General features: G+C 40.0%; 3 protein-coding genes across 3 annotated transcripts; all 3 read right to left on the bottom strand.

Moving 5' to 3' along the window:
- Positions 1 to 37,630: 37,630 nt before the first annotated feature.
- RMDN2 (regulator of microtubule dynamics 2) lies at positions 37,631 to 97,683 on the bottom strand. The gene is made up of 10 exons (XM_043468353.1): positions 97,220 to 97,683; positions 79,621 to 79,795; positions 77,799 to 77,901; positions 75,658 to 75,718; positions 67,600 to 67,675; positions 64,596 to 64,673; positions 56,898 to 56,996; positions 50,581 to 50,634; positions 50,413 to 50,493; positions 37,631 to 37,988 (listed from the first exon to the last, which is right to left on the bottom strand). Exons 1-10 carry the CDS (start codon positions 97,669 to 97,671, stop codon positions 37,935 to 37,937), a joined length of 1,233 nt encoding a protein of 410 aa, XP_043324288.1. The 5' UTR covers positions 97,672 to 97,683; the 3' UTR covers positions 37,631 to 37,934.
- LOC122441296 lies at positions 90,676 to 94,310 on the bottom strand. Its single transcript, XM_043467685.1, has 2 exons — positions 94,237 to 94,310; positions 90,676 to 92,188 (listed from the first exon to the last, which is right to left on the bottom strand). Exons 1-2 carry the CDS (start codon positions 94,308 to 94,310, stop codon positions 91,225 to 91,227), a joined length of 1,038 nt encoding a protein of 345 aa, XP_043323620.1. The 3' UTR covers positions 90,676 to 91,224.
- Positions 92,186 to 95,895, bottom strand: LOC122441576 (60S ribosomal protein L27-like). Its single transcript, XM_043468354.1, has one exon. It carries the CDS (start codon positions 95,493 to 95,495, stop codon positions 95,163 to 95,165), a length of 333 nt encoding a protein of 110 aa, XP_043324289.1. The 5' UTR covers positions 95,496 to 95,895; the 3' UTR covers positions 92,186 to 95,162.
- Positions 97,684 to 144,179: the final 46,496 nt, after the last annotated feature.

The raw sequence follows: 144,179 nt of genomic DNA, 5'->3' as shown, positions 1-144,179 counted from the left end.
GTCTTGATCTAAAGAGCTATATTAAGAGGTGATGAATGGTTGATGCGATTTTCACATACCTGAGATTCTCCACTTGGGCTCATGTATCGCTCTCTCTGAACCCATAGGAGCTGACTTGTATTAACCTGACCTTCACCCATAGTTGGGGAACCCAATACTCCCAGTGGAAAATAAGCTCAGGTCAAGGAAACAAGGCATGTGAGAAGCACAATTATTTCTGTAGAAAGTCACTGCGTTGCTGAGATCTGTGAGGCTCTCCAGTGCCATTAATAAAAGTTCAGTAACTCTTGAGTGTTTGTTCTGACTGCTCAGATAGCCCCAGGAGGCTCCACTGGCCACTGGTCATCCTGGTAATGACTCTTCCATGGTTCACAGCAGAGGCTGCAAACTATGGCCCATAAGCCAAATCTGGCCCCTTGCCTGTTTTTGTGCAGCTATGTGAGCTATGAATGGTTTCTACATTTTTTAAATTGCTGGCAAAAATCAGAAGACTGATATTTTGTGATATATGAACATTTTATGGTATTCAAGGTTCAGGATCCAGAAATAAAGTTGTGTAGGAGCTCAACCGTGTTTATTTACTGATTGTCTAAGGGGTTTCCTGCTGCAATGGCAAAGCTGAGCAGTTGTGACAGAGACTACAGGGCTTGCAAAGTGAAAAATATTTACACTCTGGCCTTTTACAAGAAGTTTGCCAACTTTGGTCTATACCCTCAGCTTCTCAAGGCATCAACTAATAGTGATAATAAACTCCTGGCAGGCTGATCCTGCCTCACAGAGAGACATGAACTCACAAAACTGAAACCCCAAGTGAAGTCATTAGGAGGCAGAAACAGGTCAGAGGCATCTTTCACGAAGGCAATATTCCAGATTGTTTGGAAATGGAGGCATTTTCTCATAGACTAGAGACACTAAAACAAAATTGAAAAACAGGCTGTGGCTTCAAGCGTTGAAGTCTTGACTCAGTGATTTTCTTCTTCCTGAACTATTGGGTCTCTGTAATTTTATATGGTTTGAGAGTGTGCCATAGGGTCACAATTCTTCCGCACAGCCTAAGATAATGCAACAATCAAATAAACAAATTCATCCTCTCAGATAGTCACAGGGAACACTCTGAAATATGTTTTTGAAGAGTTCCTATATGTTGTTAAATGCAGGACACTGTAAATCAAGTATAATTTTATATCATTCAGATCAGCCAGATCATCATTTATTCAGCATCTGATTTATGTTTCTTAAACACTGTTAAGTACTGTTAGGTTGTTATAAAATAAAACTGTTATAAAAACACACACATTTCCTGATTCAGAGGTGTTCATTTTCTGTTTGAGGAAACACACTTAACTCTCCTGACACAGTGTGACAGGCGTTGTAACAGAGATACCTGTCAAGTGCTATGGGAATAAAGATTAGGAAACCCCTGATTCTTATAGGGAATGAGAGGAGATGAGGATCAGGAAAGGCTCTGCAGAGAAGATGCCACGTGAGCTGGGCCTAGGCAGGTGATTAGGAGTTGACCAGAGAGACACAGACCTGCGAGAGGGGATGAGAAGATCCCAGACAAGGCTCTGAGGTACAGAAAGGTGTGGCCATCTGCTTTGGTCCTGCTGGAAACCCATGCATGGTCCAGCGCTGCCATCTTATGCCTGTTCCATAGATTTCAGCTGAATGAATGACTGTGATGTGTTTGGTGATAATTGAGGTAGAGTGGGGGAGTATGTGTATCTGTATACTCACTAACATGCTATTGGGGAACCATTTCAGGGACCAGACAAGACTGACTTTTAATATTTCATGTATCTCTGGGTATATAAATGGCATTTCTTGGAGTCCTTGGAAATAGCTTGTAGTCTTTCTTAGCAGCATTTCTGAAGCTCTCTCCTGCTCTGGTAGACAATGTGCACATGTTTGACATTCCCGTGAAACCTCTGAAAACTTACCAGAACGTTTAAACTCACAGTACTGAAGTGCCCAACTGTTAATGATGTGTCATGGTAGCCATTTGCTGTTGAATGTTTGGTCTTAGGTAAGACAGGCTGTGGGCCTTTGGCAATTGGAAGGCATGACTTTCTCACACTCAAAAAAAGTATATATCAATTCATGGGATTACCTTAAATCAGTTGCTCTCATTTATTTTTAAGGTACATTATTTGTACTTGTTGGCTCTTTATTTTTGGCAGCAAATGACTTTCAGTCTTACAATGAATTAAAATATAAGAACTGGGGTTTAAAAGCACTGCTTTGATTCTGTTTTATAGATAAGTTCATTTGTATCATTTTTTTAAAAAAGATTCCACATATAAGTGATATTATACAATATTTCCCTTTCTCTGTCAGATTGACCTTACTCAGTATGGCAATTTCTAGGTCCATCCATGTTGCTGCAAGTGGCATTATTTAATTCATTTTAATGGCTGAGTAGTATTCCATTATACTATCTACCACATCTTCTTTATCCATTTCTCTGTCGATGGATGGATAACTAACAAGTACCTATTGTATAGCACAGGGAAGTCTGCTCAATATTATGTAACAACCTAAAAGGGAAAAGAATTTGAAAAAGAATAGATACACATATGTGTATCACTGAATTACTATGCTGTATACTTGAAACTAATGTCATATTGTTAATCAACTATATTCCAATATAAAATAAAAAAGTTCAAAATAAAATAAAAAGTTCAATAAAAGAAGCACTGCTTTGAACTACAACACCTTGACATTTGCAGATTTGGCAACCATGGGGTTAGTGACTTGGGATCCACCCACACAGTAGATCACTGAGCCACAAATTTGAATCGTGTGGATAACAAAGCCCAGAGCATGGGAAGACATCCAAAGTAGAGTTAAAGTTTTCTACTTGACTTCAGAGACCTGGTAATTCTTAAGCACTAGTTTTTAAAAAGTTTGTAGAAAATGGTCACAGAAAAAAAAAAAAAAAGCAACTGCTGGCCATGACAGTAAAAAGAAAGAAGTCGTTTGAGAAAGAAGATCCTTAGGCAGGTTTGGAAATGCCTATGGAGGATCTTAGGAATATGAAGATCATGGAAATCTTTCATTTCCACTTGACTGCCTTGAAAAGGGAGAATTCAGAGTCTCATCAGCATTCAGAAGCCCCCGCGGACATATCCCTGTTGTCAATGAAGGGTTGACTGTATCTTAAGCACTCTCCTACAATTTGGATTTCTCCTGTGAATTTGCATGACCCAGAAAAAAGGACTGGCAAATCCAAGATAAACATCAAACCAGACTCAGTCTCATGGCATAAATTCCAGGTTAATGAAGCCTGAGCTAATGAGGTTTCATGGCCTAAAGTAACTCTTAATCCTTGTCACTGGTGTTGGTGATGTCTTCCCTGAGGAGACTTGTTCCTGGGGCCAAGCCAGCCACACGTTATAATAGCTTTTCCCCTCTCCACAACTCTGATCCTGGCACTTAGAAATCATGTGCCCTTTATGATACTTTCCAGGTAATTTTTTCAGGTGAAAGGTTCTTGAAAGCAAAGAATTACTCATGAGCCTTCTCTGTATGCCACTTCACTTTCTCATTTCCTTCTGGTTCTCAGGCATCAACCACATGGGAGGAGGAGATGGAGAGGGAGCCCAACTTGAGTTCCCAGATTCAGTGAATCTCTCTTGTAGCCAGGAAACTAGATGCATATTAAGAATTACTAATCAATTTCATTGAGTCCGTTGTAGTGAGGTGGATGAACCTAGAGTCTGTCATCATACAGACTGAAGTAAGTCAGAAAGAGAAAAACAGCTACTGGAAGAATAAGACTGAAATCCAGAGGCAGGAGGCTTAAGCCCAGAACCTGAGAACACCAGAGAACTCCTGACTACAGGGAACACTAATTAATAAGAGATCATCCAAAAGCCTCCATACCGACACTGAAACCAACCACCACCAAAGAGCCAATAAGTTACAGAGCAAGATATACCATGCAAATTCTCCAGCAACGCAGGAACATAGCCCTGAGTGTCAATATACAGGCTGCCCAAACCCACACCAAACCCATAGACCCATCTCAAAACTCACTACTGGATACTCCATTGCACTCCAGACAGAAGAAATCCAGCTCCACCTACCAGGACACCGACACAAGCTTCCCTAACCAGGAAACTTTGACAAGCCAATCATACAACCCCACCCACTGGGAGAAACCTCCACAATAAAAAGGAACCACAGACTGCCAGAATACAGAAAGGCCACCCCAAACACAGCAATCTAAATAACATGAAAAGGCAGAGAAATACCCAGCAGGCAAAGGAACATGAAAAATGCCCACCAAACCAAACAAAAGAGGAGATAGGGATCTACCTGAAAAAGAATTTAGAATAATGATAATAAAAATGATCCAAAATCTTGAAAACAAAATAGAGTTACAGATAAATAGCCTGGAGACCAAGATTGAGAAGATGCAAGAAATGTTTAACAAGGACCTAGAAGAAATAAAAAAGAGTCAATTAAAAATGAATAATGCAATAAATGAGATCAAAAACACTCTGGAGGGAACCAACAGTACAATAACAGAGGCAGAAGATTGGATAAGTGTGGTAGAAGATAAAATGGTGGAAATAAATGAAGCAGAGAGGGAAAAAGAAAAAAGAATCAAAAGAAATGAGGACAACCTCAGGGACCTCTGGGACAATGTGAAATGCCCCAACATTCAAATCATAGGAGTCCCAGAAGAAGAAAATAAAAAGAAAGGCCATGAGAAAATACTCAAGGAGATAATAGCTGAAAACTTCCTCCAAATGGGGAAGGAAGTAGTCACACATGTCCAAGAAACCCAGAGAGTCCCAAGCAGGATAAACCCAAGGCAAAACACCCCAAGACACATATTAATCAGATTAACAAAGATCAAACACAAAGAACAAATGTTAAAAGCAGCAAGGGAGAAACAACAAATAACACACAAGGGGATTCCCATAAGGATAACAGCTGATCTTTCAATAGAAACTCTTCAGGCCAGAAGGGAATGGCAGGACATACTTAAAGTAATGAAAGAGAATAACCTACAACCTAGATTACTGTACCCAGCAAGGATCTCATTCAGATATGAAGGAAAATTCAAAAGCTTTACAGACAAGCAAAAGCTGAGAGAATTCAGCACCACCAAACCAGCTCTTCAACAAATGCTAAAGGATCTTCTCTGGACAGGAAACACAGAAAGGTTGTATAAACTTGAACCCAAAACAACAAAGTAAATGACAACGGGATCATACTGATCAATAATTACCTTAAATGTAAATGGGTTGAATGCCCCAACCAAAAGACAAAGACTGGCTGAATGGATACAAAAGCAAGACCCCTATGTATGTTGTCTACAAGAGACCCACCTCAAACCTAGGGACACATACAGACTGAAAGTGAAGGGCTGGAAAAAAATATTTCATGCAAACGGAGACCAAAAGAAAGCAGGAGTCGCAATACTCATATCAGATAAAATAGACTTTAAAATAAAGGCTGTGAAAATAGGCAAAGAAGGACATTACATAATGATCAAAGGATCAATCCAAGAAGAAGATATAACAATTATAAATATATATGCACCCAACACAGGAGCACCGCAATATGTAAGGCAAATGCTAAAGAGTATGAAAGGGGAAATTAACAATAACACAGTAATAGTGGAAGGCTTTAATACCCCACTCACACCCATGGATAGATCAACTAAACAGAAAATTAACAAGGAAACACAAACTTTATTTTTTATTTTTTTAAATTTTTTTATTGGTTGGAGGCTAATTACTTCACAACATTTCAGTGGGTTTTGTCATACATTGATATGAATCAGCCATAGATTTACACTTATTCCCCATCCCGATCCCCCCTCCCATCTCCCTCTCCACCCGATTCCTCTGGGTCTTCCCAGTGCACCAGGCCGGAGCACTTGTCTCATGCATCCCACCTGGGCTGGTGATCTGTTTCACCATAGATAGTATACATGCTGTTCTTTTGAAACATCCCGGAAACACAAACTTTAAATGACACAATGGACCAGCTAGACCTAAATGATATCTATAGGACATTTCACCCCAAAACAATCAATTTCACCTTTTTCTCAAGTGCACATGGAACCTTCTCCAGAATAGATCACATCCTGGGCCATAAATCTAGCCTTGGTAAATTAAAGTTGAAATCATTCCAGTCATCTTTTCTGACCACAATGCAGTAAGATTAGATCTCAATTACGGGAAAAAAACTATTAGAAATTCAAACATATGGAGGCTAGATAGCACACTTCTGAATAACCAACAAATCATAGAAGAAATCACAAAAGAAATCAAAATATGCATAGAAATGAATGAAAATGAAAACACAACAACCCCAAACCTATGGGACACTGTAAAAGCAGTGCTAAGGGGAAGGATCATAGCAATACAGGCTTACCGCAAGAAACAAAAAAGTCAAATAAATAACCTAACTCTACACCTAAAGCAACTAGAGAAGGAAGAAATGAAGAACCCCAGGGTTAGTAGAAGGAAAGAAATCTTAAAAATTAGGGCAGAAATAAATGCAAAAGAAACAAAAGAGACCATAGCAAAAATCAACAAAGCTAAAAGCTGGTTTTTTGAAAAGATAAATAAAATTGACAAACCGTTAGCCACACTCATCAAGAAACAAAAGAAGAACAAAATCAACAAAATTAGAAATGAAAATGGAGAGATCACAATAGACAACACTGAAATACAAAGGATCGTAAGAGACTACTACCAGCAGCTATATGCCAATAAAATAGACAACTTTGAAGAAATGGACAAATTCTTAGAAAAATATAACTTTCCAAAACTGAACCAGGAAGAGATAGAAGATCTTAACAGACCCATCACAAGCACAGAAATCGAAACTGTAATCAGAAATCTTCCAGCAAACAAAAGCCCAGGAACAGATGGCTTCACAGCTGAATTCTACCAAAAATTGAGAGGCGAGCTAACACCTATCTCACTCAAACTCTTCCAGAAAATTGCAGAAGAAATTAAACTTCCAAACTCATTCTATGAGGCCACCATCATCCTAATACCAAAACCAGACAAAGATGTCACAAAACAAGAAAACTACAGGCCAATCTCACTGATGAGCATAGATGCAAAAATCCTCAACAAAATTCTAGCAAACAGAATCCAACAACATATTAAAAAGATCATACATCATGACCAAGTGGGCTTTATCCCGGGAAAGCAAGGATTCTTTAATATCTGCAAATCAATCAATGTAATGCACCACATTAACAAACTGAAAGATAAAAACTATATGATTATCTCAATAGATGCAGAAAGCGCCTTTGACAAAATACAACATCCATTTATGATAAAAACTCTCCAGAAAGCAGGCATAAAAGGAACATACCTCAACACAATAAAAGCTATATATGACAAACCCACAGCAAACATTATCCTCAATGGTGAAAAACTGAAAGCATTTCCCCTAAAGTCAGGAACAAGACAAGGGTGCCCACTCTCACCACTACTACTCAACATAGTTTTGGAAGTCTTGGCCACAGCAATCAGAGCAGAAAAAGAAGTAAAAGGAATCCAGATAGGAAAAGAAGAAGTAAAACTCTCACTGTTTGCAGATGACATGATCCTCTACATAGAAAACCCTAAAGATTCCACCAGAAAGTTACTAGAGCTAATCAACGAATATAGTAAAGTTGCAGGATATAAAATTAACACACAGAAATCCCTTGCATTCCTATATACTAACAATGAGAAAACAGAAAGAGAAATTAAGGAAACAATACCATTCACCATTGCAACAAAAAGAATTAAATACCTAGGAGTATATCTACCTAAAGAAATAAAAGACCTATACATAGAAAACTATAAAACACTAATGAAAGAAATCAAAGAGGACACAAATAGATGGAGAAATATATCATGTTCATGGATTGGAAGAATCAATATTGTGAAAATGAGTATACTACCCAAAGCAATCAATAGATTCAATGCAATCCCTATCAAGCCACCAACGGTATTCTTCACAGAACTAGAACAAATTACTTCACAATTTGTATGGAAATACAAAAAACCTCGAATAGCCAAAGCAATCTTGAGAAAGAAGAATGGAACAGGAGGAATAAACCTGCCTGACTTCAGTCTCTACTACAAAGCCACAGTCATCAAGACAGTATGGTACTGGCACAAAGACAGAAATATAGATCAATGGAACAAAATAGAAAGCCCAGAGATAAATCCACATACCTATGGACACCTTATCTTCGACAAAGGAGGCAAGGATATACAATGGAAAAAAGACAACCTCTTTAACAAGTGGTGCTGGGGAAACTGGTCAACCACTTGTAAAAGAATGAAACTAGAACACTTTCTAACACCATACACAAAAATAAACTCAAAATGGATTAAAGATCTAAATGTACGACCAGAAACTATAAAACTCCTAGAGGAGAACATAGGCAAAACACTCTCTGACATAAATCACAGCAGGATCCTCTATGACCCACCTCCCAGAATATTGGAAATAAAAGCAAAAATAAACAAATGGGACCTAATGAAACTTAAAAGCTTCTGCACAACAAAGGAAACTATAAGCAAGGTGAAAAGACAGCCTTCAGAATGGAAGAAAATAATAGCAAATGAAGAAACAGACAAAGGATTAATCTCAAAAATATACAAGCAACTCCTGCAGCTCAATTCCAGAAAAATAAATGACCCAATCAAAAAATGGGCCAAAGATCTAAACAGACATTTCTCCAAAGAAGACATACAGATGGCTAACAAACACATGAAAAGATGCTCAACATCACTCAGTATCAGAGAAATGCAAATCAAAACCACAATGATGTGCCATTACACGCCAGTCAGAATGGCTGCTATCCAAAAGTCTACAAGCAATAAATGCTGGAGAGGGTGTGGAGAAAAGGGAACCCTCCTACACTGTTGGTGGGAATGCAAACTAGTACAGCCACTATGGAGAACAGTGTGGAGATTCCTTAAAAAACTGGGAATAGAACTGCCATATGACCCAGCAAACCCACTCCTGGGCATACACACTGAGGAAACCAGAACTGAAAGAGACACATGTACCCCAGTGTTCATTGCAGCACTGTTTATAATAACCAGGACAAGGAAGCAACCTAGATGCCCATCAGCAGACGAATGGATAAGAAAGCCATGGTACATATACACAATGGAATATTACTCAGCCATTAAAAAGAATACATTTGAATCAGTACTAATGAGATGGATGAAACTGGAGCAAAGTGTGAAGTAAGCCAGAGTGATAAACACCAATACAGTATATTAACACATATATATGGAATTTAGAAAGATGGTAATGATAACCCTATATGCAAGACAGAAAAAGAGACCAGATGTATAGAACAGACTTTTGGACTGTATGGGAGAAGGCGAGGGTGGGATGATCTGAGAGAATAGCATTGAAACATGTATATTATCAAGTATGAAACAGATCGCCAGCCCAGGTTGGATGCATGAGACAAGTGCTCAGGGCTGGTGCACTGGGATGACCCAGAGGGATGGGATGGGGAGGGAAGTGGGAGGGGGGTTCAGGATGGGGAACACATGTAAATCCATGGCTGATTCATGTCAGTGTATGGCAAAAACCACTACAATATTGTAAAGTAAATAACCTCCAACTAATAAAAATAAAGGAAAAAAAAATTAAAAAAGAAAGAACGAGAAAAACAAATACCATACTTTAACACATATATATGGAATCTAGAAAAATAGTACTGATGAAGCTTTTGCAGGGAAGAAATCTCTATTCCCACAGATGTAGAGAATGGACTTGTGGACACAACGGGGGAAGGAGAGGGTGGGACAATTGAGAGAATAATATTGATATATATACACTACCATGTGTAAAACAGATAGTTAATGGGAAGCTGCTGTATAACACAAGAAGCTCAGCTCAGTGCTCTGTGATGACCTAGAGGGGTAAGTTGGGTTGCCTTTATCTTGAGCACTTCCCTACAATTTGGATTTCTCCAAATTGGGGTGGGGGTGTGGGAGACTCAAGATGGAGGGGATATGTGTATACATATGGCTAATTCACGTTGCTGTACAGCAGAAGCCAATATATCATTGTAAAGCAGTTATCCTCCAATTTAAAAAATGGGGAAAAAAAAGAATTACTAATCAATTTCAAATTGCAATGCTTCTCTTAAAGCACATGAGGAGCAAGTCATAAATAAAAATCATAGGAATAATCATCCCACATGAAATAAGAACTTATTTCAGTTTCTTAAGCTCATGTCTTTTAAGCAGTATCTTGCCTTCAGAGAGTGCACCCAGCTTTTTAAGGTCTTTTTACTTTTATTACCTGGTTTTCTATTTATGTAGATCCTACAGATAATAACATGTATGCCTGCATGCTAAGCTGCTTCAGTCGTGTCTGACTCTTTGCGACCCTATGGACTATAGCCCACCATGCTCTTCTGTCCATTGGAGTCTCTAGGCAAGAGTATTGGAGTGGATTCCCATGCCCTCCTCCAGACAGATAATAACATAAATCATCATAATCCAACAAAATAACACGTTATTACAGCAATTCGATAGATGTGGAGGTTGAAGCAATCATTCAGAGCTGTACAGCGAAATGATTCTTTGTTCTAACATTAAGAAATAAATGTGGATTTCATACAGAATCATGTTTTCTTTTGATCCCAAGTTCTTAATGAGAAGATCAGGAGGTTTGTTAGAAATTGATCCATAGTAGGATATCCTGGCCAACTTTTTGCCGAACTAAAAACTAGCTTGCATTCCAGGCAGGCAGGGCATAAGCACTCTGGACTTTTTAAGATTCCACAAAAACATCTGAGATCTGAAAATAATGTGCTGGGTGGGTTACATTGCTGGCTTTTTCAGGAACATTCGAGGGGAATCACAGAGATTTGGGCTATGTGAGTGGATACAAGTTAGGAGGTGTACAGTCGAGGGAGACATTTTTTCAAAGCAGGTGATTCTTAGGGATGTGTGTTTGCAGGACACAAGGGTCCAAAAGGGAGTGAGGAGAGGGTGAAGCAGGACAGAAAGGAGCTGGTTGTAGGAGTCACTCCCTGAGAAGGCATGGGGGGTTAGGGTGCACGGGACCAGGGATGCTGTGCTAAGTACACAAAGTGTATGTGATGTGAGGTGAAGAGGTTTCTTCAAATCTTTTATCTATCAGTTTGTAGAAATGTGTGGAATCAATGCAAGTTAACCTTTGTCAGTGGCTGTTCCCACATGTGTAAGATGGAGGGAATAAGCTTTCAAATTCAATGATTATGAATATTCAAGTAAATAATGCATGCAACCAGTTTAGCACAGCTTTTGGAATAAAGTACCAGGTGTAGATATTAGCTCCAATAGGAAGAGTAGCTATTATTATTGCTAATATGAGGCTGGGGAAGCAAGATGACAAGATGTATAAATCATGGTGTCTGCCGACAAGGAATTAAAAAGTTGTGAGAATTATGAGAAAAATATATAAACCATGGTAATACAGAGCAGAATTAAGTCATTGTTGCCACAGCCTTCACATTTTGCTCTCATCAGGGATGTAGAGGCCAGTGAGGACTGGCCGGGGTAGGGGGGCGGTCATTCCTGAGGACCCAGGACCGAGTCCTTAGGTGCCCACTTGCTATTCCTCTTTTTTCCTTTGCAGCAGGAGGGATTGGTCTACTGTTATGGCTTCATGACTCTCACCAGCCTCTAGCCTATGATCCTACCTTGCCCTCCCCCAACCCCTCTTTCCACTACTCTCCTCTTCCTTCCCCACAGAGGGAGAGGGCAGCTGCTCCTAAGAGGCTGACTTTCCAGGTCTGATTTTCCCAGGGCACCAAGTCACAAGCAACAACCCCTCCTGCTGTGAAGGAACTGGCTCCGTTTGATAAGCAGGTTTCTGGGTAAGAAGATGAGTCCGTGTTCTCTATATTCCACAGTCTAGGGGAAAAATACAAAACACCTGCATGGTACTTAAAGTCAACGAGCAAGCTACTCAAGATTATCAGCTAAATTTTATTTATTTTATATCCTTCTCACCTAACATCAGACTTTCCTGATAGCTCAGTTGGTAAAGAATCTGCCTGTAATGTGGGAGACCCCTGTTCGATTCCTGGGTCAGGAAGATCCGCTGGAGAAGGGGTAGGCTACTCACCTTGTGGCTCATCTGGTAAAGAATCTGCTTGCAATGGAGGAGGCCTGGATTTGCTCCCTGGGTTAGGAAGATCCCCTGGAGAAGGGAATGGCTACCCACTCCGGTATTCTGGCCTGGAGAATTCCATGGACTACATAGTCCATGGGGTTGCATAGAGTTGGACATAACTGAGCAACTTTCACTTTAACATCATGCCTGAGAGGAAGCAGGTCCTCACTACCTGTTTGTTTAATCAGAATGAGTTAATTAATCTTTGTGTTCGGTCGCTCAGTCATGTCCGACTCTTCGCGACTCCACGGACTGCAGCACGCCAAATTTCCCTGTCCTTCACTATCTCTCGGAGCTTGCTCAAACTCATGTCCACTGAGTCAGTGATGCCATTCAGTCATCTCATCTTCTGTCATCCCCTTCTCCTCCTGCCCTCAATCTTTCCCAGCATCAGGGCCTTTTCTAATGAGCCAGCTCTTTGCATCAAGTGGCCAAAGTATTGGAGCTTCAGCTTCAGCATCAGTCCTTCCAATGAATATTCAGGACTGATTTCCTTTAGGATTGACTGGTTGGATCTCCTTGCTGTCCAAGGGACTCTCAAGAGTCTTCTCCACAGTTCAAAAAGCATCAATTCTTTGGCATTCAGCCTTCTTTATGGTCCAACTCTCACATCCATACATGACTCTGGAAAAACCATAGCTTTGACTAGATGCACCTTTGTTGGCAAAGTAATGTCTCTGCTTTTTAATACAATGTCCAGGTTTAAGGCCATATATTAAAATCTACCATTGCACTGCAAATTGATCTCAGGCTCCCAACTCATAGCTTTGTACTTGCCCTTGAATCTTAAGTTGCAATGGATTTGGTGCTAATAAGTTAATACATAACACTTTCTTACATTTTTGTGAAAATTAAGTAGTGTAGTACATAAAACATGCTCATTATGAAGCTTTTGACGTAGTATGCAATCATAGTGGTTATACCAACTGTGTGACTTCAGCCAATCTGTTCATTAACAAAATGAGAATAATAATACCTCTCTCACAACTGTAAAGCATAAGATCATACAGGCCTAGTGAGTTTAAATGAATGGTTCAAGTTTACACAGATGGTTATTAACAGGCCAGAACTCAAGCCCAGACTTAGATTATAAGTGTTCAAAACATGATGACTATTAATTATAGCTATTATTTCTCTCTCTGTCTCTTCCCACTCACCCACCTGAATCACAGACACACACACACACACACACACACACACACACACACACACACAGAGTTATTCACAGCAGTGGAAAAATTAGATCCTCACTCTTCCTACCAGCTTGCCTTCCCATCCCTGGGCTTTAGGGCTGGCATTCTTTGTCTTCCCAGCCCATATTGCCTTTCCCCCAACTTGAAACGGCTTCTTGCTGTTTGTCCACTGGGTGCCAGAACATAATTCTTCAGTGAAGAGAAGGGAGCCTGTGGGGAGAATGGCAGGAAGGTCCAGCAGAGAGAGACAGAGATAGTAAGAAGCTGAAAGAGGGGACCCATAGGGATTGCAATCTGTGTGATCAGGCACTGTGCTGGGCACCCTGCTGTTCCATTTAATCCTCATAACAAGGCCTGACCTTTGACATCCTGGGGCACACGGTGACACTGGAGATGTTAGGGCCATGGGAGAACAGGACCAGTCCAGCATCCTTTCTTGCTGTCCTTCCTAACCCCTCAGGTAACCCACATGTCTGCCTCAGACACAGGATGAATTTCTGGCGGTGGAGGAAGAGGAAGTCTTCCCTAATCTGCCCTCAAACTTCATTCCTCTGTGAGTGGAGGCCAGGCCTTCTAGTTAACAAGAGTGAAAGGGAAGGTGGATGCTTCCATCAAAACAGAAATAGTAATAATATATCAGAGGAGCAGAGCAAGTAGATAGGAGGGACAGTGTCTCTTAGTAAAGGAAGATGTCAGGGCTTCCAGTGAAGAAGTGAGAACATGCAGTGCCCCCAGGGGTGCTCAAGAACAACTTAAAAGACCTCATGCCAGCCTCCATATATGGCCAGTCAATGGACTTTGGAACCAGACAGGTCTGAATAAGAATCACATTTCTGTGATTCTCTTGCTGTGTGACATTAGGTCAGTTAACTATCCACTCTGGGCAATAGTTTTCTCATTTGTATGATGAGGACAATCTCAAATGACTAAAATTCTAAAAGGCAGCTCTAAAATGAACACTGTCCTTTGCAGGATTAAAGTGATATATATAAAACATTGAATAGTACCTGGCTTTTAACCATTGCTGGGACAATATAATTATTTCGTCATCACTTACAAAGGAAAGTTACACGGCTCAAAATAGCCTGAAGTTAAAACTCCCCTCCAGGCCCTCCCCACCATTTTATGCAAAACAAAGAACTCTCTCACCCGAAGGAAAAAAATGGACCTTAAGGTTGATTATGCTCCCAGCCAGTCCCAACCTCTGGCTGATCTCCAGAATTCCTTACCCCAGCCATTTAAGAGATAACTACTCCAAACAACCCTGGAGAAGAACAGGCCCCCTTAAGATTGCCACAATAATGCCTGTATATACTTACTCTTCTCCTGGGTTAACGCAGCAGTGCACTAATCCGACTGCTGCCCCTTCTCACCTCATTAAAGGTGATCTGTTCATGTAAAGTGCCGGTCTCGTTCTTTTTCCAAACCTCGCCTTCTCTAACTCCCTTACCCTACAACTTATGAAATTAAAGTCAAGCTGAGCTCAGAGGAACTCCATGCTCTGTTTGGCATCCAGGGGGCTTACCTCAATGGGACCCACGGGCCTGGCCCTCCTAGTGCTGGGAAGGGCAGGGCGGGTACGCAAGATGCCAAGGCATGTCCGCAGATATGGACTCCAGAGTAGGATCAGGTGAGACCAAGGTGTGTCTGCTCCTACCTGTTGATAGTATACCTATTGGTCCCAACCCTGTGGGCTTATGAGAATTCCAAGTGTAACGAACTGCCCCTCCATACCGATTCCAGAGGACTTGAGGCACCTGCTATATGGCCGGTTTTATTCTAGAGGCTGTGGGTACAAAGATGTGCGGCTTCTGCTTGGCGGCACCACAGCTCAGGAAGATGAAAGGTGGACACAGACCCTGCACCCAAACGCTGAGGCTCTGACACTAACGGCGCAGGCGGCCCTGCAGCACAGACAGTGGTGAGCAGCCCTGAACCACGCAGGAGACAGTCCCGAATTTTCCAGAAAACAGTGTACACAATGCGGGCATCAGTTTTCTTCTTGGCTCTTTACCCTAGGTACCGAGACCACTGAACCAGTAACACGGAACTGGGCTTACTTGATTGTTTGGAGAAACCAAAAACACCCTGAAGGGGAGAGGGGCAGAGAGCCTTGTGCAAAGAAAGATTGAAATTGGCAGCCGCCCTGCCTTGCCTGATGCTCCTGTGGCTGCTGAAGGGCGCCCACCACTAAGGCAGACCCAGCTGAGGCAAGTCCTAAGGTCCTCCTCTGGGCTTGGGGGAAGGGGTCGAGGGAGAGCAGAGATGGGAAGAGGGCAAGGAGGCAAAAAGAGTCCTGGGCTATACGTTACTTGAACACGCAAGTAAAGGCAACAATTGCTGGTTTTCAGAGGCTTCTGAAGCTTACAAACGCCTGAAGGTATTATATTTTTAACTTTTCTTAAAATTCTCCTTCTCTCATCATTGCCTGAAAGTGCCGGATGTGACTCTCAGTTTGGGCAGTCCCTATAGCCCTGTCAGACTGCATGGGTTATTCACCCTTGGGGCACTTGTGTCTCATCACCTATAAAATGGGCATAGGGACCCTGTGAGAGGAGGATACAAGCCAAGGGCTATAAAGCATTTCACACAGCATCTTCTACCAGCAGTTTGTAGGACCAGCAGTTTGTAGGATTCCTTCCTTGGGTTTCTGCCAAGCTCTCCAGACCCAACAGGAAATGGAAAACACCATCAGATAAAATAATGTGAATTCAGGAACATCTCACTTGGGTTTGGAACTATCTTTTAAGATCCAGTGAAACCAAGAAAACTGGCATTCACTCTCTGGTGTGTGTGCAGCGCAGTGCTGGGGCAATAGAACATGTGAAGGATTGGAAAAACAGCTCCTCTCCCAGGACTCACAAAAAGTCCTCTGCGTGCTGCCATGCACTTCTTTGGGGGATTCTGGGCAGTGAGCTCAGGGCTGGGCCTGTTTCTAGAGACAGTCATTAGACAACCAGGATCGTCAGCCAGCACTTAACCAAATTCTTATCTGTGAGCAGTATCAGTGGTGCCACAGGGATGCAGGGATAAAAAGCAATGTGGAAACATCTAGTGAAAATACAGAGAGCTGGAAGATTCTCTGTCCCTCCAGGAGGGAAGCTGAGAAATATTCTCCATTTCTACACGTTTGTTATTTTATGCACGTTTATTTAATCTTCCTAACAAAATCCTGCAGAGTAGGAATTTTTATCACCATTTTACAACAAAGAAACTAAGGCTCAAAGAGCTTAAGTCACTTGCCAAAGTCTGGACTTGAATCTGAGTCTGAACACAGAACTTTTTTCTCTCTCCTGCTACCTTTCCCAAGAAGCCTGTATTTCTGGGAAATAAATGAACTCCAGGGATAAGGCAGCACTTTCCCCATGTTTTGTTTTGTTTTGTTTTTTGTGCATGACCTCTTCCTACTTTTTCTCTAGAAATAGATAACAAGGCCACAAGAATCCTAGAGGCAGCCCTGGTCATCCTTGCACTTGGGTCAGTACGGTGGATTTTTGGCTGAGTTGCTTTCCCATCAGGCTTTTCCAGAAAGAGTCCTGCATCTAACAGCTCAGTACAACACATCTCTCAGGCTCTGATTTCTCCCCACAGGAACCTGAGATTCTATCTCTCTGTGTGTTATCAGACCGCTAAAGAGTTACATGTGTCAGCAGAGAAGAAGAGCGTTTGATGTGAGCTCTGCTTCCAGGAAAGCCCTCGCTGCTGCCCTGTTCTGGCTTGAGCCTTGTGTCTTTCATCAAGTTCCACAGGATACCTCGCTGCCTGCCAAGATCAAGGCAAATGAAGCAGAAGGCTCTCTGGGTAAATGCTCCTTTCCAGGACCTGAATTTGGACAGCAGCAAAAGATGCTGATTATTCCATGGCTCTTACCTTTCATTTCCTTTGGGAGAGGGTATCTGAATTCTTGCTGGGTCTGATAGTCTGTGGCTCCATTGGAAATAAAAGGTGATAACAGCAAATTGAGTGCACGTCACAAGTACCAAAGTGAATGATTACCTCCTATCAAAGTTTGCAAACTGTACCACACTTGTCATTTTACCTCCTTCTTATGTGAACTCTATGAACTGGGGACAGCAGGCAGAAGTGTCCCCAGCAACAGATACTTGGCTTAATCAAAATTAGGTGGGAGTCACACTGGGCTCCTGGCATGGATGTCCTAAAGGAGATGAACGTCGCCGGACGACATAGCAGATCTCTCCGTGATGAGATCTCCATGGTTCTCTAGCATAGGCAGCTCTTTATCTTCAAGTTGGGTGTCCATCAACAAGGGTCCCCTGGGTGTGTGCCCTGCTAGGCTATTCTTTCCCTCCCTTTTCCTCTCTTTTTCTACCTGTCCTTTTCAATTCAGAGCCTCGGTTTCCTTCCTGGTTGGTATCTTTCCCAGCTGTGGTATTCAGAGCTAAAGAGCGTGTGGACTTTTCAGGAAGAGTTACAGTGTGTAGCTGCAGACGCATCCGTGCACACTCGGAAGGTACGCCTCTGTGTAACGCGGCTGGGACCCTGAAGAGGCTCTGAGCATCACGCCGCTGTGCGAGGGCAGATCTCGAGATGCTGCTGCCTCCTGCTGCTTAAACTAGATCTAAACCAGCCGCTTAATTTTACAGTCTATCTTCACATCCTCCTTTTTCTTCCAGGGACTCTTTTTTTTTTTTTAAATTGAGGTAACATTGATTAATAACATAATATTTCTACTTCTGTATACCCTACCACGTGCTTACCACCCAATGTTTATTTTCCATCCATCACCATGCAGTTGACCCTTTTTACTCGATTTGCTCTCCTTTCCCCTGTCCCTTCCCCTCTGGTCACCATTGCTCTGTTCTCTGTGTCTACATGTTTTTGTTCAGCTTGTTCATTTATTTTGTTTTTATTTGTTTATTAGTTTTTAAATATTCAACGTATTAGTGAGATCATGTGGTATTTGTCTTTCTCCATCTGACTGGTTTCACTTAGCATAATAACTTTAAGGTCCATCTGTGCTGTCACGAATGCAAGACTGCATCGTTTTTATGGCTGAGTAGTATTCCAGTTTCTTAATCCATTCATCTGTTGATGGCCCGGCGGTCATTTTTGAATGATCCATTTTACACACCACTTTTATCACATATTAAATTTGAATGTGTATTTGGATGTATTTATGACCTTTCACTTCTGTTTCACTGATCTGTTTACCTACTCATTCACAATACTGCATTAATTATCATAGATTTATAGTACATTTTTCACATCTGCATGGTATGATTGCCTTTCCTTGACTGTTTCAGAATTTGCACAAAAATGCTTGCTGTTTGTTTTTCCATTTGAATTTTAGAACACAAAAAGAGTCTTGTTAGTGCTTTAATTGGAATTACACTAAATTTGTAGATTTACTGAGGAACCTTTGTTGACTCTTAGGATGCTACCTCCTTAATCAAAATACACTATATCTTTCTATTTATTCAAACCTTTGGAATGCTTAGACTTTTGCTTATGTGAAAGTGAAAGTCACTCAGTCATGTACGACTCTTTGTGACCCCATGAACTACACAGTCCATAGAATTCTCCAGGACATTATACTGCAGTGGGGGGATAGCTAGCCCCTTCTCCAGGAGATCTTCCCAACCCAGGGATTGAATCCAGGTCTCCCACACTGCAGGCGGACTCTTTGCTTATGTATCAGGTATGAAACTTATTTATTCCTAGATATTTGATTTACTGTGGTACTGGTAAATGAGATATTACCTTTTATTACATCTTCTATCTGCTTGTTATTTGTATTGGTAATGGCTATTGCTTCCTACACATTAATGTTTTACCGCACTAGCTCAGTAAATTCTCTTATTACTGAAAATAGTTTTGAACTTAATTTTCTCACATTTCTCATGCACAGAAGTTTATTCACCTACATAAAGGATGATATTTATTATTCTTGTTAATATATTAATTTCAAGTGTTGTATTGTAATTAAAGTATCTTTTCTAATTAGAGATAGTACTTCCAAAAGAATATTAAATAATAGTAGTGATAATGTCATCCTTATTTTGGTTGTACAATTTGTACAGAAGCATTCTGTACAAATGCTTCTAAATTCTGTGTTCAAAAGCACGATGTGCTGAGATAAATATCTTTCATCCTGTTAAGAAAGTATCCCTTTATTTATGCTTTGCTAAGAATTTCTCTTTTAATCAAGAAAGGTGGTACTCTTACCCTTTAAAATGTCCTGTATGCTCTGTGCTTTAACATTTCAGTAGAGTATATATTACATAATTAATTAATTACATAATTCAGTTCAGTTCAGTTCAGTTCAGTCTCTTAGTCATGTCCGACCCTGTGACTCCATGGACTGCAGCACGCTAAGCTTCCCTATCCATCACCAACTCCCGGAGCTTGCTCAAACTCATGTCCATTGAGTCAGTGATGTCATTCAGCCATCTCATCCTCTGTCGTCCCCCTCTCCTCCCACCTTCTATCTTTCCCAGCATCAGGGTCTTTTCCAAGGAGTCAGTTTTTCACATCAGATGGCGAAAGTATTGACGTTTCAGCTTCAGCATTAGTCCTTCCAGTGCATATTTAGGACTGATTTCCTTTAGGATGGACTGGTTGGATCTCCTTGCAGTCCAAGAGATGCTCAAGAGTCTTCTCCAGTACCACGGTTCAAAAGCATCAATTCTTTGGCACTCAGCTTTCTTTATAGTCCAACTCTCACATCAATACATGACTACTGGAAAAACTATAGCTTTGATTAGATGGGTCTTTGTTCAAAGTAATGTCTCTGCTTTTTAGTATGCTGGCTAGGTTGGTCATAGTTTTTCTTCCAAGGAGCAAGTGTCTTTTAATTTCATGGCTGCAGTCACCATTTGCAGTGATTTTGGAGCCCCAAAACCTGTCACTGTTTCCAACACTGTCACTATTTCCATTGTTTCCCCATCTATTTGCCATGAAGTGATGGGACCAGATGCCATGATCTTAGTTTTCTGAATGTCAAGTTTTAAGTCAATTTTTTCACTCTCCTCTTTTATTTTCATCAAGAGGCTCTTTAGTTCTTCTTCAATTTCTGCCATAAGGGTAGTGTCATCTACATATCTGAGGTTATTGATATTTCTCCCAGCAATCTTGATTCCAGCTTGTGCTTCATCCAGCCTGGTATTTTGCATGATGTACTCTGCATATAAGTTAAATAACCAGGGTGACACTATACAGCCTTAACATACTCCTTTCCCAATTTGGAACCAGTCTGTTGTTCCATGTCCAGTTCTAACTATTGCTTCTTGACCTGCATACCGATTTCTGAGGAGGCAGGTCAGGTGGTCTGGTATTCCCATCTCTTGAAGAATTTTCCACAGTTTGTTGTGATCCACACAGTCAAAGGCTTTGGTAGTCAATAAAGCAGAAGCAGATGTTTTTCTGGAACTCCCTTGCTTTTTCGATGATCCAGTGATGTAGGCAATTTGATCTCTGGTCTCTTTGCCTTTTCTAAATCCAGCTTGAACATCTGGAAGTTCACAGTTCATGTACTGTTGAAGCCTGGCTTGGAGAATTAATGTAATTCTTGGAGAATTAATGTAATTTTAAATTAAATTTATATTATATAAGTATACATTAGAAATTATATTTATGTATTTTATATATGTTAAAAATAAATGTAAGTATATTGGGAGATGTCAATTTTTAAAAATGTTTCAAACGTGGTTTTCATTATTCAAGCATTTATATTAAAATATTAACATTTAACTGTTATGATTTATTCTTTTATTTACTCTTTCCCTTTTTTTTTGGTCTCAGCACACAATTTGTGGGATCTTAGTTCCCTGACCAGGGATTGAACTTGGACCCTCAGCAGTGAAAGCTCAGAGTCCTAATCACTGGACTGCCAGGGAATTCCCTACTTTTTCCTTTTTAATGCAGAAGGCACTTCAAGATCTTGAAGGCTTTATAGATCATTATGGATATTGATTGTTTTATTGGTTGATGGAAGATCAGTTAACTGAGGCTTAGTCTTTGAAAAGCCTTAGTTCTCCTGTGAAAAAGTCTAATTTTTGTGGCCCTCTCAATGTCATCCTCTATGTCAGACAGTAACACTATGCTCAAAATCCTTCAAGCTAGGCTTCAGTGGTATGTGAACCAAGAACTTCCAGATGTACAAGCTGGGTTTAGAAAAGGCAGAGGAACCAGAGATCAAATTGCCAGCATTTATTGGATCATAGAGAAAGCAAAGGAATTCCAGAAAAATATCTACTTCTGCTTCATTGACTATGCTAAAGCTTTTGACTGTGTGGATCACAACAAACTGGAAAATTCTTAAAGAGATGGGAATACCAGACCACCTTACCTGTCTCCTGAGAAACCTATATCCAGGTCAAGAAGTAACAGTTAGAACCGGACATATAACAACAGACTTGTTCAAAATTGGGAAAGGAGTACAAAAAAGCTGTATATTTTCACTCTGCTCATTTAACTTCTATGCAGAGTACATCATGAGAAACGCTGAGCTAGATGAATCATGAGCTGGAATCGATATTGCCAGGGGAAATAGCAACAATCTTCGATATGTAGATGATATCAATCTAATGGTAGAAAGTGAAGAGGAACTAAAGAGCCTCTTGATGAAGGTGAAAGAGGAGAGTGAAAAAGCTGGCTTAAAATTCAACATTCAAAAAACGAAGATTATGGCATCCAGTCCCATCACTTCATGGCAAATAGAAGGGGAAAAAGTGGAAACAGTGACAGATTTGATTTTTCTTGGGCTTTGAAATCACTGCGGACCATAACTGCAGCCATGAAATTGAAAAACACTTGCTCCTTGGAAGGAAAGCTGACAAACCTAGACAGTGTATTAAAAAGCAGAGACATCACTCTGCTGGCAAAAGGTCCATATAGTCAAAGCTATGGTTTTTCCAGTAGTCACATATGGTTGTTGAAAGTTGGACCATAAAGCAGGCTGAGGGCCAAAGAATTGATGTTTTTGAACTGTAGTGCTGGAGAAGACTCTTGAGAGTCCCTGTACAGCAAGGAGATCAACCCAGTCAATCCTAAAAGAAATCAGTCCTGAATATTCACTGGAAGGACTGATGCTGAAGCTGAAACTCCAATACTTTGGCTACCTGATGCACAGAGCCAGCTCATTGGAAAAGACCCTGATGTTGGGAAAGATTGAGGGCAAGAGGAGAAGGGGGCGACAGAGGACAAGATGGTTAAACTGCCTTACCAACTCAAGGGACATGAATGTGAGCAAACTCTAGGAGATAGTGGAGGACAGAGGAGCCTGGGGTGCTGCAGTCCATAGGGTCATAAAGAGTCAGACATGACTTAGTGACTAAACAAAGACAACAAAATGTCAGATGATGGTAGTGAAGCAGCAGGACACTGGGCCCCCCGGGACCCACAGCTCCCCATCATGTAGGCACCACAGAACGACAGAGGCCAGTTTAGAGGGCGAGCTGTGTGTCTAGGCCCAGCCCCTCTGGCTCACGTGAGACACAAGTAGTGTTCCAACTGAAAGATGCTCTTCCCGGCAGTGTCTGGGTGGGAGCTGATACACCTATGTGCAGACTGAAGAGTGGGAAGCAACCAGGTCTCATAACGACCCACAGCTTTAGCACAGCGGGACTTCCTGTTGGAGCCACTGCCAAAACTCTTCCTGAGCAGATGATTCTGAAAAATAAAGAAACACTAATATTCTCTGTGGTCATAAAAAGGAAAAAGATAGCTGGAGGGATAAACATCTCAACCAACAAATTCTTTTTTATGGGATGTCTGGCTTTCTGCAAATTGTTACTGAACCAAGACATATGTTCTTTTTGAATTAATACATGTGGGGCAAAAACTCAAAACAATATGCTGATTTATTTCATTAAGATAATTTCCAGGCTAACTGGTTTGTTTTACACTGTCAACAAGAGAAGGGAGTGGGTGGGGAGGAATCTCGTAAAGTGCTGGGGATAAAAAGTTTGGGTTCACATGAAATCTAGAGTAAGTTCAATCTCTGTCTCTCTGTCTCACTCTCTCTAATGAAAATCTCCAGGGGATCTTCCTGACCCAGGGATTGAACCTGAGTCTCTCGCACTGTAGGTAGATTCTTTACCATCTAAGCCACCAGGGAGCCCCATGAAAATCTAGTTTATTTTTGAAAGTATTTATTGAACACCATGGAAACACAAGAGCTTCCCTTGTAACTCAGTCGGTAAAGAATCTGCCAGCAATGCAAGAGACCTGGGATTGATTCCTAGGTTGGGAAGAGTCCTAGGAGAAGGAAATGGCAACCCATTCCAGTATTCTTACCTGGAGAATCCCATGGACAGAGGACCCTGGCAGGCTACAGTCCATGGGGTTGCAAGAGTCTGACATGCCTTAGCGACTAAACCACTACCATGGAAACACAGAAGCAAGATAAGATGTTCAATTCAGTTCAGTCCTTCAGTTGTGTCTGAATCTTTGCGACCCCATGGACTGCAGCACGCTAAGCCTCCTTGTCCATCACCAACTCCCGGAGTTTGCTCAAACTCACGTCCATTCAGTCAGTGATGCCATCCAACCATCTCATCCTCTGTTGTCCCATTCTCCTTCCGCTTTCAATCTTGCCCAGCGTCAGGGACTTTTCCAAGCAGTCAGTTCTTTGTATTAGGTGGCCAAAGTATTGGAGTTTCAGCTTCAACATTAGTCCTTCCAATGAATATTCAGGACTGATTTTCTTTAGGATTGAATGGTTGGATCTCCTTGCAGTTCAAGAGACTCTCAAGAGTCTTCTCCAACACCACAGTTCAAAACCATCAATTCTTCGGTGCTCAGCTTTCTTTACAGTCCAACTCTCACATCCATACATGACTACTGGAAAAACCATAATTTTGGCTATACAGACCTTTGTTGGCAAAGTAATGTCTCTGCTTTTTAGTATGCTGTCTAGGTTGATCATAGCTTTTCTTCCAAGGAGCAAGCATCTTTAAATTTCATGGCTGCAGTCACCATCTGCAGTGATTTTGGATCCCAAGAAAATAAAGTTTCTCACTGTTTCCATTGTTTCCCCATTTATTTGCCGTTAAGTGATGGGACCAGATGCCCTGATCTTAGTTTTTTAAATGTTGAGTTTTAAGCCAACTTTTTCACTTTCATCAAGAGGCTCTTTAGTTCTTCACTTTCTGCCATAAGGGTGGTGTCATCTGCATGTCTGAGGTTATTGATATTTCTCCCAGCAATCTTGATTCCAGCTTGCGCTTCATCCAGCCTGGCATTTTGCATGATGTACTCTGCATATAAATTAAATAAGCAGGGTGACACTATACAGCCTTAACATACTCCTTTCCCAATTTGGAACCAGTCTGTTGTTCCATGTCTGGTTCTAACTGTTGGTTCTTGACCTGCATACAGATTTTGGAGAAGGCAGGTCAGGTGGTTTGGTATTCCCATCTCTTTCAGAATTTTCCACAGTTTGTTGTGATCCACACAGTCAAAGGCTTTGGCATAGTTAATAAACAGAAGTAGATGTTTTTCTGGAACTCTCTTGCTTTTTTAATGACCCAACAGATGTTGACAATTTGATCTCTGGTTCCTCTGCCTTTTCTAAATCCGATCCAGCTTGAACATCTGGAAGTTCATGGTTCATGTACTGTTGAAGCCTGGCTTAGGGAATTTTGAGCATTACTTTGCTAGTGTGTGAGATGAGTGCAACTGTGCGGGAGTTTGAACATTCTTTGGCATTGACTTTCTTTGTTATTGGAATGAAAACTGACCTTTTCCAGTCCTGTGGCCACTGCTGGGTTTTCCAAATTTGCTGGCATATTGAGTGCAGCACTTTCACAGCATCATCTTTTAGGATTTGAAATAGCTCAACAGGAATTCCATTACCTCCACTAGCTTTGTTTGTAGTGATACTCCCTAAGGCCCACTTGACTTCACATTCTAGGATGTCTGGCCAAACTCCTTATTGTCAAATTCAGACTTAAATTTAAGAAAGTAGGGAAAACTACTAGACCATTCAGGTATGACCTAAATCAAATCCCTTATGATTATACAAAGTGGAAGTGACAAATAGATTCAATGGATTAGATCTGGTAGAGAGAGTGTCCGAAGAACTATGGATGGAGGTTCGTGACATTGTACAAGAGGCAGTGATCAAGACCATCACCAAGAAAAAGAAATGCAAAAAGGCAAAATGGTTGTCTGAGGAGGCCTTACAAATAGCTGAGAAAAGAAGAGAAGCTAAAGGCAGAGGAGAAAAGGAAAGATATACCCATTTGAGTGCAGAGTTCCAAAGAATAGCAAGGAGAGATAAGAAAGCCTTTCTCAGTGATCAGTGCAAAGAAATAGAGAAAATGATAGAATGGGAAAGACTAGCGATCTCTTCAAGAAAATTAAGAGATACCAAGGGAACATTTCATGCAGAGATGGGCACAATAATGGACAGAAATGGTATGGACCTAATAGAAGCAGAAGATATTAAGTGGTTGCAAGAACGCATAAAAGATAAGATGAGGCATATTTTAATTTATTTAGGGAATGAATACATGTGCATATGGAGTAGGTAACAATTCAAAAAAATTTAAAATTGAATAACATTATAAGTGGCATTGGGCTTCCCTGGTGGCTCAGAGGTTAAAGCATCTGCCTGCAGTGCAGGAGACCCGGGTTGAATCTCTGAGTCGGGAAGATCCCCTGTAGAAGGAAATGGCAACCCACTCCAGTATTCTTGCCTGGAGAATCCCATGGAGGGAGGAGTCTGGTAGGCTACAGTTCATGGGGTCGCAAAGAGTCGGACACGACTGAGCGACTTCACTATAAGTGGCATAGACTGTATTGTGAGAGGTCACAGAAATCAGGAGTAGTCATGAGCTTGTATCAACAGTGGTTCTTATAAGCAGAGAATAGCAATGGAGGAAGAGGGATGGGCACATGGTTTATATTTCCCTTTTCCCAGCAATGTGTCAATGCCATAGGCTCAATCTACCTGCTCAATGTTCAATGCAGGGGATTTCTGAAAGTCTGCTTGGATGGTCTCACCCTGGGACAAGAGGGAAATCACAGCTTCTGTCAGATTTATTATGTATTGCCAGCATTAAGGCAAGAAAGAAAAAGTAACAACCTGCTAGCAACTTACAAGGATACTTTTGGCTATGGTATTATTGAATTTAGTATCATGGAGCTAGTCAGAGTGATTGAGTCACAGAAGGAGATACCCAATGAGCACAGAATTGCTGCTCAAATCACTAGTCATAACTAAAACCACAATGAGATGCTGCCACACATCCATTAGAACAGCTAAAATGCCAAGTATTGGTGAGGATGTAGATAACTGGAACTTTCAGACATTTCAGTGGGAATGCAAAATGGTGCAAGTGTCTGAAAAACAGCACGGCAGTTTCCTTTAAAGCTAACAGACACTTACCAAGTGACACAATAATTCCTATTCTAGGTTTTTACCCCCACCCTCCAATAAAACTTCTCTGGTGGCTCAGACAGTAAACCGTCTGCCTACAACTCGGGAGGCCCAGGTTCCATCCCTGGGTCAGGAAGATTCCCTGGGGAAGGAAATGGCAACTCACTCCAGTACTCTTGCCTGGAAAATCCCATGGACAGAGGAGCCTGGCAGTCCATGGGGTCACAAAGAGTCAGACACGACTGAGCGACTTCACTTTCCAAATAAAAACACATCCTTAGAAGGACTTCTACATGAATATTCAGATCAGGTTCATTCATAATAACCCCAAATTACAAACAACGCCAGACAGGCTACCCACTCCAGTACTCTTGGGCTTCCCTTGTGGCTCAGCTGGTAAAGAATCTGCTTGCAATGCAGGAGACCTGGGTTCCATCCCTGGGTTGGGAAGATCCCCTGGAGAAGGGAAAGGCAACCCATTCTAGTATTCAGGCCTAGAGAATTCCATGGAGCGACTTTCACTTTCAGACAGGTGAATTGATAAACAATTTGCTGCATATTCAAGCTATGCAATATTACAGCAACAAAATGGAATGAACTATTGATATACCCATCCCCCCAAAATATTATAGATGAATCTGAAAAATGTCCTCGATGAAAGAATGAGTTCATTTATTCATTCATTGTTAAGAATAAGTAACCTATAGTGACAGGAAGCAGATTTGAGGTTCCCTAGCCCTGGGCCAGGTGAGATTGAGTGGGATGGGACACAAGGGAAGTTTCCGGAGCGATGCACATATTTTATACCTTGCTTGTGGTAGGAATGACACTGGCATAAACATTTGTCTAAACTCAGCAAACTGCACTTGAAATGATTGCATCTGGTTGTATGTAACTTATACCTCAATAAAGGACCGAGGCTGAGTCAGAGGCTGGCAGCAGTACGTCACTGTGTGCTTTGTTAGATGATTCTTTTGAGACCTGACTCAATCCACTGGCTCTTCCCTTGATCTAGAAACTTCAGCTGGGGTCTAGCTAATTAAGTTCAGAAGAGCATTCTCTCCCAGGGCCTGTATGTCCCCAAGAGGGTCCCTGCTCTGAGAGTACACCCAGCCTGAGAAGGAGGAAGAAGGTCAGAAGGGGATGTGCCGCTGTCTCTTCCACATCCCAGCGAGCTGGTCTCTTTATAAAGGAACCCAGTGTTAATGGTATCTAGCTGAGTTTGGGAAAAATTCAAATAAACTTACCCCTCACACTGAGATTACTTGGCCAACTCAGTGAGCCAAATAAAGCAGTCCATGTTTGGGGGGGGGGGGTTTGCAACTGTGAGATAGGTCATAATCTCCATTAAGTAAGCTATGAAATGTAAATTATAGTTATGGAACAGTGAAAATTCACATAGTTGCATCAAAATTAAAAGGGAAACAAACTATGACTATGAGCATCATCTTTTGGAGAAATGACCACAACCAGATGTAAGTAAATTATACCCTAAGGAGAAGAAGGCATCTTTCCAGGCCACTGCCATGAATTTATCTTAGACAGACCCTAAACTCCCTATCCAAAGCCCATCTTAAATAACTGTTTTCCCATCCAATGAACCATCTCCTTCTCTGTGGGAAATTCGTGTACATTTTTGGCAAGTTAGCAATTATACAAATTTTAAGAAGTCTATCTTTGTAGACATCTATCTTTTTAGCTGCTTTAATCACTTGGTTGGTAAATGAAAACAAAAGGAAATAGAGTTAGTTCCTAAAGGATGTTAAATCTTACGTGGTTTAAGATGGATTGTATGGCTCCAATTATGATGTCTTTCATCACTGCACAGGCCCAGGCTGAGTGTCAGGACACAGGGGTCTGGTCACTGCTCACTCTTGAACTCAGTGACCTCCAGCAAATCTAACCTTTGTTCCAGTTTCTTCCATGGTCAGAGGAGGATGGCAGCATTTTCTCAATCTATCTCAGCAAGTATAAAGCTTTCATTGAAATATTAGGCATGAGAACACTTTGAAAAATTAGAAGTTTAATATGACTATAAAGCATGGCTTGTTTTGCATTTAAAAGAAAACTTTTAAAATGTTATAAACATGATACGTGTGCTATCACTATACATATATGTTGTAAGACCACGTCTCTCAAGCAATAAAAATAATAGGTCATCTTTTTATTTTTCCAATCCATTAGCAATGAGCCCAGGGGCCAAATATTCTCCAAAACAATAGGTACTTCTGCCATGCTGTCAGGGATGGTACTTTAAATCATTTTAAGCTCCAGTTCCTAGTCCCATCACCCACCCCAGCCATGAGGAGGTCCCAGGAAGCCTTGAAACCCAGATCATGGTGGGCCCTAAGCAAGAGACCAAGCAGCTGAGGAGTTACTTTATTGCTAAAACAACAGACCAGAAACTAAAGTCTAGAAATAAGATTAAAATTAAAAAAATAATAATAATTGGGTCATAGAAATGCCACAATGCCTAATCCTAGTATGTGGTCTGTATTTCATTGAATGAAGGTTATGGCAACCAAAAAAAAAAAAAAGAAACTAAAATTTAAAAAAATTCTGTATTGTCTTTAGGGAAGTAAGAGAGCACCTTAAATTTGCAGTAGAAAGGTTGGTCTTGGCATTGCCTGAGGCTTGCTGCCTCTTGTCTGGTCCTTGACCTGCCTCCTCTCTTTGCTGGTTTCTCCTCTTTCTCTGCTCTCTCCCTGTCACTTCATATCTGAAGGCAGAAATTTTTTCCCTTTTGGGAGCACTTTGTCAACCCATCTCAGCAAGTAAAAAGCTTTCATCGAAATGTTAGGCATGAGAACACTGTGATGGATGTGGTGGGTGGGAGGGTCAATGGGCGACTTCCAGCCTGCACATCAGTGGCCCCAGTGACAGCTCGCTCCTGGGACCTGCACTGAGGTTTAGACCCTGACTTGGACTCCAAGGAGAGGATATGAACAAGGTGCTGCTTGGTCTCCTGCTTAGGGCCTACCGTGATCTGGGTTTCAAGGCTTCCTGGGACCTCCTCACGGCTGGGGGGTGATGGGACTGGGAGCTGGAGGCATCGAGGCTGGGCAGAGATGGACCATCCACTGCCACAGGGCCCCCCAGGCCAGCTCACAGTGCTCCAGGGGTGGGAGTCCTCCCAAGGCTCACTCACCCTGGGGAAGCTGTGCCGCCAAGGAAGCCATCGCAGGCCATTTGTAACAAGAAAGGAGGCTGAGAGGGGCATTTCTAAACCATCCAAAAGGAAAAATATTAATACATGTCAATCACTCATGCTAGGCGAGAGACCAGTGTAACTATCCTATATCCTTTCTATAGACAATGACATTAAAAATTAACATCTTATGACAAAAAGAACAGAGTATGTGACAAAATACAGGAAACAATATCCCAGAGACGTGCCTCAGAGTTCATAAATAATAATGACATGTTATTTTTCTCAAATTTTTTTATATTTGTGGCATTTGTCAGCTTTTAAAACTTCATAATTTGTTGTGATGTCTCTTTCATTCTAAATAAAGTTACTTTCATACCTAATTTTGTATTTTTCTATCCTTTTTCTTGGGCTTTCCAGGTAGCGCTAGAGGTCGACTCCACATTGTGTAAACTTGAGGCACACAAACTTGGATCAGCCCTTGGATAATTCCATGTTAGCTCAATGTACATTCGATTAATTATGATTATTGGGTACCTTGAGCTCCTAGGGCTGAAAAACATTAAGGAAATAAATGCATTTCAAAGAGACAAAGTAAACAACTAAATGGTAGGTTGGCTGGAAAATCACTATCTTCATGACTGGTACCTTTTAAAAATGAGAACAGACTGTGTTAGGCAACAGATGATTTCCACACTACACCATAGCCTGCCAGATTGGAAGGGGCTGGCTGTCCAATGAGGGCTCTGCCAGAGGCAGAGTTATGTGGCATTAATAATTTCTAATGCCGTTTCTACCTGCCATTTCAACAGACTATTTTTCCAATCAGGTTTCCCAATTTAAATTAGGAAATGTAAATATAAAGTATTTAAGAAGGAGGAAAGATACAATTTAATTATTCATATGCAAACTTTATGACCAAAATTTAAGAATGTTATATAAAAACAAAAAAATTATCTCAGCGTTCTAACCAAAGTCCAATTAATTAATTTCATAGTGCAATTGCTCAATTTGCTTTATTTTATGGAATAGACATATTTGAATGTTATAGAAACTTCTTTAAAAAAATAAAGTCAATATATTAGAGTGCCACAGTTACAACTTGCCAAATTAACAATTTTTGTCTTTCAAAATCCAAAACATGGACAATGGATATGAATGAATCAGTTGTTTTCAAGATATTAGTCAGCTGGAAAAAAAGGACAGTGGTTCCCGAGACACAGGTAATAAAGTTAAGCCCTACAGTTGCCCCAGGTCACTATCTGGGGAGAGTTTCCAGGCAATGGTGCATAGTAGGTGCATCTCCTTGAGTTGAGGAGACAAATTAATCAACACAATGCCAATCAAAATACTGGGTAGATTTTTTGTAGAAACTAAAAAAAAAAAAAATCTAAAATTCATATGCAAATGTAAAGAACTTAGTCAAAAAGAGGTAGCAAAGGAACAAGCTTGGAGGAATATCTGATTTCAAGACAATAGAAAACTAAAGTAACTAACCGAGGGTGGTATTGGCATTTATTACTGATAACAGATCAGTGGAACAAAATGGAAAGTACATAAATAGACCCACATATATATGAAAGACTGATTTTTGACAAAGGAGCAAAAGCAATTCAGTGGAGAAACAATAATCTTCTTAGCAGATGGTGATGGATCAATTGCAAATCCATTCACACAACAAATGAACTTCAATCCATAACTCAGATCAGATACAAAAATTAACCTAGAATAGGCCACAGATTTAAATGTAAAACCAAATATTAAAAAACTTTCAGAAGAAAATGTAGGAGAAAATCTTTATGACCTTGGATTAGGCAAAATATTTAGATACAGCACCAAGAACAAGATATATGAACATATAAATTGTCTTATCAAAATAAAAAACATTTGTCTTGTGAAAGACACTATTAGGGAAGACAAGCTACAGGGAGAGAAAACATTGGCAAAATCTGTATCTAATAAAAGACCTCTATTCAGAATACCTAAGAACTCTCAAAATTCAACAAAAAAGAACATCAGCAACTCAGTTAAAATAATGGGCAAAAAAAATTGAATGACACTTCACCAAAGAAGATATACGAATGGCAAATAAGCACATGAAAAAAAGCTCACTATAATTTGTCATTAGGGAAATGCAAATTAAAATCCCAAGTAGATGTTACTATGTACCCAGAGTAGCAGCTAAAATGCAAAAGACTGACTCTATTGTACAACACAGGGAACTGTATTCAATATCCTATAATAATCTATAATGGAAAATATGTAACTGAATCACTGTTGAATACCTTAAACTAATATAATATTGTAAATCAACTATACTTTAGTAAAAAAAAAAAAAGACTGACCATACCAAGTGTTATCAAGAAGCTAGAAAAAGTGGAACTCTCATACACTGCTGATGAGACTATAAAATGATACTTTGGAAAACAGTTTGACAGTTTTTAAAAATGCTAGATATAAATCTACCATATAATTCAGCCACTCTCTGCCTAAATATTTATCCAAGAGAAACAAAAGCATATGTCCATTTTAATAATTTATATGAAGATTCATAGATGTATTTCTAATAATCAAATACTGGCAACTGCCCAAATGTTCATTAATAGGTGAATGGAGAAAAACAACAACAACAAAACTGTGGCATATGTAACAAAATACCAGTCAGGAACAAAAAGGAATAAACTATTGTTACACACACCTAGACAGCATATTGAAAAGAAGAGACATTACTTTGCCAACAAAGGTCTGTCTAGTCAAGGCTATGGTTTTTCCAGTGGTCATGTATGGATGTGAGAGTTGGACTGTAAAGAAAGCTGAGCACGGAAGAATCGATGCTTTTGAACTGTGGTGTTGGAGAAGACTTTTGAGAGTCCCTTGACCTGTAAGGAGATCCAACCAGTCCGTCCTAAAGGAGATCAGTCCTGGGTGATCATTGGAAGGACTGATGTTGAAGCTGACACTCCAATACTTTGGCCACATGATGCGTAGTGCTGACTCATTTGAAAAGACCCTGGTGCTGGGAAAGATTGAAGGCAGGAGGAGAAGGGGACGAAAGAGGATGAGATGGTTGGATGGCATCACTGACTCAATGGACATGAATTTAGGTAAACTCCAGGAGTTGGTGATGGATAGGGAGGCCTGGTGTGCTGTGGTCCATGAGGTCGCAAGGAGTCAGACATGAGTGAGCGACTGAACTGAACTGAATGACATCAGTGAATCTCAAAGTAATTATGTTGAGTAAAAGAAATCAGACAAAAATGAGAGTACATAATATACAGTCCAGTTATATAAAAGCCTAGAAAATGCAATTACTAGTGACAGAAAACAGATACGTGGTTGGGGATGGGGGGGGCGGTGTAGGGAGAGTCAGGAGAGAGGGGTTGCATTATCTTGCAGTGATGATTTCATAGTGGTATATGCATAGATCTCAAAACATATCAAATTACACACTTTGTGCATTTTTTTGTATCTCAATTATACTTCAACAAAGCTATGTTTAAAACATGATTTGACTTTAGGCGTGTAGAGCAAAATATAGGTTTGGGAACTGTAAAAAAATCATAGAATATCAAGATATTAACCATATTTGGTTCTACAATGTGACCTTATCTTTAACTGTGAAGTGAAATATTCTTGTTAACTGCCCAATCAGAAGTTCGTGCAGTCCATAAGGAGGCTCTCCCCCTACACACAGAGCAAGTGGAATGAGTCATTTAAAATGTTTCACCATTCCCCCCTGTTTCTCTTTCCTTATCTTGTGGGGAGAAGGTGGAAATATAAAAAACAGATTTAACATAAGTCAGGATGCACAATGGGCTTCCCAGGTGGCTCAGTAGTAAGGAATCCACCTGTCCATGCAGGAGATGTGGGTTTAATACTTTGGTCGGGAAGATCCCCTGGAGAAGGAAATGGCAACCCACTCCAGTATTCTTGCCTGGGAAATCCCATGGACAGAGGAGCCTGGCAGACTACAGTCCATGGGGTTGCAAAAGAGTCAGACATAACTAAGCAATTAAACAACATGCATAATAGGTTGTTGGGTACTTAACGATGATACCAGAAAATGGGTATCAATACCCAAAAAGTAAGTGCAAGGAAAGATTTTTCCTTGCTCTCTTCTTTTCCTTCTTTTTTTAAAGTTTTACCGTCCCTCTCTACCATCCTTTTTTAAATACCCGCTTTTTCCTTTCCCTTTCTTTTTGTTTTCTTCTGTTCTCCTTCCACCTTCTTTTATTCCCACATGCGCACGTTTGTTGGCAGGATTGTACAGTGGTTCAGACCACTGCTCGGACCCTGGAGCTGGCTGCCCAGTTCATATCTAGTACTGTGTCAGGCATGGTATCTAGAAAAATGGCACTGATGAACCTATCTGTAGGGCAGGAATAGAGACACAGACTTGTGGACACAGTGGGGGAAGGAGAGGCTGGGACGAACTGACAGAGTAGCATTAACATATATACAGTACCACGTGTAAAACGGATCGCTAACAGGAAGCTGTATAGTGCAGGGAGCTCGGCTCAGGGCTCTGTGATGACCTAGAGAGTGGGAGAGAGGCCCAAGAGGGAGGCGATATATGTAAACTTACAGCTGATTCATGTTGTTGTATAGCAGAAACAAACACGACACTGTAAGGCTATTATCCTCCAATAAAAATAAAAATAATATCCCATGCTTCAGAACCCCCATCTGTAAATGGGCTGTTTTTAAAACTAACTGTTTTCAGTAGGGCTGCTGTGAGGATGAAATGAACTAACACAGGGAAAACACTCAGAACCGGTAAAACCAGGCAAGTGTTACCATTTTCAGAACTCTTTCCCTCCCTCCCACTTCCCTCTTCCCCGCCATCAACACCAGACACATTGGACTCCACTCAGTTCAATGGAAAAGGCCCTGAGCTCAAAGAAGTGTGCAGAAGGCATGAGATTCCGAGACCTGGAACCTGGTCCCGACTCAGCCACTCACCAATTTTCTGGCCCTGTCTGTGTTGCTTATGCATCAGAGCTAAAACTGTTTCCTGGTAAAATGAAAAGGCAGGCCTAGAAGATCTATGGTCCCATCCACCTAACACATCTTTCTATAATTTAAAAGTATGCAAAGATTAAGTGAAAACATTTTTGACAACTTTCAGGCACAACAGAGATTTTCATTTACAATGAAGGATATCCAGTACTTAGTAAGAAAGATAACATGGCAGATTACCCAGACATGACAATTGTTAAAATTTTAGCAGAACACTGAGTTACATTAATGTTTTACAAGAAATTACAACATGCCCCTTAATATCTGCAGAAATTGAAAACATTCAAATGTTCTGGATTGGAACTCCCCCTTTCCAAAGCTGTGCATGAAGTCTCTTGAAAGTATAGGAGTTCGTGCACTTCGTGGTGGAGGGTACACCATGGCCTTGGCCTTAGTGACCTACCAGGAGAAATCATTTCAGAAACTCTCTACAGCTATTCTGTCTACTCCAAGGTCAGTGGAATGAGTGGTGAGTGAGCAACTACAGAAAGGAGAGTTCATAATGGTTCACTTTGTGTGAAATTCATTGGAGTTTAAGTGTAATAATCTACATATAATGCCGCCATCCAAAAATACCACTCAGCTTTTAAAAGTGGGGGGAGGGTGGATTTAATGTGGAAATTGTCCTTAGCTGGCTTCACACATACATGCTTTGATTATAAACCTGATGAAGACTAGCTATGATCAGGCAGCAGGGCTCTGATATTAATTGGAAGAGGATATGGTATTACCACGATGAGGAGAGAAATGTCCTCCATTAACATCTTACTGAGAAATCTGTCAAATGTGGTAGAAATTCATAATATTTTTAAGATTCAAATAACTTTCAGAAAAGTTACACTCCTGTTGGGTCAAGTCCTGATTCAGAAACTTATCACTCAATTGAGAGACATCAATTTGTCCAATGAAGGCATTATGGACTACAGGGACCAAGTAGGACTTTTGTTAAAACAAGTGAGATTGATTAGGCCTTATGTTTCAATTATGATCCCAAGTCCAACGATTACCAAAGAGTGTTCTTGTAGTTTCTCGTAATTCTTAGCCGAAGTGTCTGTACCACTTTCTGCTGGCTTCCCAGGTGGCGCTAGGGGTAAAGATCCTGCCTGCCAATGCAGGAGACATGAGACACGGGTTTGATCCTTGGTCAGGAAGAGCCCCTGGAGGAGGGCATGGCAACCCACTCCAGTATCCTTGCCTGGGAAATCCCATGGACAGAGGAGCCTGGCAGGCTACAGTCCGTACAGTCGCAGAGTCGGACACAACTAAAGTAACTTAGCACGCACACACTGCTTGAATGAGCTGCTCCAGCAAAGCTTACAATGTGACTAATTCTACATTATGTTCTGCTGCTAGAATCACCTGTCTCAACTTGCACATTCTCTCTAGCTGTTTAGAGATAGCCAGAGGTAGATTTTGTGGACATAAGTGTACCTGCAAAACTCTTTTGTCTCTTCAGCTAGTAGTTTCAGTGTTAAACTAGTTGTTGGAGTTTGGGCACGAATCAGTTGGGCTGATTTAGGTATCTTGATGGGCTGTTATAGATGATGAAAGGGAGAAACTAGCTCAGTTTAATGAACTGGTATTACTAGAACAAGGCTTGAAATTTAGTGTACAAGTGTGTCCATGCATTTGGGATAGCAACGGGATAGCAAACAAGCAATTTTTTACCTGATTTCCAGGATAAGGCTGGTTAAAGGGTTGTGGGGAATCTATAGATCACTGCTAGTTAAGTTCAATTGAAAAATCCTTTTAACTATTAAAAATTGGGGAATATTAGAAATAAAACACAACTCCACAGAAATATGAACATTTTCAATAGATGAATTTCTATGCACATTTTCATAGAGTTGAGATCATGTGCATATATTATTTTGTCTTGAACTTAAGATGCTCTGCGCATTTCCCTGTCATTTTTGAAATTATTGTTAATGTCAAAAATATTCTATTGTAGTTATATTCTAATATGGTTAATTGCTTTATTACTGTTCTGTTCAGTTCGGTTGCTCAGTTGTGTCTGACTCTTTGTGACTCCATGGACTGTAGCATACCAGGCTTCCTTGTCCATCACTAGCCCCAGGAGCTTGCTCAAACTCATGTTCATCGAGTCGGTGATGCCATCCAACCATCTCATTCTCTGTCATCCCCTTCTCCTCCTGCCTTCAATCCTTCCCAGCATCAGAATCTTTTCCAATGAGTCAGTTCTTTGCATCAGGTGGCCAAAGTATTGGAGTTTCAACTTCAGCATCAGTCCTTCAGTGAATATTCAGGACTGATTTCCTTTAGGATTGACTGGATTATTACCATTATACATAGGGTTTTGCTGTAAAAAATAATGCTGTTATGAACATTTTTGCATAAGTTTACTTTTTCACTTTAAGATTTTTTCTGTAAAATAAAATTATGAGATAAAGAGTTTATATATTTTTAAGGCTTTGGTTAAATTTTACCAAATGTTTGGTCAAAATGCTCTCCCAGCAGCAGCGTGTGAGACCGGTCCAACTTGTGGCATCATTGTCAGTACTGAATGTTTCTTTAAAGGAAAAAAAGTCCTTGCTATTTTGATGGTAAAACAGTATCCTATTATAATTTTCTTCACATTTTAAAAATTACTAGTTATAGTTCCCCTTTTGTTTTCTCTTATCAACAACTTGTTTATGTCCTTTGCCTTTCCCCCCTTTTTCTACCACATTAATAAAATTGTTTTGTAAAGTCTCCATTGAAGCAGCAATAAAACACTCACTAGAGTTCATTTTATTGAATTGATTTAAATATTTTATTTAAGGAAATATTCTGAAGACTATAGTTCATTATTTATAGGAAAACTATAAAGCATACATGTTTAAGTAGTGACATTATAGGAAACAGATTTCTCCAAATAACATAATTAGTTTTATAGTGCTACCAGTGGAATGCACCCTGCAGAAACATGGTTTTACCTTCAGATCTGAGCACACTGCCCTTACATCAAAAAAGAAAAAAGGATAATAAAAAAAACACACAACTTTGATTAAATTTTTAGTAGACCACATCTGATTTGTTGAAGAGCAAGTTCTTTTATTTACCTCTTCAAGGAAGTGCTTATTTTTTTCACCTCTTTCTGAGCATCTTTATCCTATAAAGAAAATACAAATACACAATAAAATTTCATACTTCACCCTGATACTCTAGGTACTTTGAAACAGACTTGTTGAACAAGGGGGTATTTTTTGAAAGACCACCACAAAGAAACTGTGCATGTCTTAGGACCAGGTATGATTTGCATCTCTGAGAATGTGAGTGATACAGAGAGCTATTTCCAGGCTCTTTCTCCAGCTGGTCTGGGGTGGTGGATACAGGAAGCAGAGCCCCTTCTGCGTAAGCTGTCACACTGCATCCATCACCATGTTAATGATAACACTGTTTTCTTCTTCAACTATAACGTGTGGAAAAGGTCTGAGTCTTAGCAGCAGAATTTGAACAACTCTGAGATTCCTCTGTAAGATCCAGACAAGATTCCATGGTAAGATCCAAACTACCTATTTTTTATCAGGTAATTTAAGATTTAAAATCATGTAATGTGTTTTATAGGACTCTATGTGTGTTATTATTTCCTTAAAACAAGTGTGGAAGTTATGAAGAGTGGAAATAAATTCAGATGGTAGGGTGCTCCCATGCATTTTTTGTGTCTAACAGACACCAACCACCTATCAGAAAGGGTTTAAGGAGTGTAACATATTTAAAGAAAATAGAGGAGGAAAAACTGGACAAAGTAGATTTTGGAAGCAGTTGTTGGCTATATTTTTTTTAAAAAAAACTGGAAGTTCTTCAATAGTTTTAATCATAAGCTTTAATACAGTGATTCTATTGCAGTGACTGATAAACTAGAAGTCTACCTTCTATCAAATCAGTATTTTTGAAGACTGTGAGAAAATATGCCTAATGAATCTAGGTGAGTGACGCATTATTAAAAAGAACTTACAGAAAAGCCATAATTCAAGGTTAACTTTGTAATCCTAGGGCTAGCTCAGTGCCTGGCACCAAGAAAATTCTAGTGAAGTGAAGTCGCGTCTGACTCTTCGCAAACCCATGGACTGCAGCCTCCCAGGCTCCTCCGTCCATGGGATTTTCCAGGCAAGAATACTGGAGTGGGTTGCCATTTCCTTCTCCAGGGGATCTTCCCGACTCAGGGATTGAACCCAGGTCTCCCACATTGCAGGCGGGTACTTTACCCTCTAAGCCACCAGGGAAGCTCATTTAGAAGATTCTAAGTAAGTGCCTATTAAATAGGCAGTTGACTACCAGAGCTCAGTAACAATTTCTCAAATCTAGGAACCAATTTCTTACAGACAAATGATGTAGATGAAAGAACTGTTTCAATTAAATGCCTTAAGAAATAAATATACTCAAACTACAATAAAAGGTTTAAAATTAAGACCATGGCTTAGCAATATCTGACCTCTGGAGGCATCACAAAGAATTCCTCTAATTCCTACCCAATCCAACTGCTAACACACTCACACACACCCCTTCCTTTTTTTTACCTCTTCCCAGGGCTTCCACCCCAGTCTTTAATTAATTTACTTTTTTTGTGTGTGGATAGAGGACACTGGCAGGGCCTTTCAGCTAAAACAAACAAGAAAACAAAACAAAACCCCAACTAAAACCACTACCTCCAGTCATGCTTTCTTGTCACTGCCTAAAATGCACCCGGTTCAGACCATTAATCCTCTTTGGTACTCACCCCAATACTGCTCTTCTATGCGCTCTCTTTCCTGACTCAACCTTTCACTTCTCCCCCTTTTCCCAGACAGAGCTCCCTGGAACTCCTGTTAGAAAACTTGCTTTGAGGTCATATTTGCATAACCAGCAATGTATTTGCTAAGAGAATATTTTTGAGGGGAGCTCAGGAAGAGAATGAGGGAGTGGTTAGGGCCAATGGTAGAGGGTAATTGCTCTCGACTGTTTCTCATATTTGTTAACAAACTCCTGATCACTCTCTTTTTATTTTACTTTTGATGACTTTGGCTTCTTGGTCACTCTCTCCACACCGAGTCCTACCACCACTGTTGGAGACCTCACTGTTCCCATGGATTGTGTATCCCAGTCTTGCAGAAGGGTGCCTCTTCATATTTTCTTCCACTCCCCATGAGCATGCCCTGGGATGTGTCAGACCTAAAACTGCTCCATCTCTGAGACAGGGATCTTGTTTTCTTAAACACTGCTTATCCTTGAGGGTCATTTACCTATCCAATCTCTCCTCTCTCTCAAGAATTCAATATTTCAGCCATACTATACTTGCTGAAGCTGAAGTTCCAATACTTTGGCCACCTGATGTGAAGAGCCGACTCACTGAAAAAGACCCTGATGCTGGGAAAGACTGAGGACAGGAGGAGAAGGGCATGACAGAGGACGAGATGGTTGGATGGCATCACCAACTCAATGGACATGAGTTTCAGCAAACTCTGGGAGATGGTGAAGGAAGGACAGGGAAGCCTGGTGACCATGGGGTCGCAAAGAGTCATACAAGAATGAGTGACTGAAAAACAACAATACACTTGATAGAGTGCTTTTTCACATCATATTTATCAGTTCCAAGCCTTTGTTAGTTCTCTAGTACTTCATAAAATATGGTGTGTATACCACCCACGTTGGTATCACCTGGGATATTTGAATTACTTATAAAGTATGCATATTTGTCCATGTTTTCATTCACCCTTGCCAAGTAGGTAGGTATTTCAACAATAGAGTAATGAGAACACATTTTTTATATGTTTCATTTTTCAGTCACATTAAAAGGTGTTGTCTGATTAAACAAAGTCTTTGTAAAGATGTTTAGAGCTGTATAAAAAATGGAAACTGATTAACTAATTAACAGTGATGTAATAAAGGAAAACACCTCAATTACTCAGCATAATGTTTCATGACTTTTTAAAAACTTATTATTTATTTTATTTTTTGGCTGTGCTGGCTCTTCGTTGTTGCTTAGGCTTTTCTCTAGTTGCAGGGAGTGGGGGCTACTTTCTAGTTGTGGTACATGGTCTTCTCATTGCAGTGGCCTCTCTTGTTGCGGAGCTTGGGCTCTAGGGAGCAGGGACTTCAGTAGTTGAGGCTTCAGGATTCAGGAGCACAGGCTCAGTAATTGTGGAGCACAGGATTAATTGTTCCATGGCATGTGAGATTTTCCCCAACCAGGGATCAAACCCATGTCTCCTGCACTGGCAGGCGGATTCTTCACCACTGAGCCACCAGGGAAGCCCCATTTCATGATTTTTTAAAGACAAATACCCATGTACTAGATTTTTCATCAACAACTCTTATTAATCTCATTGTTTATTACATCTCACCAAAATCTGTATTCAACATTTCTAAGAATGCATCGTAGTTTTACATCTTTACATGGCATTATTTTCAGTAATACATTTGGCAAAAGTCTAATTATATGTTGAATTTTGTACTAAGGTTCCTGATAGGTTCCCCCCTTCCCGAGTATGAATTTTCTTAAATAAAATCCAGATGAAGGCATTTCTACAATGACTTGAGGCCTGAGGAATTCTCAAGTGTAAGAACTTGAAGGCTGACTAAAGCATGATCACCTCATTCATGACACTGAGAGTGCCTGACACAGTGAAAATCTTCCCATGTCCTGGAGCGTTGCTTTATGAGTAATGGGTTTCCCATGTTTATTTCACTGAATTGCTTCTCCGACATGAACTATCTTGTAGTTTCCAAATGGCTTTCTCCTCCTGGTAAAGACTTGCTGCTTCCCTTCCTGCTTGACTCTGAGTTTTCTGTAAGGCTTGAGTGTTGGCTGACGGCTGCAGGGTTTCTCCACTCTGTGAGCTCTCTGCTGTTTATAAAGGTTGGTGCTGATACTGAAGATTCCTCCACATTCATTATATCTCTAGGGTTCCTCTCCGGTGTATGTTGTTTCATGATAGCTAACGTTACAGCATCAACTAAAGGCTTTACCACATAGATGATATTCATATGGTTTCTCTGCAGCGTGAGTTTACTCATATCATTTCAAAGAAGAATTATTACTAGAGGCATTTCCGTAATGATCACAAAGGGTTTCTCTCTGGTGTGAGTTCTCTGGTATGAACAAAAGGTAACTCTCTGGCCAAAGTGTTCCCCATGTTTGTTACAGTTATAGGGTTTCTCTAATGTGACCTAACATGTGTTGTTATTGCTGAGCTGTGAGTGAATAGTTCCCCATTCTCATTATGCTCAAAGAACTCCTTTCCAGTGTGAAATCTCTGCTATTGATGAGAGGTTGTTAAAGGTTTGCCCACATCCATTCATCAACTCATTCATTTACATATGAATTCTATGCTGATCATTCAGTGATAACTTTTAGTTAAAAGTCTTTGCCACACTGGTTACATTCAAAAGGTGTGTTATTCTCCTGCAGGTACACATGTCTTCTCCTTTGGATTGAGGCATGTTCACTGCACAGCTATCTGATTAATTGTGAGGCCTTCATTATGCTTCAAGCACTTGATATTTGCCCATATTTATGCAAATGTCCTTTTATAAGAACCCAGGTTATTGTTTTGAGTTCAGGTTACTCCTTTCTTCCTCAAATTCAAACTATTTACTCTGACAGTGGAGGTGAAAAATAGCTTTAAGGGACTAGATCTGATAGAGTGCCTGAAGAACTATGGATGGAGGTTCCTGACATTGTACAGGAGACAGGGATCAAGGCCATCCCCAAGAAAAGAAATGCAAAAAAGGAAAATGGCTGTCTGAGGAGGCCTTACAAATAGCTGTGAAAAGAAGAGCAGCGAAAAGCAAAGGAGAAAAGGAAAGCTATACCCATTTGAATGCAGAGTTCCAAGGAATAGCAAGGAGAGATAAGAAAGCCTTCCTCAGTGATCACTGCAAAGAAATAGAGAAAAACAATAGAATGGGGAAGACTAGAGATCTCTTCAAGAAAATTAGAGATACCAAGGGAACATTTCATGCAAAGATGGGCTCAATAAAGGACAGAAATGGTATGGACTTAATAGAAGCAGAAGATATTAAGAAGAGGTGGCAAGAATACACAGAAGAACTATACAAAAAAGATCTTCATGACCCAGATAATCACACAATGGTGTGATCACTCACCTAGAGCCAGACATCCTGGAATGTGAAGTCAAGTGGGCCATAGGAAGCATCACTACGAACAAAGCTAGTGGAGGTGATGGGGTTCCAGCTGAGCTATTTCAAATCCTGAAAGATGATGCTGTGAAAGTGCTGCACTCAATATGCCAGCAAATTTGGAAAACCCAGCAGTGGCCACAGGACTGGAAAAGGTCAGTTTTCATTCCAATCCCAAAGAAAGGCAATGCCAAAGAATGCTCAAACTACCGCACAATTGCACTCACCTCACACGCAAGTTAAGTAATGCTCAAAATTCTTCAAGCCAGGCTTCAACAATACGTGAATCATGAACTTCCAGATGTTCAAGCTGGTTTTAGAAAAGGCAGAGGAACCAGAGATCAAATTGCCAACATCTGCTGGATCATCAAAAAAGCAAGAGAGTTCCAGAAAAACATCTGCTTCTGCTTTATTAACTATGTCAAAGACTTTGACTGTGTGGATCACAACAAACTGTGGAAAATTCTGAAAGAGATGGGAATACCAGACCACCTGACCTGCCTCCTCAGAAATCTGTATGCTGGGTCAAGAAGCAACAGTTAGAACTAGACATGGAACAACAGACTGGTTTCAAATAGGAAAAGGAGTACGTCAAGGCTGTATACTGTCACCGTGCTTATTTAACTTACATGCAGAGTACATCATGAGAAACACTGGGCTGGAGGAAGCACAAGCTGGAATCAAGACTGCTGGGAGAAATATCAATAACCTCAGATATGCAGATGACACCACCCTTATGGCACAAAGTGAGGAAGAACTAAAGAGCCTCTTGATGAAAGTGAAAAAGGAGAGTGAAAAAGCTGGCTTAAAGCTCCACAGTCAGAAAACTAAGATCATGGCATCTGGTCCCATCCCTTTATGGTAAATAGATGGAGAAACAGTGGAAACAGTGGCAGACTTAATTTTTTGGGGCTCCAAAATCGCTACAGATGGTGACTGCAGCCATGAAATTAAAAGACGCTGACCCCTTGGAAGAAAAGTTATGACCAACCTAGACAGCGTATTAGAAAGCAGAGAGATTACTTTGCCAACAAAGGTCTATCTAGTCAAGGCTATGGTTTTTCCAGTGGTCATGTATGGATGTGAGAGTTGGGACTGTGAGGAAAGCTGAGCGCCAAAGAATTGATGGTTTTGAACTGTGGTGTTGGAGAAGACTCTTTGGAGTCCCTTGGGCTGAAAGGAGATCCAACCATTCCATCCTAAATGAGATCAGTCCTGAGTGTTCTTTGGAAGGACTGATGTTGAAGCTGAAACTTTAATACTTTGGCCACCTATGCAAAGAGCTGACTCATTTGAAAAGACCCTGATGCTGGGAGGGATTGGGGGCAGGAGGAGAAGGGGACAACAGAAGATGAGATGGTTGGATGGCATCACCGACTCGATGGACATGGGTTTGAGTAAACTCCGGGAGTTGGTGATGGACAGGGAGGCCTGGCGTGCTGCAGTCCACGGGGTCACAAAGAGTGGGATACGACTGAGCGACTGAACTGAATGAACCCTGACACTAGATGGCTCCTTCCTACAGATATTCTGCATGGAAGTTAGGTCCTAGCTTTGAAGACTTTTCAGCCTAGACTCTGGCCTTGGGCAAGCCCTCTCTCTCCCTCACCCTAGCTCTTCCCCTTGAACCAACTGAGCAGGCACATCTTATTTTCAGAGCTCATCCCCCAGGGAGATCCAACGACTGATGTTCTCCATCAGTCATGTCTCTGTATGGCTTCCCCTGAGATGGGTCCAGCAGGCCCACTCTCCCTAAGTCCACAGCCATGTCCTCAAAGGTCCTCATTTCCTGTGGCTGCAATGCCAAGAACTCAGCAACCCCCTGCCTTCCTCTGTTCTCTCACCCAGGGGCCATTGGAGCGTGAGGCCCACAGGGCAGAACCCAGTGGACAGAGTGAGCCACACTGATGGTGAGGTTGCTGTCAGCACCCTCTGCAGCTCGGCACTTTTTTCTCTAGAAAAAGGCCAGGAATTCATATTTTTAACAAGCCTCCCACACCCAAGAAAGTCTTAGAGATTTAAACTGGGTTTACATTTTAAATCCTTAGAATCTCAGTTACCTACCAGAACCTCAAGAAGGCTTTTCTTGGCCCCTGGTTCAGGTTGCAAGTCCAGTTTTATTTTCTCATAAACTCCGTGCTTTCATCTCCACTACACTCATCATACTTTATTGCCATTACTTGTTCAGTGCCTGCCTTCAGACTATAGAATTCATGGTGGCAAAGAAGGATCTGCTTTATTTCTCACTGTATCCCAAGCTTCTGACTGAGCAGCACCATATTTACAATATAAATGAGTAAAGGTAATTTTTTTCACTTACTCAAGCACACACATTTAAAAATACAGATTTGTTTGATCTGAAAGTGTCAGAAAATATTACATTTTGAGGAACTACATTAATGCTGTCTACTAAAGACTTTGGATAAATGAGAGAGACTTATTTATACTAAGCCGTTATACTCTGGGCATTTGAATAATGATTTATCAAACATCAACTTAACTAGACTGCATACTGGTTAAAAATGACTGATCTCAAGCTGATGCTATATCAACAGTTATTTTAAGAAAATTAATTACAGTTCAGTTCAGTTGCTCAGTCGTGTCCAACTCTTTATGACCCCGTGGACTGCAGCACGTCAGGCTTGCTTGTCCATCACCAACTCCCGGAGCTTACTCAAACTCATGTCCATTGAGTCATGAGTTTCTTTTTTTTTTTTTAAGATAGCATATTAAAAAAAATTAATTACAAGGAAGGCTAAAAAACTTCTTTAAGGTGTTTTTTATATAGCTAAGGCCATTAGATACTGAGAAAGCTTAAGAAATAATATATATATATATATATATATATATATATATATAATATGGAGAATCCCGTGGACAGGGGAGCCTGGTGGGCTGCTGTCCATGGGGTTGCACAGAGTTGGACACGACTGAAGTGACTTAGCAGAGCATACTTTAGAAATAATATATTTTAAATGCAGATAAACAGAAGGTAAGAGACAAAAGAGCACAAATTGGAGTATGTGAACAGAGTGACACTTCCTACCTACAATTCAGGAAATGTCTGTTCAGAGAGTGGGAAAGCATCCACTCCAAAATGGCCTTATCAAAAAAAAATTCTTAATGTACAAGGAAGAATATATTCTCCAGGCAAGAATAGCACAGAAGGTAATGCACAAGAAATACATTTACATGAGAAAAAGATAGGCAAACACAAATTTCTAACAAATGAGACCCTGGACAACATTGCTGGATTCCCTACAACAGGAAGACAGGTTAAGAGTTGAGGACTGACTATACTTTCTAAACTTATGTGAAAAACCGAGTCTTAACTAACATAATTAAATATGAGATCTTAATTAAAACAGAACTTTGAACTGAAGATATTTAAAGTAGAATTAAGATTTTAGGGAATTCTCTGATGGCTTAGTGGTTAGAATCAGTGCTTTCACTGCCAGGGCTCTGGGTTCAATCCCTGGTTGGGGAACTAAGACCCCACAAGCCGAGTGGTGCTGTCAAAGACAAAAAAAATTTAGGATTTTTTTTTTTTTTTACTAAGAGTGGTTACTAAGGAAAGTGATGATTATCAATCTATAGAACAGGTTGTAAATAAAGCCCAGGACTTTAAACTACACGTAATTTTGAAGACAACTATATCACTTGCTTTAATTTCTTCTTCCTGTGGTTGTTTCTGGTACATTGTATTTATTGTCTAAAAAGAGTTTGTCTTAGAGGAGCAATGAATGTCATTTCAAAGTTTTATAACATTTTTAAAGTAGCTTTTTTTCTTTACTGAATTAGCACATCCCTCACTGAAACACAAAATCTTACACAATGTTTTTTACACAATGTTTTTTGAGCTTTCTCAGGTTGCTCTGAGCCAGTAACTTGGACACTTCCTCTGGGCAAACAACTTTCAGGCCACTGAGGTCATCATTATTTCACTCAGTGATCATTCTCACACTGTCTCAGACACAGGAATCCCTTTTACTTTAAAAGAAGGAATGCTTCCCAGGACCTGACATTACCTTTCTAGGGTCAAGAAAAGTCCACATGAATAATAAAATACCATAATTTCAGATCCTGGAAACATAACGCAGCTTACATGCACGAATCTGGGCTCCAGAGGCCCGAGGGCTGACAGTCCCAATATTAAGTGCTGCGTGACGAGCTCCAGGCTCCTTCATAAGGACAGAAGTCACTTCACGAATATCTGCGATGCCAAGAAGAGGGTAAGAGTGCCACGGAAAGAACCACAGATGCTATGCAAGTTCACAACAGGGAGAGAAAAACGACAGCTGAGCTGCCTTTGTTGTAACGAATGCCAAAGCTAGATATGCTGGAAATAAATAACTGGGCCAGCGAAATCACTGATGGGATATACTTCAACTTAGAAAACCTTCAGAGAGAGCGGATACTACAGATAACTTGCCTCATTCTAGTTTCTAAGTGAAAAAGAAACTGAGATATTCCTGACAGTATCTGAACCATGTTAAAAAAAAACAAAAACAAAAACTAGGAATATAAATTACTGGAAAAAATAAGTAATGCGGGAGATACTTGCTAATGCTGTTTTGCTTATTACATAAATAGTTCCACATGGCCCAGCTTTCTTAGCTACATTTATTACTAGCTCAGCTGGTAAAGCGTCTACCTGCAATGCAGGAGACCCTGGTTCGATTCCTGGATGGAGAAATTCCCCTGGAGAAGGAATAGGCCACTCACTCCAGTATTCTTGGACTTCTCTGGTGGCTCAGACAGTAAAGAATCTGCCTGCAGTGTGGAAGACTTGGGTTCGATCCCTGGGTTGGGAAGATCCCCTGGAGGAGGGCATGGCAACCCACTCCAGTATTTTTGCCTGGAGAATCCCATGGACAGAGGAGCCTGGGGGGGCTACAGTCCATGGGGTTGCAAAGAGTCGGACACGACTAAGTGACTCAGCACAGCGCAGCTATTCAGTATTACTGTTGGCACTACTCTTTTTCTTTTGTAAGGTATTAGTCTTTGGAGCCTTCCTACCAATACTTGTGGAGTCCTTGTTATATGCCGGGCACTACATTTGGCACCAGGAAGAGAGTGATGAATGAAAAACACCTAGTTGCTACTTTCATGGAACAACCACGCAAATAACTATAGAATCACAACCGTGCCAAATGACAAGAAGGAAAAGCATGAGGCACCTTCTAGCCTGAGAGTGCCAAGGGAGTCTTTCCTGAAGAAATGCCATTTATGGTGAGGCCTGAAGGATGAAGGGAGTAGGGGGTGGTTCGTAAGGAATGTTTCAGAAAGAGGGAACACCATATGCCAAGGGTGCAAGGTGGGAGGAACACAGCGCAGAGGAGGAGAGAGGGAAACTACGAAGCTTGAGAGACTGGGAGGCGCCAGCCCCGAAAGGCATGCTAAAAATTCTGAACTGCATCCTAAAAGCAAAGTGTGTTCAAGCAAGGAAGTGACGTGTGAGGTTTATGCTTAATCTATGGCTTTGGCTGACACTGAGAGCCAACAATGACTGAGCCGGGGCAAGAGGCTAAGAGACCAGCTGGGAGGTTTACATGATTGTAGCTCAGGTGAAAGAGGATGGTGCCCTGCTTGGAGAGCTGGCCGGAGAGCGAGATGGGTAGAGAGAGAGAGCACGCACATAGCTGGATGACTCAAGGCATGTTTTAGAACAACTCTGAGAACTTGGTGACTGGGGAGACATCTGGTTTGGGGGGCTGAGAGACAAGGAAGAGTCAAAGAGCATTCCCAGCTTTCCTAGTTAGGGGGGTGGAGGTGCCATTTACTAAGAGGGGCAGATGGAGGAAGAGCGGAGGCAAAGGCCTAATGATGAGTTGAGTCTGAGATGTCTGTGAGTCATCCAAGCGGAGATGTCAAGCAGGATGTTGGATAATCAGGTCTAGACTCAGAGGGGAGGTCTAGAGACACAAATTTGAGGATCTCTGGTAGGTACGTAGTATTTGAAGCCATGGAGGGTGAGTTTGGCTGGCAGGGAGGAGGAAAGGGAGAGAAGACTTAGCAACCAAGGATCAAACTCTGAAGCTCATCAATTTGGCCCTCTTGTGAGAGCCCTAAATGTCATGCATAGATACTTGCATTTCACACCAGGTACTATACCTCATTATCCTATTGCATTTTAATCTTGTATTCTAGTAAGAATGCACAGGCTTCCCTGGTGGCTCAGCTGGTAAAGAATCACCTGCAATGTGGGGGACTTGGGTTCGATCCCTGGGTTGGGAAGATCCCCTGGAGAAGGGAATGGCTATCCACTCTAGTATTCTGGCCTGGAGAATTCGATGGACTGTATAATCCATGGGGTCGCAAAGAGTAGGACATGATTGAGCGACTTTCACTTTAACTTTCTAATAAGAATGCATAGACACTTAGTTTAAAATGACTGCATGTAACCCAAACTGGCATTGCTCAGGAGAGATGTGAAAGACAGTAGGGTCCTGACCACTAAAAAGGAGCAAGCAACCCGGGAGTACACAATCTGTTTTCTGCTGAAAAAGTTACACAAACTGTCTTCTGGAGAAGGAGGGCTGTTTTCTTTCCAGGTGGCTCAGTGGTAAAGAATCCGCCTGCCCATGAAGGAGACACAAAAGGCGTGGGTTTGATCCCTGGACCGGGAAGATTCCCCTAGAGAAGGAAATGGCAACCCATACCAGTATTCTTGCCTGAAAAGTCCCACGGGCAAGAGGAGCCTGCCCAAAGGGTCACCAAGAGTTGAATGAGAACAGCACAGCACGTGAGATGGGAACAGGAAACATTTATCTGTTTCTTTTTGTTCCCACAATACCTGTATACAGGAATACAGACCAAGCTTGTTAATGCTGTGAAATTCCTAAAACTTAGAGCACATCCAGAATTCTGAATTAGCGGGAAAAAAGGCAAGAAGTAATACGACTGCTTCTTTTTCATTAACGGTGTTCAAAGACCGAGAAAATGTTAGTACATATTTTCAGTCCTCTCCACGGCCTTGGACAGTCAGAGCCTGCTGGGCACTGGGGACTGATGGGGCCACTGCATGGACCCTCCTCCTGCTGTCGGGGCGGTGGCCTGTCTAGCTTGCTTGCTGCCTCCCCCAGTGTGATCACCAGCTCTGCAGAATTACACCTTCCTCCATCCTTCCCCTGGGGCCTGTCTTACTCCCTGCTGTGTAACACCCAACAAGCATCACGGTATCTTAACTGCTAGCCCACAACTGATTTTCATGCCTATTAAAGATACAAGGGGTCTCCTGGTGAAGGGTTATCTATAGCAGTTTTTAAAACTTCATAGTACATGTTAAATCCAAGTTAAAATCTTTGAGGATAGGAAAAAAAAAACTCCAGATGTATCTGAGCCACTTACTCATAGTTGAGCCTGGAACTGTACTAATAAAATAAACAGTGCTCCTTGTTACTGTGTGGACTTACCTCTTTGGTAATACAAGGAAGCAACACCGCCAAATTACAGAACTTCACAGCGTCGTCGATTTGATTAAGATCGGCATAACACTAGAAATGAAAAAAAAAATAATATGAAGGGCAACACATTTTTGTGCAATGGATTCAAAGTGATCTTAAAACAGTGGTCTTCATTACCTTGGCCATGAACATGTAATTGGACTTAGAAAATGCAGGCTGTAGTTCTTCAACCTGATTTTAAGAGAAAACAGAAAAGAGACTATCAGGGAAATATTAGAACAAGTAAAGGAGATATATTTCAATAAATCAGACCTTAACCAAGTTACCCTAAGAATTTAGGTTGGTTGTGTCACATCTGAATCATTTTATCAGCTCAAGTATCTTTTGGGTAGAAATACAGCTTTTGAGCTTACCCACTGAAATGGGATTATTACTGTGGTCATAAAGCTTACAAAGCAATGAGATACTTTAGGATTTGGGGATCACCTTGTATAACCATCTTCCTCACTTCCTCTTCTCTATCCTTTCTTTTTTTTCTTCCAGGGGCCAAACAACTGGTGGTACAGTCTCCTCAGGACAAGTCCCTACAATCTCCTTCGGAAGCAGGAGTGCAGTGTGACTGGTATTTCATGGCAAGCATCTTCCCCTACATTAATATTTGATTTCTGATCATTTCAACACATTCTGTACGAGCTGAATAACAGGCCCATGACATCAAGTTCTTTTAAATAAAAGGCAGATGCTTAAAATAACTAGTTGAAGTGGCAAACCACCTTGCAGATTTTAGTTACTGGGTATTATAAAGTTTTTTACGCCTCATCTGCTAGTGTCTCATGTACCAGTTCTTTTTCTTCATCTCTGGTAAATAAGAATTTCGCCAGATATGTGGTGTTGCTACTAGAGAACTCTTCTTAGAACCTAAGTCTGTCTTTGCATTGAAGCCAAATTTTGCTCTTATGAAAGTCTATGCCGGAGGCTCCCAGGCTGGGACCCTGACCCCCAACACAGAAGAAGGCAGAACCCAAAAGGAGGATGCTTTAAAAAAATTTTACAAATACATGCTTGTTTTACAACTTATAAATACTTCAGACATATTCAAAATTAAAAAGTGAAAGCTTCTCTGTTTCAATTTTATTCTCAATTATGATCTATTTCCCCAGGGGTAACCACTATCAACAGTTTGACAAATGCATCCTACAGACCTTTAAGTAGAGGAACTCCCTGCCTCCCACCTCCCACCTCCCCACTACTCAAGATGACTGATTTCTGAAAAAAATTTAAATAGGACCATTTCCTACTTATTGGTCCCAAACTTTTTTTTTTCCCTCAACGTATCACAGATACATTTTTGTGTTCACATACACAGATCTACCTCATTGTTTCTACGAGCTGTATTTCATACTGCATATACACTATAATTAAATTAAGCATCACTGTTACAGACACTTAGACTTATTTTTCACTATTACTAACAATGATCAATGTACATACTTGCTCCTATATGCCCATGTGCATGTGATTATGTGTGCAGGAGAGATTCCCAGAAGTTGGATTTCTGAGTCAAAAGATACATACATTTTAAGGATGGATAGAGGTGAAAGCAAGAGCTAGGGTTCTGAGGAGTGTTCCAATCCCTTATGAGAGCACATCCCTTGTAAAGGCCACTTATTCTCTGCAGAATCCAAGAGAAGGGTCCTGGGAGGAGGAGAAGGCGGACAAAATCTCTTGGGCTGGGAAGCCAGACTAGGTGTAACTCTTTAAGACTGAGCAGATGAACAGTGTGTGGATCTGGCCTAGAACCTGCTAGTGAAACACCGGAGTTGCCGACAGACTAAAGGAAGTTACTGTTCCGTCCTGGCCAAAGCCTTGACAGCCCAACAGAGCCATCCATGGTGCCAATGGGTTCTGGTCCTCCCGCTTCTTCTCTCTTGTCCAATTATTTCCATTTTAACTCTTTGAGTTAAAACGAAATTATGTAAAGCATTTATCCTTCAACTAAAAAATAAATTTTTTTAAAAGCTGTGGTTTTTCCAGTAGTCATGCATGAATGGGAGAGCTGGACCATAAAGAAGGTTGAGCACTGAAGAATTGATGTTTTTGAATTGTAGTGTTGGAGAAGACTCTTGAGAGTCTCTTGGATAGTAAGGAGATCAAACCAGTCAATCCCAAAGGAAATCAACCCTGAATATTCATTGGAAGGACTGATGCTGAAGCTGAAGCTTCAGTACTTTGGCCATCTGAAGGGAAGAGCTGACTCACTGAAAAGACCCTGGTGCTGAGAAAGACTGAAAGCAGGATGAGAGGGTGAAGGACAGGGAAGGCTGGTCTGCTGCAGCCACGGGGTCACAAAGAGTTGGACACGACTTAGTGACTGAACAACAACAAAGGAACATAGGCAGGCTACTAACAATGCTTACATCCTAAAATGGAGCAGATTCTGACCTTTGCCAAAGGCATTAGCTGCATAACAAGGAAAGTTGGGTCATTCAATAGAATGTTTTAATTAATGGGCAGTTTCTATGATGTTCTTCGAACTATGCCATAACATCTGGCAGAAAATACTGTACTTGCTTACTTCATCTTGGTCATCCAAGTTCCCCAAAGGCAGGAGCTGTGATGGTCATTTCTGTGTTCCCTTCATTTGGTATTAGGTATATGCTTAAAAAACATTGCTGAATAAATTAGCTTTGTTTTAAAACATCTCATTAACTCATGCAGCAGCTCTCTGTCGTATTAAGTCACAGAAGACAGCTCAGGAGCTGGTGAAACCACTAAGGAAGATTCGGGGATCTTGTGATTGCAAACAGTGAGTGACATCAGGATGGCCAAAATTGCCACACCTGTCTTCTACACACACCCCCATCCAGGAGTGCTCCAACATACCATGGGCTGCACATGAAGGACCATGAGAACTTTAAAAACAGGTCAAGCTCTAAAACCATGTTATACCACAATTCCAATCATAGGTATTTACCTAAGAAAATTTAAAACATGTCTACATAAAAGTTTGCCTATGAATGATCATAAGAACTTTATTCATAATAGCCCTAAGCTGGGAACAACTCAAATGTCCATCAATAGGTAAATGCATAAGTAAATTGTTGTAAATCCATGTAATGGAATATTACGAGGCAATCACAAATACATTCAATAAACTGACTGCATCTCAAAACATGTAGAGCAAAGGAAGCCAGATATGCAAAGTACCAAAGCTATGATTCCATTTACATACAATTTTAAAACAGGTAAAGTGGTGGTAATTACATAAGTATACAAATTTGTCAAATTTCACGGAACTGTACACATAGAATGGGTGTATCTAACTGTATATAAACTCTATCTTAATATATTCAGATATTCTGAAATAATTAGTCTGGGCTGTAGCCTGGGTTAGCATTTTTTAAAGCTCTCCAGACAATTCAAATGTATCAGTTCTATTCAGTTCGCATGGACAAGGTTATAAACCACTGACTGAGGGAATCAGGCCAGAATTTTGGATGAAGTGGGAAGCATGCTATATCTTAAACGAATCCCAACATGGAATTTGCAGATGACTCTTGGTCTCAAACCACCTCCCTAGATGTTCTGGGGCTGTGGAGAACCAGATTTCACCAGTTATATGCAAAAATAACAGCAATATCAGCAATATTTATTTTTAGTCAGAGCACTTAGTGTGTGAGACCATGGGCCAAGAAAACTACATGTATTACTTCGTGTAATTTTCACAAAAACAAAATTAGGTATTATTATGCCTACCTTACTGATAAGGAATTTAAGGTTAGGAGAAATAAACAAACAGGTCCACGTCATATACAGTAAAAGTCTCAGGTCTTAAACTGTCTGATTCTAAAACTAGAGCTCTCTCTCTATAGGAGTGCATTGCCTGGCTCTGGAGCTGTACCCCTGTGAACCTCTTTGGAGGCATGGAGTGGGGCAGGGCTTCCTGTTGGGACTGGGGGGGTGCAGAAACATGGAGTGTGGGAGCCACGGTATGTGCTGTTTCTTTTTCCCCGCTTGTCCCCCCAGGTTTCTCAGTCCCCCACAGCCCTCAGCCCTTGAGGCTCGTCGCTACCCTCGTGTGCTGCAGTAAACATGGGATGAGGCACTCCTGATGCCTTCTCACCCTCTTGACAAACACTGTGGAATGCATTTCAGACAATATCCAAGTCATAACTGAACGGTGAGGTCCTCAAGACGGTTTGACGAGGTGTTTACAACAAGGGCTTCCCTGGTGGCTCAGACAGTAAAGAATCTGCCTGCAATGCAGGAGACTCAGGTTCAACCCCTGGGTGGGAAAGATCCCCTGGACAAGGGAATGGCTACCCACCCCAGTATTCCTTCTTGGAGAATTCCATGGACAGAGGAGCCTGGCGGGCGACAGTCCAGGGGATCTCAAACAGACGGACACAACTGAGCGACTAACTTTCTTTCCTTTTACATTTTAATGAAGTTAAAATTCTTTGAGCCTTTATTGAGCACTTATGAGGTCCTGGGCACTCTCTAAGCAATTTGCTTGGATTAACTTATTTAACCTTCACAACAACACTATCACCTCCATGTTATTGATTAAACTGAGAGAGAAAGATATTAAGTAACTTGCCCAATGTCAGCCAGTAAAAAGCAGAACTGGGATTTAACCAGGTGGTCTTGCTTCAGAGTTTATACCTCTACATCATTGTGCTTCTTACTTACTTTTGATTTTATCTGTGTAATACTTCAAGTGCAGAAGCGCCTGAAGAACTTTCGTTCCATGTCCTGAAAACCTGACCCTCTAATTATAACTTTGATACCATCAAAAATGGGTTTAAAGCTCAAATGAAATTTTTGCTAGTGAACATGTGATTAGTCACTTAGTTGTGTCTGACTCTTTGTGACCCTGTGGACTGTAGCCCACCAGGCTCCTCAGTCCACGGGGATTCTCCAGGAAAGAATACTGGAGTGGGTGGCTGTTACCTTCTCCAGGAAATCTTCCCAACCCAGGGACTGAACCCAGGTCTCCCACATTGCAGGCAGATTCTTTACCAGTTGGGCCACCAGGGAAGCCCAAGGATACTGGAGTGGGTAGCCTATCCCTTCTCCAGGGAAACTTCCCAACCTAGGAATCGAGCCAGGGTCTCCTGCATTGCAGGCTGATTCTTTACCAGCTGGGCTACCAGGGAAGCCCCATGAACATAGCACCTTTTATAAATCATTTTAAATGCACGATGATCTATATCCTTATAAAATTTAACAAGGGAGAACTAATTCTTGATGTTAGAAAGAAGCTGAAGTGATCAGACTTCATTCACGTCTTTGACCTGCCATTGTGTGACACTGGAAAAAGTTACATTCCTGATGTCTTGATTCCCTTTTTTATAAAACAAAAAAGATCATACTAAATAAAAAAGAAGAAACATACAGCCCTTGTACTTGTATATCCATACTTTATCCCACTGGGTGCAGGCTTGATTTCAGAATACCTATTTTTTCAAAAAGCCACTAGCCATTGTTTAGAGAAGTGCAGTATATTTGCTATCTTAGAATATATGATTTTTAAACTCCCTCTTGGTTCTACAAAATTGAGCCCTAAAATATACCAAAAAATACTAGCCTTTAAAATATATTTGACAACACTGTTCAGAGCCTGATTTTCTCTATATTGTTACAAATCTGAAGTAGGCCGGAGGGAAAAGAAAAATCAGTAAGATATTCCATAATTGGTTCCAGAGAAAAATGAAGAGATTAGCCCAACAGCAAGTTGGTTAAATGCATGGATATATTACACATTTTCATGTGTGCACACGCAAATATTACTATTTAGAGTTTATCAGCAGAGCAATTGTACATTTTAGGATGGTAATGAAAATCCTGGTTTGGTCTGATGCCCCACGAAGGTTCCATAGAACTGTCTACAATTCAAAGAGTAACTATTAAAATAACTCATCTTCTTGGCAACTTCTAGTTCTTTAAGATTAAACTGGTTCTATGTTAGGATAATCAGGAGTATTTTGGACCAAGTCTAATAATGAGGAGGGCTTCCCAGGTGGGCCCAGTGGTAAACAATCCATCTGCCAATGCAGGAGACACGGGTTTGATCTCTGGGATGGGAAGATCCCCTGGAGGAGGAAATGGAAACCTACTCCAGTATTCTTGACAGGAAAATCCCATGGACAGAGGAGCCTGGCAGGCTACAGCCCATGGGGTGTCAAAGAGTCGGACACGACTGAGCAACTGAGCATGCATGCTTTCTAAAAATTAGGGCATGAATGCTTTTGTACATAAACAATGTGGAGAGCTACAGTGGATTTGGCAGTAAGGGCTGCCACACCTAGGACTTAGCACATAACTACCCTCTAAGAAGTAGTTTGAACATGCCAAAATGAGGACACAATCTGGGGCTCCAGTTAGAGGTCTACACATGGAGAAGAGAAAGATTTCCTTAACAGCAATGGTAGGTGGGCCTGATGAAGACAGGAGCCAGACTGACACTGAAATAATGGATAGGCAAAACATACCTTGAGGAAATTTTGCAAAGCTTCCTGTACAGTTGAGGATGGTATATTTCCAAACAGAGTAGCAGCCATTTTTCTCTCAATCCAGCTCAGTTTTGAGACCTGCAAATATACAGCAACATCACTCAGACAGTTGACCACCTTTTGAATGAATAATCTCTCCTCAGATACATGTGTGTATGCACATATGTAGGGTATGCATACAATATCAGGCTGTCAGTTTCAGTTCAGTCATTCAGTCGTGTCTGACTGTGACTCCATGGACTGCAGCATGCCAGGCTTCCCTGTCCTTCACCACCTCCTGAAGCTTGCTCAAACTCATGTCCATAGAGTTGGTGACGCCATCCAAACATCTTATCCTCTGTTGTCCCCTTCTCCTGCCTTCAATCTTGCCCAGCATCAGGGTCTTTTCAAATGAGTCAGTTTTTTGCATCAGGTAGCCAAAGTATTAGAGTTTCAGCTTTTTTCAGCTTCAGCATCAGTCCTTCCAATGAATATTCAGGACTGATTTCCTTTAGGATTGACTGGCTGGATCTCCTTGAAGTCCAAGGGACTCTCAAGAGTCTTCTCCAATACCACAGTTCAAAAGCATTGGTTCTTCAGTGCTCAGTTTTCTTTATAGTCCAATTCTCACATCCATACATGACTACTGGAAAAATCATAGCTTTGACTAGACGAACCCATGTTGGCGAAGTACCGTCTCTGCTTTTTAATATGCTGCCTAGGTTGGCCATAGCCTTTCTTCCAAGGAATAAGCGTCTTTTAATTTCATGGCTGAAGTCACCATCTGCAGTGATTTTGGAGCCCCCCCCAAAATAAAGTCTCTTACTATTTGCATTGTTTCCCTGTCTATTTGCCAAGAAGTGATGGGACCAGATTCCATGATCTTAGATTTTTGAATGTTGAGTTTTAAGTCAACTTTTTCACTCTCCTCTTTGACTTTTATCAAGAGACTCTTTAGTTCTTCTTCACTTTCTGCCATAAGGGTGGTGTCACCTGCATATCTGAGGATATTGATATTCCTCCCAGCAATCTTGATTCCAGCTTGTGCTTCATCCATTCTGGCATTTTGCATGATGTATTCTGCATGTAAGTTAAATAAGCAGGGTGACAGTATGCAGCCTTGACGTACTCCTTTCCTGATTTGGAACCAGTCTGTTGCTCCATGTCCAGTGCTAACTGCTGCTTCTTAACCTACATACAGATTTCTGAGGAGGCAGGTCAGGTGGTCTGGTATTCCCATCTCTTGAAGAATTTTCCACAGTTTGTTGTGATCCACAGAGTCAAAGGCTTTGGCATAGTCAATAAACAGAAGCAGATGTTTTTCTGGAACTCTCTTGCTTTTTCGATGATCCAGCGTATGTTGGCAATTTGATCTCTAGTTCCTATGCCTTTTCTAAAACCAGCTTGAACATCTGGAAGTTCATGGTTCACATACTGTTGAAGCCTGGCTTGGAGAATTTTGAGCATTACTTTGCTAGCATGTGAGATGAGTGCAATTGTGTGGTAGTTTGAGCATTCTTTGGCATTGCCTTTCTTTGATTGGAATAAAAACTGAGTTCTGTGGCCACTGCTGGGTTTTCCAAATTTGCTGGCATATTGAGTGCAGCACTTTCACAGCATCATCCTTTAGGATTTGAAATAGCCCAGCTGGGATTCCATCACCTCCACTAGCTTTGTTCATAGTGATGCTTCCTAAGGCCCACTTGATTTCACATTCCAGGATGTCTGGCTCTAGGTGAGTGATCACACCATCATGATTATCTGGGTTGTGAAGATCTTTTTTGTACAGTTTTTCTGTGTATTCTTGCCACCTCTTCTTAATATCTTTTGCTCTGTTAGGTCCATACCATTTCTGTCCTTTATTGAGCCCATCTTTGCATGAAATGTTCCCTTAGTATCTCTAATTTTCTTGAAGAGATCTCTAGTCTTTCCCCTTCTATTGTTTTCCTCTATTTCTTTGCACTGATCATTGAGGAAGGCTTTCTTATCTCTCCTTGCTATTCTTTGGAACTTTGAATTCAAACAGGTATGTATCTTTCTTTTTCTCCTGTGCCTTTCACTTCTCTTCTTTTCTCAGCTATTTGTAAGGCCTCCTCAGACAACTATTTGGCCTTTTTGCATTTCTTCTTTTTGGGGATGGTCTTGATCACTGCCTCCTGTACAATGTCACAAACCTCCGTCCATAGTTCTTTAGGCACTCTGTCTAACAGATCTAATCCCTTGAATCTATACGTCACTTTCACTGTATAATCATAAGGGATTTGATTCAGATCATGCCTGAATGGTCTAATGGTTTTCCCTACTTTCTTCAATTTAAGTCTGAATTTGGCAAGAAGGAGTTCATGATCTGAGCCACAGTCAGCTCCCGGTCTTGTTTTGCTGATTGTATAGAACTTCTCCATCTTTGGCTGCAAAGAATATAATCAATCTGACTTTGGTATTGACCATCTGGTGATGTCCATGTGTAGAGTCTTCTCTTGTGTTGTTGGAAGAAGGTGTTTGCTATGACCAGTGTGTTCTCTTGGCAAAACTCTGTTAGCCTTTGCCCTGCTTCATTTTGTACTCCAAGGCCAAATTTGCCCGTTACTCCAGGTATCTCCTGACCTCCTACTTTTGCATTCATGTCCCCTATAATGAAAGGACATCTTTTTTGGGTGTTCTAGAAGGTCTTATAGGTCTTCATAGAACCGTTCAACTTCAGCTTCTTCAGCATTACTAGTTAAGGCATAGACTTGGATTACTGTGATATTGAATGGTTTGCCTTGGAAATGAATAGAGATCATTCTGTTCTATTCTGATCATGAATCAAGGTAAACGAAGTGGTCAAGCAGCAGATGGTAAGAGTGAACATCAACATTTTAGGAATCAGTGAACTAAAAATGGACTGGAATGGCAAATTTAATTCAGATGACCATTATATCTGTTACTGTGGGCAAGAACCCCTTAGAAGAAATGGAGTAGCCCTCATAGTCAACCAAAGAGCCCGAAATGCATACAATATAATATATATAGATATAAATCCATGCTATATACACTAGAGATATAACCTTTATGGTATTAGCATCTTGCCTTCCTTTTTCATAATTCTAACCATGAGCTAAAAGCACTGGTCACCAAACCAATTTGAAATACTCTTAAGCAGCCTCGTGTCCAAAGAAAGGCAGAGGGGTGGGGGTGGGGAACAATGCTGATCCCGTTCGTTCACGTGATTCTTGATTGTGAGATGACGAATAGTATTTCTTTGCACACAATACAGTAGCTACAGGACTCTGCCTTTGCCATGCTCCCAACCAGATCGGAACGCAGCAGCTCAGAAATGTAAACAGGCCAAGGTTCCTCAATCCAGAAGGAGTGTGCTGTGAGGGCCTGGTGTATGTATTTACAATTCAGGGGAATTTTTTAAAAAGCAACAACCACCAAAATTAAATCTCATATTGTCATTTGTTTTTTGCTTTCTTTTTAAATTTTTTCACTTTTAACAAATATGAAGAGTAAATATATAATATAAAAGATTAAAGGGATTCAGAAATGAGTACTTAAAAGGGGAGCTATGCTCTCCACAACCCCATCAAGTGCCTTCCTTTGCAATGCCATCTTCAAGGGTTCTAGGTAGCCATTGTTTTGTTGTTGTTCAGTTGCCCAGTCGTGTCTGGCTCTTTGCAACCCTATGGACTGCAGCATGCCAGGCCTCTGAGGTAGTCATTCAATTCAATTCAGTTCAGTTCAGCCTCTCAGTCATGTCCAACTCTTTGCAACCCCGTAGGCTGCAGCATGCCAGGCCTCCCTGTCCATCACCAACTCCCGGAGTTTACTCAAACTCATGTCTATTGAGTCAGTGATGCCATCCAACCATCTCATCCTCTGTCGTCCCCTTCTCCTCCTGGCTTCAATCTTCCCAGCATCAGGGTCTTTTCAAAGAGTCAGTTCTTTACATCAGGTGGTCAAAGTATTGGAGTTTCAGCTTCAGCATCAGTCCTTCCAGTGAATACTCAGGACTGACTTCCTTTAGGAAGGTATCTATTAACGACTATTTTTTTTAAAAAATTATTCTATAAATATTTTATAATAACTTCAAGTGGAATGTAACCTTTAAGAAGTGTGAATTACTACATTGTATATCTGAAACTTACATAATATTGTACATCAACTATAGCTCAGTTTTAAAAAAAGAGGTACACAGTATTGGTATTATGTACCTATTAACATATGTAAGCTATAAGGATACACTGTGTAGCACAGGGAACATAGTCAACATTTTATGATAACTTTAAATGTAGTATAATCTATACAAGTGGCTTCCCAGGTGGCACTAGTGGTAAAGAACTTGTCTACCAATGCAGGAGACGTAAGAGACTCTGTTTAAGTCCTTGGGTCAGGAAGATCCCCTGGAGGAGGGCATGACAACCCACTCCAGTATTCTTGCCTGGGAAGTCCCATGGACAGAAGATCCTGGTGGGCCACAGTCCATGGCGTCACAAGGAGTCTGAACATGAACCAACTGAGCATACACACACAATCTATAAAAACTACGTTCACCGTGTTCTACACCTGAAACTAAGACAGTAACAGTAAGTCAACTATACTTCAAAAAGAATACTCTCTCCCCAAAATGATTCCCTGGCTTTTCTACATAATGTTACTTAATTGCTATGCTTATTTTTGCTTTTTTTTGAACTAGAAAAAGAAGTTATGTTGTTCATCTTCTTTGACTTGTTGTTTTCTCTTAACACTATAGGTTTTAAGAGTTCATCTAGAGTAGTTGAAGTTCAGTCATTTAAACAACTCTGAGACAGTCCATCATTTAAACATACATCAATGATTTTTCATCCACCCTTTTTTTCAGTGGACATTTGGGTCTTCTTCCATTTTTTTGCTCTGAGAAACAAGGCTGCTACAGCCATTCTTATGTATCCTTCTAAAGCACATTTGCAAGAGTTTCTTTAGGGTGGGTACCAGTGTCACACAGTAAACAAGCAATCAAATTCAAGAGATAATACCCAACTGTTTCTAAGATGGTTATATCAATCTGTGCTCCCACAACAATGTAGGAATTTCTGTTACTCCATAATTTTGCAACATCTCATATTAATAAAGTTTTATCAAATGGGAATAAAATGGCATATCCTTATTTATCATTTCCTATTATTTCTAATTCAAGATTTATGGTTTTTAAGCTGTTTTGTTTCTAAATTTCTAATACTGATATAATTGCTTTTTGATCAGAAAACCTGTATGATATCAATTCTGACTTGCTTCATGATCTCATGTATGGTCAATTTTGTAAACATTTTGCATATGCTTGAAAAATGTATGTCCTCTTTGGCTAGATACATGGTTTCAACTGTTTATTAGATCAAAATTATTAAATGTAAGGCTCCAATCAATGTTTTAGATACTTACTAGTACTTTTTTGTCTCTTGTTCTATTAATTATCAAAAGATAATTTCTTCAGCAGTGCCTATTTACTACTAAATCCTTCCACTGAATTTTCTTTTAATCACAAATAATATACTTCTTTTTAAAATGTATTTTTAATTGGAGGATAACTGCTTTACAATGTTGTACTGGATTTTGCTGTACAACAGTGTGAATCAGCCACGTGTATACACATATCCACTCCCTTCTGAGCTTCCCTCCCACTCCCCCACCCTCATCCCACCCCTCTGGCTGTCACAGAGCACTGGGTCAAGCTGCCCGTGTTACACGGCAACTTCCCACTAGTTATCTACTTTACATAAGGTAATGTATATAAAGAGCTGTATATACAAGTGTATATAAAAATGTTATATACAAAAATATACATAAGAGTTGTTTCTTTTTTTCATATCTACCTGATCATTTTTCTAGTCTCATGTTCTTTATCCATTTTCCCCTGATTCATTTTATTTTTAGGAACACATTATATGGGGCTTCCTGGTAGCTCAGCTGGTAAAGAATCCGCCTGCAATGCAGGAGACCCCGGTTTGATTCCTGGGTTGGGAAGATCCTCTGGAGAAAGGGTAGGCTACCCACTCCAGTATTCCTGGGCTTCCCTTATGGCTCAGCTGGTAAGGAATCCACCTGCAATGCAGGAGACTTGGGTCTGATCCCTTGGTTGGGAAGATCCCCTGGAGAAGGGAACAGCTACTCACTCTAGTATTTTTGATGTACATAGATATATCAAAAATTGTTCCATATTTTTCATATCTACCTGATCATTTTTGTAGTCTCACGCTCTTTATCTATTTTCCCCTAATTCATTTTATTTTTAGGAACACAAGACATAGATAGCTGTTGAATACTCTGTTTAATACTCTGTATTCCATGTTTCCAAAATCTGAAGTCCTTTCAGATGTACCTCTATTCTTTCTGTTCATTTGTTCTGTTGACTGCCGTTTATGATGGCTTGTTTCCCCATATGTATTCTGTTATTTTTGACTATGATACGAGCTCAACTCTGTAGGAATGTTCTAAGGCTTGTGTGTGAAGGTACAATCCTCCAGGGAGGATTAGCATTAGCTTCTGCCATTTGTCTGTGGTATGAAGATCAGGTTCCATTTGGAATTAAATTTTCCTTCTTGAGTTTTTGGGTTTTTTTTTAAGCCTAATCCAACAGTGTACATTCTAGCTCCAGGCTCCTATGAGTCTGGGTCAATGATTTTTTAAATCAGGGGAGTCCCTTACTGTCATGACACTATTTTTACAAAAATATTTAAAACTGGCACAATAGAAACTGCTTACTCTTAAAAGGATGAAATGTGATAAGAAATATAAAGTATAAAATGCACACGTGACATACACAGCAGGTGCTCATTAAAAGTAAAACCTCCTGCTTTATTTCTAATCTTCTATAAGCCACAATTAAAAAGCTTCATCTTCTGCCTACCCCAATTTTCTCATTCAGAAATAGCATTTCTCTTTGGGGCAATTTTTCATGCAGCTGTTAAGATACACTTTCACATTCTGTTAACTTTCTGTAAACGAGTGCCATTTAACACACTGGGTCTCAGACTTACCAGCTACTTTTATTTATTTCTATACATCTTAGGTCCCCACGTAAATTAAGTTCCTTGAAGATAAGGATGGTTTTTTATTTACCTTCTGGCCAGTGAGAACATACTATATGCTCAGTAAACTTGGATAAGTGAAAAAATCCTCTTACAAAACAGAGCAGTGCGTCAATATAGGGTACACGGGTGTAGGTGGCTGATCACCATCTGAGAAAGCACATATAAAGGGAAACACCATGACTACTTCTAGGGAAAAGGGAAAGGCAGTGAAGAAAAAAGACATACACATTTATAAAATCAAATAGTGTATGCGGCCTTTCCTACTGGCTCAGCAGTAAAGAATCCGCCAGCAACGCAGGTGATTTAGGAGATGTGGGTTCAATTCCTGAGTCAGGAAGATATCCTGGAGGAGGGCATGGCAATTCACTCCAGTAGTCTTGCCTGGAGAATCCCATGGACGAAGGAGCTTGATGGACTACAGTGCATGGTGCCGCAAAGAGTCAGACACAACTAGAGCAACTGAGCATGTTGTATGTAATGCAACATATATTTATATAATACGTTAAATTTATCAACTCATAAAATATGCATTGATTTCACAATTTTCTCTACAGCAGACACTAGGTATAACAAGAGGAAGCCACTGAAAATCTATCATATAATCATAATATATTCACATAAGATTTATAGATAGAAGCAATCAACTTACAGCGTAACAGTATCTTCCCTTGAGGTAATACAAAAAGGGTTCTTCAGGTAAAAATTCGATTGCTTTATCTAGATGTTCCTGAAAGAAAATTTAAAAAAAAATGTCATCTCCCAAGTTTCAGGCAGTGTTGAATGACACTCTGCCTAGCAATTTCAAAGGGACTTTATGATGCTGTTTCCTCCCCCTCTTTATCATGAATACAATTAAGCTTATCAATAATTCAATCATCAAAATGCTCACAACTACAAGTGTGATTACGATTTAATAAGGCTACAGAGGATGTCACTTTAAAAAGAGAAAACAGCCAAGTCGCATTTTTGTCTGCCCATGACTTGCCTACCTAATACTTCAGTTCAGTTCAGTTCAGTCGCTCAGTCGTGTCCGACTCTTTGCGACCCCATAAATCGCAGCACACCAGGCCTCCCTGTCCATCACCAACTCCTGGAGTTTACTCAAACCCATGTCCATTGAGTCGGTGATGCCATCCAGCCATCTCATGCTCTGTCATCCCCTTCTCCTCCTGCCCCCAATCCCTCCCAGAATCAGGGTCTTTTCCAACGAATCAACTCTTCGCATGAGGTGGCCAGAGTACTGGAGTTTCAGCTTCAGCATCAGTCCTTCCAATGAACACTCAGGACTGATCTCCTTTAGGATGGACGGGTTAGATCTCCTTGCAGTTCAAGGGACTCTCAAAAGTCTTCTCCAATACCACAGTTCAAAAGCATCAATTTTCGGTGCTCAGCTTTCTTCACAGTCCAACTCTCACATCCATACATGACCACTGGAAAAACCATAGCCTTGACCAGACAGACCTTTGTTGGCAAAGTAATGTCTCTGCTTTTTAACATGCTATCTAGGTTGGTCATAACTTTCCTTCTAAGGAGTAAGTGTCTTTTAATTTCATGGCTGCAATCACCATCTGCAGTGATTTTGGAGCCCCCCAAAATAAAGTCTGACACTGTTTCCATTGTCTCCCCATCTATTTGCCATGAAGTGATGGGACCAGATGCCATGATCTTAGTTTTCTGGAATGTTAAGCTTTAAGCCAACTTTTTCACTCTCCTCTTTCACTTTGTAGGTATAATGGAAAACAGAAGAGCAGAACTAGGTAACAGAGCAATCTACCCACTTGACATTGTCAAATGGTTATAGGGAGCTGGAAAACAAAGAACTCTTTGCCCATCCTTACAATTATTGACCCTGAGGGGTTATTTACTGAGTGAATATAACTATTTGTTGTTGCTGTTCAGTTGCTAAGTCATATCTGTGCTTTGTGGCCCCATGGACTATAGCATGCCAGGCTCCTCTGTCCTACACTGTCTCCTGGAGTTTGCTCAAATTCTTGTCCATTGAGTTAATGACGCTATCTAACCATCTCATCTTGGGCTGCCCTCTTCTCCTTTTGCCTTCCATCTTACCCAGCATCAGGGGCTTTTCCAATGAGTCAAGTCTTCGCATCAGGAAGCCAAAGTATTGGAGCTTCAGCTCCAGCATCAGTCCTTCCAGTGAATATTCATGTTTAATCGCATATAGGATTGACTGGTTGGATCTCCTTGCAGTCCAAGAGACTCTCAAGAGTCTTTTCCAACACCACAATTCAAAATTATCAATTCTTCAGCACTCAGCCTTCTTTACGGTCCAACTCTCACAACCAGACATGACTACTGGGAAAACCATAGCTTTGCCTATACAGACCTTTGCTGGCAGCATGCTGTCTGCTTTTTAATATGCTGTCTAGGTTTGTCTTAGCTTTTCTTCCAAGAAGCAAGCATCTTTTCATTTCAGGGCTGCAGCCACCATCTGCAGTGATTTTAGAGCCCAAGAAGATAAAATCTGTCACTGTTTCCATTTTTTCCCCATCTATTTGCCATGAAGTGATGAAATCAGATGCCATGATCTGATTTGAATGGTGAGTTTCAAGCCAGCTTTTTCACTCTCCTCTTTCACCCTTATCAAGAGGCTCTTTAGATTCTCTTCACTTTCATTAGAGTAGTATCATATCTGAGCTTGTGTATATTTCTCCCAGAAATCTTGATTCCAACTTGTGATTCATCCAGTCCAATATTTCACATGATGTACTTTACAAAGAAGTTAAATAAGCAGGGTGACAATACACAGTCTTGATGTACTCCTTTCCAATTTTGAACCAGTCAGTTGTTCCATGTCCAATTCTAACTGTTGCTTCTTGACCCACAAACAGGTTTCTCAGGAGACAGGTAAGGTGGTCTGGTACTCCCATGTCTTTGAAAATTTTCCAGTTGCTGAACCACACATTCAAAGGCTTTAGCATAGTCAATGAAGCAGAAGTAGATGTTTTTCTGGATCTCCCTTGCTTTCTCCATGATGTAACAAACGTTGGCAATTTGGTCTCTGGTTCCTCTGCCTCTTTGAAACCCAGCTTGTACATCTGGACGTTCTTGGTTCACGTATTGCTGAAGCCTAAATTGAAGGAGTCTAAACATAACCTTGCTAGCATGTGAAATGAGTGCAATTGTATGGTAGCTTGAACATTCTCTAGGATTGCACTTCTTGGATTGGAATGAAAATTGATCTTTTCCAGTCCTGTAACCACTGTAACTATAACTACAGGCACATTATAAATAATGAGTATGCTCATTACTTATTTTACTCATTTACCATGGCAAATTTAAGTCCTACATTGAATTCTACTCCTCCTAACAAATTAATTTGTAGAAAATGTTAACGAATTAATTCCAGCCATGTTTATGATGTAGGTGAGCTCACGACCAAAAGGCGAAGACTCTGCCTTTAGAAAAACAATACTCATCTACTTTGTGACTTCTTTCAGGTTCTATAATAATAATAATGATTTTTAATCAACCAAAGAGCTTGATTCTTTTTGGCACAGTACTTTCAAAGACTGACATTTCATTTAAGTAAAAAAGATGAATTCCTAGAGATAAATTTGTTGAATAATTTGATTTGTACTTGTTAATGGAACATTAACAAGCTACATTAAAACATTTTTAATATCAAGAAATACCTTGAAGCGATATCCGTAGTTAATTTTGTTTTGTAAGCCCTCAAACTCAGATACATAGCCACACAAAACTGCATACCTGAAAAGGATAAAAACAGTGGACACTGTGTAAACTTTTAATGAAATATCATGAAATTTAACATTTAAAAAATATATCTAAACTATTCATTAATATTTAACAAAAGTATTCATATAAATGCAAGGACCCTAAAAATAATAAATACTTGACATAAACATGAGGCCAGTTTCCTCATCTATAACTGGGGATGCTAACACCCTCTATCTTGTGTATGTATTGTGAGGGTAAAATATCTAAAATGTAATTGCTTAGAATAGTGCCTGGCATGAGTGAGTTTCATGAAAGATGAGCTGCTGCAATCACAATCATCAACATCAAAGTCACAAAGAGACTCTCAGGAAAGACTAACCAAATTAAAAGTATTAAACTGAAAAATATACTGTGTCAACAGATTCCTGTTTCTTTTTCATAAAAATAAAAAGTTCACGGTTCCCTCTAATGTCATTTGAAAATTAAAACAAGTATCATCACTAAAAACAAAAACTAATACAAAATTTTTAAAAAATACTAAAACCAAAGATAATTTTAGACTATGTTTTTTCAAAAATTTCCCATGCCCTTCAATCCTTCCTCGGAAACACATTACTACAATATTGCATCTCATGAATTCTTTCCTTTTTTTCCATTAGGAATATAAAATTTACATCAATAATTACTTGAATATAAATTGGATACAATATTTGTTCAGCAAACTGCTTCCTCTAAAAATTGGGCATATATTACTTTTTACATTCAGACTATTTCTGTACAAAAGTATTTAGAGTTTTTCTGTCTGAGGCAAAATATTCATTTACTTTAATATCAGTATTTCAAAAGTAAGTCCTAATTTTCACTTGCATTTTCATAACTGAAGTGGAAATGCAATTTTGGGTGTTATTTATCTTGATTGTTTCTGTGGATATACATGTGAACTTTAAAATAAGAAGGTGACGAGAACAATTTTCTTAATTTGGAATAGTCAGACCATTCCTGGACACAGAAGATCACACAATTCACAACAACTTATGCACAACCTATAAAATGGCCACTTTTCAGTTATAACTTTTTTGACCTCTTAATTTTCATTAGAAAATCAATAATGTCCTAACAGTAAAAGCAAGAGTTAGGACAAAAGCAACCTATTAAAGGTGAGCTGAGAACTTACCTATGTTAGGAGATACTACTTAAATTACTGTATTTAAAAACTACCTTAAATTACTATAATACATTTACCATAACTGTTGTTGTTTAGTCACTTAGTCGTGCCTGACTCTTTTATGACCCCATGGACTATAGTCCATCAGGCTTCTCTGTCCATGGGATTTCCCAGGCAAGAACACTGGATTGGGTTACCATTTCCTTCTCCAGGGGATCTTCCCAACCCAGGGATTGAACCTGTATCTCCTGCATTGGAAGGCACATTCTTTACCACTAAGCCACCTGGGAAGCCCAACACAACTGTAGCAATATTGATATACAATACTGAAAAATTTTATAATGAACCAATATTAATACATTATTGTTAACTACACTCATGCTTCCTTCTAATTTCCAGCTGTTTTTCCCTTATGTCCTTAAATTTTGACATTTTTCTCTCCATCCTTCCTTTCATATTTATCCCTGTTAATTCACATATTTTTTAGTATCTCTTTCCCATGTGAAAATCTTTTAGTTACTCCTGTCATCCATCATCCACCCTGTTTCTCCTAATTTTGTGCCAGTTGCAACCTTTATAAGAATACCTTCCATATCTTCACCCACTGAAAAAAATGACTGAACACACTAGTGTCTAAGATTCAGATCTGGAATGATAGAATAATGATATTGTCAACAGATATTCTGTTGAATAATTGAGGCTCAAACCATTCTCACACCACAGGTAACACAGAATCTTGCCTGTATTTTAACATTGTCTCCAAGAAGATTACAGGTGAACTTGTTTTCATGCTTTCCTTAAATCCAGACAATTAGCTTAATTTCCCTACTCTATCCACTAGCAAAGAAAAAATAGATCATGTCACATTTTTAGAAAAATCTATGTTGGATCTACTTGAACTTCATCATTCACAGAACACCCAACCAACTATTCGTTCTGGAGTCAAAGGAAAAGATTCGATGTTCACTGATCTACAGTGGTGGAATAAATCTTCTGTTTTCTGAAAAATCAGAAAAGCTTATGCATATTTGATCTAGCTTTTACAGAGTTCTTTCAGCACATTCTTTACAAGTCACTCTAAGTGAAGGGGGAAAAAAGGAAAAAACACGACTTATGAAAACCATAATATGAAATATGTGCATTTTCTCTTGTAAATAATCTGTCAACAGAGTCTTATGCTTTTTTAAGTCTGTTTCTTTAAAGTCTAAAGTACTATTTATCTTCTTACAAACCATAAATTCAAAGTTCACCTGACCACTTTTCCCAAAAGAATCATCATTTCTTTTCTGGCAATCAATCTCCCCTATAACTACATGTATGTGGTATATATGTTGTTCTTTTTGATACTGTTTATCTTGAAAAATGTAATTTAAAATTTTACTTTGTAAACTCTTAGGTTGATGGGAACAAGTAAGCAACTATACACAATATGGTCTATGACCTCCATCTAGAGGTTGTTCTAACTATATTTGCTTTAACAAAAATTCTATATTTTCTTTGCATCTATAGCAAATATTTTAATAATTGACAAGCAGCCCTGTCTCAACAACTAGTAAGCAACTATTAACTCAACTCCAAGAAGCTTCTGATTTAGGGCCAATGCTCTTTATACTGTGAAAAAGCAGAGGAAGAGTAATGTAAAAGATGAAATACTGAGTATATACAAATATAAGATCTGGCTTTTATTTTCCCCACTTATTGTGTGACCCTTGGTTACTAATCACAACACCACATGGCACACACATATACCGGCCTCCACACACAAACACCATATACACAGACTGCTTTGTTTATACTTTCCATAAAATGGAAACAGGTTGTTCTGTGAAACACATGCATGTGGATATAATTTGTGAACAGTAGAGCACAATGAATATGTAAGACATTATTTATAATTAAGGTCAGGCCTGATTAGCTAACAAACTGCGAATCCATTGGTAATTTTGCTCTCTTGATTCTAGAAGTATTTTAGACTGGTACAACAAAAACAGTAGAATTTTACAGAAAGCTTATGTAGCTTTAAAGTTACAAGGCAATTTCATTTGGAAAATATGAAGATGAAAAACAAGTTTTTAAAATAACATTTGTTTTTCAATTATTCCCTTGATATCAGTCCTTTATGAAATTATTCCTAATGATTGCTCTTTTATTTCAAATTGAAGGCTTATAAACCATCACAGTGGAGAAGGCAATGGCATCCCACTCCAGTATTCCTGCCTGGAAAATCCCATGGACGGAGGAGTCTGGTGGGCTGCAGTCCCCGGGGTCCCACAGAGTCGGACACGACTGAAGTGACTTAGCAGCAGCAGAAACCATCACAGAACCCTGCAAACCATGGGTCAACAAACTTTAGCTTCAGGGTTAGGTAGCAAACATTTTAGGTTGTGGGATCAGAGAATCTGTTACAACTATTCAACATCATTGCTATGTGCAATGCACAGGGATGGCTGTGCTCCAATAAAATTTTATTTACAAAAGCAGGCAGTTGCATTTGGCCTGGAGGCCATGGTTTGTCATTTATACTGAACGAATGAGAAAAAGTCTTAACATATTGAGGAAAATTCCAGCAGAATAAGATATTTTCATGATATTTTATTACAATTGACTATGGAATCAATCAACGTAAATTTCACCCATTGCTTCTCAAACCAAAGTTTTAATTTTTCTTTTCCATCAGCCTAAACCTCTATTACTGTATTTAATTGAATGAGAATTCTTAAATCTAGTAGGTACATCACAATAAATTTTAAAAATTAAGATAAATTTGACTTTTGAATTTATTAAATTTTATTAACTGACCAGATTTTAATTGTTTCTTAATTAAAAAGTCATACTGAATAAAAAAATCACGTGAAACACAAATGGATCAGTACTCTGTGTTTCTGTGTGTATATGGATAAGATTTCCCTCATGGTCAAATATCAGCGTTATAAATAAGCGAGTTGTGTGCGAGCTAAGTCGCTTCGGTCATGTCCAACTCTTTGTGACCCCGTGAGCTGTAGCCTGCCAGGCTCCTTTGCCTATGGGGATTCTCCAGGCAAGAATAGTGGAGTGAGTCACCTCCAGGGGATCTTCCCGGCCCAGGGATCGAACCTGCGTGTCCTGCTGCTCCTGCACTGCAGGCAGATTCTTCACCGCTGGGCCACTGGGGAAGCCCAAATACGGCAGTGAGTACACAACAAAAGGACTTCTCTAGCAGCTCACCTGAAATGCAGGAGCTGCAGGAGGCATGGGTTTGATCCCTGGTCGGAAAGATCCCCGGGAGAAGGGCACGGCAACCCACTGCAGTATCCTTGCCTGGAGAATCCCATGGACAGAGGAGACTGTGGCCTACAATCCATAGGGTGGCAAAGAGTTGGCCACGACTGAAGCGACTTAGCAAACATGCACACACACAACAAAAGTGAAAATAGATGAACAAAGGAGAAGTAGCCAGATTAGTGGAAGACAGGTTGGGAAATACACTAAGGAAGAGTTAAGCGTAATCTGTCCTCACACAGTGAATTTTAAAGTGTTTATGATGCCTTCAGGGAAGATTCAGGATTGTTCTTGTATGGAAATTTGGAAGTTCACACTGATAAGTGTCCTCAAGTTGAAGATTAACATCAAATGTACCTTTTCAATGTGATTCTTCGCTGACACAGATGCATGCATGGAAGAAGGAGGGCTTCCCTGGTGGTTCAGACTGTAAAGAATCCACCCACAGTGCGGGAGACCTGGGTTTGATCCCTGGGTTGGGAAGATGTTCTGGAGGAGGGCATGGCAACCCACTCTAGTACTCTTGCCTGGAGAATCCCCATGGACAGAGGAGCCTGGTGGGCTACAGTCCACGGGGTTGCAAAGATTCAGACATGACTGAGCAACTAAACACACACAGCACATAGGACAAGGCAGAGGACACCAGAGAAAGAGGAAGCAGAGGCTCAGAGTTAAGAGTAGGGCTTCAGTGTTCTTTCTGCATCCAAATCTGGCTAATCAGCACCCAAACATTTACAATACCAAAAGAGATGAAGACAGTGTAGCTTGATCAGTAGAAATTCCTTATGGTTATACTAAAAACGGAAGAATAGAGTACCTTAACACATATTAATTTATTAATACTCAGTTCAGTTCAGTTCAGTCGCTCAGTCGTGCCCAACTCTTTGCGACCCCATGAATCGCAGCATGCCAGCCCTCCCTGTCCATCACCAACTCCTGGAGTTTACTCAAACTCATGTCCATCGAGTCGGTGATACCATCCAACCATCTCATCCTCTGTCGTCCCCTTCTCCTCCTGCCCCCAATCCCTCCCAGCTTCAGGGTCTTTTCCAATGAGTCAACTCTTCACATGAGGTGGCCAAAGTATTGGAGTTTCAGCCTCACATCAGTCCTTCCAGTGAACACCCAGGACTGATCTCCTTTAGGATGGACTGGTTGGACCACCCTGAAGTCCAAGGGACTCTCAAGAGTCTTCTCCAACACCACACTTCAAAAGCATCAATTCTTTGGTGCTCAGCCTTCTTCACAGTCCAACTCTCACATCCATACATGACCACTGGGAAAACCATAGCCTTGACTAGATGGACCTTTGTTGGCAAAGTGATGTCTCTGCTTTTTAATATGCTATCTAGGTTGGTCATAACTTTCCTTCCAAGGAGTACGCATCTTTTAATGTCATGGCTGCAGTCACCATCTGCAGTGATTTTGGAGCCCAAAAAAATGAAGTCTGACACTGTTTCCATTGTCTCCCCATCCATTTGCCATGAAGTGATGGGACCAGATGCCATGATCTTAGTTTTCTGAATGTTGAGCTTTAAGCCAACTTTTTCACTCTCCTCTTTCACTTTCATCAAGAGGCTTTTTAGTTCCTCTTCACTTTCTGCCATAAAGGTGGTATCATCTGCATATCTGAGGTTATTGATATTTCTCCCAGCAGTCTTGATTCCAACTTATGCTTCTTCCAGCCCAGCGTTTCTCATGATGTACTCTGCATGTAAGTTATACATGCAGGGTGACAATATACAGCCTTGACATACTCCTTTTCCTATTCGGAACCAGTTTGTTGCTCCATGTCCAGTTCTAACTGTTGCTTCTTGACCTGCATATAGGTTTCTCAAGAGGCAGGTCAGGTGGTCTGGTATTCCCATCTCTTGAAGAATTTTTACAGTTTATTGTGATCCACACAGTCAAAGGCTCTGGCATAGTGAATAAAGCAGAAGTAGACGTTTTTCTGGAACTCTCTTGCTTTTCAATGATCCAGCAGATGTTGGCAATTTGATCTCTGGTTCCTCTGCCTTTTCTAAAACCAGCTTGAACATCTGGAAGTTCACAGTTCACATATTGCTGAAGCCTGGCTTGGAGAATTTTGAGCATTACTTTACTAGCGTGTGAGATGAGTGCAATTGTGCAGTAATTTGAGTATTCTTTGGGATTGGAATGAAAACTGACGTTTTCCAGTCCTGTGGCCACTGCTGAGTTCTCCAAATTTGCTGGCAAATTGATAGTGTTATGCAAAAAAAGGAAGGTAATGTTGGCTATAGAAATAATAGCCAAGACCCTCATATACTGGAGAAATGACCTTAAAGATATCTACCAGGATGTTAATTGCAAAATAAACTTCCTCCTAGAATTCTGGCAGAGGCACTAAGGGTACAGAACAATACTTTATCTATTATGTACACCAGTTCCTAAAGCAAGATGTTCATCCATGCATGACACATGCATGAGTGAAATGACTCACAAGTTCTGCCAGGCTTAGCTCTTCATCCATCTCCAGGCTATCTAAGAGAAGGCAAAGAATTCTCTGTAGCAGAAGAGAGCTAGAGAGGGGGGCAGATTTCTGCAAATAGAATTGCTAGGGTACTTGGGAGTCTTGTCCCACCTTCTCATGGGAGAGGGAACGGGGTAGGCTTGTATCTCATTTTAAGCCATGTGATAGCAGCTTCAAAAGATTTGCTCTTATTTTGGCATGTCCCTTAGAGTTTGTCCTTTAGTGTTTGGGGGACATAAAAAATGTGATTCCTGCCCAGGGAATTTTAAAATGAGAGTTTGTGAGTGGTGCTCCCCCTGCTGGTGGCAATATAAAGAAACAGGTCTGCTTTGAGAAAATGGATTGCAATTTTGAATTGGTGGAGGAAATGAGAATTTCCAGGAGAATAAACATGGACCTGCAGAAAAGAAGCCATTTTAAGAGAGATTTTGCCTAAAGCATCTCAGAATAATAAAATAATCCCAAAGAGGTGTGGATTTCTGAAAACCTAGGTCGGAGAGAAGGGTCATAGATAAATGTATTACTAGCACCTAACATACCTATATTGCTGGGGAGAAAAAATAATTAAGGAACTGAGAAATGTTGCAAAAATGCAACTGTGAGTAAAATGAAGTGCTAATTAAAAACAATCTACTTCTTCTTGTGTTTTATAATTCTAAATACACAAAGGATACAAAACAAAACAATAGTCTCAAGAATAATTTTTTTGTCCCAAGGATACCCACCTACAACCATCTAACTAATTAAATTTCCTTTGTTTGAGTTTTCTTATACTAGAAATGGCTTTTCCTTCACTTATGGAATGTGTAAACCTTGTCATCAAGGTATAATAGCTGATGTGCTTTTATTCTTGAAGCATTCTCCCTACATTTCATTTAGAAACATGGCATCATTTTAGCATTTGTTTCCAAACAAAATCTTATATAAATATAATTTAATTAGAATTTATCATATTCAAAGTTATTGGACTTGGTAGATTCAGTTATGAAATAGTCAGTGAAAGTTTATCTTAAAAACATTTAAAATATACATACTGAAAAATACATGAGAATAAAGAGAACAAGAACAATTTTTGCTGCATAAATTCTGTGTACTTACCACAGATGACAATATCCATTCCTGGGTGCTCTCGTAATAGCTTTTTCACCTAATGTCTTTCCTGAAAGATAAATGTACTTACAGCTTGGTACCTTCATGTGAGTTGGTAGGGGGTAAATTATTGAATTAAGCCACTAGTTTCCAAAAGTATGGTCCCAATACCCAAAGTCATTACCTAGAATCTTGTTATAAAAGCAAATTTGGGGCCACATGGAAGACTTACTCGATCATAACCTCTGAGACACAGCTATCTGCATTAACTGGCCTATAGTGGTTCTGATGCAAATTCAAGTGTAGACTCACTGGACTAAGTGATTTAACCAAATGCAAAAGAAGTCATTCAATCATTATTAGTAGACAATTAACTCAACCAACATTTATTGAGTACTTTCTAAATGTCATATTATGTGAGCCCCTGGGAATAAAAAGCCAAATAAAACACAATTCTTGATCTCCAAGAATTCACTGTTCAGTAGGCAGCAGGTATATAAACAAAACAATTATGTGTAAAGATAAATACAAGGTTAAAAAGAGCATAGCAGAGAATGGAGACAGCAACTCTATCTAAAGGGGTAAGGGAAGGTGTCCCAGAGAAGCTCTTATCTAACCATTCATAACAGTGAACACATTCAGTGCATAAATAATTCCCCTAAATAATTTTACTTCATTTTAGAATAACTTTTAATAATCTGTTAATTTCTGGATAGAGGTTTGTTTAAACCACATTCTCAAAATCTTTCTCAAAAAGCTGCTGTTTTATTTTATACAATCTCCTTTTCTCTGCTCTAATTTCTTTTTTTTTTGCTTGAAGAGCAATGATGTGATCCAATGATCTGAAAAATGCTCTTCTAAATAAGCAGTTTAGATAATCTTTATAAATAAAAATCTTTTATTCTAAAATCATTCTCCTATTTGTTAATTTGTTAAGGTGGTATTCTATAGCTCTCTCCATTAAGAGAACTACCCGGTGTATAAATCTACATAAATTGGAAAAAATTAAAAAGCAGTCTTTTAAAATAACAACTGATATTACATTGTGGGCATATATTAGAAGAGTCAATAATTTGATAACGAGTGCTTGAAAAACATAAACATTTTTAATGTATAAACATTAAAAACTAAATCAACATCTTACCTACATTACCAAGTGAACAAAAATAGCTTTGAGGGCACTGCCATAAGCCTAAAATAGAGGCGATTCCATGGCTCTGAAAATATAAAAGGGAGCCAGATAGTATACATACTGGTTTTGTTCCCTCACTGATGCAGCTTCAGCCTGAAAAGAAACCTATTTCCCTTAAAAAAGTTTTTTTATTTTGTGGTCTATTTGTGTCCATCACTTAATCCTGAAAGTTACAAACATGTTCTTTTAGATGTAAGGTTCATATTTGATTTGCAAGACAAGTGTGATCAGTCATAGGACTTCAACAGATGTACTGCAAAAATGGGACACCACAGTTAGCAGGTTAGGAAAGAATTTTGTACTCTCCAGGGATCAAATCTTCCCTCAATGTAACAAGTTCAAATATACTGTCATGAGGAGCAAGAGTCAGCAAGCTCTTCCTCCTTCACACTGAGTGCCCATGCCCTTCAACTCCAGTCTCCAATTTCCCGGCTCCTGGGTTCTTTGCCAGGCACTTATTACCTGTGCACTGAATTACAATTGCCTGTCTCTGTATTGATCTTGTCAAATCATTTGGCATTCTGGCTGTTATTCTTTTGTTGTTACTTTAGAAAACAGGATGGCAATAATGAACAGTCATGGACTCATCACTCTGCTTAAACAATTGTCAACTCAAGGCTTACCTTGTTTTACCGAGATAAATTTTGAAAAAACATTAAAGTCTGAGTAGTTATTTCTTTGTGGCACCTGGAGTTCTATGTTATAGGAAGTAAGAAGAGTTATTTTAATTTTGGTGAAAGACTACTATTATTATTGCTTCTCAAATTATTACCACTTAATGTATCATCTTTCTATGATTTTATAAATTTTGAAAGCATGGAATTTGAGTTTTTCAGTTGCCTATCCTAATATGTTCAAATATTTTTAGAGACCATATACTGTTATCTAAAATTTCATTCGTGGTTTACTATAATAATGATTACTACCTGAGAATAATTAATATTCACAAAATACTTACCAATATTAGCATAATGCTTCTTTTCTTGTGTATTTGTAGATAGCTCATACATATCTCCATAAGCACGAGCAAACCGCCAAATAAACTCTATTTCATCTCTAAACTGAACACACAGAACTGCCCATTAGATAAACTTTGTAATGTGACTAAACTACTGCAATGTTTTAAAAAATTAGGTAGGTAAACTGGTACTTAGAAATGACTGTATTCATGGGCATATCACACTTTAAATTCAAATATTCATGGCTATAAAAAATGTAGATCGCTATATTCACGGTGATCTAATGTAGTGTTACATTTGGGTCTTAAAAACCAATGAATATTATGCAGACACCAGCTCTACACTATGAAGGAGAGAAAATTGACAGGTGTTAGAATTTATAAATTCTCTCTGGGTGGTAGTATCCTCTCCTTGCTCTCCTTTCTAACTTATCTACTATCAATATGATGCTTCAGTGGGCATTTCAGATAATATCTGTAAGTTATTAGAGATTATACATATTCAAAAGAGCAGTCACATTTTTTTTTTTAACCTAAATTACCTAAAACACAACCCTAGAGATTTAAAAACTTTCGAGTTCATGTGTTTAGAGTTTCTAAATCCTCAAAAGTTAGCCTTAAATTTCTCATGGGAAAGAAGAAGATTTATAGATCTTTGTGACATTGCAAAATCCTTTTTTCCCCTTTGGTGGTGGTGGTGGTGGGGGGAAGGATGAGCTTTGTCAATTCAGTACAACATGAAACACTGAAAAATGATTACTGGTAGAAATACAGTGAAATACTAATGACTGTTATATTAATCACCGAAAGATAGTGAGCTTAAAGTGTAGCTTTTCCTCCCTTGAGAAGCAGTACATCTTGTCCTTTATCTGTTATAAAATATTTAAGAAATATATCAAATTGATAAAATCAATGTCAATCCGTATAATCAATGGGATCTCTGGTTCTCATTTTTATGACCTTTGAGCCTAATAAACCCTTCATTGTTGTTGTCGTGTCTGACTCTAAATTGAGTCCAACCCTTTGCTACTCCATGGGACTGCAGCATGCCAGGTTCCTCTGTCCTCTACTATCTCCAGGAGTTTGAACAAATTCATGTCCATTGTGTCGATGATGCCATCCAACCATCTCATCTTCTGTTGCCCTCTTTTCCAACATCAGGGTTTTTTCCAATGAGTCAGCTTTTCCCATCAGGTGGCCAAAATACATATTGGAGCTTCAGCTTCAGCATCAGTCCTTCCAATGAATACTCAGGGTTGATTTACTTTAGAATTGGCTGATTCGATCTCCTTGCTGTTCAAGGGACTCTCAAGAGTTTTCTTCAGCACCACAAGTTTGAAAGCATCAGTTCCTGGATGTTCAGTTTTCTTTATAGCCCAACTCTCACATCTATACATGACTACTGGAAAAACTATAGCTTTGACTATATGGACTTTTGTCAGCAAAGTGATGTCTCAACTTTTTAATGTGCTTCTAGGTTTGTCATACCCTTTCTTCCAAGGAGTAAGCGTCTTTCAATTTCATGGCTACAGTCACCATCTGCAGTGATTTTTTAGCCCAAGAAAATAAAATCTGTCACTGTTTCCACTTTTTCCCCATCTATATGCCATGAAGGGATAGGACTGGATGCCATGATCTTAGTTTTTTGAATAAGCTTTTTTATTTACTTAAAAAAATTTTAGTAATATTATAAAAAAAATTTACATCAGTCATTTAGCTTTTGTAAACTGTGACACAATTGCTGTGGTCATAACATGAATGGAAGAGTAGATTAAATAAAAATTAAAACTATACAAACAGGTTATTATCACATATATCTTACCTTTTCTTTGTGGTCACAAAGCAGCTCAAAACTCTCCACTTTTCTGGACTCATTCACTCGTAAATTATCAGCCATCTGAATAAGGGCATCTAAATTTAATTCCTTCACATGAGTGTTAAATGCCTTAGGGACTGGAAAACTCTGTTCTTCAGTGTCAGTATTAGCTGTAACATACCTAAAATTGCAGAAATAATCATCAACTCTCTGGAAAGTTATACTCTAATGGCCAGAGAGATCCTTTCAAAATGTAAGTCAAATCATTCCACTCTGAGGCTTGAAATCCTGCAATGGTACCTCCTTTCACTCAGAGAAAGCTCATGTACTAATCCCTGGAGGAGGGCATGGCAACCCACCCCAGTATTCTTGCCTGGAGAATCCCCATGGACAGAGCAGTCTGACGGGCTACAGTCTGTGGGGTCACAAGGAGTCAGACATGACTGAGCGACTAAGCACATTTCCTAATAACCATCTACAAAACTGGATGAGGTTTGCTTCCCACCTCAATCGACTCTCTGTCCTTGTTTCCCAGAACATTTCTCATTCAGTCAATTGCATGCTGGCTGCCCAGCTACTCCTTAAACAAGCCAGGACATTCCTACATCAAGACCTTTGCTTTCTGTTTCCACTGATGGGATGATGATGCTCTTCCTTCAATGCTCCGCTGCACTTAGTCGCTCAGTTGAGTCCAACTCTTTGCAACTCCATGGACAGTAGCCCACCAGGCTCCTCTGTCCAAGGGGATTCTCCAGGCAAGAATACTGGAGTGGGTTAGCATGCCCTTCTCCAGGGAATCTTCCTAACCCAGGGATCAAACCCAGGTCTCCAGCATTGCAGGCGGATTCTTTACCATCTGAGCCATAACTCACACCCTCACCTCCTTCAAGTCTCTGTTGAACATCGACATCTCAATATAGCCCATCCAGACCACTTTATTTAATGTTGCAACCACCATTTCCCAACCTACATGCATTTCCTTCACCAATCTCCCTTATCATGCTTGACTTTTTTTTTTTTTCTGTAGTACACTGTCTTTTGATACACTGTATATTCTACTAACCTACTACATGTGTTATTTTTGTCAGGATCTCTCCCACTAGAATGCATGCTCCCTCACAACATGACCCTTAAAACAATTCTTTGTTTTATTAACTGATGTCATCAAGTGCCTAGAACAGCACCTGACACATAATGGATACTCGCTGGATATTGCTGAATGAATGATATAGAGTTGGAGGCAGTCGGTATATATATATATTAAACTCAGAGGCAGTCAGGTATATATATATATTAAATATATATATATATATCATGTATTTATATATACATATGTATATACACACATATATTCACATACACACACACATATATGTGTGTGTGTATATATATATATATATATAAATTTGTGGTTCAAGATGATGTTTTAACCCTCAGCTTAGTTGTTAAAAATTCATGCTACCTCCCACATTTCCTTTTTGGTGGCATATAATACAACAATTTATTTTCATTTATTCACACACTGCCTTGTTCTAAAAAAGATCTTAAGGAACTATATAAGGATATATAACACAGAAGAGAATGAGTTAGAAGTGGTGAGAAAAGATAAAAACAAAGTCAAATGTGAATAAGGCCAATAAAAAAGTACATATACTTTAGATACCTATACCCTTGCTAAAACACACATAAATGTGATTTTACATCTTCTAATAGCTGAAGCAGTCACAGTCTCCAACAGATACTAACAAAGAGAAAGGAAGCAAGTTCTTGAGAGAAGTACACCTATTTTCAATGCTGACTCAAATAAATTTCCTTCAAAGTCCTTATAAAGAAGACACTGTATAAATGATACTCAACTTAACAACATTATTAATGGCAACTTCATTCTTCTAATTGCTCAAACCAAAAATTTAGAACCATCCTTGACTTCTTTGTCTCTCCTAAGCAACATTCAGAAATGTCTGTTGTTTCTGTCTTCAAAATACATCCCGGATCCACTGCCTCTCCCCACCTTTACCCACTACTCCCCTGGTCTAGACCAACACCAGGTTGCCTGTATTAATGCAATGGCCTCCTATCATGTCTCTCTGCTTTAGTCCTTGACCATTATAGTTTATTCTCAACATAGGAGCCAGAATGGTCCTCTAAAAAGCTGAATCAGATCATGTAACCCTTTGCTCAAAACCCTCCAATGGATGACAAAATTATAGTAAAAATGCTAAGTCCTTAGAGTTACCTATAGGATCCTTTATAATTGAGTCCAATACCTCTGACCTCATCTCCTATCACTCTCCTACTTGATCAGCACTCCAGGAACACTGGCTTCCTTCCTGCTTTATTATCTTTGTGTTTGCTGGTCTTTCTGCCTGGTATGTTCTCTACTGAGTATCTATGTTAATTTACCTCCTCACCTGTTTCACACCCTTATTCAAACATAATCTTCATATTATGGCAGATGCTATGGTTACCTACATAGTGCACATTAAGAAACCTACAAATTGTGGGAGTAACAGAGTTTAGCAAGTTGGCTGCATATAATACTAAAATACGAGTCAGTTTCATTTCTAATATATTAGCAGCAAAAAGCCTAAAAAACAAAATTAAATAAAATATTTCACTTATGATGATCACAGAGAATGTCAGACACCCAGGAATAAACTTAATAAAACATGTAACAATTCTATGGAGAAGATGATAAAAGATATATTAAAAACTGTTTATAAAAGAACCTAAATTCATGAAAAAATATATCATGTTCATGGCTACAAACAACTGATATTGTAAATGAATGAATTCTCTCTAGATTACAGATTCAGTGTAACTCGAATTTTATAAACCTAAGAAGAAATTTCATACAATTTAATGAAATGATTCTAAAAGTTACAAGAAAAGGTAAACAGCCTAGAATAGTCAAAGCACCATTAAGAAAGAGAGCAGGGAGAAAAGACTTACCTCACCAGATATTAGACCTATCTTGCAGCTACAATAATTAAAGACAGATGGCAGCTGGTAAAAGGATGGATGAGTAACTGAAAACAGAAGAGTAAAGAAACAAACTCATACGCAAATGAAAAGTGTGCTACAAGACAGATATGGCATTTCAAATCAGTCTTGCTTTAGCAGGTGGTTTCACAGATGTTTATTACACTGTTTATAATAGCAAACTAAATAAATGAGTTAAAGTGGCATATGCATGGACCATTAATCAGAGTTTGAATAAGCTAAACACAGTTTTTAGTACAATTCTATGCACCTGAGATACAGTAAGAAAATAATAACCAAAAGAAAGTAACTAGTTTAATATCAGACACTATTATTTAAACTAAAACCCACCAAACAGTACACTTTAGAAGGGTGAATTTTATGTTATATGAATAATATCTCAATAGAGATGCTATTTTTATAAGAAAAAATTGAATATTCTATAGCCATTAAATCAGAACTTGTATGTCTATTCTAATAGCAAGAGAGAGGGAAAACACAGAATAGCTATATAGAGAGCTCCATCAATAGATGCAAAGAATTAGATTTACTCAAATTCTAAGGAATTAAAAAAGAGGAAACATTATTTAAGTCATTTTATGAAGCTAGTAAAACTAGTGCCAAAACCAAATAAGTATAGTAAAATAAGAAATAAAAATTATAGGCCAATTTCACATATAAATTTTGACACAAAAATCCTCCAGAATATCAGCCAAAAAATTTCAACATACGTGACAGAATGCATCATAACCAAATTGAGTTTATCTCATGAATTACAAGGACAGATAAAGAAAATTTCTCTAGTATAACAGATAAAATGAGGGAAACTATATGACCTTTATGGTGGTCACCAAATTTTTTTTTCAATAAATTCAATTCCATTTCAAGACAAAAGAAATACCAAACACATAAACAAGGAACAGAACTTCTTATAATAGAATATAAACCCCAAACCATGATACTGTTCACATATAATGATGAAACATTATAAGCATTCTCTTTAAAATCAGAAATAGAGAAGGATATCCAATATTGTTGCTTCTATTTAACAGAGTACTGCAGGTTCTGTTAGCACAATATTAAAAGAAAAACAAAAAATATATAAGCATTGGGAAATAAGAAACAGAACTGGTATTATTTGAAGAGTATTCAATAAAAAGAAAACCTAGCTCCCTTCATCCAGCAAGAACACCACAAGAAGCTGTCTGTGAATCAGAAAGTAGGTTTTCACCAGATACTGAATCTGCTGTAGCCCTGATCATGAGCTTCTCAGCCTCCAGAACTGTGAAAAAGAAATTTCTGTTGTTTATAAGCCACCCATTCTATGGTACTTGTAGCAGCTCAAACAGACAGACAGTATTCAGTATTTAAATTGAAGGAAAATCTAACAGAATTTACAGATGAGTAAATAAAACTAACATACATGATCAATTATCCCCATGGACAGAGGAGCCTGGCAGGCTACAGTCCATGGGATAGTAAAGAATCAGACACAACTGAGTGACTAAGCACACAGGTTCCTATATCTATAGAACAAGTTAAAAAATGTAATTTTAAAAAATATATCTTTTATATACTATAGGACTACAACAGGAAAAATACACAGTATCCAGGAAAAAGTTCCACAAGAAGTTTATAAGATTTTTCTATAGAAAATTATAAAATATCACCAGAGAACATTAAAACATATTTAAATAGATGGGAAAAGATGTCATATCCACTGACAGAAAAACTTAACTTTAAACCAATTTCATATGGTACCAAATTAACCTATAGTTTTAACATAATTCCAATCAAAACCACAATGGTATTTTCCTACAGAACTTACCTGACTCTAAACTTAATATGGAAGCACAAGTGTAAAAAGAACCAAACTATTACTCAAGGAAATAGACAGATTCAATGCAATCTCAATCAAATTACCAATGACATTTTTTACAGAACTAGAACAAAAAATTATAAAATTTGCATGTAAACACAAAAAACTCCCAATAGCTCAACCAATCTTGAGAAAGAACAATGAAGCTAGAGGGATCAGGTGTCCTGACTTCAGAGTACACTACAAAGCTACAGTAATCAAAACAGTGTGTTACTGGCACAAAAATAGACATATAAATCAATGGAACAGAACAGAAAGCCCAGAAATAAGCCACGCACTTATGGCCAATTAACTTACAATGGAGGCAAGAAGATAAAATGGACAATAACCAGTCTCTTTAAGAAGCAATGCTAGGAAAACTGGACAGCTACACGTAAAAGAATGAAGTTAGAACATTCTCTAACACCATATACAAAAATTAACTCATAATGGATTAAAGACCTAAATGTAAGACCAGGTACTATAAAATTCCTAAAAGAAAACATAGGCAGAACACTCTTTGACATAAATTGCAGCAATATTTTTTGGGAGGATGTATCTCTAAAGTAATGGAAATAAAAACAAAAATAAACAAATAGAACCTAATTAAACTTGAAAGCATTTGCACATCAAAGGAAACGATAAAGAAAAATGAAAAGACAACGGATGGACTGCGAGAAAATATTTGCAAGCAGTGCTACTGACAGGGGATTAATTTCCAAAATATACAAATAGCTCACTCAGCTTAACATAAAAAAAAAATAAAACAAAAAATGGGCAGAAGACCTAACTAGACATTTCTCCAAAGAAGATATACAGGTCACAACAGGCACATGAAAAAATGCTCAATATCACTAATTATTAGAGAAATGCAAATCAAAACTACAATGTGATATCACCTTACACCAGTCAGAATAGCTATCATTAAAGAGTCTACAAGTAATAAATGCTGGAGATGGTATGGAGAAAAATAAATCCTCCTACACTGTTGGTGGAGACTTCCCTGGTGGCTTAGAGGGTCAAGTGTCTGCCTGCAATGTGGGAGACCCAGGTTCAATCACTGGGTTGGGAAGATCTCCTGGAGAAGGAAATGGCAACCCACTCCATTACTCCTGCCTGGAAAATCCCATGGACGGAGGAGCCTAGTAGGCCACAGTCCATGGGGTTGCAACAAGTCAGACACGACTGAGCGACTTCACTAGAGAGACTACACTGTTGGTGGGAATGCAAATTTGTGCAGCCACTATAGAGAACAGTATGGAAGTTCCTTATAAAACTAAATATTGAGTTACCATATCATCCTGAAATCCCATTCTTGAGCATATATCCAGAGAAAACTCTACAGCAAAAAATCGTTTTACTGTACACTTGAAACAACCACAAAATTGTAAATTAACTGTACCTCAAAAAATTTTTTTTAAAGAGAAAAAAATAAGAAGAGCCAACACAATTTTAAAGAACAGATATCAGGACTATAATATAGAGAATAAAGCAATGGTAAATCAGTGCGGTATTGGCATGACAATAGACAAACTGGCCAGAAAAACTAAGAAGAAAACAACTAGCCTAGTCTCTTCTCCACATTAAAAAAACCCCACTCAAGGGCAAAAAAATTGTTTTCCTACTGTGAACAGGAATCATCTACTTATAATTGGGCATTATTAAAAATTATGAGAAAGTTTTAAAAGCAAATTTTAAAAATAGGGCCTGGGAAATAAATATGCCTGGGAAAATACACAACACACATACTGACTTTGTGTTAGAGCTTAGATTTCTACTGGGGGCCAAAAAAAAAAAAATGCATTTCATAAGTTATCTAATGTCTAACAATCTTGTAACACTCTTTCAACAGGTCTGGAAAAAGTCTGCCCTCAAATGTCAAATTTACTTACAAATATTCACCTTCTAATAGGACTTTTCTGGCTTATTTTCTGCTCCAAATTTGACTAAGAATTGTGCCATTTTATGTATCTCTTCATTGTTGCACAATTGACTCCTTGCTTTAACAGCAACAATAGCATATTTGCAGGCATAGTTGTATTATTTAAACAGAAAATGACATTATTTGCTGTGAAAATAGTGTATTTATAGAAATACATCAGTAGTGAGTTGCATCAGAATATGCAAAAACATGCCTGCCTTCAGTACTGTGGCCTCTCTCCATATCAGGCATTCTGATTTAGTTCCCTTTGCCTAACCTTACCCACACACACCTCACTGCTCCCAAATTTTTTTTAAAGATACATACTAAGAGAGACAGATGTCAGCAAGATGATAAACTGGAAACTCCAGGCCCTCATCCCTCCATGCAAACATGAAACAAACAACAGACAGATTGAAACAGCTTGGTGGGAGATCTAAAAAGTACTCAAGGATTTGCAGCCATCAAGAAAAATCCATACTCAAAGGGCAGAAAACTTCAGTGTTTTCACTCACCCTTGCTTTACCCTTCCCTGGTATGGCACAGCATGGATGGGAAAAAGTCATGCAATTCTCACCTCCCCCCTTAGGACAGAAGGAAGTCAGTGCATCTTGTTTGCAATGCTCTGGCATGTTGAAGGGCTTCCTAGAAAACTAGTTTCTGTTTAGCTTTCCTTAGAATTCAGGCAGAAATGAAGGCATAATATGGGCATCACATTAGAGGCCAGTGAAGGCTGTGGCAATCACTGTGACATGTGAAAGCTACAGAGGGACCACAGACTAATGGATGCCTGGGCACAAGAGATTATGGGGAGAGGAATATTATAAGACACCTAAGCTGCCAAGAAGAACAGAATGAGATTCTTATTGAAAAGATATTTTAAAATAGTTATGTATTTGGGGGAAAACACATACTCAGGCCCACAGAAAACTAATGCCTAGGAAAGACCTGAGAAGCCCATGAGCCTTTGTATTGGGCTAATGAGTGGGTCTTCCCGGTATACAGCCAATCTGCAAATCTAGAATAGATGACTATTTTTTCAAAATGTATAATTTTCAACAAAAGATCACAAAGAATACAAAGTTCAGGGAAAGACTGCCCTTCAAATGAACAAAATAAATTTCCAGAACCTGACCCTAAAGAAATACAGCCTTTGTGCTTATTGAGACAACAATTTTTAAAACAACAGCCTTAAATATGCTCAAAGAGTTAAAGGAAAAAAATGAAGAAAGAACAAAAGGAAATTGGGGAAGTATATGAACAAAAAGAGAATAAAAACAAAGAGCTAGAAGTTATTAAAAAGAAGACCAACAGAAATTCTGGAACATAAAAAGCAGTAAGTAGAGAAATCCACTAGAAAAGATCAAGAAAATACTTGAACAAGCAGAAGAAAGAAGCAGCAAATTTGAAGACGAAACACTTAAAACTATTGAGTCTGAAGAGTCAAAAGAAAAAAAGAATGAAGAAAAGTGATTAGAGCCTAAGAGACTTTATGGAATATCATAAATCAGGCCAATATATATATAATAAGAGTCAGAGAAGGAGAAGAAAAGATGCAGAGAGCTTATTTTGAACAATAACAGCCAAAAAACCCCCAAATTTGAGGAAAGACATGGATAAAGAAACACAAGAAGTTTGATTAACTCCAAATAGGATGAACTCAAAGAGATTCACACCAAGACACATACTCAAACTGAAGGACATTAAGACAAATCATAAAATTCTTGAAATCAGCAAAAGAAAAGCAAATCATTACCAAAAAAAGTGATCCTCAATAAAATTACCACCAGGTTTCTCAGAGGAAATCTTGTAGACCTAAAGGCAGCAGGATGATATATTTAAAGTGCTGAAAGAAAAAACTATCAGCCAAGAAGTATATATCCTCTTAAAGGAAAACTGTTCTTGAAAACATGATAGAGAAATTAAGGCATTCCCAAATAAACAAAAAAATGAGGATGTTCATTACCTCTAGATCTGCCTTACAAGAAAAGGTAAAGGGAGTTCGTCAAGTTGAAACAAAGGATATTAGGCAGTATTAACTTGAAGTCATGTGAAAACACAGTTTTCTGGTAAAGGTAAATAAATATGTTGTTAAATATAAAAATTAACATTATTGTAATTCTGGTTCATAACTCCATTTTTATTCTTTTACAGTATTTAAAAGAGAAAAAGTATTATTATAAAAAAGAAAAGTATAAAAATAATGATAAATCTAGCTAACAGCTATACAACTATATAGATGTAATTTGTGATATCAATAATATAAATGGGGGAGTGAAGATGTAAAGGAGAAAGCTTTTATATACAGTTGAAGTTAAGGTGGTATCAGTTTAAAATAGATTGCTATTACTTTAGGATGTTATTCACAATGCCCATGCTAAACACACAAAAATATCTATAGAATATATGCAAAAGTAAATGAGAAAGGAATAAAAAATGTATCACTATAAAAAAGTTAAGTCAACACAAAGGAATGGAGTCGGGGGGGAATGAAGGACAATAGGGTATAAGACATATGAAAAACAAATAACAAAAAAGCAACTACTAGGGATTACTTTAAATGTAAATGGATTAAATTCTCCAATCAAAAGACTCAGGCTGGTAGTATGGATGAAAAATCAGGATTAACTGGAGTCTATAAAAGACTCACTTTAGAACTGAGGACACATATAGGTAGAAAGAAGAAGGATGAAAAAAGATATTCAATGTAAAATAATATTCAAAAGAGAACAGGGGTGGCTATGTTAATATCAGATAAAATCAACTAAGTCTAAAACTTATGAGACAAAGAAGAACATTTTATAATTATAAAAGATTCAATTTAACAAGCATATATAACAATAATAAACATATATGTAATAAACATTAGAGCTTCTAAATATATGAAGCAAACACTAGCATAACTGAAGCAAGAAATAGACAGCAACATAAAAATATAAAACTCTTAAGAGAAAACATAGAGGAAAAGCTTCATGGCATTGTATTTGGCAATGATTTCTGGATATGACATCAAAAGCACAAACAAAATAAAAAATAGATAAACAACTTCAAAATGTGTCAAAGGACACAATCAACAGTGAAAGGCAAACCACACAATGGGATAAAATGCAAATCAAAACTATAAAGAGATACCACCTCACCCTCATTAGGATAGTTATTATCAAAAAACCAAAATAACAAGTATTGACAGGGATGTGAAGAAACTTGAGTCATTTTGCATTCTTAGAGAAATATAAAATGGTGCAGTTACTATGGAAGAAAGTGGAAGTTCTTCAAAAAAATTAAAATAGATTTATTATATGATCTAGTAATTCCATTTCTAGGTGTAAATCAAAAGAACTGAAAGTAGGGCCTGGAGGAGATATTTATACACCCATGTTCATAGCAGCATTATTCATTATTCAAAAGGTAGAAGCAATCAAAGTAAGCATCAACAGACAGTGAATAAGCAAAATGTGATATATACATACAATGGAATACTATCAGCCTTAAAAAAGGAAATACTGACACATGCTACAATATGGATGAAACTTGAGAACATTATGCTAATTGAAATAAGCCAATCACAAAAAGAGAAATATTGTATAACTCCACTTATAGGAGGTACCTAGAGGAATCAAATTTACAAAGACAGAAAGTAGAATAGCAGCTGTCAAGAGGCTAGGGGAAGAGAGGATTGGGGAGCTATTGCTTAATAGGTATAGAATTTCACTTTTGCAACATGATAGATAATGATGGTTGCACAACAGTATGAATATATTTAATGCCACCAAACTTAAAAATGGCTGCAATAATGAATTTTGTTGTGTGCATTTCACACAACAAAAAAATTAAAATAGAAAAAAAGTATGATACATTAAAAGGAAAAAAACGAGAGTAAAATTATCTTAGTACAAATGATATTAACTTAGGGGGCATTTTATTATAACAAATAATTGAAAATAATTCAAATTTGTTCCCTCTACAAAAAACAATTATTTTCTACATATTTTTAATTCTTATATGACTTTCCATTTGTTATTCTGATAAACATATTTATAAACTTTATTAATAGAATGGAAAAAACTAAATATTCACTTCAAAAATAAAATTTTGGAGACATGTTTTAAAATAAAAATTTTATTAAAATTTTTTTAAAAATAAAAATTTTGGAAAAAAATCTAAAAATTTTCACTTTAAAAAATAGTCATAAAAATCTCTGATTTCAGAGTTTTCTGAATTCTCATATACATACACAAATGTGTATTAAAACTATTTAATTAAAATATCTGGTTTCAATATATTCTATTTCTGACAGTATGTTTTTATTTATGATTTGATCCTTGTGTAGTATAAAAACACTGTCTATCAGTGGGATGTCTAGCATGAGAAATAGGGCTAGGAAGGCCGATATAAATAGGAATTAGTAAACTAATATAGATATATAGATTATATAGGAATACTATTTTAATGACTAAAGTAGAATAAAAGAAGATGTTAAACTCTCTAAGAATGTAATACATTTAGAAGACCTATTTATCAAAACTTGATGTTATTTTCAGACCACAAAAGCATTACAACAGTAACTCAGAAATTTGGGACTAGGCAGTCGGTAAGCAGTAAATCTGTTAAAAGCCTGAAACAGATGAATAATCTTTGACTTCCATATTCCAATGTTAATAAACTATCTTTAAAAAATACAGAAAATAACGTTAAATTTAGACTGCAATGTAGAAATCTTTTTCAGAAAGTGCAGGGAAGCTTAGCAAGGGAGACTTCTTGAAAGCCAAGCAGTGATTTCTACAGCCTATATACTCTGCCTGCAGGGAGAGCATCTGGTTTGAGCCGCCCTTCCAAGAGAGGGTAAAGTCTAAGGTGACCTTATTTTAGGAATTTCATTAAGTGAAGATTTGTCTTCATCTTTAAATGAGAGAGCATTGTTTTCGTCTTCAAAGGGATCTGAGGTAACTTCATTTTGAGGTAGTGCAAAGCCACTAGCATTTTTATAAAATGAAGTAAATTCAACGTTATTGAGAACAGGGCAAGTTACACTTTGAGAGGGATGCTGTTGAACCATAGCTGGAAAAGTGTTTCTACTGTGACTTTGAGAAGTGGGATAAACAGAATTGCTCCTTAACTGGTCTCTTTCTTGAATATCATTGTCAACTCCACGTTGTTCAGAGGAGTAGGAAATAATACTTGGAAGAGTAAGCATGGTTGTTTTGCTTTGATGCAAGGTAGCAACAGTGTCCCAACCGGCAGAGGAATTCATTTTTGATTTAGAATTCATAAAATAGGTAGTGTTACATTCAGGAGGATAAGAGTGTATATATTTTTCAGCACCAGTAATATTCGAGTTTTTAGAAATGATTTCAACTTCATTTGGATTAAATATGCATGAACTACTTGCATCAAAAGTACTAGCATTCTCATAACAGGAAATTATGCTTAGTTTCGGGGTACAGAAAATACTTCTGGATCTAAAGCGAAAGTGTTCTGAGGGCGACTTTAAATCACTGAAGCTTCTTTTTTCTTCAGAATCAAAGTTAGCTCTACTTTGTACAGAATGAAAGGACATACTGCTTTTCTGAAATTTAGGAAATAAAGAACGTCTTCTTTCAAGGAAATCTGGGTAAAAAGGCATATTTGATGAAGACGAGGAAATTTTACTTCTTTTACGTGAAATGCCTTTAAGCATCGGAGAAGGACGAGCTGCTTTAAAATCAAGAAATTTTGTTGGTTGAATAACAGAAGAGGCTCCACGATGCAGGAGGTCTGAAGTAAGTTGATCTGCAGGACATTTTGGTTGGCAGTTCTGGTCCTCTTTGCAGCAACTGGAGTGAGAAAAGTGTCAAATGAGGAAAAAAGAACAGGGAACACAGGTGGAAACCTGCCAAGCGTCCTGAAGAATAATAGCTACCTTATCAATATGGAAACAGGGAATAAGAAATTAAGACAGGTGAAGTTGATGGTTACCCAGATGTACCCTCAAAGAATGCCTAAGTCTAAAAGATTATTTCTAACTACTTACACGGTACCTGCCCACTCTACTAAACCTTGGGAAGATAAATGGAAAGACTCAGGGTGGTAGGCAGAAAGAAAGGTCAGGGAAAAACATAATAGAGGGCACCACAGCAAAAGGGTTCCCTGTAGGCAAACGGAGAACTTCCTGTTCTGAAAATAATTAAGTCATAATATCTGTTTGAGACTACTGAACTAACAGATTTGAAGGAGTTGATAAGCACAATAAACTTATACCCCACTGGCTAATGCTATTTTAAAATATTAATCATAGATAAAGCAGAACCTCTCTGGAGAGAATATTTCAGATAAATATCCAGATATTCAGTCACTGTGGGAAACTAAAGGAAGCATTAAAGCTTGGTTTATGAATATTTCAATGTTCTTTAGCACATGAAACATATGAAGATGTGTTTTGTTTTCTTTTTAAAGGCTTACCTTAAGCATTTTCCCATATTGAATTTAATACAAAGCAAAGCTTTCCCTTCCTTTCTAAGCCATCATCCTTAGCCATAAAAATGTCCTGTGTAGGTGGAAGAGGTTAGATGCTGAATGCTTAAGCTGCATATAGAATTAACATGGCAATAACACAGAATATGATGATAGCAGATTCTAGAATCTAATGACGTCAGTTTAAAATAAAATTGTTCTATGGCTCATCTTTCTGAAAAACTGCAATTCATGTGACTGTGGAATGTGTATTCTAACTTGAAAGCTAAATTTATCTTGGCAATAAAGCATGGCATCTGATTACATGGACCACATGCACAGATTATGGAGATTTGCTGTTATATTGTAACCCATTTAAAGGCAAGATTAACAAAACTATTAGAATACTATCCTGTTCCTTTTCCACCTATGACATAAAACACTCCCTCAACAAGCTTCTCCATATCCTGTTTACTGTAATACTACATCTTGCTTTTGTTCCCTTTCTAACAACCTTCTTTGGGAAACCCTTGAATAAATCCTTTTCAAATCTCTCTAATTCTCACCATACCACTGTCAGTTTATAACCCAATTTTACCCAACATTCAAATGAATTAATCTGTTCCTGTTTCATGGTTGCTGGCAGGAGACTCACGATTCTTGCATAAGAGACAGAGGACTTTGTTACTCACAGCAAATTACGCAATGTGATCACCCGCTTATTTATGTTGGTTCTCCTTGACCTCAGGACCCACAAGGGCAATGCGGAGAGCCCAGAGACTCTTAATATCAAGTGAGCTGCCTTTCAAAGAAGGCACCACCACGCTCAGGGAATCCCCCACTTTCAGAGCAAGCAGTAACCAAATCTGTTCAATCTGCTGTTAGTCTGAGAGGGAGACACTGCCTCATTCTTCAGTTTCTCATCACAAACCAGAGAATGGCCTGGAGACAGAGGCCACACGAACCTTACACCCGTCACAAAAATGAACTCAAAGTGGGCCACAAACTTAAACATAAAATGTAAAACTATGAAGCTCCTGGAAGATAACATGGGAGAAAACCTAGATAAATTTGGCAATGACTTTTTAAATACAATACCAAAGGCATGATCCATGAAAGAAATAACTGATAAGCTTCTGCTCTGAGAAAGATAATGTCAAGAGAATGAGAAGCTACAGGCTAAGAGAAAGTATTTGCAAAATACTTGCAAAGACTATTTCCCTTGAAAAGGGGCTGTTATCCAAAATATACAATGACCTCTTAAAACTCAGCAATATAAAAATGAACAGTCTCATTTAAAAATGGGCCAAAGACCTTAACAGATACCTCACCAAAGATGCACAAATGGTAAATAAGCATATGAAATGATGTTCCACATGATATTTCATTAGAGAAATATAAACTAAAACAACAATGTAATGTTACTACATACCTATTAGAATGGTCAAAATCCAGAACCCTGACAACACCAAATGCTTGTGAGGATGTAGAGCAGCAGGAATTCATTGCTTATGGGAATCCAAAATGGTAGAGCCACTTTGGAACACAACTGGAGGCTTTCAACATAACTAAACATATACTTACCATACAATCTAGCAATCATGCTCCTTGGTATTTCCCCAAACGAGATGAAAATTTATGTCTACTCAGAAACCTGTACATGAATGGTTATTGCAGCAGTTTTCATAATTACTCAAACTTGGATGCAACCAAGATGTCTTTCTGTGGGCGAATGGATAAATTGCGGTATATCCAGACAATGGAACATTATTCAGTGCTAAAAAGAAATGTGCTATTAATGCACTATGAAAAAGTATAGAGGAAACTTAAATACATATTACTAAGTAAAAGAAGTCAAACTGACTACATACTGTATGATTGCAACAATATGACATTCTAGAAAAGGCAAAACAGTAGAGAAAGTATAAAGATCAGAGGTTGCCAGGGGTTAAAGGGGAAAGAGGGATAAACTGGCAGAGCACAGAGGACTTTTAGGGCAGTGTAAGACCAGCAAGAACAAATGGTTCTTCTAGAATACATGAGTTTAAAAACTAGATAATTCTATTAAGTGAGCAAGGCTGTATGGCCCATGTAGTCTCTTAAAGCCCAAATGAAATGGACAAACAATGAATTTTATTATGGGGTATTACTTTAACCTAAACTGAAATAAAATCTAATTTTTGAAAGGGAGGTTTCTAAAGCTTTATATAACACTGTGATACAAATAATACCTTTTTTTTGGCCTGGGGTGGGGTGGGATTTAATGACTGAAGAAGCCAGACAAAACTGAAGCTTCTGGGAAAACGATTTGTTCTTGCTGGTCTTGGATCTAGCCTTGAACTTGACCTTGGCCTCTCATCAGGCTTTGCATTTGATAGCAGGGTCTCTGAAGATATCCTTGTTGCCAACAGTTTCGTCCAAGGGGATACCCACAGAGTACGTTGTGGGCCTGAGGTGATTATAATGATAAACTTTCACGAAAGACTTGATCTTTGACCTCTTGGCGATTTTCTTCTTGGCCGAGGCAGCTGTCACTTTGCAGGGAGAGCGATTAGTTCCAGCCAGCAGAGCATGTCTGTGGGGTGTGTCTGAGCTGCCGTCACCAATGTTCTTCACGGTGACCACTTTGTGTCCTTCGTAGTGACTGGCCAGGGCCAGCATCGCGTTCCCGGGTTTCGTGAACTTGCTCATTTCAGCAGCTACCACTCAGGATGACAGCAGAAAACTAAATAATTATTTTAAACCCATGATTTGATAGAGCAATACAAGTAAAAGATTGACAGCCTGGCGTATTGCAGTCCAGTCACAAAGAGTCAGATACGACTCAGGGACTGAACAACAACAAGTATTGATCTCAAAAGACTTGATCAATCATTTACATTTCTTCATGTATGAAATCACCTTTAAATCCCTTCTCCTTGTTTCCTTTCTCTAGATCCCTCCTCCTCCTCCCAATTCTATATTCAGCAGATCGTCTATTAATTTAAGTAATAGTTATTGTCATCTACTCAGCTTTTCCAGTGGCTCAGCAATAAAGCATCTGCCTGTAATACAGGAGCCTCAGAAGATGGAGGGTTCGATTCCTGGGTTGGGAAGATTCCCTGGAGAAGAGAATGGTAATCCATTCCAGTATTCTTGCCTGGAGAATCCAAAGGACAGAGGAGCCTGATGGGCTGTAGTCCATAGGGTCACAGAGTCAGACATGACTGAAGTGACTTAGCACATACACATGGTGGTAGGCACAAAAACAGGTGTTAGGAATACCATGATGAAAACATAGGATCCTTGCCCTAATGAATTTCAGGCTATGTTACATTCACTAGTGCATCTTTACTTACTTCCCTATTTTACTCCTTAGAAACACTCAGTCAGTCAGTCAGTCAGTTCAGTCACTCAGTCGTGTCTGACTCTTTGCGACCCCATGAATCACAGCACGCCAGGACTCCCAGTCCATCACCAACTCCCGGAGTCCACCCAAACTCACCTCCATCGAGTCGGTGATGCCATCCAGCCATTTCATCCTCTGTCACCCCCTTCTCCTCCTGCCCCCAATCCCTCCCAGCATCAGGGCCTTTTCAAATGAGTCAACTCTTCGCATGAGGTGGCCCAAGTACTGGAGTGTCAGCTTCAGCATCAGTCCTTCCAATGAACACCCAGGACTGATCTCCTTTCGGATGGACTGGTTGGATCTTCTTGCAGTCCAAGGGACTCTCAAGAGTCTTAGAAACACTAGTCAGGGACAATTCCTTTTTTTCATAAATCATTTGTTTTCCCCCCAAGGATATTATTCATGCCTTGACTTTAGAATCCAATGAACTGTCCCATGCAAGGATGGAACTGAGTCACTTGTACGTTCTCAACTCTTTTTAGGTCTATACTGCCCAATTCAGTAGCCACTGGTGCCATGTGGCTGTTTAATTTTAAATTAATTACAATAAAATGAGATTAAAACTTTTTAGTTCCTCAGCTGCACAAGATACATTTCAAGTGCTTAAGAGTTACACATGGCTTGTGGCTACCATACTGGGCAGACAGATTTAGATCATTTCTATGATCACAGAAAGTTTTATTAGACCACTTATTGGATAGTTCTTAATTACATAAGGGGTCAGAGACTGGTCACATTTAAAAATAGGTTACATGTTTTGGCAAACGATCACTGTCTTCCTCATACTCATGTGACACCACCAGCACTAGTAAGTTACTTATATTCTCTTTGTCAATGAGCTCTAAACTAAAATACTGACCTCCATTGAATATGGTTTTAATTATAACATAAGCCAAAATAATCACTCCTTTTTATGGCTTGTTATTAAATAGTAACAGCATATGTGACTGGGAATGTATAATGAAAATATCTAAATAATAGCAATAAAGAATCAATTTAACATAGAAAACATTTTAAAGAAACTTACCCTCCCTCACTTTCCGCTTCCTCTGAACTATTACTGGTTGCTGAACTCTGAACTGTGGCAAGCCTTCTTTTTCTAGCTCTGTGCTGAGGGCTTATTTTGTGAACAGTTACCTTCCCTCCAAGTTCACCTTGTATATACTCCTCCAGCTTTGGAATGGCTTCTTTAAGAACTCTGATTTCCTCTTTGAGTTCTTCCATATTTGTCAGTAATTCATTTAACTTCTCCAGTATCTGAAGCTGCCTTCCTTGAAAGATCGCTGTTGTTCCTTGGCCACTAGGCATTTCATCTTGCAAAGTCATCAAATCAAGTGAATTACCCAGAGAAAGAAATTTAGGTAAATCCACTGCTGTCCTTGGTTTACGAACCTTGTGATACCACAAAAGCAGCAAGCTGATTCCAGCAGTTCCCACCACAATGCCAAGTATCATTTCTCTATTTATGGAATGAGGCATTTCTCAGGTTTTGTTTCTAAAATTAAAAAAAAAAAAAGTAAATGAACATTATTTCTGTCTTTGCCGAGGACGAAAATACTAGTTTTTTTTCCCCATCAACAAAAATCAAGTCTGCATCATCACAAAAAATTTAATAACACTTGATAAATCACAAACTAAAATAAATTATGAGTAATTGTCTCTATATGGCAATTACTATCTGGGTTTCCCCAGTGGCTCAGCAGTAAAGAATCCACATATAGTGCAGGAGATGTGGCAGAAACCACGGGTTCGATCCCTGGGTCGGAATGATCCCCTAGAGAAGGAAATGGCAACTCACTCTAGTATTCCGGCCTGGAAACTCCCATGGACAGAGAAGCCTAGCAGGCTACAGTCCATGGGGTCGCAAAAGAGTTGGACACGACTTAGTGACTAAATGACAACAAAAAACTAAATTGCCTCTATAATGTATGTGGGTGAGTAGAAATACTACCTTTAAGGATATTACTGACAACCAGTGTAGAGTATCAACTTTAATCCAGAATCTGTATTCTATACATCTGATCTGAAATTTACTCTTTGTCATGTATTTTTGAAGGGTATGATAGAGGTAAAAGCATCATTATAAATTTCTGAAAAAAACTATTTAAGAATTCAAATTATGCCTATCTGTATCTGAACCTCTTATTTGTATAAAATTAACTTCGTGACGCTATGGACTGTAACTAGTGTGCTAACGTCTGGGTTTTACGTAATCTTTCAGGAAAGTCCAAGAGAAAGCTTTTCCTTAGCATCTAGTTCACATTCTGTACTCCAATTTAGAGTGATCAACAACATTTTAAAATGGGCTTTGGGATATATAATATAAAGGTTTGGCATAGTTGTACCCACTTCATCTCTGCTTTATTCAACGTGGAAAGCAGAGACACTAATGAATGTGCAGGCTTCACCTCCTTTCTTCTTCTGACCAGGAATTCTTCTGCTTCTCAGTCATAGTTCTACTTCTGTTTGAAGCCTTAATGCTTTTATTTTCTTTCAAATGTTCACTTCTTTTTAAAGTAACAAAAAACTCATTTCTTTGACTCCTTCCTCGTACTGAACTTGCACCATTTTGCATCAAAGACCTAAGCTCTGGCCCATCTAATTCCACATAACCTCAGCTACTTTGACAAAATGCACCATAATCTTTCTTTACTTTATCCCCTCTTCACTAGTTTTATTGCTTATCACTGTTCTTAAAGTCAGAAGGCCCCTAAAGGAAAACAACAGTATAAATCTTTCCGCCACATAAAGTTACAGCAAGAAGTTGTCATCTCTAAACCAGGAAGCAGGCCCTCACAAGATACTGAATCTGCCAGTGCCTTGATCTTGGATTTCTTAGACTATAAAATAATGAGAAATAAATTTTTGCTGTATATAAGCCACCCAATCTACAGGATTTTGTTATAGCAGTGTAAATGGACTAAGACATGATCCAAAAAGCACACATATTTAAAAAAAAAAGGACTAAACAAAAAACCCAAGTAGAGCCTATAGGGTAGTATCAAGCAATCTAAAACATATATAGTTAAAAGGAAGCAGGGGTACCAAAAAAAAAAACCTTAAAGGAAAAATGGCCAAAAAAAATTCCAAGTTGGACAAAGCCTATAAACCCAAACATCCAAGAAGATCAACATAATCCAAGAAAAATAATATTAAACCAAGGCCAAACATTATTAAAATGCTGAAAGCTAGTAATAAAGAAATCTTAAAAGTAGCCAGTGATGGGGAAAAAAAAAAAATTACTTACAGAGAAAGAAGATAAGATTACAGTAGACAGTGTCTCAGAGATGTCACCTCAGAAACAAATCAAGCAAGAAAACAATGGAGTGACCCTTTGAAAGTGCTGACAGAAACTTTCAACTTGCATTTCTATACCCAGTAAAATATTTTTCAAAAATGAGGGTATTTTAAACAAAGAAATTTTAAAATACTATTTTAAATATTATTTAATATTTAATTTTTTTACATTTTAAATTTAAAATTTTATTTATTTAAATTTTATATTTTATATTTTAAATTTAAATAAATTTAATATTTAAATATTTTTAAATATTTATTTTAAATATTGAACTATTTTAATATTTTAAAGACTATTTTAAAGAAAGAAAAGTTGAGAGAATCCATTACCAGCAGCCATTCACTATAAGGAATGCTTATATGGGGTTCATCAGGCAGAAATAAAATGATAACCACAGAAATTTATGGATCTATACAAAGGATGAAGAGCACCAGTGGTGGCAAACGTGGCAAAATATAAGTCTTTTTTTTTCTCACTTTAAGATTGATTCATTAAATACTTGCTTATTACAGCAAAAATGACAGTAACATCATGAGATTTTTATCAGATGTAGAAGAAAGAAAGTAGCATAACAACGGCACAAAGGATAAGGGACTGCTCAGTCGTGTCGGACTCTTTGAGCCCCCATGGACTGTAGCCTGTCAGGTTCCTCTGTCCATGGGACAGAGAATCAATCAAAGCTAGAATCAATGCAGCAGGTATTGGTTTCAAATACTAGAGTAAGTTGCTATGCCCTCCTCCAGGGGATCTTCCCAACCCAGGGGATCAAACCCAGGTCTCCTGCTTTGCAGGCCATCTGAGCCACCAGGGAAGCACATCACTATCTTTTTAAGCAAAAAGTATATTTACCTAATCATTATAAATGTGAACTCTAATTCTAACCATCTGTCCACTCCCATCCTATGTAGGAAACACACCAGCAGCAGATTCACACCAGTTTGTAACTTGACCTAAAGTTGGAGGTAATTATTATCAGCTGGTCGATTTTATTTCAACAAAAAAATATATCATAAACTAAATTATTTTAAAAGTGTATTACAAAAAGGCAACAGATACAAGAAAAGTCACCATATGTTCATGATTTAATATCTACATCACATCTAATAATCACTGGGCGTCAAGCTTGACCATCTTAGCTCTTTCTTGTCAATACAAAGATTAATGCAGGCTGTTCACACGCTGACGTTGAGGTCTATTAAAAGAACTCTTCCTATTGATTGCTTTCTTGGCCCATTCCTGCTGGGCCTTCTTTGAACTTTACATTAAAAAAACATAGCCTCAAAAAAAAAAAAAAAACATAGCCTCATTTGAATTATTTTTTAATTTAATAAGTAAATAAATGGAAGTCAAGATCTACCAAGGAAGATCTTATTCCTGAGATGGTACCAGGTTTTAATAGGTGAGAAAGAGTTATCAAATTTTGTTTGACCCTTTCTTTAGAAATTATACCAATCCCACATTATCTCTTTGAGGCAGGTCTTACTATTATCTCTACTGTGCAGATAAGCAAATTTGAGGCACATAGCCATCAAGTCATTTACCCAGAGGCTACCCAACTAGGAATGAGAACTGTTACCCTTGATAACTCCTGGTACTGTTGCATGATGAAGATTCAGAAAGCATCAACAAGGACATAAAGGAGAATTGCTGAGTGGGCAGAGATGTTCAGAACTGAAATACGACTTCAGAACCATGAAAATCAACTGGGAAAAAAGCTAGAATCAATGCAGCAGGTATTGGTTTCAAATAACCACAACTAGAGAATAATAGCTCACACTATGTCAGAGTTTTATATCAGTATAAAATGAATGTGCTAAGTCAATTAATTTGAAAAAAGGAGCTCATTAAAAAGAGTAACAGAGGAGAGTAATAGAACACCTGCTTGCCTGCAGTATTTAATTTCAAAGTTAATATTACATCATTTATATAACTTTAATATTTAATTATCACATTAGTAGTAGACACTTGAGTTTATTATAAAAACACAGTAATTTAAAAATATGTTGACTAGGGAGTTGCCTAGCTGTCCAGTGGTTAGGAATCAGCACTTTTGGTCCAGTGGTGACGACTCAGTGCTTTCACTGCTGGGGCCTCCAGCAATGCCTGGTCAGGGAACTAAGATCGCACAGAAGAAAGAAAGAAAGATAAAAAGAGAGAAAAAAAGAATAAATCTTGGTTTAAAATACAGATACACATATATAGAGAGAAATTAGACAATCAGATTAATCAGATGCTAAGTATTATTCCTACCACGTTTCAATTTGTAAGGTGCTAATAATAATGTACAATAAGATATAATTTAATTATTGGTATTTAAAATTAATATGTAATACATAATCAAAGATTATTTGCAGAGATGAGAATTAAGAATTCTGCTTAAATAGCAAATCATCAAAATGTTGATTCTACAGAAACTTCTACATTAAAATTACTTTGTAGAACATGTCATAAAAAATTAACTTCAGAAAACATTTAATTTTCATGGTCTAGTTTCAATTAAAATTAATTTTCAGATATGGAAAGTATGCTTTACCAAGTTATTTACAATGCTTTCAAACAATATTTAGCATATACATTCACTTAGTTCATCAGCAGATCGTAGCGGGGAAATACATAAAATACAGAACTCTGATAAACTCGGAAGATGGATGAAAACTTGTGCAAATCAGGGTAAAGTACACAGTACGGGTTACAAGTGACCATGAGTTTTAAGCTTAAGGGAATTCTCTGAGACCTTGAATTAGCGATTAGATTCCCCACAGCGACCTGGATAACTCGATACTTCTTAAGTGAATTCTAATACTCATATTTCATTCGGTTTTCACTTTTTTTCTCCTATTTAATAATTCTTTATTTCGGGCTCCCTGATGTTTGGCTTATTTGCAAATGTTTGTCGAACAAAAAATCTAGCCTTCATTTTCTGTAAAACAAGTAGAGAATCCGAGTTTGCCAAAACAAAACAAAAAACGTTTGCCGAAAGCTGAAAGATAAGACCCAGGGAGCTCAAGTGAGAGGAAGGCAAGTGTCTCCGGCGGAAACAGCTGGGTCTGCTGCCTCCGCCGGGCTGCCCGCTCCCCACGCACCCCAAGCCGGGGGCCCGCGCGGAAATACTGGCGACCTCTGGGGTCGAAGGCGGCGATGGAGGAAGCCGCTGTAAACCCGCTCTGCGGCCCCAAAAATACACAGCATCGCGGGCCAGCGGGAGGATGCCCACCAGCAATGCGGCGGCCGAGAGGACGCCTGCACGACCCGGAAGTGCGGTGGCCGCCGCCGGAAGTGCCGCCTGGGCCCTCGGCTCTCGGCCCTTGCTCGCGTCCCACCCCGGCCGGCAGAGACGCACACTGCCAGCCGGCTCACGCACCTGTTTTCGCGGCGCTGGTCTCTCTGCCGTCGGAGACCTGGGACCTGCTGGCGGGGTGGTCGGGAGCGAAGCGGCGGGCGGACAGTAGTCCGGGAGCTTCCGAGTCCCAAGGTCCAGCGCCGCGGCCGGGGCGTCCTGACCCAGCTACCGGAGGCGCCGGGGGAGGGGCCGGCTCCACTCGCCCCGCGGGCTCCCGCCTCTTCCCGCTGGCGGTCAACTCACCGGAGCGGGTGCCCGGCGCATCTTTTACAAAAGGAGACAAGTGCGCCCCATCGGGCGCCTCGACTCGCACGGACTTTGCCGCCCGGTTGTCGCCTCCCCCAAAACTCATCTCCCCGCCCTGACCACCGCGCCCTGGCTCAGAGCCACCCGCGGAGGTTCGGCGCGCTCTTGCTGCCCCCGGCGCGCTTTCGTCCGTCACTGAGGCTCCCCAAACCCACCTCCTTGCCTCCTTGCCTTAGTATCATCCTTTTTCTCTACCGTTTTCTAGATATAATCTTGAACCTTCCACATGACAGGGTCAAACATGGATGTCTTGTGTGAATTACTGATCAAGTTATCCTAACTTTAACTCACTTTGTATTTTTTGTTAATTCGGGGATAATTGTTTTGCAATACTGTGTTGGTTTCTGCCATACATCAGCATGAATCAGTCACAGGTATGCATGTATCTTCTGGGTCCTGAACATCCCCTGCATCTTCCTCTCCATCCTTCCTGTCTAGGTTGTCACAGAGCAGTGGGTTGAGCTCCCTGTGTCAGAACAGAGCTCCCTGTGACAGAAAATTCCCTCTTGCTATCTATTTTACATATGGTAATTATGTATTTTCAGTTAATTCTCTCAGTTCTTCCTACCCTCTCCTTTGTCCTTCCCCCAATCCCCACCATGGTCCTGAGTTGCCTTTAGGTAAAAACCGTTTTCTTCTCAGATGCTTAACAATAGAGATTTTATCCAGCTTCACCTTCTGTGGTTTGTGTCAATATAATGAAAATAAAATTCTGTCAAATGAACTACTAAAAACTGCACACTCACTCTTTCTGTATTGTCCTTGCTTTGAGCTTTAAATTTAGGCTTGCAGGAAACATGGTCTTGAGTAGTAGATTTCCTGCCAGTGTGTTGAATGGAATTAAAAATGGATGCACTCCTATTTATCAAAAAACCCCACAAAAACAACCAAAAAACTGCTCTGTAGTCAGAAGACTAATTTCACAATCCATATGAAACTATTTACTAATGGAGCTTCTATAGGACCTTTAAGACTATAAAATGTTTTTTGAGCTTTGAAAGGGAAAAGTGAAAGGGAAGTCGCTCAGTCCTGTCTGACTCTGCAACCCCATGGTCTGTAGACCACCAGGTTCCTCCATCCATGGGATTTTCCAGGCAAGAATACTGGAGTGGGTTGCCATTTCCTCTCCAGGGGATCTTCCGGACTGAGGGAATCAACCCAGATCTCCCACATTGTAGGCAGACACTACAGTCTCAGCCACCAGGGAAGTTTTTGAGCCTTAGGCAAGCTATATTCAAGAGTAAGTAAGCCTAGCCAAGTCATTTTAATAAAACTAAGTTATGCTTTGATGCTTTTGAACTGTGGTGTTGGAGAAGACTCTGGAGAGTCCCTTGGACTGCAAGAAGATCCAACCAGTCCATCCGAAAGGAGATCAGTCCTGGGTGTTCATTGGAAGGACTGATGCTGACGCTGAAACTCCAGTACTTTGGCCACCTCATGCGAAGAGTTGACGCCTTAGAAAAGACCCTGATGCTGGGAGGGATTGGGGGTAGGAGGAGAAGGGGATGACAGAGGATGAGATGGCTGGATGGCATCACCGACTCGATGGGCATGAGTTTGGGTAAACTCTGGGAGTTGGTGATGGACAGTGGGGCCTGGCATGCTGCAATTCATGGGGTCGCAAAGAGTCGGACACGACTGAGCGACTGAACTGAACTGAGCTGCACTGAAGTTATATTTTGGAAGACAGCAAACTAATGTGTGTGTGTGCTCAGTCTCTAAGTTGTGTCTGACTGTTTGTAACCCCAGAGACTGTAACCTGCTAGACTCTTTCCAGTACTATTCTAGGCATGAGTACTGGAGTGGGTTGCCATTTCCTCCTCAAGGGGATCTTCCCAACCCAGGGATGGAACCAGCCTCTCCTCTTGCGTCACCTGCATTGACAAGTGGATTCTTTGCCACTGAGCAACCTGGGAAGCCCCAAAGTCATTTTATTAAAGCAATGTTATATTTTGGAAGACTACAGGCTAATACTTAGCATCTAAGATTTGGAACTGTAAAGCAGTCCCTTCTAAGAACCACTTTTGTTCACATCTTGTGGTTTGCAAGGATATTACAATATAATGCTAATGTTTGCTTTATGTAAACAGAATACAATATAATATAAACCTGTCTAGCAGGTTTACATAGGTTTCTCTTTTAACAAGATTTTTTTTCCTAAAGAAACTCAGCTGTCTCTTCGATAACACTTAAAAGGTTTGAAGCACCTTGAGATTTAAGCTTTTCCAGGAGTCCATTCAGTTGTTCACCACTGTTTCCCTAGCATACATCGCAGAAGAGGTCTGCAACAAAAACGTGGAATATGGGCTGAGAACAGTGCCTTGCCAACCCTCCGCTCCAAAAGAAAGTGCTAACTTGTTCTTCACGTTAAGAGAGTAGGGTAAAATAGCCAGATTCTTTCATATGCCTATGTGGCACCTGTTTCCCCTTGATTATGTTTCCTGAGCAGTAAAAATTATCTGAGAGGTAGAAGCTCACATAGTGGTAGCCATTGATCTTTGGCAAAGTTAAAACTAAATAGTAAAACAAGAGGAGCTGTATTTGCCAGGCATTGTTGTAGGAATGCCATGAAAGAGAAGGAATGACTCCACCTGCCTCTACTAGGAAGAAGGTCTGAAAGAAATGTCTGAAGGGAAAAAGAAAATCACTAGGAGTCTCAGTCGACTCAATGGCCATAAGTTTGAACAAACTCTAGGAGACAGTGAAGGGCAGGGAAGCCTGGCATGCTACAGTCCGTGGGGTCACAAAGTGTGGAACACAACTGAGCAACTGACCAGCAATAGCAAAGGAATCTCAGAGATGTTGTTTGTCATGAACTGAATGTTCCTTTTCCTCCAAAATTCATTGTATTTAATCCCCAATCCCCAGTGTGGTGGTATTTGGAGGTGAGGCCTCTGGGAAATAATTAGGTTATGAGACTAGACCTCTCTAGAATGTGATTAATGCCCTCCTAAGAAGACATAGGGGCTGTTTCTTTTTCTATCATGTGAGGATACAATGAGAAGCCAGACATGTGCAACCCAGAAGAGGACCTTCACCAGAAACCAATGTTTTTGGTGCTTTGATCTCTGATATCCCACCTCCAGAATCACGAGAAATAAATCTTGGCTATTTAAGTCACTCAGTCTATGGTAATTTGTTACAGTAGCCCACACTAAAGACATTCTTATTCATCACCACTAGCACAGTATTACAGTCAGCTAACACCTCTTCTGTACAGGCCTTCACAATTTGTCCCCATCTACTTTTCCAGCTTTTCTCTACCATTTTCACCAGACGTCAATTCTTCACTTCAGCTATAGGCAAACTACCCTGTTTTCTTTCCATCGATCACACATTTCCCCAGCACCTGTGTCCTTTTTAGGCTGCTCTCTGTGTCTGTAATACCCTGCTCTTTGCCACCTGTCAAAAAACCAATTTATCCAATTTAATCTGCTTCCCTTGAGAAGCTACTTCACACGTTCTCCTCCTCCCCCTAAGAAGTACTCCTCCACGCCCTGCCAAAACTCTGTGGAAGGGTGAGGCGTTCCCATGAGCACAAACCCGCTCCGCGCTGACTCTCTGCGCCCTGCTCTCCAGTACACGGGTTATTATTACCACCTGCTCAGTGACTGCTGCATCCTGGATTCCGAACATATTCAAGGCAAGGATGTATTCATCTCTGTATCCCCAGCGCCTGGCACAGCGCTCATATTCTATATTGATAAATGTTTGAAAAGCTTTTTTTTTTAGTATTATTTATTCTCAGGAGAAAAGCAATATGAAATGCGTAGTCTTTTAGATGGTGGAAACATGAGAAGTGTCAAGGGTATGTGGTGCAGGGGGTAGTGTTTCATTTTTATTTCTTGGGTTTTACCTACGTGGTTTTATTTCCAAGAAGAAATTGAATGACAAAGTTGGTGGATGAAGGAGCCATCCAGGCATAACTGAAGCTCCAAGTTCCCCAGCTTAGGTCTGTAAACTGGAGAGAGATCTAATAGCAACTACACCCACAACAGAAAGATTGATTGACTCTTACACTCAGTTCCTGCTTTATTCTGTACGTGAATTATCTTAGTTCATCTTCCCAACAGTCTTGTGAAGTAGGTTATTTTACAAATGAGTCTTTGCTGCCTGCGATGGAACGTTGGAAGGGAACTCTTCATAACACCTTTGGTAAGCACATCATAGCACTTCTCAAGTAATACTGTTCTGTCTGCATGTCCTACTTCAGTTACTTGGCTTTAAGCCTTCTCTGCTCCCTTTATGGGGATTGAACCTCCAGATCAGAGCACTTATCCCATGGAAGCCTTCCTTGTTAGGGCTCTGCCACTATCTCTAAACCACAGGGTAGAAAGTTATGGTGGGTCTATCATGTTTAGCATAAACTAGGAATAGAGTTTTGGGGAAAATAATCCTGTGTCTAATATAAACATTTTGGGGCTTTTTTTTTAATTTCAGGGATCTATAGAACACAAGAAAATTATTCCCAAAATTTCTGGAAAAATACCTATGACTAAAATTGGACCTGCCAAGGGAAAAATGCTTTTATTGAAAAAGGTATAAGGATAAGTTTATTAACTATTGCCATAAGACTAAACAATTAGTATAATAAATCATCAGTCACATCATACAATAAAACAGCCCACTATTTTGGTACTGAATGAATATTAAATGGCATTTTAAAAAAACATGTATAAAAAAGAAGTTAGCAACAATATTTATGTAATACAATGTAGCAATTCAATATTAATCAATTTGTTAAAAATATAACCACCTCATTAAAGTATATAATTCTTATAAGAAAATTTTTGTTTTGATAGAAAAATTAAGTTTTTGTTCAATGTCATGTAAGTTGCCTGATTGATGCTAACCTTGGCCAATGATTATCAGCAGTTTTTCCATGACAGGTAAAGATAGGGATGAAGATTCTTCAGATATTACAGGAGTTTTGTAAGTCACATTCTTACACTGAGTTTCTGAGTACAGCCTGTTCAAACAACTGCTTTGGATTTACTCTAAAATGGAACTCAACCAATTCAGAGCAAAAAGTCAATTTGTCCCTCCCTTCTGCATTCTTTCTTTATCTTCAGAGCAACTCTTATGGGACATCTTTGACAGTATGTATGTCAACTTTATACGTCAAGGTCAGTTTCATTGTTTGTGGAAGATAGCAAAGAAGTCAAATGTTCCTCAATTAGAAAAATATTGTTACAATATATGTATGTAGAAATTAGGCAAAATAACTGAATAGTTTTAATTATATATAAAACTAGAACAAAAGATTTCATTTAGGACATGGATAAGTAAATTTTGTGTATGGTTCTCCTGGGAAAAATTAGGGTTAGCAATTTTCCAGACCTACTATCCTCAGACAATCCAAAGAAAACTTATTTTCCCTTTAGGAACAATATCTCATTCAGGAAATCATTCAGTAGACAGAGGCAGCCTCTTGGTGTGCAAATCAGCTTATAGAGACAGTTACTGTCCTAATGCAATAGAGACACATTAACTAGTCAACCACTGTTAAAACTTTTTCCATTTTGTAAAAGTTGTGTTCCTGTCTTTATAATTAAGGTGTGTATTTGGACTCTCATTCAAAGAGTGAATCTAGAAAAAGAAGGAAATTCACCACCATAATGATTTTAGAAGAAAGCTTGTCTCATTAAGCAAGTGACCAAGTCATTTGTATTATAATAAAAAATAATTGTAGTTTGACTGCTTAGAACTGGAAACATATCATAAAAGTCATTCTATAGAAATTGTGGTTTGTTACTTAAGTAACCCCATAAAATCCTTTTAATCCATATGATAATATGCTCAATGGTTTTCAGCTGAATTCTAACAGAACTGCTGATGTCAGGAAATCATCTTCTGTACTATGGCCTTGGCTGCTTCCATTAAAAAAAAAAAAAAAAGTACCCTTGACTTTACCAGCTGCAGCAGCTAATAACTGTCCAATGAAAGAGAAACACCCATCCTCCAGCTATGATGTCTGCTTACCAGCTAATGCTAATACATCCCACGGCCAGTCAGCCTCTGCCAGGTTTTTAGCAATGAAAGAACTACCTATTCAGTAATGGGGCTCTTCGACTTTCTTGCATGAAGCAAAGCAATCCTTCCGATCCTCCCTAAAACAAAAAAATTTCTGACAGTAATAACATTTACTCTCTCTCTTACTAGTGGAAACCTCCCGTTTCTCAAAACAAATAAAAGGGTGCTAAGAGGAGCTTCTCTTCCAGATGTCGTCTCCTATATGATGACATCATATAGGAGACACAACTCAGAAGGCACAACTCATTTATGTATTTCATAAATGAAAGACTGTTGACAAAACTAACTCGAATAATTTAGTTATTTGCATGCAGAAATTTTGCAGAGTGAAAATAGCTTCAAAAATCTTCATAAAGCATTTAATTGTGAGAATCCAACTTTAGACATAAAGGCACTTCCCTTATTTTCCTCTGCTAAATGTTTGCTATTATGGAGACGTGACCATAATTATGTATCATGATTTTCTCCTCTTTTTAGGAGGTAGAATCTATAAAGATCTTTCATCAAAATAATTTACTACTACTGTGGCTTAAGTCACGGCTTTAAAGGCATCAAACATCTAAATAAAAAATGAAAATTTCAGTTGATCCAAATAGTTTTAAATATTTTGGTACCACCCATTATCTTTCCTAAAACCCTGCCTCTCCTCTGTGTCTCTACCATATCTCACAGCTATCTCTATCAAAAACTTCAAGAGAAAAATTTCCACTCACAGCCTTCACTTCCTGGCTTCTTACTCATGTATCAGCTTGCTGCAGAAACCACTCAAGCGGCGCTGATGCTGCTCTCACAAGAAGGACAAGTTCTCCTCATTTCCCCCAGACAGTGGCTTTTTGTCTCTTTAGAGAGCTTCTCAACTTCAGTACTATTGATTTCTGTTATTGTTTTTGGACTGGAGAATTATTTGGTGTAGGGAGAATTCTGTTTGGGGATATTTAGCAACATCCTTAGCCTTGACCCATCAGTTAGTATGAGTGGGCTTGTGCTCAGCCATGTCTGACTCTTTGTGACCCCATGGACTGTACCCCCCCCAGGCTCCTCTGTCCATGGGATTTTCCAGGCAAGTATACTGAATTGGGTTGCCATTTCCTCCTCCAGGGGATCTTCCTGACCCAGGGATCAAACCCATGTCTCTTGCATCTCCTACATTGGCAGGTGGGTTCTTTACCGCTGCACCACCTAGGAAGCTACCAAGTGAATATAGTAAGTACATTTTCCTAGTGAAATAAACAAAACTTGCTAAGCAATGCCCCAGCATTGAAAGAGGATGCTATAAACTCTTAATTTCTAAGTTTTGGATAACTTTTTCCTAAAAGCATGGACCATGCCTTATTCGTTTTTCTATCCTCAGTACCTGATATTCAGTGATATAGATTGCAAATGAATAAATAGATTGATGGGTAAATGAAACTATCTAGGTATCTAAAATTTTCACTTTCAACCAGAAATTTTGGCAAGTTTGAACTTCGGTGATCAGCCTATGTGATTGCTTAAAAAAAATTTATTTTAATTGGCTAATTCCAAGTAAGGTAACGTAAAGGGAGATAGTCCCCTTGGCCATGGAATTGTAAGGAAGCTGAAAAAGGAACTTTCCAAAATTAAGTAGAAATTTTTGATTTCACCTCAGATACCTAAATCTTGCCTAAAGTCAGCTCTGTTGATCAAAAAGGCTTTTCTCATCAGAATTATACTATCGAGAATTTGGGATTCTTTCAAAATATATGTACTCTTTGAAATGTTTTAGTGTCACTGGTTTCTGGTTTGCAAAGTGCACTAAGTCTTTCAGTCATTTGTAACTAAGTCATTTATAACTAAGAAGACAAACGGAAAGACTGGGATGTGTAGGTGCATACAAATCAACTGAACTGCTTGCTGATTATGTACAGTCTCTGAGTATCAAAGCTTCCAATTCTTATTTCTAAGATGGGGTCCAGGAATTTGTATTTCAAAATATTATCCTGAGTTGATGTTGCATGGACCACCCCTCAAGAAACATAGCATGTAGCTGAATTTCTAAAGTAAAAACAGGATCAGGCAGCCTTATTCTAGAGGAACAACCGTTGAATCTGGTTTTTATTCACTTTTGCTCTTTTATGCAAAAGGGTTCAAAGACCATGCTGAAAGGAACCAAATGATATTATGGTTTTGGAAACTAAGTATTTCATTAGGAGTTTTCTTTACTATTTCTCCTGCCACAGGGAGAGGGTTAAGAAAATAGTCCTCTTTCTCCTGCTGAGAAAATAGTCTCAGCAGGAGACTAAGTGGTCCCTGCTTCTCCAGCCTCTTCTGACAGGTGCACACCCCTTGGCTTGGGGCCTGTGGGGCAGTTCTCAGCCATGTGTCCTAGCATGCCTGCAGGAGATGAGATGAGGCAACCCTCACATGAGCAGCACCTGCTCTTTCATTCTTGGCCAGCAGGTTTAGAGCTATCATCCGAATCAATCATTTATGTCACAATCATTCTCTGCTCGCCAAATTCCTTTGCTCCCACCAGTTAATTCCTAGATGTGTATAACCTGTGAACACAGTCAAAGATTTCATACAAGAGGTGTGAGAATGCTTTCTGCCTCCTTTATCAGACAGGACGCTTCACAGTCGTGGGGTACATGGGAGCATTCAAAGCTTCTACATGTTAGTGTTTGATGGTCATCCCAACCTCTGAGATGGACAGAGCAGGGATTTTCATTTTCACTTCACAGATGAGGAAACAGTCTCTCAGCAATTAAGTCACACAGTGGAAAACAACAGGCATTTCTCTAGAATAAGGCTGCCCGATCTCATGTTTACTTTAGAAATTCAGCTACATGTGATGTTTCTCAAAGGGTGGCCCATGCAACATCAACTCATGACCTTATTTTGAAATGCAAACTCCTGGACTCCATGTCAGAACTAAAAATCTGAAGGTTTGGTGCTCAGAGAATCTACATAATCAGCAAGTAACCTCATTGATTTATAAGCAAATAAATTTAAAAAGCTCAGTACTCTTGACTTACTATGAAGGGCTCTTTCTTGCCTCTCCTACTGAAGCCTAGCTTTGCATTTCTGCTCCTTGTTGGCTGAATTGTGAGAGCAAGTTTAGGCCCAGATGATGAGTGAGCAGAAAGGTAAAGCAGCGGTAGTTAATTTTTCACGCACAAAATCTGAAGTTCATTAACATTTCCCACTTGTGCGTTACTGATTTTAATCAGCAGGGAAAGAAAACTTAAAAGTGTAAAGAGTATAAATAGTACCCTTTATTGCTGAGAGACTAGAGATATACTATTCATTGTTTCATAAAGTTTTTATAAAATGTCTTTCAAGTCTTGATCTTAGAGATGATAAGCCATGTTCATTATTTTCATCTAGCACTGATTTCCCATTTCCTTAAGATTATTTCCAGTCCAGTACTTTTGTGGAAAACACAACTTGTTCAGATCTTTGCTACAAGGTTCCATAGTGTGTTTGTGAATTCCTAGACTCAGAATTAGAAGGGACTTAGGGAGGTCACTTGGGTGATATCTAAAGGAATATTTCTAGGGTTCTACATATAAAATCAGAGGTGTTGGGGATGACACAAGGTCTTGTGACCTTTACTAGCACAAGCATCTGTTGCACTTTACTCAGAAGGAGTAAGCAAGTAAACACACTTTCAAATGAAATCTTGGAATAACTGATAAGAACAACTTAAATTTGCAGGTTCAAAACATTTGAGCAGTTGGAAATTTACTTTTCCAAATAGTGCCTCAGTTTCTAACAACCATTGTCACAAAAAGTAAGAGCCTCCTGAAGTATATCTCAGGAATAAAAGAGTGATAAAATTTGGCAGCTTTTGAACTTATGCAGTAACCAGCAAAGATAACACAAGCCCGCATTCATTACATGAATTGCTGAAAAATCATTCTTGTGATTCCAGGGAAATGGTGTCGCTCAGTACTTTTAGTTAATCCTAAACATAATACTTTTATAAGACTTACTAGATTGGATTTTAGGGATCATCACTTAGATCATTGAAAGTAATCAAACAGGGAATACATTCATGAAGAGTTGTGGTAGGAAGAGGGAAAATGTAAAGAATGAAAATCTAGGGTGGGATGTTTCAAAAGAACAGCATGTATGCTATCTATGGTGAAACAGATCACCAGCCCAGGTGGGATGCATGAGACAAGTGCTCCGGCCTGGTGCACTGGGAAGACCCAGAGGAATCGGGTGGAGAGGGAGATGGGAGGGGGGATCGGGATGGGGAATAAGTGTAAATCTATGGCTGATTCATATCAATGTATGACAAAACCCACTGAAATGTTGTGAAGTAATTAGCCTCCAACTAATAAAAAAATTAAAAAAAAAAAAAAAAAACCTGGAAAAAAAAAAAAGAAAAAAAAAAAAAGAGAATGAAAATCTAGGAGTAGATGGGGTCACAAAATAACAGTAAAGAGGCCACATCCTCTGTCCACATGTATACTTACAATTTCTAAATATTCATAATAGTGTCTTTTCTTTGATCTGTCATGGTATTATGCAAAAGCCACCTAAAACACTGAAGACAGAAACCCATATCAGGAGCAGAACTAGAATTAGAAGCAAGGCACTAAGAGGATGTTTCCGAGAGGGCATAGCCTTCTCCTGTTGGATATAAATATCTCATGGAACCTCCAACTCAGACAAGGATACCACAACGAAAAGGCCAAACACATGCCTCTCTTGCTAAATGAGTAACTTCGAATTCCTCACTGGTTACAGTTTTCTCTTACCTCTAGTCTGCTCTCCTTATACATAAGATTTATTGATTCCCTTCAGGAAGCTCCCTTGAAGAAGGAAATGGCAACCCACTCCAGTATTCTTGCCTGGAGAAGCCCATGGACAGAGGAGCCTGGCGGGCTACAGTCCATGGGGTCACAAAGAGTCGGACATGACTGAGCATATACACATTCACTTCCTAGAATTGCTCCCTCTTTCTGACAATGCACACTTTAGAGCATTCCTTATATCCTCCCTAAAACTACCCAAGCCAAACTCAAATCCTGTATGTGCATTCTAATAATCTTTTATGAAACATCTTGCTGTCAATTGCAAGTGTGCTCCTGATGGTCTTTGGCTGGAGAGTATTGACAGTTAAAGTATTCCTTAAACAGGTAGGTAACTTTTTTTGAATTGGAACTCCGAGATCAAATGGGCTAATGTTTGAAACTGTGATCAATATTGCCTAATTGCCCTCAAAATAATATTCGTTTCAAATGCTCATCAGCAGTTTTTCTATTGGTTGTTAGTTTTTTCTAATGGTTGTGCAAGATTTTCTTTGTTATAATGATAACATCGGTTACAATAAAGCAGACACTCTTCTAAGTGTTTTCCATGCTACAAACTCATGTTAATCCTCATACCAAACCTGTGAGGTAAGTTCTATTATTCCCATCTTACAAATTAGAAAGCTGCGGTAATTAGAGGTTATGCAGTTTGTACGTGGTCACATGGCTGGGAAGTGCTGGAGCTGGGATTTGGATCCAGAGCCTCTGCCTATAGCCGCAATATCATGGTGCTTTATTGCAACAGTGGAAAATAAGCAGCATTCACATGAAGAAGTAGTTAAAGCCCCAGGGAGAGACATAAAAATCGTCTGGAGTAAATGAAAAGCCATGCCACATTCCTAAAGATTTACTATTTTAAGAATGTTATGTGTCCTCATTTTAATCCACACAACTTCAACTCAAAACAGGCCATTCTGGGGTGCTTTACAAAAGCATTATTTTAATGTTCAACTAGAAAAATAAACTGTATGAATAATAAAAAGCAATTCTGAACAATAATAATGAAATTAGACCAGCTCTACGAATTATTAACATTTACTATAAAATAGATACTACAGCACAGAACTGGTACAGGAATAACATAATTAGTCCTGACTGTGGGCTTTTCACCTTAATAAGTCCTGGTGACCATTTGACCTCTGGAGGAAATTTGGCTATCTCTGGAGACACTTTGGTTGTCACCACCAGGGAGAAGCTATTAATATCTAGGGGACACAGGGCAGGGAAGCTGTCAAATGTCTTTCAATGTCCAAGACAGCCCTGTATAACGAAGAATGATCAATTCCAAGTGTCATAGTGCTGAGGCAGGAATTCTGCCTGAGATGAACTTTGGAGTAGAAGGTGGTATCGTAACCCCTTAAATCACATCATTTAGGCACCTTTAAAAATTTTTTTTATTTTACTTCTACAGTGACTTACTATTGGATCTTTTTCATGAAAATCATTTCCTGATTTTTTTTCGAAGACCTAAACACATTGGAAGAAAATTTATGACCAACCTAGACAGCACATTAAAAAGCAGAGATATTACTTTGCCAACAAAGGTCCATCTAGTTAAAGCTATGGTTTTTCCAGTAGTCATGTATGGATGTCAGAGTTGGACCATAAAGAAAACTGAGTGCCAAAGAATTGATGCTTTTGAACTGTGATGTTGGAGAAGACTCTTGAGAGTCCCTTGGACTGCAAGGAGATCCAACCAGTCCATCCTAAAGGAGATCAATCCTGAGTGTTCATTGGAAGGACTGATTTTGAAGCTGAAACTCCAATACTTTGGCCACCTGATGCAAAGAACTTACTCATTTGAAAAGACCCTGATGCTGGGAAAGATTGAAGGCATGAGGAGAAGGGGATGACAGATGATGAAATGGTTGGATGGCATCACTGACTCAATGGACACGAGTTTCAGCAAGCTCCGGGAGCTAGTGATGGACAGGGAGGCCTGGCATGCTGTAGTACATGGGGTCGCAAAGAGTTGGACGTGACTGAGTGACTGAACTGAACTAAAACACATTCCATAGTATGCATTTTGGAGCTTTGAAAGGAAAAGGTCTATATGAATAAAAAGATTTTGCTGCAAGTCTATAACTAAGGCTGTATATTTATAACCTAGGCTATATCCAAGGGTCCATTGTGCACCTATTATATGCCTAGTGTGGTTCTGGAACCTGAGAATGCAGTGAACAAGATACTCAGGGTGATGCAGGGTGGTAACATTCTCATTGGGGAGAGACGACAGACAAATCATCAACTCTAAAGCATGCTGGCAGAGCTAAGGGCAATGGTAAGTTTAAACAGGGGAACACGGACTTCCCTGCTTGTCCAGTGCTTAAGACTCCATGCTCTTAATGCGGGGGGCACGGGTTTGATCCCCAGCGGGGGAAGATCCCACATGCCACATGTACTAAGTCGCTTCAGTCGTGTCCGACTCTTTGCGACCTTATGGGCTGTAGCCCACCAGGCTCCTCTGTTCATGGGATTCTCCAGGCAAGAATACTGGAGTGGGGTGTCATGCCCTCCTCCAGGGATAGAATCCGTGTCTCTTAAGTCTCCTGAATTGGCAGGTGGGTTCTTTACCATTAGCACCTCCTTGGAAGCCCTTTGGCGGTGGCCAAAAAAAAAAAAAAAAAGAAATAGGGGAACATATCAGAGGGGCAGGTTTAGACTGGACAGTCAGAGAAAACCTTGTGGAGAAGAGTGCTCTAAGCCTCTAAGCTGAGATTCAAGTGAAGGACAATAGAAACAGAGGGAACGGCTGGGCAAAAGCGTTAAGCTAGGGGTGATCTTGGCCACTAGATGAATGAGATGATGGCTGGTATAGTGTACCATAGTGATGGAGAGACAGTGGGTCCAGGATGAGACTGGAGGTGTAGGCAGGACCACATGACAGACACCATGTAAGAAGTGTGAATTTCATTCTAAGTAAAATAGGAAGTGGGAGGGTGTAAGGATTTGGTTTTCATTTTTAAAGGATTGGCCTGGATACTCTGAGCAGGAAATGGAAGACAAATGTAGAAGCAGAGAGTCCAGCTGGGAGGGATGTTAGTTCATCCAGTGGAGAGGCAGTGGTGGTGTGGACAGGGGAAATAACAGGTGACATGGAGAGAGAGTGTCTTGGGATTTGGGTGTGGCTTGGCTCATTTTGTGAACTCATAGGGCAGGCCCTGGATAGCTTACTTATATTGATAATAAAATTCTCTTCATATAAAGTAGGAGTGATGAGGTTAGGGACCTAGAGAAAGAAAATGAGGTGGAGAGTATGACCTAATGTCCCAATAAGATCTTCTAGTGGAGGGCTTCATACAAGAGGTGTAAGCAACATTCTTTTGTCTTGGGTGACAGGCGAGATACAGGAGGAAGGGTATGAAGGTTCCTTTCCCACTGGGAAGACTCTAATGTATGTAACGTAAGGTCTGGAAGATCAGGGCTGAGTCCTGGGGAAGCCATGGTGTTCACTGGGAAACAGCAGGTGGTCAGTGGATACAGTCATACACAGAGGAGGGTTTTTCTAAAAGCAGAACTGATGTGTTTGTGAGGACATATAAGATGCTTGCTGGGGACTTCTGAAAATGCATGAGGCATCTTCATTTTTGGGAATCAAGATCCTATATCAGTGATTGGGGACAGTGAGTCAGTAAATATGAGCTAATGTGATGTTACATATACTCACCCTCTGGTGCATCTTGGTGAAATGTGGGTTATATTTAAGCTATTAGGTTGAGTCAACAGATCTACTTCATTGTCTATATAGGACAACCAGCACTGCCAAGTGTCTTAAAATTCAGATAATGATGTGTTTTCCGCAGCATGTGGAACTTACTGCTTCTTAGTTCAGTGGTTAAAGTACTTTTTCTTCCACCTTTGAATTTTATGTATGCAGAAAATATCACTGGTTAAAGTCACATACTCATCATTAGCTGTTATAAATCTCTAGATAAAGGATGATGAGACTAGAAGGAAAATGGTGCATAGGAAGGGGTACATAAAGTGAAAGCAAGGAATATATTTGATACTTTTGTGTGTTTGATTGGCCACATGCTCTAAATGTGATGAGCTCTAAGAATTTTTGCCCAAAGGAGAAAAGTGGAAAATACATATCACTCAGGAATGCTTTTTTAAAAAATAATTTTATTTATTCATTTTTGGCAGTGTTGGGTCTTTGTTGCTGCGCAGGTTTTTGTCTAGTTGTGGAGAGCGTTGTCTACTTTCTAGTCGCAATGCTCAGGCTTCTCTTGTTGCAAAGGACTCTAGGGCATAAAGGCTTCAGTAGTTGTAGCACATGGGCTCAGTAGTTGAGGCTCCGGGGCTCTAGAGCACAGGCTCAATAGTTGTGGCGCATGGGCTTAGCTGTTCCATGGCATGGGGATCTTCCCAGATCAGGGATCGAACCCATGTCTCCTGCATTGGCAGGCGGATTCTTTACCACTGAGCCAGTGGGGAAGTCCCACTCAAGAATGCTTTTAACCACAAGTAACAATAACAAAATAATCCAACTAACAGTAGCTTAAAAAAAGGCAAGTGCTTTCTGGCTTTGATTCACCAGTCAGTGATGCCATCAAAGGCCAGACTCAATCCTCCTGCACAGTCATCTACGGCATTGGCTCTTGGTCCTAAGGCTTGTCTTGCTCATGGTGGGAAGAATGGAGAGAGAGAGACACGGCGCCGGTTGTCAGGAAAGAGATGCTGTCTCAGAAATCCTCATGAAACATGCTTGTAAATCCTTGGCCAGAAATGGAACATGTAGCCATTTCTAGTTGCAAGAGAAGCCAGGAAAGGGGTTTTCTGACCTCCAGAGTTGAAGAACGAAAGAGTAAAGGATACTGCAAATGGTTTTGGTTAATCAGCCAACAAGGTATGCTGTTCTGACCGAGAGGGAGGTGGAGTGTGTAACTGAGATCCAGACGCTGATCTCTGCAGTACACAGCAGGGGATTGCAGCCTACTGTGTACACTGGCTGTCTTCTCGGTCTCTCCCTTGTCTTGATACAATACTGTCTCGGTACTTAACATCACGTGGTAACATATTAATGCAAATATTGAGAGATCTCTTGCATTGAAGAGTTTTTAAGCAAAATCATGGTCTCATCACCTGCTTTTTAGTTGCCATTCAATGCTCTATTTTCATAAACTGTGGATTCTAAGAATATTTTTATACAAACTGCCAATTGCTGGCAGACTCAGGCAAGATTTCTTTCTGAAATAAGGATTCTTATGTACTCAGTGGTCTATGTAAGAGCCTATGGTTTGAGATGCCTTCAGCAGATTGGAGAGGTGAACTGGAAGAAAAAGAACAGAAGATAGTAACTAGGTGGTGAGGACTTTGAAAGAAGGGAGTTCTCAAAAATATTGTCTTAAGGATATAGAGGTAGCTACCATAAAGCTGTAAGGAAAGACTTGGGGCCTGGAAAGTGTGGTTTTTGCAAAAGAGGAGAAATATAAATATTAAAACTAGAAAGTTAAAGAATTAGGAATCATTAAAGATAAACTAAAATTTATTTTTTATCTTTTATCTTTAAATGTTTAAAATGATTGAAATAAATGTCTAATCAGAGTGTCTGGATTCTAATCTGCCTGATTTTCCCTAATTTTTCTAGATCCAAAGAATCACAGCAGGAAAATTAGAATACAAACTAAAACATTTTTGTTCCATCTTCACAGCTTATGGGAATTAGTTCTGCCTTCTATGATTTTTAATATATTGCTTGGACATCTCTGGTTGCAAGTAACAAAAAACCAACTTGAAGTGCCTTAAACACTCGAGATTTTTCTTATCCCACATCTTAAAAAGTCTAGAGGTTAGATTGATTCGGCATCTCAACACTGTCATTAGGAGCCCTGACACTTTCCACATGTCCGTGCTACTAGCCACAGCATATTGACTTTCAGTCCAAGGCTTGTATTCTCATGGTTGCAAGATGGCTGCACATCTCTAGGAATCATGCTGAAAGGTTGTTGCTGAATGATAAGATGCTGGGATTCTTGGCCTCCAGAGGAGATGAATTCAATCCGGGGCCAGAGACGAGGCTGGATCACTCAGAGCTTTTGTGTAATAAAGTTTTATTAAAGTATAAAGGAGATAGAGAAAGCTTCTGACATAGGCATCAGAAGGGGGCAGAAAGAGTACCCCCCTGCTAGTCTTCAGGTGGATGTTATATAGTCACTAGCAGTCTGTTAATGAAAAGAAAGGAATGTCTTATAACTCAAAATGGTGCCAGGCCCCTCATCCATAAGTTGCATTTTGTGATAAACTTGGCACCAGATAATTCATCCCAGGCCATAAAACGATTGACTTGAATCTTGTAGAAGGGCGGATTACCATACAAATAGTTTCATTTACATAGATTAGGGGAACAATATCTGAGTATAACATCCTGGTTTGTCAAGTAGGTTGAGCCATTTGGCGGAACCAACTTGAAGACAGAGTCTGGGGTACATTAACATAGCTTAAGACAAACATTTCCATAAGAAAAATATATTGGTTAACTCAAGGTTTGAGAATAATTAGCTTCAGGTGAAACCAGGTGTCACGGCAACACACCATTTTAAGAGAAACCTCCTTTTAAATTTGTATAGAGAAGGGAAAAAAAAATATCTCTAGTTTGTTTCCTCCTGCCACTTAAGAGAGATAAAAATGTCTGACTCTTGCAGCCTATTTCCTCCGTTTGGAGACCCCTGGCCTTCCGGCCTGTTACCCTCTCAATGCCCTCTTACAACTGCTTCCAAATGCAAGAGAGAAGACAGAGCCTCTCCTCATGCATTGCTTTCTCTCTCAGAGTGAAAAAGATTTCCCTAGGTGTTCCTTATGTCTCAATGGCCTTAACGGATCATCCCTGTGCCATAGCTATTTTAGAAAAGTACGTGACTGTTATCTTGCACCCCTTTTGTGTGAGGTAGTCTCTGTCAAACAGCAGGAACAGGGAGGGGAATGGCTATTGTGGAGGGAACCTTGTGAGTAAGGAAACAAAATGATAAATACTTCATTAACAGATTTGGTATCTTTCCTAAGACATTTCAATAAAAGTGAGTCAGATTTTAAACCTGACTTCAAATCAGAATAGTTCAGTCCCGAGTGTTTCCTATCTCCTGAGAGTAATTCTAGTTAATTAACCACCTTCAGAAAACAGAATGCTCATCATGAACCTAAGCTAGCCCCCTGCTAATACTTCTGCACTTTAAGGGGTAATGCCTGCATGAAAAAGGAGGATGTGTTCCAGCAATATATTACATTGCCAAAAGCATCATTAACAGAGATCTATATAATATAGGAAGTCAAGAATCTTTAATCCCTTAATCCTGGCTAGCAATGAGATAGGAGAAATCAAAATTGCCTATTCAAGGCAACTCAGTTATTTTCAGGTTTTAAGTCTGGGATTCTCCCTGTTCCCGTTCACTTTCTCTTTCTGGGCTCATGCTCTGGCTTCAGCTGCTGAGTCCGGTCGTGTCTATGGCCTTCAGTGTCAAGGTCTAGCATTTTGTTTCTTCTGTGGCTCGATCATAAGCGTTTTCTGGTCTCTGGCCTTCTCAGCACTCAGCTCCCCGCTCCTACTCCATCCCTCAGGGTTTCAGAAACCTTTGCCTGCTTTCCTACCTGGGCGGGGTAGCAGAGTTTTCGGAGACAAACTGGCCTATTCATAAAAAAATAATAGTGACACAGTTAATCATCAATATCTAAAGAGACACTTCTTGACCATGAGATGCTACAAAATCTCTAGTTTCCTTTTACCTATGTGCTTGCAAGTTGCGATTATGATAGAGGAAAATAAGAAATAAGCATTGTTTCACAAGAGCTGCTCTGGGAAAGCAGGAAGAATTCAATCCTTTCTTTTTCAATAAGGGAACAAAGTCAGAGATAAGATAGTGTTGCCTTGGGAAAAAATGTTTGCTTTCAGTGGTTTTCCTCCTGGGACCCTGACTGGCATTTGGGGATTCAGCACTCAGAACTGTGTGGGTTTTTGTGCCAGTGACCTTCGCTTATAAAGTATTCACCTTCTGGAGTGAAAAGCTGTGAGATGCTAAGTACTCCCATACTGAATCAGTGCCTCGGGGCCTGAGTGGCATGGGGGCTGTGGAATGAAACTGACATTTTTTTTGTCTTAAAAAAAAAAAGAAAACATGGAAAGAAAGAGATGACTGCTGTAGTTTTACCACCATCTTTAAATGTTTCATGCAGTTTAAAGGAAGAGTTTTGAATGATGACAATCTACATGTTTCAATACATACCATTTTGCAAGTTAACATTTAAGTGAAGTTCCACACAGATATAAATCTATCAAGGATTTTTCTGTGGGTGGTGGTGGCTGGGATTTTAGCCTTGGGCTGTCTTGATGAAATAAACCTTTGAGGGAGAACTGGCCTATTGTTTTGACCTCTGAAATTGATTTATTTTGTGAGCTCAAGCAAGTCACCTCAAAGGATTTTTGTCATAGTGAGTCAAGGACAAAATAGTCCACTGAAGAAGGGAATGGCAAACCAGTTCACTATTCTTGTCTTGAGAACCCCATGAATAATATGAAAAGGCAAAAAAATAGGACACTGAAAGAGGAACTCCCCAGGTCAGTAGGTGCCCAATATGCTACTGGAGATCACAGGAGAAATAACTCCAGAAAGAATGAAGGGATGGAGCCAAAGCAAAAGCAACACCCAGGTGTGGATGTGACTAGTGAGGGAAGTAAAGTCTGATGCTGTAAAGAGCAATTTTGCATAGGAACCTGGAATGTTAGGTCCATGAATCAAGGTAAATTGGAAGTGGTCAAACAGAAGACGGCAAGAGTGAACACCAACATTTTAGGAATCAGTGAATGAAAATGGACTGGAATGAGTGAATTTAACTCAGATGGCTATTATATATACTACTGTGGGCAAGAATCCCTTAGAAGAAATGGAGTAGCCCTCATAGTCAACAAAAGAGTCTGAAATGCAGTACTTGGATGCAATCTCAAAAATGACAGAATGGTCTCTGTTTGTTTCCAAGGCAAACCATTCAATATCACAGTAATCCAAGTCTATGCCCTGACCAGTAATGCTGAAGAAGCTGAAGTTGAATGGTTCTATGAAGACCTATAAGACCTTCTAGAACTAACACCCAAAAAAGATGTCCATGTCCTTTTCTTTATAGGGGACTGGAATGCAAAAGTAGGAAGTCAAGAGATACCTGGAGTAATAGGCAAATTTGGCCTTGGAGTACAAAATGAAGCAGGGCAAAGGCTAACAGAGTTTTGCCAAGAGAACGCACTGGTCATAGCAAACACCCTCTTCCAACAACACAAGAGAAAACTCTACACATGGACATCACCAGATGGTCAATACCGAAATCAGATTGATTATATTCTTTGCAGCCAAAGATGGAGAAGCTCTATACAGTCAGCAAAAACAAGACCGGGAGCTGACTGTGGCTCAGATCATGAACTCCTTATTGCCAAATTCAGACTTAAATTGAAGAAAGTAGGGAAAACCACTAGACCATTCAGGCATGATCTAAATCATATCCCTTATGGTTGTACAGTGGAAATGACAAATATATTCAAGGGGTTAGATCTGATAGAATGCCTGAAGAACTATAGATGGGGCGTTTGTGACATTTTACAGAAGGCACTGATCAAGACCATGCCCAGGAAAAAGGCAAAATGATTGTCTGAGGAGGCCTTACAAATAGCTGAGAAAAGAAGAGTAGTGAAAAACAAAGGGGAAAAGGAAAGATAGACCCATTTGAATGCAGAGTTCCAAAGAATAGCAAGGAGGGATAAGAAAGCCTTCCTCAGTGACCAATGCAAAGAAATAGAGGAAAGCAATAGAATGGGAAAGACTAGAAAATTAGAGATACCAAGGGAACTTTTCATGCAAAGAAGGGCACAATAAAGGACAGAAATGGTATGGACTTAATAGAAGCAGAAGATACTAAGAAGAGGTGGAAAGAATACACAGAAAAACTGTACAAAAAATTTTCATGACCCAGATAATCACAATGGTGTGATCACTTACCCAGAGCCAGACATCCTAGAATGCGAAGTCAAGTGGGCCTTAGGAAGCATCACTATGAACAAAGTTAGTGGAGGTGATAGAATTCCAGTTGAGCTATTTCAAATCCTTAAAGATAATGCTGTGAAAGTGCGCACTCAATATGCCAGCAAATTTGGAAAACTCAGCAGTGGCCACAGGACTGGAAAAGGTCAGTTTTCATTCCAATCCCAAAGAAAGATAATGCCAATGAATGTTCAAACTACCACACAATTGCACTCATCTCACACGCTAGCAAGTAATCCTCAAAATTCTCCAACCCAGGCTTCAACAGTATGTGAACCATGAACTTCCAGATGTTCAAATCGGATTTAGAAAAGGCAGAGGAGCCAGAGATTAAATTGCCAACATCTGCTAGATCATTGAAAAAGCAAGAGAGCTCTAGAAAAACATCTGCTTTATTGACTATGCCAAAGCCTTTGACTGTGTGGATCACAACATACTGTGGAAAATTCTGAAAGAGATGGGAATACCAGACCACCTGACTTGCCTCTTAAGAAACCTGTATGCAGGTCAGGAAGTAACAGTTAGAACTGGACATGGAGCAACAGACTGGTTCCAAATCGGGAAAGGAGTACTTCAAGGCTATATATTGTCACCCTGCTTGTTTAACTTATATGCAGAGTACATTATGTGAAATGCTGGGCTGGATGGAGCACAAGCTGGAATCAAGATTGTTGGGAGAAATATCAATAACCTCAGATATGCAGATAACACCACCCTTATGGCAGAAAGTGAAGAGGAACTAAAGAGCCTCTTGATGAAAGTGAAGGAGAGTGAAAAAGTTGGTTTAAATCTCAACATTCAGAAAACTAAGATCATGGCATCTGGTCCCATCACTTTATGGGAAATAGATAGGGAAACAGTGGAAACAGTGACAGACTTTATTTTGGAGGGCTTCAAAATCACTGCAGGTGGTGACTGCTGCCATGAAATTTAAAGATGCTTGCTCCTTAGAAGAAAAGCTATGACCAACCTAGAGAGCGTATTAAAAAGCAGAGACATTACTTTGCCAACAAAGGTCCGTCTAGTCAAAGATATGGTTTTTCCAGTAGTCATGTATGGATGTGAGAGTTGTACTATAAAGAAAGCTGAGCGCCGAAGAATTGATGCTTTTGAACTGTGGTATTGGAGAAGACTCTTGAGAGTCCCTTGGATAGCAAGGGGATCCAACCAGTCCATTCTAAAGGAAATCAGTCCTGAGTATTCATTGGAAAGACTGATACTGAAGCTGAAACTCCAATACTTTGGCCACCTGATGTGAAGAACTGACTCATTTGAAAAGACCCTGATGCAGGGAAAGATTGAAAGTGGGAGGAGAAGGGGACGACAGAGGATGAGATGGTTGGATGGCGTCACCGACTCAATGGACATGAGTTTGAGTAAGCTCTGGGAGTTGGTGATGAACAGGGAAGTCTGGCGTGCTGCAGTCCATGGGGTCGCAAAGGGTCAGACATGACTGAGTGACTAAACTGAACTGAACTGAGTCAGGACCTATCCTTGACATTCACTGAGGAGTGAAGCAGACAGACATGTTGGCTCAACTAATGGAGTTTCTCAGAAGGGCGCCACTGCACGAAGAGCTCATATGACTTTCCTGTGCAGCAGTGAACCTGGTTTTGACCCATCAGAGCTGGAACAGACCTCTTAGACCATCCAGTTCAGTCTTCTCATCTACAGGCGAAGCACCCATAGGGGAGAAAATAATTCTTAGCAAGATCACATAGCCAAGGAGGGCAGAGTTGGGCTCACAACTTAGGTCTTATGGTTACTGTGAGGTTTTCATTTTCCCTAGTGTCTAATTATGAATAAAGACTTTGTTTTATGGTTAAATGCATGGCGAGTGAAGTCACAGTACTCTCAGTAACACTCCAGGTTTTATGTCTTAGAAAATAGAGGGGTGGCTTAAGGGAACGTACCCAATGAATCAGGCAGAGGTTGCTTTAGGCACGAATTCTAGTCAATACCACAGTCCATAGGAATAAGCTATTGAGGTGGCCCTGGGTTGCTGTCTTCTAGCAGGAGGTAACCCAGGGAGTGGTCTGTGCTCTCCACCACCGAGACTTGACCAGCCAGGGCAGCGTTGAGCAAGCAAGTCAAAGTTGAGGGTAGGGTCAGAGGCCTGGGGTAGGTGGGTGGGGATGGAACACAGGAATAGAGCAATATCAAGTCTAAGCTGGGGGCGAAAGCGGAGCAAAATGAGTGGGGACTCCACACACTTAAAATCTTCCCCTGGTGTCCAGTCCAGGATCCTCCTTTGACTCATTCCAACTCCATGATTTTATTTCTGAGCCAACCTGCTCATTCCAAGCTCAATGTCAGGAATCAGAAACTCTGACCATTTGAGGAAGGAAGAGAGAAAAAAGAGGAGGAAGGATGCTGGAGGTGGGAGAAGCAGCAGGCCCTGGCCATGTTCATTTCCACCTCAGAGGCTTCCTCTGCCTCAGGGCTGAAGTTCTCTGTGGCTTTGGGTCTTACCCTCTTTACAGCCCTGGTCTTATGGAAGTCACAGGCAGGAGAGGTTCCTGCAGGTGAGTACAGCACCGGGGTTTGGTTAGACCACAGATACTTGTTCAGGCAGAATAGTAGACCAGGTAACATAAGACAGATGTGTGTATGAAAGGTGGGTCCAGATGGGAGGCAGAATCCAGAATCAGAGCATAGGGCAGGAGTATCTGGAGCCAGGTAGGAAGGGTCTGTGGGGCCCTGAGATCATCACTGTCAGAAGGAGAGCACAGATAAGATTCAGGAGAGTAAGCCGGGCGAGAGCATTTAAGACTTCAACAGAAACACTAGACAAGCTTGTGGGTTCTAGGTGCCATGTTTTGGCGTCTAACCCAACTGTGCAAAGTTCTCAGAGCCACCACCAAACTGGAACAGACCACTGATCCAGGGCAGAAGTGGTCCCTCGCTCATTGTGGCTGGCTCCTCTGTTCAGGTTGGGTGGGAAAGCTGGCCACAAGAGGGCAGTAGGGAGCCACAGACACCCTTAGGTTTTGCAGAGAAAGACCCGCCTCTTGAAAAACCTATATGCAGGTCAGGAAGCAACAGTTAGATCTGGACATGGAACAACGCAACAGACTGGTTCCAAATAGGAACAGGAGTACGTCAGGCTATATATTGTCACCTTGCTTGTTTAACTTATATGCAGAGTACATCATGAGAAACGCTGGGCTGGAAGAAGCACAAGCTGGAATCAAGATTGCTGGGAGAAATATCAGTAACCTCAGATATACAGATGACACCACCCTTATGGCAGAAAGTGAAAAAGAACTAAAAAGCCTCTTGATAAAAGTGAAGGAGGAGAGTGAAAAAGTTGGCTTAAAGCTCAACATTCAGAAAACTACGATCATGGCATCTGGTCCCATGACTTCATGGGAAATAGATGGGGAGACAGTGGAAACAGTGTCAGACTTTATTTTTGGGGGCTCCAAAATCACTGCAGATGGTGATTGCAGCCATGAAATTAAAAGACGCTTACTCCTTGGAAGGAAAGTTATGACCAACCTAGATAGCATCTTAAAAAGCAGAGACATTACTTTGCCAACAAAGATCCATCTGGTCAAGGCTATGGTTTTTCCAGTGGTCATGTATGGATGTGAGAGTTAGACTGTGAAGAAGGCTGAGTGCCGAAGAATTGATGCTTTTGAACTGTGGTGTTGGAGAAGACTCTTGAGAGTCCCTTGGGCTGCCAGGAGATCCAACCAGTCCATCCTAAAGGAGATCAGTCCTGGATGTTCATTGGAAGGACTGATGCTGAAGCTGAAACTCCAATACTTTGGCCACCTCATGTGAAGAGTTGACTCATTGGAAAAGACCCTGATGCTGGGAGGGATTGGGGGCAGGAGGAGAAGGGGACGACAGAGCATGAGATGGCTAGATGGCATCACTGACTTGATGGACATGAGTTTGAGCAAGCTTCAGGAGCTGGTGATGAACAGGGAAGCCTGGCGTGCTGCAGTCCATGCAGTCTCAAAGAGTTGGAGATGACTGAGCGACTGAATTGAAGTCCTCTGGGGTGGCTCAGCACAAAGTTACCTGGTCAAACTGACACTCATTCTCAGCCCCACCCTGGACATTCAGATTCTGTCACCTGAGTGGGGGCTGGCAGTCTGTAGTTTTAATACACATCCCACAGGATTCTGATGTAACAGCTCCACAGCCGGCTTTTGGGAATTGCTCCCTTAAAATATTCAGAATCTTCTATTCAGCTCCCTTAAACCAAATGACAAATACGATTGTTTTTGTCAATTTTATTCAATTTTTTGTCAATATTATTCAACAGAATAATATCTGTTGAAGTATTTCATTGTAAAAGTAGATCCTATAACAATGAACACATAAAGCAGACTCTCATTTCAAAGAAGATCATAAAGCAAAGAGCTATGCAAACATTTCTTAGGATAGAAAGAACTTCAGAAGCCCCAGCACTTAGATGGCCCCCGTGTGCCCCTCTCATTTCACATTCCCTCCTTCTCCCCAGAGGTTACCTTAATCCTGAGGTTTCGGAAAATGCCCCCCCTTCCTTTTCTTTAAAGCTTAACATGTCTGTTTTACCCCCAAATAACATATTTTTTTAACTTAGGCTGACTTGGAATTTTAATGATTTTTTTTTTCAGTTACTGGTATGTTGTTATTCAGTTGCCAAGTCACATCTGACTCTTCATGACCCTGTGGATTGTAGCATGCCGGGTTTCCCTGTCCCTTACCATCTCCTGGAGTTTGCTCAAGTTCATGTTCATTGAAATAAATCCATGTGGATACATGCATTTGTAGTTCATTACCTTGTATGGATATGCCTACATGGATTTATCTCCTTTCTTGATGGACATTTAGGGAGCATCTGAGTTTGGGTTGTTTTTTTTATTCCTCTTAGGAACAATGCCACTATGAATGTTTTTACCCCTGGAGAATTTTGCACAAGTTTTTCTAGGGCTCATACCTAGGAGTAGAATTGCTGGGTTTTAGTGTATGTACTAAAAGTACTTGCCATTAAAAAAGAATTGATTAAATTTGATAACATCAAAATTAGGAATTTTTTAAGGATATTGAAAAGACAAGCTCATCCTGGAACAAGATTTTTGCGATACATATAATTGAGGGATACCCAGAACATGTAAAGAACCATGAATCAATAAGAAAATGTTTGTAAAGTCACTAGTGCTTCACAAACAAGCAAATTCAGAAGGATACTACAAATATTAAAAGATGTCTAACCTCTGGTCCCATCACCTCATGGGAAATAGATGGGGAGACAGTGGAAACAGTGTCAGACTTTATTTTTTGGGGCTCCAAAATCACTGCAGATGGTGACTGCAGCCATGAAATTAAAAGACGCTTACTCCTTGGAAGGAAAGTTATGACCAACCTAGATAGCATATTAAAAAGCAGAGACATTACTTTGCCAACAAAGGTACATCTGGTCAAGGCTATGGTTTTTCCAGTGGTCATGTATGGATGTGAGAGTTGGACTGTGAAGAAAGCTGAGCGCCGAAAATTGATGCTTTTGAACTGTGGTGTTGGAGAAGACTCTTGAAAGTCCCTTGGACTGCAAGAAGATCCAACCAGTCCATCCTAAAGGAGGTCAGTCCTGGGTGTTCATTGGAAGGACTGATGCTGGAGCTGAAACTCCAGTACTTTGGCCACCTCATGCGAATGAGGTGCGACCAATGAGTCATGCGACTCATTGGAAAAGACCCTGAAGCTGGGAGGGATTGGGAGCAGGAGGAGAAGGGGACGACAGAGGATGAGATGGCTGGATGGCATCACCGACTCAATGGACATGAGTTTGAGTAAACTCCGGGAGTTGGTGATGGACAGGGGGGCCTAGTGTGTTGCGATTCATGGGGTTGCAAAGAGTTGGACGTGACTGAGCGACTGAACTTAACTGAATCTCATTATCAGGGAAATGCAAATTAAAACCTCAAGCTTATATCTGTTTTGTAAATAAGTTTATTTGTAATATCATTTTTTAGATCCCACTTTTAAGTGATATCATATGATATTTGTGTTCCTCTGTCTGACTTACTTCACTCAGTATGATAATCTCTAGGTCCATCCATGTTGCTGCAAATGACTTTATTTTGTGCCTTTTTATTTGCCACAGTTTTAAACAAAAGGATATAACAGTGTTTTTTAATACTGAAGTTAAAAATTAGGCACAATGATAAAAACTAATGAAGGTTTTCAAAAGACCCTTTCTAAGAATGGATTTCCTAGCCAATCTTTTCTCAAATTATTTGGTGAAAATATGTCTCAGCCCTGAACTTCAAAGCTGAGTAGTTACACTATTAGAAATAAAATTAAACATGAGGGTGATGTGGCCAAGATATCCCCCTGTTATGGTCAAAAATGAAATTTCGAATGTTTAGGATCAAGATATTTTCTCAGTTGAAATGTAAGTTTCAAATAGCTGTTTTAAAGTTTCTCAAAGTGGTTTGATTTCTTACTTTCTTGAAAGTGTTTAGCTTAACTTCATCTCAAATGAAATTTTTAGACTGTAAACCACACTGAAGGAATCCCTTGGACCACTTATCTCAAAGCTTCTGCTTGCAACCACAGAACACACACACACACGCACACATGCACACCACACCATTTGAAGTGTTTGCCTAGCATATAACCACCTCTGTGGTTATAATTTTCAAATATCTATTTCTGTACCCTTTTATGGAGAATTCAAATCTCGAGCAGAATATACTCTTCAAACAAACCCTACTCATTGCATTGGGCAACCACAGACTACCTGAAGCGCCTTCAAAGACCACATTTTCAGAAACTGTAATATAGAGCATAAAGGGAACCATGGTGTCTTGAGTTGAGGAGGACTGAGGAGATACCTGGTACCACTCCCCCCGCCCCCCCGCCCTAAATTTAAAAACCAGTAAAGCAAGCAATCTGCATTGATTCAGATTAAAAAAAATGTTTGAAAGTGATCAACTATGGAACCCCAGTGTGACCTGAGACCTCCCAGCCCTCAGGGATTTAGGATACTTCCTAATGGAACATGGCTAAGCTCCTGCATTCACAAATGTTTCTCTCTTTTGCTTTCCCTCAACCTGGACACTCAGGCCCTTGGAGGTCTCTGGAACTGGTCATTCTCCTCTCACAAAGTTAATGATGTCAAAGAAGGGTTATAGGGGTCAGATGACACCACTCCATATTCAGCCATCTCCTACATCTTCCCTCCCCTCCTTCCCTCGTCCACTTCCTAACTCCACCTCCATCCTTCCATAGGGAATGGACAATGTCACCTTTTTGCACTGTATGCTCTTCCTGCATGGCCTTGGCAGTAGCTCACCACCACTCCCTGCCCCAATCATCTCCCCTTCCCTGAGACCAGCCTTCTTTGAGAGGCCCTATTGAGTATTTTCCTAATGAGGATGACACTCTTGAAGAGGAATTCACCTACCAGCTGCTGAAAGAAAAAAAAAATCTTTGTCTCCTTATATTGTGTTGGCCATAACATTGTATGGAAAAAACCCAAATGAAATTTTTGGCCAACCAGCTATATGTGGCAGGCGCGCATGCGTGCATGCTATGTCACTTCAGTTGTGCCTGACTCTTTGTGACCTTATGGACAGTAGATCTCCAGGTTCCTCTGTTTGTGGGATTCTCAAGGCAAGAATACTGGAGTCAGTTGCCATTTCATCCTCCAGGGGATCTTCTGACCCAGGGATGGAACCTGCATTTCTTATGTCTCCTGCATCGGCAGTTGGGTTCTTTACCACTTGCCCCACCTGGGAAGCCCATATATGACAGGTATGTGTGTGTGTGTTAAGTTGCTTCAGTTATGTCCAACTCTTTGCAATCCCATGGACAGTAGCCCGCCAGGTTCCCCTGTCCAAGGGATTCTCCAGGCAAGAATACTAGAGTGGATTGCCATTTCCTTCTCCAGATATAATGATCAAATCACAAAACTACACGAAAAGTGATTTAGTCTCATCCTCCACAGAGAAAAACCCACACAGAAAACCCCAGACAGATAGGTGAGAACAGATGAGAGGGTGTCTAAAGGTTTCGCCTCATAACCAACTCCTTTCCTCAGCAAGTTCAGCAGATATGCATTACCTGAAATTACGCCTCTCCTGGTGCTACAGTCAGAGTAGGTGTCTCTCCCAAAACTACAACCAGAATAGGCTGCTGTTCCTCTGCATTCTTTTCCAACCCTGGGATAGCCTTCTTCCTCATTAACTAAATCTATCATTCGATTCGTTCTCCTTGTTTATAGGAACACATCCACAAAGTAAAATTTCCACTTCTAGGTTTTGTGCTTATTTCACTTGCTGTTTAAAAGACAATGTTACGGTGAACTGAACTCATCTGATATTTCATATATAGAAATCAATAAGTTCTTACGACAAAAAATAAGATGGAGTCTTATATTTTTCTTTAAGAGTTTCGTGCATACATGTGTTGTTTTCCTGGCAAGGCAGCAAGCTCCTGAGACCCTGTCTTATATTTTCTTTCAACCTTCACCTAATCTAGCATGCTGCCACCTACTTGCTCTGGAAATGAACACAAGTCGCTGCGCCTCACTGGGCTGCTTCCTACGAAATCAGACAAAAGAGGGCACTGTCTGCATTCAAAGAGGACTTGAAGGAGCACCATGATGTAATAAGGAACATTGGGGTTAAAGTCCAAGGGCCGGACGTCAAAAGTGATGCAAGCAGGTTACTGAGCTTCTCTGAGTTTCTTTGGTTTCCTTGTTTATAAAACAATTAATCATAATCACCACCCAGCATAAGGCTGTTGTGAGAATTAAATACGATTGGGCATATTGAATGTCTGTGTAGACTGTAAAGCATTTTATGATATTGAGATATCAAGCAGGGTTTAGCCCTCAATACACCACATAGGATATGAAAGGAAAGAAATATGGATCCAGGAAATTATGAGTCCTCAGGTGCATTTCTTGGACTTAACCCTCAAATCCCTTCCTCCAGCTCAATTTTTCATACAAATCTTTCCTTTATCTCCAACAGTAGCCTTGGGTTTGTGATGCATTGGTTGTGGCCTGGGTCAACAAAATAAATCTGTGTGAACAGGTAAACTCAGCCATCATAAAGCAAGGTCCCACTGCACCATGATTGTCCAGGAATGATCCATTTGTCTTTCCAGGGCTGCAGGTTTCCAAGCCTGCCTCTGTGGGTTGTGCCTTTTCCTTCTTTTCAGGACTTGTCTGAGTAGCACTCTAGGGCATGGAATCAGACATAATCTGATCAGCCAGGCTGGGTCATTCAGGCTCAAGCAAATCTTCATCTCTCTGACCCAACCAAATCCTCCAAGAAGGGTCTACCGAATATTCCTCTTGTGGACTCCAGGGGACTCAACAGCTAGATTTGGCAGAGACCTGACTAGGGTGGGCACAGAAATATTTTACCCAGCTTACAAGGTTAGGTAGGGTCTGGAAGACCCCTGGTAGGTCAGGCATTCACCAACACCACCTCCCCCTTTTTTTTGGAGTTTCCTTTTTTTAAAATTTATTTTATTATTATTATTTCAAATTTTGGCTGCCTTGGGTCTTTGTTGCTGAGCCCAGGCTCTTCACTGTGGTGCGCAAGCTTCTCTTATTGTGGAGCATGGGCTCTAGAGCACAGGTGCTCTCTAGTTGCAGCTTGAAGGTTTAGTTGTGTGGTGTGGGATCTTAATTCCCAGACAAGGGATCGAACCCTCATCCCCTGCATTGGCAGGTGGATTCTTGACCACTGGGCCACCGGGGAAGTCTCAGGCATTCACTTTTTAGTTTCTAGATCCAAGGGGACTGGAAAGGGACAGAGTTTGGAGAGTGAGAGTAGGGAGGAGGAGGTTGGAGGGGAGCCCTTAGGGAAATTGGACCAGCAGCTATTTGCCACTCTGCAGGAAAGTATTTGTGGGCTTCCCTGGTGGCTCAGAAGGTATAAGCATCTGCCTACAATGCAGAAGATCTGGGTTCGATCCCTTGTTTGGGAAGATCTCCTGGAGAAGGAAATGGCAACCCTCTCCAGTATTCTTGCCTGGAAAATTCCATGGACAGAGGAGCCTGGTAGGCTACAGTCCATGGGGTCGCAAAGAGTCAGACACAATTGAACGACTTCACTTCTTTAGGCTTAGTGTTTTGATGCATAATACTATTTTAAATAACTAAAGCTGTTATTCTAATATCAGTTTTTTTTCCACTTTGCATTCTTGCTGTGACAATCTTTTTTTTTTTTTTTTGGCTGTGTGGCATTCAGGATCTTAGTTCCCTGACCAGCAATTGAACCTGTGACCCCTGCAGTGGAAGTGCAGAGTCTTAGCCATTGGACTACCAGGGAAGTCCCCCTGCTGTAACAGTACTAATCTTAGAGATAGATGATGCCTCAGGCTGCCCAGGGAGAAGGGCATGTCCACGCAACATGTGAATCACAAACACGCTAATATCTTGCAGCCTCTTTCTTTACAGACCTTGATCAGTTGACTGCTACGAAAGGCTTCGCAGAGTGTTCTACAGACCGTGGTTTGCCTGCCTGATGTCTGAGCAGCACTGGCTGTGTGGTGCTGCAGTTTGCAGCTCTCCGAGGATTCCGTCTGGGTTCTCTGTCATGATTAGTGTTTCCCCCATCATGCTCCAGCTACGGCAGTTCTGGGCTTTGCTCTTTAATTTCTTCCTGTCCACTGCCCCCAGGGATGCTCTGACCCACCACAGGAAGTCTCCAATTTGTGAATGGTCTCTGTTTGGAATGCCTGGAAGTGTAGCATTTGAAACCCAGAACTCATTTTTCTGTAGAGAGAATGTTAGACGTGTTTGTTGGGTCTCCAGGTCAACCCACAAAGGCCCATTCAACCCCTAGTACAGGTAATGAATTTTCCCTCTGCTCCTTTTATATATCACAGCCAGACAGAATGTCAGAGCTGAAAATGGAATTTAGAACATTGTGTTGTACACTGGTAATAGAGTTGTTTTCCACTGTATTCTATTACAAATACCCCACATTCCATCTACATTAGACTTAAGTAGGGCCCCATGATCTAGCCTGGAAACCCATCACCCTTTATAGCACAGTAAATCAAATAGTTATAAAGCAGGAAATAGTCTTGCCAGAGAGAACATCACCTTGCCTCTCTTTCTTTACAACCTTTGGAGCATACTACAAAACTAGTCTTTGTCAGTGATGTTGTTTTTTCGAGGTACACAGATGTGATGTGGCCTGTCCTTATGTGGCTGCTGATCATTCCTGTCCTCTTGTTTGAAATACTTTCCCCCAGACATCCATGTAAGATGTCATAAGTTCTTTACTTAAGTGTCTCTGCTCTGAGATGCCTGGAGTACCTGTGCTATCTAGATCAGCACTTCCTAGTGCTCTGGTCTCCTGTCCCCCTGTCGCTCTTCTCCATAGCATCTCATCTGGTTATTTGTCAGATTCCTTGCCTGCCCCTCCCAATCCCCATGTAAGCTTCATGAGGGTAGGATTTTATTTGTTTAATCAGAACCATCACAGCTTAGAACACTGTCTATCCGACACACAGTAGGTGCTCAGGACATTTATTTTTAAGTGAAAAGATGAAGTGAGTGAGAATGAAGTGAGCAGTAAGTGCTAGTTGCTATTTCATTTAAAGCACTTTAATGGGGACTTCCCTGGCATTAAGACTCCACCTTCCAGTGGGGGGAGTGCAGCTTTGATTCCTGGTTGGGGAGCTAAGATCCCACATCCCCGGTGGCCAAAAAACCAAAACATAAGACAGAAACAATATTGTAACAAACTCAATAAAGACAGAAAAGACAAAAAACTTTCTTCCAAAAAAATTTTTTTTCTATGTGGTTAAGTTGCTGCTTCTCCCTGCCCCTCTCCTCCTCCACCTTCTTCTCAAACGAGAGACAAACCACCTTCAGTTTTAAATGCCACTTTGGCAATATAATTTGTGATTTGCATATGCATTTTTTGCAGTTTCTAATTATTGATATCTTGAATATCAATAAAATCCTCTCACATTTCATACAGGATAAAGTTGAAATAAAAGAAATTTTCTTTGGATTTAGTTATTAAAAAGAGGAAAGGATAGCAGCCCTCAAGTGATTTGTCTGTAAGGATATACCCTGAGGACAATTTTTAGCCAGCCTGATTCAATTCAAGTCAATAAATCTCACATGAGTAATTAGTATATGCTGGAGTGGGGGGAATTTTAAGGTCCCTATCCATCTCTTTATCCTGGGATAAATGATATGTAATCATTTTCCATTCATCCATTCATTCATTTAACAAGCATGAGTTCTACCCTTGAGAGATTCAGTTGCAGAGACAAAGCTCTGTAAAAATCGATTAATAATGCAGTGAGATGATAGTAACAGAGAGGTTTGTACAAAATGCTCTAAGGACTTGTGGCACTGTAGGTTCATCCTCCTTTTCATCCTCGGTTATGATCAAGGTTGCAAATCAAACTCTCTAAGAGTCTATATTACTTTCATACACACACACACACACGCATACACACGCAGCATGAACTAAATTCAGTTCAGTTCAGTCGCTCAGTCGTGTCCGACTCTTTGCAACCCCAAGGACTGCAGCACACCAGGCCTCCCTGTCCATCACCAGCTGCCGGAGTTTACTCAAACTCATGTCCATTGAGGCAGTGAAGCCATCCAACCCTTCTCCTTCCGCCTTCAATCTTTCCCAGCATCAGGGTCTTTTCCAGTGAGTCACCTCTTAGCATCAGGTGGTCAAAGTATTGGAGTTTCAGCTTCAGCATCAGTCCTTCCAATGAACACCCAGGACTGATCTCCTTTAGGATGGACTGGTTGGATCTCCTTGCAGTCCAAGGGACTCTCACGAGTCTTCTCCAACACCACAGTTTAAAAACTTCAATTCTTTGGTGCTCAGCTTTCTGCATAGTCCAACTCTCATATCCATACACGACTACTGGAAAAACTACAGTTTTGATTAGACAGACCTTTGTTGGCAAAGTAATGTCTCTGCTTTTTAATATGCTCTCTAGGTTGGTCATAGCTTTTCTTCCAAGGAGCAAGCATCTTTTAATTTCATGGCTGCAGTCACAATCTGCATTGATTTTGGAGCCCCCCAAAATAAAGTCAGCCACTGTTTCCACTGTCTCCCCATCCATTTGCCATGAAGTGATGGGACCAGATACCATGATCTTAGTTTTCTGGATGTTGAGCTTTAAGCCAACTTTTTCACTCTCCTCTTTCACTTTTAAGAGGCTTTTTGGCTCCTCTTCACTTTCTGCCATAAGGGTGGTATCATCTGCATATCTGAGGTTACTGATATTTCTCCTGGCAATCTTGATTCCAGTTTGTGCTTCATCCAGTACAGCATTTCTCTTGATGTACTCTGCATATAAGTTAAATAAGCAGGGTGACAATATACAGCCTTGACGTACTCCTTTTCCTATTTGGAACCAGTCTGTTGTTTCATGTCCAGTTCTAACTGTTGCTTCCTGACCTGCATACAGGTTTCTCAAGAGGCAGGTCAGGTGGTCTGGTATTCCCATCTCTTTCAGAATTTTCCACAGTTTATTGTGATTAGGCTGACTGGGCACACTTATATAATACAGCAGATCTAATGTATTTACATAAGCTTCAGACCATAAGGAAGGGGCCTGAATCAGTACATGAAAAGCAGGTTCTCACTGAGGGCTCCAAAGCTAACATCCACAGAAATACATTGGAAGGGAATTTAGAGCCATGTTTTGTGAGTTAATAGGAATGAGAACAACTTTGGAACCAGAAGAAACATTTGATTTAAATTTGGCTCTCACTTAGTTGTGTAATCTTGGGAATGGTACCTACTATCTCAAAATATTTCCATCTCACAGGATTGCTGTGAAGAAAGTTTCTAGCACAGTCTGACACTAAGCAAGTGCTCAATCAATGTGGTCACATAACCACCTTGTTCTGCTAGCCTTGGGGTAAATTTTACATATATTACTTAATCAACAAAATAACCTTAAAATTATTCATATTTTGTAGTTGAAAAGACTAAGGGTAAGAGAAGTCACATATCTACCAAGTGGTTTAGCTGAGACTCACCATCCTTTACCCTCTTTCAAAGTTAGTTCCTCTTCCAGTATTCTTGCCTGAAGAATCCAAAGGACAGAGGAGCATGGCGGGTTACAGTCCGTAGATTGGCAGAGAGTTGGACACGACTGAAGCAACTCGGCATGCAGCTCTCGGGCTAGCATTACATAACTGTATTTTAATTTCCTTTGGATCTTTCTGTAAGTTGCTTAAGGATGTCATATATACAAACCTTTGCCAATTAAGTCCCAGGATTATCAAATTGTCTTTCCTTCATTAAGCCTTAATTTTTGTTGACAAGTTATAACGCTTCATTGTCTTATTTACTGACAGTAGATGGCGCTGCTGATTATCCAAAGTCACAAAGATGCTCCCACACACCCTAGCCCCACTCCTTTCCTCAGCGCCTTAGCCGCAACCCCCGCAAAAAACTGGTGAAATGAAAGCAAAATTTTCATTCTAATGAAAGGCTGAAATTAAGAGTTTGGAACCACCATGTAATTGACTTGGATGTGTGTATGATGCATCTGTGTTTTATTTGGGACTCTAGGGGAAGTCTTCTGGGCTATTTGCAAAATTTCATGAACATGATTAAAACAAAATATAGTAAAATTTAGCCAGACAAACAATAAATTTACAGTTCTTTGTTAGACAGATTTTATTTCCTGCCCATAATTTCCGGAAGAGATGAATATTAAAACAACTATGTCTAGATATACATAACTTCCATTCCAGAATCCTAAAACCAGTACAGAGGAATATAGTGGTCAAGATGAAAAAACAAACAAATTAATGATCTGGTCTTTGAGTAAGTTACTTAACATCTCAGGACATAAATTTCCTTATCTGTAAAAGTGAAATAGTTTTTGCCTAACCCCTAGGACAGCTGCATGGATCAAGTGTAGCAACATAGTATAAACACCTTGGGAATGATAATGTCCTATATCCAAATAAGTATTTATCTTTTTCATACATTCACTCCAACTTCCTGTAGGTACTGTCACATGTGTGTGTGTGTGTGTGTGAGTTGCTCAGTCATGTCCAATTCTTTGTGACCCCATGTACTGTAACCTGCGAGGCTCTTCTGTCCATGGGATTTCCCATGCAAGAATACTGGAGTGGGTTGCCATACCCCTCTCCAGAGGATCTTCCCAATCCAGGGAACAAAACCGGGTCTCCTGCATTGGCAGGTGGATTCTTTACCATCTTAGCCACCCCAGGAAAGAGTGAAAACTGAAATTCAGAATAAAAGACTTGAGGATTCAATCTCCTCATTTGTCCACAAACAACAGAATAATTTTGGTGTTTAGATTTATGTAAGAAAAGAGACTAAGGTATTTTCAACCATCAGAGGAAAGTTTAACTTAATATTCAGAAACCAGAAAATTAAATAAAAGAACACTTGAATCCAAGGTATATAACTGAATTGATGTAGCCTGTTTTCACTGTCCTCTCTGTAGGAGTGTTTGTGCTATGTATGGAGGCATTGGGGGAACGTGTCTGTGGGGTATGTGTGGACTACAGACCAAGCTGACTAGCTGGGTATACTTCAGCTGTAGAGATGGGCACAACCCTGAAGAAGCCTATGTTCCATGTCTCTCTTGACTTTCACACGAGGTAAAGACATTCCCTTTGCTCTCCCTATTTTAAAATAGCTTATGGAAATACCTTCAATATACATATGCAATATATATGAAATAGACACTTCTCAAAAGAAGAAATTCAAATGGCTAACAGCCATGAAATTAAAAGACGCTAACTCCTTGGAAGGAAAGTTATGACCAACCTAGATAGCATATTAAAAAGCAGAGATATTACTTTGCCAACAAAGGTCCATCTACTCAAGGCTGTGGTTTTTCCAGTGGTCATGTATGGATGTGAGAGTTGGACTGTGAAGAAAGCTGAGTGCTGAAAAATTGATGCTTTTGAACTGTGGTGTTGGAGAAGACTCTTGAGAGTCCCTTTGGACTGCAGGGAGATCCAACCAGTCCGTCCTGAAGGAGATCAGTCCTGGATGTTCATTAGAAGGACTGATGCTGAAGCTGAAACTCCAATACTTTGACCACCTGATGCGAAGAGTTGACTCATTGGAAAAGACCCTGATGCTGGGAAGGATTGGGGGCAGGAGGAGAAGGGGATGACAGAGGATGAGATGGCTGGATGGCATCACCGACTCGATGGACATGAGTTTGAGTAAACTCCGGGAGTTGGTGATGGACAGGGAAGCCTGGCGTGCTGCGATTCATGGGATCGCAAAGAGTCGGACACGACTGGGCAACTGAACTGAACTGACCTGAACAGGTATTCAGCATCTCTAATCATCAGGGAAATGCAACTGAAAACCACAAGAAGATATTACCGTATTATCAAAAGGACAACAGATAAGTGTTGGCAAGATTGTGGATAACAGGAACCCTCTGTGATGTTGGTGGGAATATAAACTGGTGTAGCCACTACACAAAATAGTATGGAGTTTCCTTAAAAACTTAATAATAGAACTACCATATGATTTTCTGCACTTCTTTCAACTATAAAGTCACACATTTTTTCTGACCGTGTTACGTATTGTCACTTCTGCCCCAGGAAACCCAGGCCTCTCATGACAGTGGCTGCTGGATCCCAGGCTGCTGCCCCGAGGGGTGAACACCCTCCACATCAGCAGCCCTAGGCGGCCAGGTGCAGCTTCCCCATTCCTGACGGGAGTAACTGTCCTGCTTTCATGCTCCACTATTTCATCTGGGCTTTGGGGACCTAAAGCATCATCGCCCTGGCCTAACAGACTAGCCAGGTTCTAAAAGCACTTCTAAAAGTTTCCTGTCCCCTGCCCCCTCCCTCCTGCTTTTACAGATTTTATCACATTCTGCGGCAGGAATCTCAGACTGGTATCCATCAGGGCTACATCATATGCCCCTAGGAATATGCCTGTACAGGCCTATTGAGCTTGTGATTATAGAAGGGTTTGTGTGGGCTGTTTAATTTCTCCCGCTAGACTTTAAGTTCGAGGGGGAGTGAAACACGTCTGTCCTTTTAATGCTGTGTCCCCAACCCTGGCACAAGCCTAGCACAAAGTAAGTACTAAGTAAAGAGCTGCTGACTGTGTGAAAGAATGACTGGCTTTAACCTTCCCCAGAAAGGGCTGGCAGGCATCGAAGGGTTAAAGGTACCCACTCACTAGGTGCCCAGACTGGCTGCCTTATGTCATTTCTCAGCCCTTTAAGAGGACAGGCCTATGGAGAGGAGGGGAGAGTTTCTGAGACAGGCTGGCTTTGCAGCTGGCAGCCCCCCACACGCTAGGCTCTCCGGAGCCTGTCTTGCTAACCTGATCCCCCCGAACACGTGTCTGCCCGTCCCGTCCCCCTCTCTCCTTCACTGCTCCCTGTGGACTTGGGGTTGGCACCGACCTTGATCCTGAGTCAGTCTGTTCTAACGGGAAGCGAATAGTGTTCCTGCCCGGATGGAGGTATTTCCTTCCTACAGAAGTTACAAAGGGCTCTTTTCACAGAGCAAGGGCCGGGCCTGTGTGTGGCCACGCGGCTGTCTGCCCTGTGCTGAGCGAAGCAGGTTCTGGACTCAGGGTCCTCCTCTTCTGGAAGAGGTGCCTGCCTGAGCCCTGAAACAGGGTGCCCAGGTCTCTCTGAGCCTCGGCCTGTAACCTGCTGCCCACCAGCATCCTCTGGAAGCCCCCACCCCTGCCTGGGGTCCCTGTGGATTTTTTCTCTTCTTGGCTCCCAGGTCACAGCAGTCTGGGTTTTGTTGCAATCTTGTGGTCTCCTTCCTGGATCCTCTTCATCTTTGTAGTCTCATCATCCTATCGTCCCGGGGTCCCCAGAGTTCTGTTCTGGTCTTGAGGCCCCTCTTTTCCAGCCACACTCATTCCCGGGTGGGCACACCAAGTTTCATGGTGACAAACTCCCCCGTGTGCCAAGGAATCCCACATGCTTAATTCTGGCTTTACCCTCAACTCCAGGTTCCTGCAACTGACTGTCAACTCTACATCCCCCACTGGGGTGTCTAATAGGTGTTTTATGATCACTGGAGTTAAAGCTCATCTTTAGTAAGTGACAGAACATTAATGCAGACCTATGTAGTCTATACCAGCAGTCCCAACCTTTTTGGTGCCAGGGTCTGGTTTCATGGAAGATGGTTTTCCACAGAGTGGGGTCTGAGGTGGCGGGGGGAATGGTTCAGGTGTTAATGCAAGTGATGGGGAGCAACAGATGCAACTTCGCTTAGTAGCCCACTGCCCACCTCCTGCTGTGCAACCCAGTTCCTGACAGTCCATGGACCGGTAGTGGTCCATGGCCTAGGGGTTGGGTACCCTAAGCTATAGCATGTACAATAGTGGAAAAATAAGGGCCTTCATGTTAAAGATCAAGAAGACTGTAAGGAGTTGACTGTCTTGCTGCTATTTTTACAATGAGGAGGAGGTTCTAGTCAATTAAATGCAATGAAGGGAGCGGGTAGAAGAAATGAGAGTGAAAATTATTGTTTGCAAATGGTATGATTGTCTCCACCACATACCAAAGAGAAACAATTGACAAAGAAAATAATCTAAAAGAGACATCAAATAATAGTCAGTTAGAAAATAACTCTACATATATTAATACCTTGTTCAAGCAGTAACAAATTCAAAATATAATAAAAAGTTCCCATATCCAGTGCGTGCTAAGTCTCTCAATCGTGTCCAACTCTACAACTCTATGGACTGTAGCCCACCAGGCTCCTCTGTCGATGGCATTCCGTCCTCCATGCCACGCCCTCCTCCAGGGGTTTGTCCCAACTCAGGGAATGAACCTGGGCCTCCTGCTTTGCAGGCATACTACCGTCTGAGCCGCCAGGGAAGCCCTGGACCATCACAATACTCAGATCTTTCTGCCTCCACTCTTGTCCTGCTACAAGCAGCTTTCTATACAGCAGTCAGTCACCTTCTTATCTATGGAATCAGGCCTCCCCTGCTTGAAACCACCCGGGGGATTCTCTTACACACAAGTGAAATGCAAACTCCACACAATGGGATAGCCAACTTCACTGGCTCCAGCCCCTGATTGTCCTTCTGACTTCAACCTATATCTCTGCTCTTTCCATGGGCCTTCTTGGAATTCCTGACTCACAAGCTTGTTACTGTCTCATATTTGCACTAGTGTCCTCTCTCTGTGCCTCTTTCCCCAGGTCTTGATGTGGCCTTGCTTTCTGGAGAGACTTACAAGTCTCACCCTGAGAAAAGATGTGTTGATCACTTAAATAAGATCGTCTCCATCACTGAACACTCCTCACGTGCCTTTGTTTTTACCACGTCACCTGTGTCGGGTGTTACCTATCTTCAGGTAAAAGCATGAGAAACCCTGGCTAGTTTAAGTGCAAAGGTGATCTATTAGTAGACTTTGAGACTTTGTCTTTTACCATCTGTGTCCTCAGAGCCCAGAACAGTGTGTCCCCTTCTCCATAACTATGTGTTGAATGAATATCAGACACTGTATCGAAAGTCTTGCCAAATGTAAAGATGAAACAGTCTACTTGTGTTATCATTCTTCCTTTTGGTGGTTGATGTTCCTGACTCCTCTTCCAGCCTTTCCTCCCCACAGACCCCGCCCTCCACCCACCCTCAAAGCAAAAGCAAGCCAGTCTAGACTGATGAGGCTAGAAAGCAGACAGAGCGGGGCCAGGTGCTCTGTACCGGAGACAGTCAGTAGCAACAAAAGAGAACCCTAGGGAATTTGAAGGAGTGAGGGTGGCAGGAATCATCGGTGAGGGCCAAAGCATAAGCAAGTGAGATTTGGGTGATGAGAAAGCCCTATCCTGTAAGCAACTTCCTGAAAAAGGTCAGAGCCCCAGGAATTAGGGCTTCTTTGGCTACCCTGTGCCTTCAGACTCAGCAGGCCAAGGGAGGAGCTGAGACTCCTGCACTGCCCCAGGGGACCAGTCTGTGGGCTGTGCTTCAGTGTCCTGTAACTGCCTTCTTCCTCTAAACCTTTCAACATTCTGCCTGTAATTGGGGGTGGGAACGGCTGGTGGTGTGTCCTGCGGCGGCTCTGGGGGAGCTAGGAGAGGAGCAGGTGTGCTGTAACAGCACAGGGTCACTTGTCTTGGCTGCAGCCTTACAGTCCTGGAGCAGGAGTTGGAGTCAATGCTCTCATGGGACCTAGGCCTCCCAGCCAACTGGTTGCCTCTGTTTCCACCCCTTGCTCAGTCTCCTTCCTTCCTGCCTCCCCTCCTCATCCTAGAGTCTAGA

This window comes from Cervus canadensis, chromosome 5 (assembly GCF_019320065.1).
Source record: "Cervus canadensis isolate Bull #8, Minnesota chromosome 5, ASM1932006v1, whole genome shotgun sequence".
Lineage (NCBI taxonomy): Eukaryota > Metazoa > Chordata > Mammalia > Artiodactyla > Cervidae > Cervus > Cervus canadensis.
The sequence above is the reverse complement of the archived record's forward strand: the minus strand, read 5'-3'. Positions and strand labels throughout refer to the sequence as shown.

Coding starts and splice junctions, on each gene's coding strand:
- RMDN2 (XM_043468353.1), bottom strand. CDS start 97,671: ATGCCTCATTCCATAAATAGAGAAATGATACTTGGCATTGTGGTGGGA. Junction 56,997..64,595: donor AGGGAAGATACTGTTACGCT/GTAAGTTGATTG, acceptor GTATATTTGCAG/GTCTCAAAACTGAGCTGGAT. Junction 50,494..50,580: donor ATTACATGTTCATGGCCAAG/GTAATGAAGACC, acceptor TTTCATTTCTAG/TGTTATGCCGATCTTAATCA.
- LOC122441296 (XM_043467685.1), bottom strand. CDS start 94,310: ATGAATTCCTGCTGCTCTACATCCTCACAAGCATTTGGTGTTGTCAGG. Junction 92,189..94,236: donor GATTTTGACCATTCTAATAG/GTATGTAGTAAC, acceptor TTCTCACTCCAG/TTGCTGCAAAGAGGACCAGA.
- LOC122441576 (XM_043468354.1), bottom strand. CDS start 95,495: ATGAGCAAGTTCACGAAACCCGGGAACGCGATGCTGGCCCTGGCCAGT.